Source organism: Salmo trutta, chromosome 8, assembly GCF_901001165.1.
Source record: "Salmo trutta chromosome 8, fSalTru1.1, whole genome shotgun sequence".
Lineage (NCBI taxonomy): Eukaryota > Metazoa > Chordata > Actinopteri > Salmoniformes > Salmonidae > Salmo > Salmo trutta.
In genome coordinates this window covers 40,324,704-40,446,599 of record NC_042964.1, presented here as the reverse complement: position 1 = coordinate 40,446,599, position 121,896 = coordinate 40,324,704, and the positions used below count along the sequence as shown (strand labels likewise).

At 42.9% G+C, this 121,896-nt stretch overlaps 10 protein-coding genes and 1 long non-coding RNA gene across 26 annotated transcripts in view; 5 read left to right on the top strand and 6 right to left on the bottom strand.

Annotated features, from left to right (window-relative positions):
• The first annotated feature begins 3,110 nt into the window (after positions 1 to 3,110).
• Positions 3,111 to 7,226, top strand: washc3 (WASH complex subunit 3). The gene is made up of 6 exons (XM_029761370.1): positions 3,111 to 3,304; positions 3,520 to 3,684; positions 3,829 to 3,969; positions 5,308 to 5,415; positions 5,501 to 5,565; positions 5,700 to 7,226. Exons 1-6 carry the CDS (start codon positions 3,254 to 3,256, stop codon positions 5,794 to 5,796), a joined length of 627 nt encoding a protein of 208 aa, XP_029617230.1. The 5' UTR covers positions 3,111 to 3,253; the 3' UTR covers positions 5,797 to 7,226.
• Positions 7,227 to 10,789: 3,563 nt separating this feature from the next.
• dram1 (DNA-damage regulated autophagy modulator 1) lies at positions 10,790 to 14,550 on the bottom strand. 2 transcript variants are annotated; one of them, XM_029761369.1, is made up of 7 exons: positions 14,141 to 14,550; positions 13,323 to 13,390; positions 12,386 to 12,528; positions 11,953 to 11,983; positions 11,647 to 11,705; positions 11,417 to 11,509; positions 10,790 to 11,307 (listed from the first exon to the last, which is right to left on the bottom strand). In XM_029761369.1, exons 1-7 carry the CDS (start codon positions 14,269 to 14,271, stop codon positions 11,260 to 11,262), a joined length of 573 nt encoding a protein of 190 aa, XP_029617229.1. In that variant the 5' UTR covers positions 14,272 to 14,550; the 3' UTR covers positions 10,790 to 11,259. The 2 variants fall into 2 exon arrangements, with proteins under 2 accessions (XP_029617229.1, XP_029617228.1); XM_029761368.1 differs by having other exon boundaries at positions 11,806 to 11,983; positions 14,141 to 14,548.
• Positions 14,551 to 16,605: 2,055 nt separating this feature from the next.
• LOC115198933 (N-acetylglucosamine-1-phosphotransferase subunits alpha/beta) lies at positions 16,606 to 38,155 on the top strand. The gene is made up of 21 exons (XM_029761364.1): positions 16,606 to 16,895; positions 17,178 to 17,263; positions 17,407 to 17,526; positions 17,900 to 17,950; positions 18,439 to 18,641; positions 18,846 to 18,910; positions 19,117 to 19,251; positions 23,965 to 24,126; positions 24,428 to 24,607; positions 24,758 to 24,928; positions 25,140 to 25,263; positions 25,389 to 25,586; positions 26,148 to 27,325; positions 27,550 to 27,749; positions 28,098 to 28,317; positions 28,511 to 28,624; positions 28,724 to 28,809; positions 29,064 to 29,162; positions 29,463 to 29,630; positions 35,587 to 35,677; positions 36,417 to 38,155. The coding sequence occupies exons 1-21, from the start codon at positions 16,764 to 16,766 to the stop codon at positions 36,486 to 36,488; spliced, it is 3,855 nt and encodes a 1,284-aa protein (XP_029617224.1). The 5' UTR covers positions 16,606 to 16,763; the 3' UTR covers positions 36,489 to 38,155.
• A 12-nt stretch (positions 38,156 to 38,167) lies between these two features.
• On the bottom strand, positions 38,168 to 52,856 carry LOC115198934 (cholinephosphotransferase 1-like). Its single transcript, XM_029761366.1, has 8 exons — positions 52,382 to 52,856; positions 44,322 to 44,469; positions 43,935 to 44,076; positions 43,691 to 43,775; positions 43,045 to 43,176; positions 40,609 to 40,767; positions 40,200 to 40,325; positions 38,168 to 39,975 (listed from the first exon to the last, which is right to left on the bottom strand). The coding sequence occupies exons 1-8, from the start codon at positions 52,619 to 52,621 to the stop codon at positions 39,859 to 39,861; spliced, it is 1,149 nt and encodes a 382-aa protein (XP_029617226.1). The 5' UTR covers positions 52,622 to 52,856; the 3' UTR covers positions 38,168 to 39,858.
• A 244-nt stretch (positions 52,857 to 53,100) lies between these two features.
• Positions 53,101 to 86,128, bottom strand: LOC115198931 (myosin-binding protein C, slow-type). Of its 15 annotated transcripts, none has more exons than XM_029761356.1 (35): positions 85,838 to 86,123; positions 79,988 to 80,011; positions 78,549 to 78,626; positions 77,407 to 77,592; positions 76,130 to 76,657; positions 74,995 to 75,045; positions 72,934 to 72,975; positions 72,265 to 72,306; positions 71,200 to 71,310; positions 70,759 to 70,907; positions 70,536 to 70,653; positions 70,382 to 70,430; positions 69,533 to 69,589; positions 68,995 to 69,003; positions 67,219 to 67,382; positions 66,902 to 67,034; positions 64,517 to 64,525; positions 63,975 to 64,099; positions 63,704 to 63,809; positions 63,322 to 63,488; positions 63,027 to 63,192; positions 62,655 to 62,761; positions 62,426 to 62,562; positions 62,049 to 62,313; positions 61,778 to 61,966; positions 60,982 to 61,116; positions 60,663 to 60,830; positions 58,883 to 58,971; positions 58,586 to 58,781; positions 58,145 to 58,284; positions 57,813 to 57,972; positions 57,224 to 57,360; positions 55,968 to 56,154; positions 55,190 to 55,228; positions 53,101 to 53,999 (listed from the first exon to the last, which is right to left on the bottom strand). In XM_029761356.1, exons 1-34 carry the CDS (start codon positions 85,857 to 85,859, stop codon positions 55,212 to 55,214), a joined length of 4,263 nt encoding a protein of 1,420 aa, XP_029617216.1. In that variant the 5' UTR covers positions 85,860 to 86,123; the 3' UTR covers positions 53,101 to 53,999; positions 55,190 to 55,211. The 15 variants fall into 15 exon arrangements, with proteins under 15 accessions (XP_029617216.1, XP_029617217.1, XP_029617208.1 ...); XM_029761357.1 differs by lacking the exon at positions 55,190 to 55,228 and having other exon boundaries at positions 76,130 to 76,363; positions 76,475 to 76,657; XM_029761348.1 differs by lacking the exon at positions 55,190 to 55,228.
• On the top strand, positions 54,088 to 68,117 carry LOC115198936 (uncharacterized). The gene is made up of 3 exons (XR_003879320.1): positions 54,088 to 54,170; positions 56,574 to 56,677; positions 67,717 to 68,117. It is a non-coding gene; the product is annotated as an uncharacterized LOC115198936 (long non-coding RNA).
• Positions 86,129 to 93,511: 7,383 nt separating the features above from the next.
• On the bottom strand, positions 93,512 to 96,077 carry LOC115198935 (transcription factor Spi-C). Its single transcript, XM_029761367.1, has 5 exons — positions 95,528 to 96,077; positions 95,286 to 95,373; positions 94,962 to 95,065; positions 94,702 to 94,801; positions 93,512 to 94,489 (listed from the first exon to the last, which is right to left on the bottom strand). The coding sequence occupies exons 1-5, from the start codon at positions 95,528 to 95,530 to the stop codon at positions 93,990 to 93,992; spliced, it is 795 nt and encodes a 264-aa protein (XP_029617227.1). The 5' UTR covers positions 95,531 to 96,077; the 3' UTR covers positions 93,512 to 93,989.
• Positions 96,078 to 100,506: 4,429 nt separating this feature from the next.
• LOC115198930 (bcl-2-like protein 13) lies at positions 100,507 to 107,880 on the bottom strand. Its single transcript, XM_029761347.1, has 2 exons — positions 107,701 to 107,880; positions 100,507 to 101,732 (listed from the first exon to the last, which is right to left on the bottom strand). The coding sequence occupies exon 2, from the start codon at positions 101,529 to 101,531 to the stop codon at positions 100,770 to 100,772; it is 762 nt and encodes a 253-aa protein (XP_029617207.1). The 5' UTR covers positions 101,532 to 101,732; positions 107,701 to 107,880; the 3' UTR covers positions 100,507 to 100,769.
• Positions 107,881 to 110,731: 2,851 nt separating this feature from the next.
• LOC115198928 (V-type proton ATPase subunit E 1-like) lies at positions 110,732 to 114,889 on the top strand. The gene is made up of 10 exons (XM_029761345.1): positions 110,732 to 110,841; positions 110,938 to 110,996; positions 111,484 to 111,549; positions 111,848 to 111,957; positions 112,233 to 112,299; positions 112,424 to 112,513; positions 112,931 to 112,999; positions 113,100 to 113,194; positions 113,369 to 113,456; positions 113,730 to 114,889. The coding sequence occupies exons 2-10, from the start codon at positions 110,964 to 110,966 to the stop codon at positions 113,790 to 113,792; spliced, it is 681 nt and encodes a 226-aa protein (XP_029617205.1). The 5' UTR covers positions 110,732 to 110,841; positions 110,938 to 110,963; the 3' UTR covers positions 113,793 to 114,889.
• Positions 114,890 to 115,091: 202 nt separating this feature from the next.
• On the top strand, positions 115,092 to 119,373 carry ada2b (adenosine deaminase 2b). Its single transcript, XM_029761344.1, has 10 exons — positions 115,092 to 115,234; positions 115,860 to 116,246; positions 116,367 to 116,586; positions 116,715 to 116,925; positions 117,086 to 117,213; positions 117,331 to 117,421; positions 117,582 to 117,690; positions 117,837 to 117,994; positions 118,197 to 118,399; positions 118,634 to 119,373. The coding sequence occupies exons 2-10, from the start codon at positions 115,871 to 115,873 to the stop codon at positions 118,731 to 118,733; spliced, it is 1,596 nt and encodes a 531-aa protein (XP_029617204.1). The 5' UTR covers positions 115,092 to 115,234; positions 115,860 to 115,870; the 3' UTR covers positions 118,734 to 119,373.
• LOC115197964 (probable polypeptide N-acetylgalactosaminyltransferase 8) overlaps positions 119,178 to 121,896 on the bottom strand; it is a 2,949-nt gene continuing 230 nt past the window's right edge. The window contains exons 2-10 of the mRNA XM_029759630.1: positions 121,847 to 121,896; positions 121,532 to 121,715; positions 121,239 to 121,436; positions 120,920 to 121,034; positions 120,549 to 120,734; positions 120,145 to 120,282; positions 119,804 to 119,899; positions 119,483 to 119,647; positions 119,178 to 119,312 (exon numbers count right to left, since the gene is read on the bottom strand). The exon at positions 121,847 to 121,896 is cut by the window's right edge and continues 117 nt beyond it. Of these exons, the coding sequence (XP_029615490.1) occupies positions 119,178 to 119,312; positions 119,483 to 119,647; positions 119,804 to 119,899; positions 120,145 to 120,282; positions 120,549 to 120,734; positions 120,920 to 121,034; positions 121,239 to 121,436; positions 121,532 to 121,715; positions 121,847 to 121,896 (1,267 nt within the window). The remainder of the gene's footprint in view (positions 119,313 to 119,482; positions 119,648 to 119,803; positions 119,900 to 120,144; positions 120,283 to 120,548; positions 120,735 to 120,919; positions 121,035 to 121,238; positions 121,437 to 121,531; positions 121,716 to 121,846) is intronic.

Here is a 121,896-nt window from a genome sequence, read left to right as displayed (position 1 = left end):
GAAAGGAGGGGTCGGGAGACACTGTGGCCCCGCCCGACAATACCCCCGGACAGGGCCAACCAGGCAGGATATAACCCCACCCACTTTGCCAAAGTACAGCCCCCACACCACAAGAGGGATATCTTCAAACCACCAACTTACTACCCTGAGACAAGGCTGACTGTAGCCCACGAAGATCTCCCCCCATGGCACGAACCCGAGGGGGGCGCCAAACCCGGACAGGAAGATCACGTCAGTGACTCAACCCACTCCAGTGACGCACCCTTCCTAGGGACGGGATGGAACAGCACCAGTAAGCCAGTGACTCAGTCCCCATAATAGGGTTACAGGCAGAGAATCCTGGTGGAGAGAGGGGAACCGGCCAGGCAGAGACAGCAAGGGCGGTTCGTTGCTCCAATGTCTTTCCGTTCACCTTCACACCCCTGGGCCAGACTACACTCAGACTACACTCAGGTCATAGGACCTACTGAGAGATGAGTCTTCAATAAAGACTTAAAGGTTGAGACCGAGTCCGCATCTCTCACATGGATAGGCACACCATTCCATAAAAATTGAGCTCTATAGGAGAAAGCCCTGCCTCCAGCTGTTTGCTTAGAAATTCTAGGGACAATAAGGAGGCCTGCGTCTTGTGACCGTAGCATACGTGTAGGTATGTACGGCAGGACCAAATCTGAGAGATAGGTAGGAGCAAGCCCATGTAATGCTTTGTAGGTTAGCAGTAAAACCTTGAAATCAGCCCTAGCCTATACAGGAAGTCAGTGTAAAGACACTAGCATTGGAGTAATATCACATTTTTTGGTTCTAGTAAAGATTCTAGCAGCCATGTTTAGCACTAACAGAAGTTTATTTAGTGCTTTATCCGGGTAGACGGAAAGTAGAGCATTGCAGTAGTCTAATCTAGAAGTGACAAAAGCATGGATTAACCTTTCTGCATAATTTTTGGACAGAACATTTCTGATTTTTGCGATCTTACGAAGATGGAATAAAGCTGTCCATGAAATAGTCTTGATATGTTCATCAAAAGAAAGATCAGGGTCCAGAGTAACACCGAGTTCCTTCACAGTTTTATTTGAGACGACTGTACAACCATCAAGATTAATTGTCAGATCCAACAGAATATCTCTTTGTTTCTTGGGACCTAGAACTAGCATCTCTGTTTTGTCCGTGTTTAAAAGTAAAACATTTGCCGCCATCCACTTCCTTATGTCTGAAACACAGGCTTCCAGGGAGGGCAATTTTGGGGCTTCACCATGTTTCATCGAAATGTACAGCTGTGTATTGTCCACATAGCAGTAAACGTTAACATTATGTCTCCGAATTATATCACCAAGAGGTAAAATATATAGTGAAAACTATAGTAGTCCTAAAACGGAACCTTGAGGAACACCGAAACATACAGTTGATTTGTCAGAGGACAAACCATCCACAGAGACAAACTGATATCTTTCCAACGGATAAGATCTAAACCAGGCCAGAGCTTGTCCGTGTAGACCAATTTTGGTTTCCAATCTCTCCAAAAGAATGTAATGATCGATGGTGTCAAAAACAGCACTAAGGTCTAGGAGTACGAGGACAGATGCAGAGCCTTGGTCTGACGCCATTAAAACGTAATTTACCCCCTTCACAAGTGCAGTCTCAGTGCTGTGATGGGGTCTAAAACCAGACTGAAGCGTTTTGTATACATTGTTTGTCTTCAGGAAGGCAGTGAGTGGCTGCGCAACAGCTTTTTCTAACATTTTTGAGAGGAATGGGAGATTCAATATAGGCAGATAGTTTTTATATTTTCTGGGTCAAGGTTTGGCTTTTTCAAGAGAGGCTTTATTACTGCCACTTTTAGTGAGTTTGGTAAACATCTGGTGGATAGGGAGCTGTTTATTATGTTCAACATAGGAGGGCCAAGCACAGGAAGCTCTGACAGAGCAGTTCACTCCTCACGATATGATAGAGTGGCTTGGGGGTAAGGGGGTAACCATCCACTGCTCACTCCCTGGCGGAGGGTAGGGGAGGGTAGGGTAGGGGAGGGGAGGGGAGTGGGTGCGGTACTCCTCTGCCCGCTGCCTGGCTCAGAGTATGTCCAGGGAAGAGGCTCTGCCAGGCCTCAATTATGGGGGAGTCATCCAGGACACACTGAAGCAATTACAGTCCCATATAAATCAATATGCTGCTGGTTTAAAAAGTGATCTGCTCCCAACACTCTCTGGATAGGGTCTGACTCAGGAGGTCAGCTTAGATTATTTTGTTGAGTTCTTCATAAATCAAATCAAATCAAATGTATTTATAAAGCATTTCTTACATCAGCTGATATCTCAAAGTGCTGTACAGAAACCCAGCCTAAAACCACAAACAGCAAGCAATGCAGGTGTAGAAGCATCATAACAATTTTGTTTGAAACTGGGCAGAGAGTCTTCCTGCCTGTTGAACAAGATTGAATTGGCATGGACTGGGCTTTCAGACTTGTTTACAATCAGGTGGGCAGTACTAGGCACAGACTATGGCTTCAGTTTGCTCTTAGGTCAGGTTAAAGGGTTTCATTTCTGTCTGACATCAAGTTTAACAGGCTCTTATTTCAGACAAGTCCATTCAAATCAAACGGTTGGAATCGTTTTAGAGTTCAGATTGAGGTCAAGTTGGACAGCATTTTTGAATTCCTGTGTTTTGTTTTTCATTGGTTCTGCTGCTCTCCTATGTAGTAATAGTTCACAACTAATCAGATATGATCCAATGCTACACACATACACGGACATTGTGGGTTGTCTCCAAAAGACTATAGCATCTGAAGCATCATCAAAATGAAGTTGTCAAATAATTTGTGTTGATGGCTTTATCCATTAACTCATCATCTCTGCAAACCATATTACAGTAACTAAGTCCTCCTTGCCTGGATCAACATAATTGGGGCTTGTTTTGAGACGCTGCACATTTATTAACCATTATACTGTACTCCCTCCTTGTGGTGCATTGAACACACTACATTTGTGGCAATGAACTGTTAACCCTCCAGTTCAGGTGATGGAGGTATGCACCTTTAGCCTTGGGTTCATTTTGATTTCCAATAAAGAAGAAGAAAAACTAAGCACCTTATTGGCTGATATACCCGGAAGAGCATAATAATAATGACGTCCGTTTTAGATCACAGTGAAGTCACATGAAGCGTATTACAATTCCCATCTCTCTTTTGCATATTGTCATTCAAATATTACTATTAAACAAAGTAATAGCGAGTTAACCGATAGTTTGCCAAAACGATTAAAACATGGACGAGGACGGTTTACCGATTGTGGGATCAGGAATAGATCTGACCAAGGTGAGTGTTTTCCGTAGCCGAAGATATCTTGGTGGCTACTGTAGCTAAATTAGCCATGATAGCTTTAGCTTGTTTTGTAAACAAGCTGAATGTCTCTCAGACAAATAATGTAATCAAGTAAATCGTGTTTGTGTAGTAAATGTGTTTGAACTTTCCATCTCTGTAAGTAAATAAACATTGCAGTTTTTCCATGATACTGAATGATATGGTCATAGGTTCCAGCCATACAACAGAGGAGAGTCGTTGCCTATCTCAACCAGTTCATAGTGCACACTGTCCGCTTCCTCAATCGTTTTTCGACAGTTTGTGAAGAGAAACTTGCATCCATATCTCTTCGGATACAGCAGATTGAAACTACCCTCAGCATTTTGGAAGCAAAGGTAGGTAACCCAGCTCCTGTATGTGTTTTGTATACAATGCGATAGGACTTTACTATCTTTGATGTTGTTGTACTGTTATGTGCTTTGCTGCTCTGGGCATACCAGTATGATAATGTCAGTGCGTCCTGATTTTGTTCTATGTAGCTATCCTCTATTCCTGGTTTGGAGGATGTCAGGGTAGAGGGTGTTGGTCAGTTGCCAGCTACGGAAGTCAACGGTCCAGTCGCAGTCGTGGTCCCAAGTCAACCAGAGACCCCTGTGGCTGTGCCATTGCCACCTCCTGAGGTAACCCCCCCCCCCCTCCACACACACACACACACACACAGTGCCTTCAGAAAGTATTCATACACCTTTACTTATTCCACATTTTGTGTTACAGCTTGAATTCCAAATGGATGAAATCATTTTTTTTCTCATGGATCTATACACAATTCCCCATAATGACAAAGTGAAAACATGTTTTTAGAAATGTTTGCTAATTAATTGGACATTTAATACAGAAATATCTAATTTACGTAAGTATTCTCGCCCTTTTACTATGACACTACAAATTGAGCTCAGGTGCATCCAATCCTTGAGATGTCGCTATAACTTGATTGGAGTCCACCTGTGGCCAATTCAATTGTTTGGACATGATTTAGAAAGATATAGACCTGTCTATGTAAGGTCCAACATTTGACAGTGCATGTCAGAGCGGGAACTATACCATTCAGTCCATAGAGCTCCAATATATAATTGTGATGAGGCATGTATCTGGGGAAGGGTATAAAACTATTTCTAGAGTGTCGAAAGTTTTCAACAGTACAGTGGTCTCCATAATTGGGAAATTTAAAAAATATGGAACTACCAAGACTCTGCCTAGAGCTGGTTGTCCGACCAAACGGGCAAGAAGGACCTTGGCAGGGGAGGTCTCAAGAATCAAATGACCACTCTGACAGAACTACATAATTCCTTGGTTGAGATGGGAGAACTTGTCAGAAGGACAACAGTCTCTACAGCACTTCACCAATCTGGCCAGACGGAAGCCACTCCTGAGAAAAAGGCACATGAAAGACTGAGATCATAAGATAAAAGATTCTGTGATCTGAGACAAAAATGTAACTCTTTGGCCTAAATGCAAAGCGCTATGTCTGGAGAGAACCAGGCACAGCTCATCACCCGTCTAACACCATCCCTACTGTGAAGCGGGGTGGACAACCTGCAAACGGCCTTAGACTGGGGCAACGATTTACGTTCCAACAGGTCAATGACCCTAAGCATACAGTCAAAGTACTTGAGTGGCCCAGCCAAAGACGAGACTTGAATACCATTTACGTCTGTGGAAAGACGTGAAGATTGCTGTTCACCGCCTCTCCCCATCTAACTTAACAGAGCTTGAGAAAATCTGCAAGGGAGAATCAGAGAAAATGGAACGGCATCAAACACATGGAAACCATGTTTGATATATTTGATACCATTCCACTGATTTCGCTCCAGCCGTTACCACGAGCCTGTCCTCCCCAGTTAAGGTGCCACCAACCTCCTGGGATTTCAACATATCCATGTTGATGGAACAATAACTTAAAGACTTGGTATATTTGTGCATGGTGGAAATACTGAATTGCAGTATTGACTCTCTTGTAGGCCTCTCCAAAAATACCAGACCCAAGAGCAGCAGAGGCAGCAGGAGACAGTAGGATGACTGTGGCCAAGGACCCACGCTATGCCAGATATCTCAAGATGGTGCAAGTGGTGGGTCTCTATACATTGTCATATTCTGTAGAAATGTGCAATCTGTTCAATGAAATCAGTAATGTAGAAAACTTTTCAAAAACAGGGTGTTCCAGTTATGGCGATAAAGAATAAAATGGTCCAGGAAGGTTTGGATCCCAACCTGCTTGAGTGAGTGTGCTTACGTTACATCTTTGTAATATCTGTATTCTCATACCTCGTAATCCAATACTTTTTGTTTTATACCCCACATCTGAATCTTTCTGATGTCATAAAATGGTGGTCCTACATGTTTCTTTTTGCAGCACACCAGATGCACCTGTGCCTGATGCCGTCAAAAAGAACACACTAGATCAAGATGATGACAGCGACGATGGCAGTGAGTCATCTTTCAGCGATTGATCTGCTGTCTTAGCCATGAAGCTGCCAAAGGGAACTTCCTTCCCTGTCATCTGTGCTCCAGGCCTTTTCCACTGTGCTGCTGCAGGGGCCCTTAAGGACTAGATGCCAGTGTGTGCTTGACAGGCAGAACTACAGTGCTACCAGACAGAAAGTCCAACTTCTGTGGATGATCTCCAGGGATGCACGGGGCTTACAAAAACAGGCAGATTGTTAAGTATCTGAAATGCATTGTAGATTGAGTGAATGTAAACGAGAGAGTTAATGTCTGTATCCAGGTCAGCCACTGATCTTGTGGATGTTATATTTTTGTTTCAATTTCTTCTCCTGAAACATTTGATTGGACATGGTGTTTCTTTATGTAGTTCAGCAGTAAAACAGATGGAATGACAACCATGGAAAGTATCAACCAGATAATCGATTAGTAATTGATCATTCTTTTCTTTAGACTGCACTGGGCAAACATGCCTCTGCCCCTTTGTCAATATCATGTGAACATTCCAATGCCGTTGAAAGAGATTGTGGGGCGGCAGGTAGCCTAGCAATTGAGAGAGTTGGGCCAGTAACTGGAATGTTGCTGGTTGGAATCCGAGTCGACTAGGTGTAAATCTGTCTGCCCTTGAGCAAGGCACTTATTGCTCCTGTAAGTCGCTCTGGATAAGTGTCTGCTAAAAGACAAATGTAATTGTGCTTTAGTCACATTTGTTTTATTTTGACAGTGATGTCTGCATGTTACACTTGTGAGAGGGTGATATGTTGTGTGTATCTCATGTCCACAATGTTTGTGACAACATTTGATGGGTACTATTTTTACACTACAACTGCTGTGTGAAGAATGTCATGCAGAAATGTTGAGGACTGTTCTCTGGCCGACTCATCATTTTTAAATGAGACATTACGCTTAAATGTAACTGTTCGTGGAGTGAACAATGTGAAGAACAAATTAAGGAAATTGCACTTTGGGTAAATATATAATGGAAAAAACCCCACTAGTTGTGAGCAATGTGTGAATTGCAATGGTACCGTGTAGACTAAATTAACAGTAGTACCTAATGTGAATTCACCTCAATCTTCTAAAATGATGCATCTTAATCCCAGATTTAACCATGTGTGACTAACCATGTTAGAAAGCCTTTCAGGCCCTTCGATCCCACTGTTGTGAAGGCGTTAAGCCTTGGCCTTTAAGTCAAGAGTTTTATTCAACATCCCTTTATCCAAGCAAATGCTCAGAGATCCAAATCATCTTCACATTGTTAAGTCGTCTCTGGACAGAACACTGCAGCGATGTGAGTTTTTCAATTGATTATGAAAGAGGGTAGATGGAGAGGTGTTAGACTGGAAAGCACTTTGTTCACAAGCACAAGGCAAGCAGCATTGAGATCTGAGTGTTTATGCAGTTTAGCCTGAAAAATAAAGAACACATTTTGCCTAAAGATATGTGGACATAATTTTATTCAAACACTTTGGGTTTTGTGTTTGGAACATAGAAATACTTCACACATACAGTAGCCCTGTATGTATTTTGAGTTACTTTATTACAAAGGTATACCGTAAATATGCCTCCTCAATACCATGAGAAACAAGAGTTTTTCTTGAGCAAAGTACCTAACTAGAAAAATATTTACATTCTAATATAAAACAATTAAAATTGGAGTAGGTAAGTGTACATACAGACTCTTTCCATAAACTGGTGATGGGTGAAATTAAGTTTCTGTATGAACTTGATCTTGTGATTTTCTTGCGCAATACTGACCTTTGTACCACCTGGATGATGAACAATGGGTTACATCTTTCCTTAACCCAACAAATTCCCTAATTGCCGGTCACAGGATATGTTTTGTTTTGTGGTTAACCGTTAAGACTGAGGTTATGTTGCAATGACGTCCTCCGGAAGTTGTCATAATTACTGTGTAAGTCTATGGAAAGGGGTGAGAACATGAACCTCCTAGGTTTTGTATTGAAGTCAATGTACCCAGAGGAGGACGGAAGCTAGCTGTCCTCCGGCTACACCATGATGCTACCCTACAGAGTGCTGTTGAGGCTACTGCAGACCTTCTTAGCAAAATAGTGGGTTTTAATCAATTATTTGGTGATGTGATCTTATGTAGTAGTTTTATCTGAAAATTATAACTTTTTAAATGGTCCTCCTCTGAGGAGCCTCCACTGCTACACATGTATGTAATATAGCCTATACCAGGGGTGCAACATTGATTTTAGAAGTGGAGGGGGACATACAGTAAGGGGAAAAAAGTATTTGATCCCCTGCTGATTTTGTACATTTGCTCACTGACAAAGAAATGATCACTCTATAATTTTAATGGTATGTTTATTTGAACAGTGAGAGACAGAATAACAACGAAGAAATCCAGAAAAACGCATGTCAAAAATGTTATAAAATTATTTGCATTTTAATGAGGGAAATAAGTATTTGACCCCTCTGCAAAACATGACTTAGTACTTGGTGGCAAAACCCTTGTTGGCAATCACAGAGGTCAGATGTTTCTTGTAGTTGGCCACCAGGTTTGCACACATCTCAGGAGGGATTTTGTCCCACTCCTCTTTGCAGATCTTCTCCAAGTCATTAAGGTTTCGAGGCTGACGTTTGGCAACTCGAACCTTCAGCTCCCTCCACAGATTTTCTATGGGATTAAGGTCTGGAGACTGGCTAGGCCACTCCAGGACCTTAATGTGCTTCTTCTTGAGCCACTCATTTGTTGCCTTGGCTGTGTGTTTTGGGTCATTGTCGTGCTGGAATACCCATCCACGACCCATTTTCAATGCCCTGGCTGAGGGAAGGAGGTTCTCACCCAAGATTTGACGGTACATGGCCCCTCCCATTGTCCCTTTGATGCGGTGAAGTTGTCCTGTCCCCTTAGCAGAAAAACACCCCCAAAGCATAATGTTTCCACCTCCATGTTTGACGGTGGGGATGGTGTTCTTGGGGTCATAGGCAGCATTCCTCCTCCTCTAAACTCGGCGAGTTGAGTTGATGCCAAAGAGCTCCATTTTGGTCTCATCTGACCACAACACTTTCACCCAGTTGTCCTCTGAATCATTCAGATGTTCATTGGCAAACTTCAAACGGGCATGTATATGTATTCTTGAGCAGGGGGACCTTGCGGGCGCTGCAGGATTTCAGTCCTTCACGGCGTAGTGTGTTACCAATTGTTTTCTTGGTGACTATGGTCCCAGCTGCCTTGAGATCATTGACAAGATCCACACATTGTAGTTCTGGGCTGATTCCTCACCTTTCATGTTCATTGCAACTCCACGAGGTGAGATCTTGCATGGAGCCCCAGGCCGAGGGAGATTGACAGTTCTTTTGTGCTTCTTCCATTTGCGAATAATCGCACCAACTGTTGTCACCTTCTCATCAAGCTGCTTGGCGATGGTCTTGTAGCCCATTCCAGCCTTGTGTAGGTCTACAATTGTGTCCCTGACATCCTTGGAGAGCTCTTTGGTCTTGGCCATGGTGGAGAGTTTGGAATCTGATTGATTGATTGCTTCTGTGGACAGGTGTCTTTTATACAGGTAACAAACTGAGATTAAGAGCACTCTCTTTACAGAGGTAACAGGAGTGAGTGCAGTTTTGATCCCAACAGGATTCATCAAGACCCGGAGCCCAGAAGAAGGTATCCCGGAGAGGGTCTCATGGGGGAGACCTATCCTTTTCTTTTTGAATTATTATATAAATAACACCCTTGAAACCAAGCTAATCCTACTCTGTCCGTGTCTGATCTGTGTAAACGTCTTAACCAAACCCCCGGTCTGCCACAATATATATATAATTTTATTATCCAGTCGGATAAAGACTCCAAACAGTTTAGCCGACCGCTCGGAGGCGTCCGCATGGTCTTAAAGCACACTGTTGCCTGGTTTTGTCTCACATTCCAACGATAGAACTGGGGGGGGAAACATGAAATTTCAGAATGTGGGGGATACATGTCCCCCCCAGTGAAGGTTGCGCCGCTGGCCTATACTATAGTAGTGATGATTATGTATGTAGCAGTGCCAGTAGCCTATGTGTTGGTCTGCATTTTTACATTGAATTCATCGATTTCACAAATAGCCTATCGCTAACATTGTCGAATTGAAGTATACCATACAAAGTTGCATGTGCATTAATAGGTTATATAGCATAAGGCGGACACTATCTGATGTGAATGAATGTAGGCTATAGCTATATTATTGAGTTCCTGTAGTACATAAAATGCTAACCAGAGAGTTAGATGACTTTTTCAAATATAAATAATTCACAATCTGATGCTGATACAGTCTAGTGTCTTCCTCCATTAATTAAAGACGTGGGCTCGAGTCCGGACTCATGACAAACTTCTTTAAAATAACTGCAATACAGCCATCTGTAGGATGATAACGAGAGTGCAAACTACAATTATTAATTATTATTAATCTTCCTTTTCAAGCTGTTGGCTATAGGCTATGTCCATTCTCAACACACTAACACAGTAAATGTAATGCCACATTTCAAAGGCGGACAAAAACTTGAGTGACATTTGAACCCTTGCCACAAATCTACACAGAGAGCAATTTGACCAGTCAGTCAAACACTTGTGATGTAGTTTCTTTGATTATCAGTAAGAGCTGTTGTACTACAGTTAAGTGCGCTTCCGTGAACAAGTGTTGGAACACGTCCAACTACATCAACGATTTCAATTGGCTGATAGGGAATTTCCTACAGGAAATGATCACAGCCTGCTGGTGAGGTTAGCATAGTGCAAAATGTGCAAACTTACTGTATGTAATGGGAACAGCTAATATGTAGACTTTGATCACTTGCCACTATGTCAACGATTTTAATTGGCTGATGCTTAAACTTAACCTTGAACTTAAACTTTTTCTAATGTTCACAAGTATGGCCTGTAGTGTTTATGCAGTTTAGCCTGAAAAATAACACATTTTGGCTAAAGATATGTCGCCGGCTTATCATTCAAACACTGTGTTTGGAACATAGAAATACGTCACACATAGCCCTGTATGTATTTTGAGTTACTTTATTACAAAGGTATACCATAGATATGCCTCCTCAATACCCTGAGAAACAATAGTTTTCTTGAGCAAAATATCTAACTAGAAAAATATTTACATAGTAATATCAAACGATTAACATTGGAGTAGGTAAGTGTATATACAGCCTCTTTCCATAAACTGGTGATCAGTGAAATTAAGTTTCTATATTATTAACTTGATCTTGTGATTTTCTTGCGCAATACTGACCTTTGCCCCACCAGATGATGAACAATGGGTTAACTCTTTCATTAACCCAGGATGTCATAGGATGTGTTTGTTTTGTGGTTAACCGTTAAGACTGAGGTTATGTTGCAATGGATACAGTATAAAGAAATACATCATACCATTCAGATAATCTCATATACATTTGCTTTATAAAAGTAGAAAAAATACATTTCATTTTGTAAATATTCAGATTAAAAGGTTCAAATCAATGCTTCATCGGGAATAGTCCACAAACTCTGTTCTCAGCTTCAGAGTAAACTTCTGTAAGAAACAGGACAAAGAGAAATAAAAACACTCAAATAAAGGAGAAGAAAATGAGAATCATTGTGAGAATCCCACCACAATGACAGAGCGGTGACTGAAAACTCACTTTAAAGTCGTGGATGTAGGTGAAGAAGAAGAAGATGAAGCTGAAGGCCACGACCCACTCACTCACAGCACTCACCAGATGGAACACATAGTCCTGTAATGACAGGGAGAGTCGGATATATTGGCACGTTTAGCTTCTCTGGCCTATAAAGCCTATATGGATCCAGAATGTCGTCCATCTTTGTTGTTTATGTGAGTGGTGTTCTTGGTAAAGATGTGCTCATACTGTACCTCGTCTTTTGTTTTTCTATGCAGTGTGGTTTGTGTCACAAAGACAGCACAGACAACAGCTGGATGGAAAATGAAGGAGATATTTTCTTTGATAAAACAATGATCATTCATGATTAAAATCATTTAGACACCAGGTGTTACTATTGTTTTCAAGGATACTGGGGAAAACTGCCAGGAAGGCGATGGTTGCAATTCCTGTGCGCATATGACACAAGGCCAAGGAACATCCATAGGGGAAGGCCTTATAGGATATGATGGACTGGAGGATGGTGTACAGAACACCAGAAACAAAGAAGAGTAATGCACCTGCATCATGAACTGCCGTAATCGTTGTCTCCTGGAGAAAAAGAACACGCCAGAGAGATCATGTATGGAATATCACACTGTCACTTCATGATACAAAACCCCTCCATCTTCACACTAAAGGGGTGACAACCCACTGGGCAAAAACTGGTTTAGTCAATGTTGTTTCCATATCATTTTCAAGAAAGAAATTCAATGTGATGATATTGAATAAACATGGAAAACTGATTGGATTTCACCCAACTTTTATCTTAAATCCAATTACATCCTACTGGGCACACACTGGTTGAATCAAAGTTGAATAGGCTAATTGAATTGATGTCTGTGCCCAATGGGATGGTGACATTTTTTGTTGAATTCAAGTTAGTTGACAACTCAGCCAAATGTGAATCAAAACTAGTTGTTGAACTGACGTTTGTGCCCCGTGGCAACCTACCTGGAAAGTAGCCACAAAACACATCCCCAAACAAGAAAGCATTCCAATCCAGAAAGCAGCCTGATTCAGTACTGGGGGCACACCACCTGCTGTCTCATTGAGCTTCTCCACAAACTTGTATCTGGCATACATGGTGGCCGTACCTGTAGAGGAATTGTCATGGCACATGGAGTGAACGTTTTTATGACCACTTTTCACATTAAGACAGTATACGGTCACAGTAGGCTATTGTAGGCATATGTGAAACCTGCTGCAATATTTATTTATTTATTTGCACCTTAAAACAAAGGTAATGAAGAAAGACAAACATAGTGAAGTGAAACGTAATAATACAATATCATACCAATTCTCGCAGCCGCGTCTAACCATGCATTTCTGCTTTCATTTTCCAAAAAATGGGAAGTGTGAATAAAGCTCTTGACATTGTCTCTGACCTGGAAAAACCCATGGAGTTTCTCACAGGGATTGTTCACCCAAATTACAAAATAACACATTGGTTTCTTTACCCTGTCAGCAATCTATGGACAAGGTATGACAGCAAATCATGCTTTGGTTTAGTTTCTCTAGCACCGTTTCCACATGCTAATGTTTTAGCATTTGTGGCACATATTGGTCCCATTTAAATCATGGGACCAATATTAGTATTTTTCGGGTGTCATGTCCAAATCATCCAGAAGTATCTAAAATTAAGTGTGAAGCTCAACAAATTCACTTATAGATGATTTGAACATGAAGCATGAAAAAATGCTAACATCGTCCCATGACATTTGCATGTGGAAACAGTGCCAAGGAAACTAAACCAAAGCATGGATTGCTGTCATATATGGTCCATAGACTGCTTACAGGGTAAGGAAACCAAATATGTCATTTGGGTGAACTATCCCGTTCCACTAAGACAAAAAGCCCTTTCATGGTTTTAGTGTCTTTCTGTGCTCACCTGCAAGTGCAGTGATGACCGTCATCAAGCCAAAGACACAGCTCTCTGGGGGTTTAGCCCCAGTGTCACTAAAGAAAGAATAGTTCAGGGTTAATGTGTGTATTAATGCCATGTCTGGAAGTCATTTTAAATCATCTGGATTTAATTTAAACAATACATTATATAAAAAATCATTATACACATTAAATTATAACAGAACAGAAAGTGATATCATTTTTTATTCAATGAAATCAAAAAATGTAATCAAAGCAAAATCATACCATTGGCATAATCTATTAACCAAATAGACAATTGCATTTCAATTGTCAAACCATACCATTTGATGACAAACAAATAATTCCGTTATATCTACAGAAAATATTACTGAATAGAGGGCTTTAATCGTTTGAATAGAGCGCTAATTAGTAAAACCATTGTTCATTATCAATGCTTAGTAATGTTTAGTTTGCATATGTGTTAAATGTCTATCTGCTCAATAAACAAAGCTGTTTAAATGTCAAGTGAGGACACACACCGGACATCAAGGGGTTAACAGGCCCCTACGCTGTAGACCATACAGCTGTCACCTGGGAACCAGCCAAGTACAGCTTTCAACTGTGGTGGGGAAAACGAAACTGATTTATTTTTGTTGCAAGAATGCGATATGATTTCCGTCAATATCGCCGGTTTTGATGAGTGGAAATAAAGAAACATTATTTCCAATACCCCCACTGATTTAAATAACAATAAGTAAACGCTATTATTACAGTTTAATGAAGAACGGCAAGTTCGTGGAAAATAAAAATACTCAGGCTGCTGATAAATAATCATAATCTTACCTTATATAGGGGAAGATAACATCCACATCATGCTCGAACAATGCAATTAGGTAGGAAACAATAAACGTGCTAGATGACCAGATGACCAAAAAAGTTGGCAAACAGCATATTCCCTCCATGAACCAAAACATTTTGTCGGCAATAAGGAAAAGTTACCACGCAGACAGACCGACCTTGGTGCAAGTTATAAAGAATAAATACGATGCAGAATACTGACAGGTAAAATCCCTCTGTCAATATTTCTCAGAGTTTAGATTTAAAGTAATTTTAGAATTGGTCTAATCGGCCACCTAAAAAGTGACATCTCTTACTGTAAGCTATACTGTAAACTGTTATTTTGCAATCACGTGGTCTAGACAGTATTGAACTTCAGTCATGTTGAGTGTGGGCTGACTTCGGTACCTCTTCCGATCATTTCCGCATGTAACAGAAAATAAGACGCACAGCTTTACATAAAATGGCTACACACGAACACCATTTTTTTTCATCCTCTTCTGAACCAAAATGTTTTTCTTTCTTTCTTTCTTTCTTTCTTTCTTTCTTTCTTTCTTTCTTTCTTTCTAACTTCATTGTTCATTATTCATTCTACACTGAGTATACAAAACATTAAGGACACCTGCTCTTTCCATGACACAGACTGACCAGGTGAATCCAGGTGAAAGCTATGATCCCTTATTGATGTCAATTGTTAAATCCACTCCAATCAGTGTATATGAAGAGGAGGAGACCGGTTAAAGGAGGATGTTTTAGCATTCAGACAATTGGGGCATCAATTGTGTTTGGGTGCCATTCAGAGGGTGAATGGGCAAGACAAAATATTGTGCTTTTGAGCTGGGTATGGTAGTAGGTGCCAGGCACACCGGTTTGAGTCAAGAATTGCAACGCTGCTGGGCGTTTCACGCTCAACAGTTTTCTGTGTGTATCAAGAATGGTCCACCACCCAAAGGACATCCAGCCAACTTGACACAACTGTGGGAAGCAATGGAGTCAAAATGGGCCAGCATTCCTGCGGAATGCTTTCATCACCTTGTCAAATCAAATCAAATTGTATTGGTTGCATACACATATTTAGCAGATGTTATTATGGGTGTAGCAAAATGCTTGTGTTCCTTGCTCCAACAGTGCAGTAATATCTAACTATACACAACAATGCACACACATCTACAAGTAAAAGATTGGAATTAAGAAATATAGAAATATTAGGATGAGCAATGTCGGAGTCCGGAGTATAGACATTATGGACAGTATGTGGAGAGAATATGTAGTATATCTGAAGAATATGTGGATGGAATAGTATATATACAGCACTAGTTGAATAGGATGGCCTTGACTAGAATACAGTATATACAGTACATATGAAATGTGTAAAACAGTATGTAAACATTATTAAAGTGAGCAGTATTCCATTATTAAAGTGACCAGTGATTCCATGTCTATGTACATAGGGCAGCAGCCTCTAATGTGTAGGGTTGAGTAACTGGGTGGTAGCCTGCTAGTGACAGTGACTAAGTTCAGGTCAGGGCTAGTGATGGCTATTTAACGGTCTGATGGCCTTGAGATAGAAGCTGTTTTTCATTCTCTCGGTCCCAGCTTTGATGCACCTGTACTGAACTCGCTGGATGATAGCGGGGTGAACAGGCCGTGGCTCGGGTGGCTGAGGTCCTTGATGATCTTCTTGGCCTTCCTGTTACACCGGGTGCTGTAGATGTCCTGAAGGTCAGGCAGTGTACTCCCGGTGATGCGTTGGGCTGACTGCACAACCCTCTGGAGAGCCCTGCGGTTGCGGGCGGTGCAGATTGTCAGTGATGTGTACGCCGAGGAACTTGAAGCTTTTCACCTTCTCCAATGCGGTCCCATCGATGTGGATGGGGGCGTGCTCCTTCTGCTGTCTGCTGAAGTCCCTGATCAGCTCCTTTGTGTTGTTGATGTTGTAGAAGCTAAGCAGGTTTGGTCCTGGATGGGAGACCAGATGCTGCTTGAAGTGGTGTTGGAGGACCAGTAGGATACACTCTTTCCTTTGTCTAAAAAAATATCCCAATGCCCCAGGGCAGTGATTGGGGACATTGCCCTGTGTATGATGCCTTCTTTCGGGTTGGGACGTTAAACGGGTGTCCTGACTCTCTGTGGTTGCTAAATTCCCCTCTCTAGCCCTCATACCATCATGGCCACCTAATCATCGCAGCTTTCAATTGGCTCATTCATCCCCACTCCTCTCCCCTGTTACTATAAATAACAATAAATAAAAGAGTCCATGCCCTGATTAATTAAGGTTGTTCTGAGGGCAAATGGGGGAAGAAACTCAATATTAGGAAGGTGTTCCTAATGTTAGGTATATTCAGTGTATTTCTATGTATAGGACACACCACGCTAAATGTATAGCACAACTCCTCCTAGTCGATAGAGGGCGATATAGAGGTTTTTTTTTAAAGCAGCACCCGGAACATTTGAGTCAAGGCGCCATAAAGGAAGTGCAATGTTTGGTTATGTGCTTTGACCGTTTTTGCTAGGTGTCATGTGACAAAGAAGACATCTTTCGTTTTGTAGTGTTTACTTTATATTAACTCCGATATGCACCTGCGTCTTCGGTGAATGACTGAAGAGATATGGATTGCAAAGGAGAACCATGGTGATAATCAATTCAGTATTGAAACTCTTGCAGAGACAGACCTACACCTGTCTGTCCCACCGCTATGGACTGTACCTCTGCTTTGGAGGGATAGTCCTCATGATCGTCTCTGCCTTCCAGTTTGGAGAAGTAAGTAGCTTAGCTAGCTAACAAACTAACCCTTGTCAAACGCAATGATGCAGCATTTAACGTGGTGTGTGTGTGTGTGTGTGTGTGTGTGTGTGTGTGTGTGTGTGTGTGTGTGTGTGTGTTCTGTCTGTCTGTTCTGTCTGTCTGTCTGTCTGTCTGTCTGTCTGTCTGCGAGCGACACGTTACACTTAGTTAAGTAAGGCAAGGCCTGTTCTGGCTGGTTATGTTGAAGTATACAATACATTCAGTGGTCAATAATCTCATCCCCCTCTCTGTGTGTAGGTGGTGGTAGAGTGGAGTAGGGATCAGTACCACGTACTGTTTGACTCGTATAGAGACAATGTAGCTGGGAAATCATTCCAGACTCGGTAAGTAACCCTCCCTGCCCAAGTGTTATCCACTACAGGGATAACCAGTGTTTCACTGTCTCACGTCACTACTCCATATCCTTCTGTCTGTCTACTGATTTGAAATGGATGTGTATCTTCTCTATGGTGCTGTGCCGCGGTAGGCTATGCCTGCCCATGCCCATAGATGTGGTGTACACCTGGGTGAATGGCACGGACACCGACCTGATGAAGCAGCTACGTGGTGTGAGAGAGCAGCTGGAGGAAGAGCAGAGGACACTGAGGTACTGCACATGGTCACTGGGACTTCAGTTGCACGTCACACACGTTAGGCTACAGGAAATGGTATTACGTGAATGCAAGCTGAACATATTTGTTTTGGTAAATGGCTGACGGAGAGAGGCTTACTGTGGCCCGCTGAATGTCACTAGCACGTAAAGGAAGTGGGTACCTATTCACATTACATGATTGAATCGTTCCCATTCATCCTGTTGTGTAGACTAGGGGACCAAATATGTAGCTAACTCATATTGCCAGAGAGAGATTCTGTTAGCTCAAAGGTCGATTTTCAATCACGATACTAGAACATTCCCCAACAAAACATTCCATGCGTTAACGGATCAGTGCATTGACTTTCTGGACTGTTTCTCACCATAGGGAACGGCTGGGGAAGAATGCAAGTGATCCGACTGAATTGCCGAAGGACAGGTGAGCGATAAGATAGAAACACCTGTACATTACTGTAGATTTACTGTGGTTTTCACACGGATTCTTTACATATCTAGCTCAATATGGATGCTTCCAAACTCTAAGGGAAGGGAGTTGATGATAATGAACCATCTTGAGACACAAACTACGGTCGTCTTAGATCAAGGGTTTTGACATCATTGCTGGTATTTCCTGTTTCTCTCTCAACTGAGCGTTTGTGAGAACGGGTCTCAGTGTTGTCGACCAATCTGCAACAACAGGTGGCTTATGACCACAGACGTTAAGGTGTGAGATGCAACCACAGCACAAAGGAAGCCTTGTGCAAGTGGTACAAACTGCAGCAAGACAGAGCAGGGTTTTGCACTAGGCATAGTGGTTTGGTAGAAGTAGTGATGTTGGATTGGAGTTGTGGACACCATCTTGATGTTTTGTGACCTTTTTGTGACCTTTTTTTCTTTCTCTTTATATGTCTGTGTTTCTGTTTGCAGTGTGAAGCCAGAATGTCTGCTGTCCCATTGTATCATAGCGCCCATGCTAGCCCTGGACCCGGCTCTGCCAGCCAACGTCACTCTGAAGGAGCTGCCATCGCTCTGGCCCTCCTTCTCCACCGCCAAGATGCTGCTGCAAGTGGCCAAGCCCCTCCACCCCTCCACCACAGTGTCTGTGGTCATCTTTCACTCTCAGGCTGATGGTAAAGAGTCACTGAAACAAACACTCCCAACTGGCACTCTACACACACGTGCTATTTCACTTCACAATTCAGCTACCCACTCAGTACGAGAACACCAATCATGTCATCACAGCAAAATCTCTCGCTCTCTCTGTATGGCTCTCTCTGTATGGCTCTCTCTGTATGGCTCTCTCTTCTCCCTCCCTCCCTCCCTCCCTCCCATAGCGGACAAGGCCTACACAGACGCACCCCGTGAGGCTCTGAAGCGCTCTGTCTCTAGATGTTACCTGGTGAGTTACCTGACTCTGTAGTCTGCTATTAGAACTTCCATTGCACCAGACGCAACCAACACTTCCAAGACCTGTCTGATTCCAGCACCATTATATGATTGAGAATTTACCCCGATTGGATACACTGGTCCTTACTTAAAGATGAATAGGCAAATGGACACACAGTCATGTGGTTACAATAAGCTATTGTGCTGTTCCTCCTGTAGACCACAGATAAGGAAGCACCAGGTCTGGTCCGCATGCAGAGCCTGGCCTACCTCAGTGGCTTCCCAGCATCCTTCAAGGAGACAGAGCAGCTCAGAGTCAAACTGCCATCTGTTGTCACTGGCAAGATCAAACAGGTAAGACTAACCTGGATGGAAAAAGGAAAACAAATGGGATAATCGATCAGGAAAACACAATACTAAGTCAAATACTGTATTTATTTTAGACAGGGCGCTGTATCTATTATTTCACTAGAGGGCAGTGTTTCACAAAATACAGTATGCCATTTTATCATATGAACACATTGGTTGTTTTCTTAACCAGGCACAGATATGCCACAACATATTTTATTTACATTTAATGAGTAATGCAGATTTTAGTAAAAAAGAATATACAATTCCAGGATATATTAATATAAGATATAATATGTAACTATATTCATATAGCCACAAGATGTCACCCTTGCTGTACCTCAGAATCATGACTTGAAAGATAGGCTAGTCATTGCCGTGCTCCAAACGTTTGTATGTCAGACAGAATCTATTGTGTTCAAACTGAACATAGACACTGTCTGTCTGCCAAAACCACAGACCTTAAACAATATCATTATACCCAATTGAATAAGTAATAACACTTAAGCAGAAGAGGTCTCCATCTGTTTTAAACAGATATTATGGTAGTAAAGAATCCCTGGTTTAGTTTGGCCACGGATTGTCTATCTAATCATTTTCTATAATCAGAACTCTGAGATATTTCGGGAGGAGGAATGCCAGTAACAAGCCAGATTACTCTGAGATAATAAAACAAAAGAATCCAGTGATGGTTAACTACTGTAAACAATTTTTTTTAAATACTGTATTGTAGTTCTGTCTCACCACAGGCATTGTTAGACTATATCCATACAAAGCTACACTGAGTGTACAAAACATTAGGAACACCTTCCAAATGTTGAGTTGCATCTCCCTTTGCCCTCAGAACAGCCTATCAGTTGGGGCATGGACTCGACATGGACTCAACAGTGCTTCCCACAGTTGTCAAGTTGGCTGGATGTTCTTTGGGCGGTGACCTATTGTTGATACACATGGGAAACTGTTGAGCGCGAAACACCCAGCAGCATTGCAGTTCTTGACACTCTCAAACTGGTGCGCTTGGCGCCTACTACCATACCCTGTTCAAAGGCTCTTAAATCTTTTGTTGAGACAATTCAATGTCTCAGTTGTCTCGAGGCTTAAAAATCCTTCTTTAACCTGTCTTCTCCCCTTCATCTACACTGATTGAAGTGGATTTAACAAGTGACATCAATAAGGGATCATAGCTTTCACCTGGATTCACTTGGTCAGTCTCTCATGGAAAGAGCAGATGTTCCTAATGTTTTGTACCCTCAGTGTATATCAGCCTTTTCTCATAACGCTGGGCCTACACGTCACATTCCATCCATAAAAGTACTTTTGTCTGTATGGAATTAAACAGCCTAATGCACATCAGAAATGGTCACTCTGGTGCTGCTGGGACAATAATAAACACTATGAATAAAAAAGGTCTTAGTCAACCTACACTACAATAGAGTCTGTGATCTGCAGACTCCTCATGACTACAGTGAGCTCTCCTTATCCACCTCCTACTGCCTCTCTCCTTCTCTTTTCTCTCTCTCTGTCTGTCTCGCCCGGGGTCATGTGATAACAGAAGGGTATTAGGGTGAAACCCTATCTTGGGGAGCGGCCAAGGGGGTTAACATTAGAACAACTGTTGTGGGTGGCGTGGTGGCAGGCAGCACACTGAAAGGTCACCAGGATTTTACTGACCTTCCCTTCTCTAACCCCCTCTGTTTTCTCTTTCTATTCCACCCACTCATTCCCTCTGTCTCACAGACCTTTCTACAGCCCCCACAGGTGAGGTAGCCTTTATAAGCAGAGTGTATGGGGACAGGAGGTTCAGGAAGGTGGGGGGGGGTTTATCCGTCTGTCAGTAGCACAATGCAGGGATCCAGTTTCAGTGGTCTTCCTGGTGCTGTCGGGCCGATTCTGTGAAGAGGGATGAGCAGAATGCAGAGAGGGGGAGGGTTAGGGATGGGCAGAATGCAGAGAGACGGAGGGAGAGGGATGGGCAGAATTCAGAGAGACGGAGGGAGAGGGATGGGCAGAATGCAGAGAGACGGAGGGTTAGGGATGGGCAGAATGCAGAGAGACGGAGGGAGAGGGATGGGCAGAATGCAGAGAGACGGAGGGTTAGGGATGGGCAGAATGCAGAGAGACGGAGGGAGAGGGATGGGCAGAATGCAGAGAGACGGAGGGAGAGGGATGGGCAGAATGCAGAGAGACGGAGGGAGAGGGATGGGCAGAATGCAGAGAGATGGAGGGAGAGGGATGGGCAGAATGCAGAGAGACGGAGGGAGAGGGATGGGCAGAATGCAGAGAGACGGAGGGGGAGAGAGGGATGGGCAGGGTGGTGGTGCTGAGAGACGGACAGTATTTATAGACAGTGTTAAACTGAGTGTAATGGTGATGAAAGCTGCCCCACGACCCCCATCTGCTCACACTGTCACCTAGAAAATACTGCCCTCTGTTTGTGTGTTCCTCTAACTGGCATGTTGTCATTCACACGTGTTGTGTGTTATTAATTTATAGCTAACTTGTATAGGATAGCCTATTGTTTATGTACTCCGAGGTTAGAATGTGCAGCTAGTGTGTATGTAGAGAATAGACTAAAATAGTGAATAAATAGAAGCAGTAAAGTATAGCTACATTCAAAGCCATGACAGTCACACAGTAGTACTATTTTGGTGGGAATTCCTTACATCTTTTGTTCATGTATATCCTTTTTAGGTATTTCAGGTTTCTGTTGAACAGATAGTGCAAGATAATGACCGTGGGGAACGATGGAGCGAGATTGTATCAAAGGGCAGTAGACTGGATTCAAACCCATGCTGATATTGAAGACGTGTGCCAGGAACTGCGGCATTATCGATCGACGAGCCAGGCCACGGGGAATCCATAGACGCATCGTTTCCCCGTTCACCTCACTGGCCTTCATCATATGACTGGAATGGCCCCCTGGTTATATTGTAGACAAGGGTACCCCAACTGGCGGCCTCCAAAATATTATATCTTTTTTAATAATTTATTGTTGGACAGAAAATACTGTTAAAACACCAGGAAATTAACTCCGAGTGTTTTTAATCTGGGGAAACGTGTTCCCAAGTATTCACACTCTTAATAGAGTCACGTGATCGTTTACAAACTTAAGCAAGGTTTATAATGATGTTTTAGTCAAATATTAGATCTGTTTGGGCTTCTTACGGTCAATTTGCAGTCTACAAATTATTTGTAGTTATGTTTTGGCCCGCCAGCCATCCTCAAGAACAAAATCAGCTCAATCTAGTTGATGATCCCTGCTGTAGAGTCTGAGACGTGGGGGGGGGCTGGCTCGATGATCGTAGGACATTATGAAGCCTCCCCCCTCACTCAACACTACTGTGCCGTCTTGCTCGGACTCATTTTAGTTGTGTGTAAATATTTACTGGGCTCTGGTGTGTGTTAGACTCTCGTGATACACGCAAGATTTGGTTTGGGCTACCCAGGTTAGGTATATTTAGGCTTCAGCTTTTTGCTTCCAGAGCATGTGGTTCAAGGTTTTTGTGGATTGTACGTATACAACTTTGTCTCAACTGACTAATGACGTTTTTAAACAGTAATGAAATAGTTTCAAATGTCAGGAGTAGAAAAAACAGCTGATGTTTGGAACCTCTTGTCACTATTGACATTGGCTCATGATAACGGGTATGACATGACCTTAAATACTTCAACTAAACGCCTGCATCTTTTGACGGGCTGCTGACAGGCAGATGTGGACGAGAATGTTGATGTTACTGCCAATAGCCAAAGCCTTTCCTAGTAAAGCTATATAAAGCCATGTTTACTATTGTCTTTGTGTTACCGTGACATGGAGGTGTGTGCGTGCACTTGTACAGACACATGGAGCTGTGTGTTAACAGCTCCTATAAAAGGGGCTAATAAAAATGGAAATGTGATCTCCAGTTGGCTGTCCCTGCCTCATCTTAGGGATTTATATAACAACAGGAGCAGAGAAAAAAAACATGTCAATGGCTGAGAGGGAGACATGCAGTAGTAAGGTGTTTGGGTTCTGGCTCAGTGGTTTGTGGGTTGTCTGGAAGGCTAGGGACTAAGGAGATGAGGGATTCGGGACAGAGGGTTATGAGAGGCAACGACTGAGATGACACACGTACACGCAAGGATACTGAGCCATGCCTTCCATTCCACACAGAAATGACATCACAGAACTTTCCAAGACCCCCCCCCCCACTCTTTCCTTCCTCCCTCCCTGCCACACACACACACAGGCATGACTGTGGGGTATTCTCACTTGAAAGGTCCAGTAGTCATGGTTGGTGGTGAGGAGTCCTCTGCTTTGATGTGGTCCATCCTTTAAATTGGCCACGGGTCAGAGGTTATAGGTCAACATCAAAATCAAATTGCTTTAAACCCAGCTCATGTTCAGCCTGGTAGTCTGTGTATGCACCCGTCATGTGGTGGCTTTGTTTGTCAACTCTGTCATGCAGAAATCTTCCCAGGGACAGGAGCGGTAACCAAAGTCACTATAATGGATTTTAGGCCCCGCGTCATATAACCTTTGACATGACCACTACGTCTAAAGTGGTTCATAAAAATATATCTGGCTTGATGTCTGTTTGTCTTGTTGTGGAGGTTGTGTCCTTGGCTCCAAATAAAGGCTGTCGTACTTGAATTGTTTCCTCATGGCGCTGCTATGCTGAGTAGCATCTGCTGTCTCTGGTGCCACACTGCCATGTTTCTGTCTCTCTCTCCCTCCCGTAGTTCCAGCTGTATACGGAGGCCAGTATCGCCCTGCTCCATCTGAACAGCCCTCAGGACTTTACTGACCTGACCCAGCAGGCCAAAAAGAACCTGACGCTGGATGGGAAAGAGCTGACCATCAGCGCTGCGTATCTTTTCTGGGACCTGACTGCCATCACCCAGGTAAACCCTCACTCTTCTGTCCCCGTCACTCACTATCTATCAGGGAAGCTTAACAGTGTATGTCAAGCTAAAGAGGAGCGCTAACTCTTGTCTAATGCAGTTCCACTGTCCATTCATGGTGTAGTAGGTATCACTGAGTGAAACTAAACTGCTGGACTGAGAACTTCCATTGTATTTTATCCTCCCGGTCAAATAGGTAGAAAACAATGACATGTAGTGCTAACATTTTGGATTGGTCTCTTTTCAGAGCATGGTAAAAGCATGTCTCAGACCCCTCTGCTCTGCTCTCTGCCCCCCCTAGTCCAAGCAGGACGAGGACGTCTCGGCCAGTCGCTTCGAGGACAACGAGGAGCTGCGCTATTCGCTGCGCTCGGTGGAGAGACACGCCCCCTGGGTGCGGCATATCTTCATCGTGACCAATGGGCAGATCCCCTCCTGGCTGAACCTGGACAACCCCCGTGTCACCGTGGTAACACACCAGGTACACCTGAGTCCTACAGTACTACTCTCACAGATATGATTGTTGACAATAACAGAACATATGGGATGTTGTGACCAGAGCAGGAAGAATTCTGGGCCTGCAGTTAGGAAATAAAATCCAAGTTGCCATATGATTGTCTCTCCTGTGTAGGATGTCTTCCAGAACCACACCCACCTGCCCACCTTCAGTTCCCCTGCCATTGAGACCCACATCCACCGAATCCCAGGCCTGTCTCAGAAGTTCATCTACCTCAACGACGACGTCATGTTCGGGAAGGACGTGTGGCCTGATGACTTCTTCAGTCACTCCAAAGGACAGAAGGTTCGGGTCTAGACTTCAAGTGTTACTAGATGCACAGTCTTGAATTTAGCTCACTAGCTCAAGTTTGTGCTAATGTAGACTTGATCGTTTCATATAAATATCTCCCTGGCATGAGATTGGGTTATGTTTTGTGGAATAGTTCTGCTATTTTGTATATTGTAATATTGTCTTAACATCCCTACTGTACCTCACCTGTCCTCTCTCCCTACAGGTGTACCTCACCTGGCCCGTCCCTAACTGTGCTGAAGGTTGTCCAGGCTCCTGGATCAAAGATGGCTACTGTGACAAGGCCTGCAACAACTCCGCCTGTGACTGGGATGGTGGCGACTGCCTGGGTGACAATCACTCCTTATCCCTCCCTGTACCAGTCTGCCTCTTCACTTTCTTCCCTTCTCTCCTCCATCACAACTTGTCGTTCACTGAGCTTGATATTCTTCCTCTTCTCCATCTCACCACACAGGAGCTGGGGGCAGCCGGTTTGGGACCGGTGTGGGCGGAGTGGGTAATCAACCCTGGCAGTTTGCAGGAGGTCTAGGTGGCATCGGGGGCGTGTCCAGCTGTAGCCAAGGCTGTGCCAACTCCTGGCTGGCAGACAAGTTCTGCGACCAGGCCTGCAACGTGCTCTCCTGTGGCTTCGACGCGGGCGACTGTGGACAAGGTGAGTGTGAGCTGAAGTAGGGCCAGGAGTTTTTCTTAATAATCACCTGACCTCAAACTCTATCCTTTATTTATAGCAAAGATATTGATAACTAACCCAAGATACGTTATGTGCCGTTTACAATGGGAGAAAATGAGCACAGTGAGCAGAACAAGCAAAGAGGTGGGCAGTGCCAAACACGAGCTAGCCAGATCCTATTTGCGCGTTTTAACATGAATTTACATATTTTCCGTGAGGGAACGCCTACTCTGTGAAGTGCGCATGTACAATAACTCAATTCACCCGTGCACTCCTTTTAAACAACGTAATTTAAAAAACTAAAAAACTTTGGCACAGTGTCAAGTCTACAAAACTTAGTGCAATTTGTTCGTAACAGATTCTACTTTTGTGAAGAGAAGACTCTGAGATCTAATGTTTCATTGATGAGAAAATGTGCAGAATGTCGGCCAAGTGTTTTTCCTGGTCTGGTCACGTTAGCTCATCCAGTGAGGTGGAAGAGCAGTGATAATCGTGTGTGTGTGTGTGTGTGTGTGTGTGTGTGTGTGTGTGTGTGTGTGTTAGATCACTTTAACCAGCTCTACAGCGTCACTCTGCTGAAGAACAGGACCCTGTACACCCTGCCGGTGGGTGAGACCAGGCCATACTTCAGTTTTGCAGGCGTGGCTCGCCGGGTGACCGAGGCCCAGGTCAGCGACAACCCGGCCGTGCGCCATACCTCGGTGGCCAATAAGTGGAAGACGGTCCACCTGCTTCTCCACTCGGGCCACAATGCCTCGCTGGTCCACTACAACCTCACTGTCCGAGGGGATGACGACAAGGAGTTCTCCCTGACCTTCAGCGTGGCTGTGGACACCCGCCAGCTCCCCCAGCCCAACGTGTCCGTGTCCCACCCACTCCACAAAGATGAATCCAAAGAGGCCAAGCCCACCACCGCCACCGCAGAGCCGGAGGTCCCTTTCGAGGATGTCCCTCTGGAGAAACAAGGTCCCCGAGTCCTCAAGAGGCCACCTGGGGAAAATGAGGTGATTGTGGATGTGCCTGTGCTAAACGTGTCCCTGCTACCGGTGGCCTTGCAGAGTGAGCTTCAGAGGCTGCAAGGAAAGCTCCTGGTGGGTGACATCACTATGAAGGGTTATAACCTCACCAAGGCTATACTGCTGGGGCCGTACAAGGCTCTGGCCAATCAGGGCCCCAGGTTAACACCAGCTGACCAGATCAAACCCCAGGACAACCCTTTTAAAGACCTAGTAGGACATGTGGTGAGGAGAGAGGAAGACACACCACAGCTAGTGGAGGCTAACCCAGTAGCACAACACAATCCAGAAAGAAACGGAGCAGAGAAGACCAAAGAGCCAGAGGGAACCGAGGCACCAGAGGAGGCGCCCAAGTCGAGCATCGTTGGTGAGAAAGAGAAAGAGAAATCACAAAAGACTCCAGCAACCCCCATCCCAGTTCTAGTGGATGGGGAGTTTCCCAAAGCCGCTAAAGCCCAGGACACCACCCCCACAGAGAGACCTCCACCGTCCTCCAAGCTGCTGACCACCCTGGTGGGCAACATGTCCAAAGCCAAGGGCTCAGAGCGCCAATCGCAGCAGCGGGCAGGGGCCGAGAAGGGACCGAAGGAAGGAGCAGAGGGCGTCCGTGGGGTTCCTGTGGGCAGGAAGCTGCAGCACTACACCTCCTCAGACAGAGGCTTCCTGCCCTGGGAGAGACGGAAGTACTTCCAGGACCTGCTGGAGGTGAGCTGGGGTTGGGTTGTAATAATGTCACAAGGTGAAGAACATAGAATCGAGAGCAACTGTGCATTGGATTGAATCGCAAACACTTTACTCAAACTGTTAAACCTTTAATATTCCAAATGTAAATGGGAATCTGAATGTTATCTGAATGTTATCTGAATTTGATCAGAATGTTAATTGTGTATTCTCTTATTGCTTTCTGGCTCTTTCTATGGCTCCTATAGGAGGAGGAGCGTCTGGAGGGAGAGCTGGCGTACCAGGCAGACAGCGCCGCCGCTGGCCGGAAGCTGCAGGACACCTTCGCCGACTCCCTCCGCTACGTCAACAAGCTACTCAACGGCCAGTTTGGCTTCACCTCCCGCAAGGTCCCCGCCCACATGCCCCACATGATCGACAGGCTCATCATGCAGGAGCTCCAGGACATGTGAGTAGCAGGAAATTATGTCATATGGGAAATACTGGGTAGTAATATAGAAGACCGAAGTAGCTGTTGTGAGTGCTTGTCTAACAGGAGCACTCATTTGTTTACCTCGTTAAAGTGAATTCGTTTTTTTATTTAACTAGGCAAGTCAGTTAAGAACAAATTCTTATTTTCAATGACGGCCTAGGAACAGTGGGTTAACTGCCTTGTTTAGGGGCAGAACGATAGACTTTTACCTTGTCAGCTCTGGGATTCGATCTTGCAACCTTTCGGTTACTAGTCCAACCCTCGAACCACTAGGCTACCTGCCGTTGCTGAACGAACTGATATGTGAATGTCTCCATCTTTCAGATTCCCACAGGCGTTTGACCTGACGTCGTCCCACCGCGTGCGTCACCCGGAGGACATGCAGTTTTCATTCTCCTACTTCTACTTCCTGATGTCGGCCCTGCAGCCGCTCAACGTCTCGCAGGTGTTTGACGAGATCGACACGGACCACTCCGGCGTTCTCTCTGACCGCGAGATCCGAACGCTGGCCACTCGAATCCATGAGCTCCCCCTCAACCTGCAGGTCGGTAGAGAATTCTGGGTGTAGAAGATCAGGTCCCCGTTGTGTCCATGTTATCTATCATCTCAGGCCAAAGTGATCATAGATCTGCACATCTACTTTATGAATACCGACCCTGGTTTTACTCCTGTTTTAAAAGCTGATCTCAAACCAGTGGTACAGTGAGGTTAATGTGTTAGCGTGTGACGTGTTGCAGGATCTGACAGGTCTGGAGCAGCTGCTGATCAACTGTTCTAAGACGCTGCCCACCAACCTGACCCAGCAACATATTGTTAGCCCTACACAGGAGGCATACTACGAAGCCAGCATGGTGACTACTCTACGCGGCCTCTGTGCTGTCGCCCAACAACATTTCTAAGCTGTAGTAGACTTGAGGTGCAGAGACTGATTAGTGTATTTGAATCCACAGCCTCCCGTCACTAAAGGTCTGGTGGTCCACTGTAAAGCCGTCACAGAGCGCATCCAAAAAGCCTTCAAAGACCAGAACAAGTACAAGTAAGTCCTGTTCTAAAAAAATAAGAAAACATCTATATATCAAATGTGTGTAACAACAAATGAAAATGCTGTAAAAACATGTATTTTTTGTCCTCTGAAGAGGGGGTGGTTGGGTCTATAAAAATAAAATCCAGTCCTGTTCTCGACCGTCATCCACTGTCCTTAATCTATATATATCACCCATCCTACATTTTCTCCGGATATCCTGATCATATTTAAGATCACAGTAAACATGGAAACCTCTCCTTTGACAGGTTTGAGATAATGGGCGAGGAGGAGATAGCCTTTAAGATGGTGCGGACCAACGTGTCCCATGTGGTGGGCCAGCTGGATGACATCAGGAAGAACCCCAGGTGAGGTTAGAGCTTTGGGCCAGTAACCGAAAGGTCACTGGTTTGAATACCGGAGCGGCTGAGGTGAAAGATCTGTCCAGGGGCGCTGAACACCATTACACACTAGTGTGTAACAGAACAAAGATGAGCCCCCCCCCCCCCCCAAAAGTATCATTATCTCTGTACTTTCTGTAGGTGTCCAGCCAAGTGCCTGCCTAATTAATATGTACTAATTCTTCCTGTTTTATTGTTACACTACCTTTTCATTTGACCATGATGTTGTTGATTATGATCAGACCACATCACTGTGTTTCCTCACAGGAAGTTCATATGTCTAAACGACAACATTGACCACAGCCATAAAGACGCAGGGACTGTTAAGGCGGTACTGAGGGACTTCTATGAGTCCATGTTCCCCCTGACCTCCCAGTTCGAGCTGCCCAGAGAATACCGCAACCGCTTCCTCCACATGGGAGAGCTCCAGGAATGGTAGGACTGGGGTGGTTTATTCTAGAGAGAAAGGAATGGTAGGACTGGGGTGGTTTAGTCTAGAGAGAGGGAATGGTAGGACTGGGGTGGGTTATACTAGAGAGAGGGGAATGGTAGGACTGGGGTGGTTTATACTAGAGAGGGGAATGGTAGGACTGGGGTGGTTTATTCTAGAGAGAGGGGAATGGTAGGACTGGGGTGGTTTATTCTAGAGAGAGGGGAATGGTAGGACTGGGGTGGTTTATACTAGAGAGGGGAATGGTAGGACTGGGGTGGTTTATTCTAGAGAGAGAGGAATGGTAGGACTGGGGTGGGTTATACTAGAGAGAGGGGAATTGTAGGACTGGGGTGGTTTATTCTAGAGAGAAGAATGGTAGGACTGGGGTGGTTTATATTAGAGAGAGAGGGGAATGGTAGGACTGGGTTGGTTTATTCTAGAGAGAGAGGAATGGTAGGACTGGGGTGGTTTATACTAGAGAGAGAGAGGCATGGTAGGACTGGGGTGGTTTATACTAGAGAGAGAGGGGAATGGTAGGACTGGGGTGGTTTATACTAGAGAGAGAGGGGAATGGTAGGACTGGGTTGGTTTATACTAGAGAGAGTGGGATGGTAGGACTGGGGTGGTTTATACTAGAGAGAGAGGGGAATGGTAGGACTGGGGTGGTTTATACTAGAGAGAGAGGGGAATGGTAGGACTGGGGTGGTTTATACTAGAGAGAGGGGGATGGTAGGACTGGGGTGGTTTATACTAGAGAGAGGGGGATGGTAGGACTGGGGTGGTTTATTCAAGAGAGAGGAATGGTAGGACTGGGGTGGTTTATTCTAGAGAGAGGAATGGTAGGACTGGGGTGGTTTATTCTAGAGAGAGGAATAGTAGGACTGGGGTGGTTTATTCTAGAGAGAGAGGGGAATGGTAGGACTGGGGTGGTTTATACTAGAGAGAGAGGAATGGTAGGACTGGGGCGGTTTATACTAGAGAGAGGGGAATGGTAGGACTGGGGTGGTTTATTCTAGAGAGAAGGGAATGGTAGAACTGGGGTGGTTTATTCTAGAGAGGGGAATGGTAGGACTGGGTTGGTTTATTCTAGAGAGAGAGGGGAATGGTAGGACTGGGGTGGTTTATACTAGAGAGAAGGGAATGGTAGGACTGGGGTGGTTTAAACTAGAGAGGGGAATGGTAGGACTGGGTTGGTTTATTCTAGAGAGAGAGGGGAATGGTAGGACTGGGGTGGTTTATACTAGAGAGAGGGGAATGGTAGGACTGGGTTGGTTTATCCTAGAGAGAGGGGAATGGTAGGACTGGGTTGGTTTATTCTAGAGAGAGGGGGATGGTAGGACTGGGTTGGTTTATACTAGAGAGAGGGGAATGGTAGGACTGGGTTGGTTTATACTAGAGAGAGGGGAATGGTAGGACTGTGGTGGTTTATACTAGGGAGAGGGGAATGGTAGGACTGGGTTGGTTTATTCTAGAGAGAGAGGGGAATGGTTGGACTGGGTTGGTTTATCCTAGAGAGAGGGGAATGGTTGGACTGGGTTGGTTTATCCTAGAGAGAGGGGAATGGTAGGACTGGGTTGGTTTATTCTAGATAGAGGGGGATGGTAGGACTGGGTTGGTTTATACTAGAGAGAGGGGAATGGTAGGACTGGGTTGGTTTATACTAGAGAGGGGAATGGTAGGACTGGGGTGGTTTATACTAGAGAGAAGAATGGTAGGACTGGGGTGGTTTATCCTAGAGAGAGGGGAATGGTAGGACTGGGTTGGTTTATTCTAGAGAGAGAGGGGAATGGTAGGACTGGGTTGGTTTATTCTAGAGAGAGAGGGGAATGGTAGGACTGGGTTGGTTTATTCTAGAGAGAGAGGGGAATGGTAGGACTGGGGTGGTTTATACTAGAGAGAGGGGAATGGCAGGACTGGGGTGGTTTATACTAGAGAGAGGGGAATGGCAGGACTGGGGTGGTTTATACTAGAGAGAGGGGAATGGTAGGACTGGGGTGGTTTATTCTAGAGAGAGGGGAATGGTAGGACTGGGGTGGTTTATACTAGAGAGAGGGGAATGGTAGGACTGGGGTGGTTTATACTAGAGAGAGAGGGGAATGGTAGGACTGGGTTGGTTTATACTAGAGGGGGGAATGGTAGGACTGGGTTGGTTTATACTAGAGGGGGGAATGGTAGGACTGGGGTGGTTTATACTAGAGAGAGGAGAATGGTAGGACTGGGGTGGTTTATACTAGAGGGGGGAATGGTAGGACTGGGGTGGTTTATACTAGAGAGAGAGGCATGGTAGGACTGGGGTGGTTTATTCTAGAGAGAGGGGAATGGTAGGACTGGGGTGGTTTATACTAGAGAGAGAGGCATGGTAGGACTGGGGTGGTTTATTCTAGAGGGGGGAATGGTAGGACTGGGTTGGTTTATACTAGAGAGAGAGGGGAATGGTAGGAATGGGTTGGTTTGTACTAGAGGGGGGAATGGTAGGACTGGGGTGGTTTATACTAGAGAGAGAGGAATGTTAGGACTGGGGTGGTTTATACTAGAGAGAGAGGAATGGTAGGACTGGGGTGGTTTAAACTAGAGAGGGGAATGTTAGGACTGGGGTGGTTTATACTAGAGAGATGGGAATGGTAGGACTGGGTTGGTTTATTCTAGAGAGAGACTGGAATGGTAGGACTGGGGTGGTTTATACTAGAGAGAGAGAGGAATGGTAGGACTGGGGTGGGTTATACTAGAGAGAGAGAGGAATGGTAGGACTGGGGTGGGTTATACCAGAGAGAGGGGGATGGTAGGACTGGGTTGGTTTATACTAGAGAGAGGGGAATGGTAGGACTGGGTTGGTTTATACTAGAGAGAGGGGAATGGTAGGACTGGGGTGGTTTATTCTAGAGAGAGAGGGGAATGGTAGGACTGGGGTGGTTTATACTAGAGAGAGGGGAATGGTAGGACTGGGGTGGTTTATACTAGAGAGAGGGGAATGGTAGGACTGGGGTGGTTTATACTAGAGAGAGGAATGGTAGGACTGGGGTGGTTTATCCTAGAGAGAGGGGAATGGTAGGACTGGGTTGGTTTATTCTAGAGAGAGAGGGGAATGGTAGGACTGGGGTGGTTTATTCTAGAGAGAGAGGGGAATGGTAGGACTGGGGTGGTTTATACTAGAGAGAGGGGAATGGTAGGACTGGGGTGGTTTATACTAGAGAGAGGGGAATGGTAGGACTGGGGTGGTTTATACTAGAGAGAGGAATGGTAGGACTGGGGTGGTTTATCCTAGAGAGAGGGGAATGGTAGGACTGGGTTGGTTTATTCTAGAGAGAGAGGGGAATGGTAGGACTGGGTTGGTTTATTCTAGAGAGAGGGGAATGGTAGGACTGGGGTGGTTTATACTAGAGAGAGGGGAATGGTAGGACTGGGGTGGTTTATCCTAGAGAGAGGGGAATGGTAGGACTGGGGTGGTTTATACTAGAGACAGAGGCATGGTAGGACTGGGGTGGTTTATTCTAGAGAGAGGGGAATGGTAGGACTGGGGTGGTTTATACTAGAGAGAGAGGCATGGTAGGACTGGGGTGGTTTATTCTAGAGGGGGGAATGGTAGGACTGGGTTGGTTTATACTAGAGAGAGAGGGGAATGGTAGGACTGGGTTGGTTTATACTAGAGGGGGGAATGGTAGGACTGGGGTGGTTTATACTAGAGAGAGGGGAATGGTAGGACTGGGGTGGTTTATACTAGAGGGGGGAATGGTAGGACTGGGGTGGTTTATACTAGAGAGAGGGGAATGGTAGGACTGGGGTGGTTTATACTAGAGAGAGGGGAATGGTAGGACTGGGGTGGTTTATACTAGAGAGAGGGGGATGGTAGGACTGGGGTGGTTTATTCTAGAGAGGGAAATGGTAGGACTGGGGTGGTTTATACTAGAGAGAGGGGGATGGTAGGACTGGGTGGTTTATTCTAGAGAGAGGGGAATGGTAGGACTGGGGTGGTTTATACTAGAGAGAGAGGCATGGTAGGACTGGGGTGGTTTATTCTAGAGGGGGGAATGGTAGGACTGGGTTGGTTTATACTAGAGAGAGAGGGGAATGGTAGGACTGGGTTGGTTTATACTAGAGGGGGGAATGGTAGGACTGGGGTGGTTTATACTAGAGAGAGAGGGGAATGGTAGGACTGGGGTGGTTTATACTAGAGAGAGGGGAATGGTAGGACTGGGGTGGTTTATACTAGAGAGAGGGGAATGGTAGGACTGGGGTGGTTTATACTAGAGACAGAGGCATGGTAGGACTGGGGTGGTTTATTCTAGAGAGAGGGGAATGGTAGGACTGGGGTGGTTTATACTAGAGAGAGGGGAATGGTAGGACTGGGGTGGTTTATACTAGAGGGGGGAATGGTAGGACTGGGGTGGTTTATACTAGAGAGAGGGGAATGGTAGGACTGGGGTGGTTTATACTAGAGAGAGGGGAATGGTAGGACTGGGGTGGTTTATACTAGAGAGAGGGGGATGGTAGGACTGGGGTGGTTTATTCTAGAGAGGGAAATGGTAGGACTGGGGTGGTTTATACTAGAGAGAGGGGGATGGTAGGACTGGGGTGGTTTATACTAGAGAGAGGGGAATAGTAGGACTGGGGTGGTTTATACTAGAGAGAGAGAGAGGAATGGTAGGACTGGGGTGGTTTATACTAGAGAGAGAGAGAGGAATGGTAGGACTGGGGTGGTTTATACTAGAGAGAGAGAGGGGAATGGTAGGACTGTGGTGGTTTATACTAGAGAGAGAGGAATGGTAGGACTGGGGTGGTTTATACTAGAGAGAGAGGGGAATGGTAGGACTGGGGTGGTTTATACTAGAGAGAGGGGAATGGTAGGACTCGGGTGGTTTATACTAGAGAGAGAGGAATGGTAGGACTGGGGCGGTTTATACTAGGGAGAGGGGAATGGTAGGACTGGGGTGGTTTATTCTAGAGAGAGAGGGGAATGGTAGGACTGGGGTGGTTTATTCTAGAGAGAGAGGGGAATGGTAGGACTGGGGTGGTTTATTCTAGAGAGAGAGGGGAATCGTAGGACTGGGGTGGTTTATTCTAGAGAGAGAGGGGAATGGTAGGACTGGGGTGGTTTATTCTAGAGAGAGAGGGGAATGGTAGGACTGGGGTGGTTTATACTAGAGTTGAAAGGAGTGTATCAATTGAATATGTGATCTGCATTTAGTTACATTCTTTTTTCATTGTACAATTTATTGGTGGTAGTGCAGAAGCACAATGTGCACACAATACAAGATGCCTGTACAGATACTTTGTCAATCGTAGTATCTGTCCTAAATGATAGATGGACAGATACGTTATATTACTGTATCAGGGCCAAGTGAGACAGAGGTCTCTCCCCATTTCTCCTAGAGAAAAATGAAGGATCCTAGCTGTCAGCACCTCCGAGTGCTCAGCACTGCCATAAATGATCGCTGGGAATCCAAGGGGGTTATAGTGGGATCCTGCTCTTGTAGCGCCAGGCCTGAGCTGGAGGAATCTATCCAGATACCGAGACTTTAAAATTAGACTCGTATGAGCCACACACACATGACACTCCAAGAGTCACAAGGGTGTTAGTGAAGTGACAGGCGGGTGGTAGCAGAGGTCCCCTGATGCCTGTTGATGTCACATTGTCACCCCTTTACCCTGTCGCCCTCTCGTCCTCTCCCCTGGAACCACAGGCATTTCATCATGACCTTTAACCCTGTCACCCAAGCCTAAAATATTTCATAATTGAGACTGGACTCTGAATATGGTAGTCGTGACTTTCGTCGAGTTTCTGTTTTGTATTCATTGATACTTCCCAAAAACATTTCACCCTGTCTGTCACCCAATCAAATGTCATTTTGGAGACTAGGATCAGAATATGAGAGTGATGACTTTCAGTGAGTTATCTGCTTTGTCATGCGTTCATTGTTGGCCCAAAATAGTTAGTTTATTTTTGCTGTCTCTGTCTTACAGGCGAGTATATCGGGACAAGCTGAAGTTCTGGACCCACTGTGTATTGGTGACTCTGGTTATCTTTACTGTCATCTCCTTCTTTGCCGAGCAGGTCAGTAGGACTTTACACTGTCATGTATATTTCCGCCTCGCTAATATAAACAGCACACTTGTAGCTTGATGATCTGCAATTTAGCACTTAGCCCCAGGGCTCCATAGAGGGAGCTCTACAGGGGCACATATCCCTCACTGTCGGTTGAGCTTTGGAATGACTGAAATGGCGTCACTGAAATGAGACTGAAACCTGTCCATGTTGGACCGTGAGCAGTGGATGGTGGCTGAATGTTTTTTTTGTTGATCATGGCACCTGTCAGATCTGAGGGGGTCGGGGGTAAAGGTTAATTGCCAGAGCGACCGTGGAGGGATGGGTAATCCACACTGTGCACTGGGCCATTGGGACATGGAGGAATCTGAGGGAGTCGTCTTGTTTTTGTCCTAAGAATCATCCCTCTCCTCAGGCCTAAGGCTCTACTCCTCCTTCCTTTTCATAGGCATCTGGTGCATTGCTTGTAAACTGCCTCTTGAAGTTGGAGAGCTGTTTACATCTCTGTGGTTTATTGGCTCAGGCTTGGACCAATAAACCACCTTTTGGTGACTTTACAGGACTTAAGTTGACTCTCCCGAAATGCTGTTGCCATGATCTGTTCAAAGTCAAGAAAAATAGAGCAAAAAGCTCCCGCTCAGCTAGCCACATGCTGACAGAGTAATGTCGCTTCCCTCTTTTTCACTCATCTTTCAGTGTTTGTGTGTTTTGTGACGCAGTTCTTTGTGGCATTTTCTTCTTCCCTCAGTTGATTCTACTGAAGCGCAAGCTGTTTCCCAGACGCAGGGTCAGCAACGATGTCAACCCAGAGCGCGTGTGAAGAACGAGGGAAAAACGTCCTTATCCTCCTCTCTGCATCCACCCTCCTACCTGTCCCCTCCCTCAACCTCTCTCCTTGAGTTCAAATTGAGGGCCATGCAGGGGTAGGTGGTGAGCGAGGAGGGTTATCCCTATATCTCGAAACGTCCTCATCTGGGATTGCATCAGCATGGCTCAAGGAGAGAGGGACTCTTGTAAACAATGTCAATCGTGTGGTGGGTAAGATGATTGACAGGCATCACCTGGCTGGGAGATGCTGGAGTGATGTCATGTGATGCGGTGCCAGTGGAAGAAGCCTGTGAAGCCAGAAACCAGACACTTCTCTTCCACCAGGGGCGCCAGAGGGACTTATTGCCCACATGCCAACAACACACCAGGCTGTGGAGAAGGACACTGACTGAGCCAACTATGTGCTAAACTGCTCCAGTCCAGTCAGTGTGGGCAGTGTGATTGATGGACTGCGATTGACGGGAGACACCATCTGTGGTGTGGGGTTACAGCCCCTTAACCATGAGAGCTGTAACCTTGCGACACATTCCAGAGGTTAGGTTGGACACCTTTTTATTTTTTTTATTTAACCTTTATTCCACAGAAGGAAAAAAGGGATCGGGAAGGGAAGGGGTTAATCAGAATAACAGGAATTATGCCATTTGACCTGTTTCACCATGTCACTTCTGGTCAATGTCTACATTCAACAAGTGCCTTATTTTAAAAAGAGTGCTGCCTGAAGTACTTCAGTTAGACTGTATGACCTTGTTTACCCATTGTCCCTGCTTCCCTTTTAAATGTCTTGGTTGGATTTGGTATTTACATGTCATAAGTGATTTCTTTCAAAGGCATGAGGTTGTGGGTGAAAAATGCCACAATGGTTGTTTTTTAAAATCATGAATGTTTCACACAGTAGACCACACAGCGATCAGCCATCCACACAGAATGTGTCCCTGCGGGATACTGTACGTATAACTCTGCTAGTGTCTGAAATTCAGATCTCTGCAGCATGCTCTGTAACATCTGATTGTATTGTTCAGTGAATGCGTTCCTAATGAATGCCACGGAATGTTAATTTAGCTCCACAAGTGTTCTACTACTGACCCTCAATTCTTTTCTGATTCTATGGTCTCTCTGTTGAGCCCTCCTCTCCGTTTACAAGCGGTGCATTGTGATGTTAATGATAAAACGTGAATGATTGCCAGCAGCAGTAGAACCATGATAATGTTTTGCTGCTTTACTATTGCTGAATATTTGTAGTGTTGGTGTACTGTGGTATGCAGTGTGCCAGATTACACAGCCTGGTCTCAGACTCAATGTAACAGAAAATGAAAATCTGGGACACTCATTAGTATATGTAACCAAATATTAGGAGGGTGAGCGTATAATGCGAACATCTAGCAACCCAAAGGTTGTGTGTTTGGATCTCAGACAACTTCAGCATTTTAACTAATTTGTAGCTACTTTGCTAACCCCAGCTAATGTTAGTGTTAGCTACAAATGAATACATATCATACTAAAGAGTGCCATGGATTTATGTACAGCATGCTCTGAGACAGGTTGAATTACAACAATGGTTGGTATGCATATTTGAAGTGTGTCAAATTCACATTTTTAGTTTGGCTCATCCCAAAATCAAAAATAAACTTGACTCGCTTAGTCATGCTTTAAATCATGAAACTGAATTTCCTGAATGGAAAATATTTCTTTATTACAATCATTTTAAACTTGTTAGTGTAAAGATATTTTACTTGTATTGAACAGTACAATACCATGTTAAAATTGAGCATGTGGCCTTTTCAATGCATAGTTTCAAAGTTCACCTTGAGTTCAAACCCTGATTGAACAAAAACAGGTGGCTAACATTTCCAGACAAAGTCATTGACATGTCACAATCTGAAGGCTCTCATTGGAATTCTACCCACCAATCTATCAAAGTCAAAATGTCCTTTTTAGGGACACTTTATGGTATGGTCATATTCCTAGAGTAGGGGTTCTTGATTTATCTCTTTGTTCCACTAACATGACCACAGGGGCGAAACACCCACACCGTTGCATCCCTTTGTCTGTCTATCCTAAAGTTGTTGAGCAATGACCATTCAGCTATGCCCCAAAACAGTTCAGAATCATACCATTCAATCACAAATCATTAAGTTTAATGTACCAAATGCATTCATTCACCTATACATATTCAAAATGTGTGAAAAAGATGGCTTCCAGTAAAACATTTTCTCAGTTAGTGTTACATTGTCCGATACCTCAACCATAAATACTGGTTTCATAATGATTCAGAAAAGACAAACATTTTAGTACTTGTTCTTAAAATGCTTTGAATATTCAGACATTTTTAAAATTAAAAGGATTTAAAGAATTAGCCCTTTAGGGAGAAGAACGTTGAAAGCAGACAGGACTCGTGTGAACGCATCACCAACATGACTACAAGGACTTCAACTGGAGTTGAGGTTACGGAGGGTGTTGGATACACTGGAGGGGGATTCACAGTCAGATGGAAGCCCTTGTAGAAGAAATGTCACTGTTTTCAGCGTTAACCCAGACCCTTGCCCCTTAACCTGCAGTCCTTGACAATTAGCTTACCATACCTCATTAGGAATGTCTCATTCTACTTTACAAACTTCATTTTAGAAGTTATGAGGTTGAAAGGTTGATTTATTTTGTATTTCCTAGCCCTGATTGGGTTAATTTCATGTCAGATTGGGTATAAATAAACATGACTAATGAATGACTTCAAGAGCAACAATATCAATTTGGGCAATGATCAAACATGTTCATTGGGTTGAGTTATCATATTGTTTTTAAGAAGAGGCTGTGAAGACAGATGAGTCTGATACTGTAGCCTCTAAATTTACAGCATGGAATATGTATCAATTGTCAAAACAATTGAACCAAATTCAAGGGGGAAATAATACAAAGCAACTTTATCTGATCACTGAGAAACATTATTTGATCTTTGCCAAAAAATGTATTGTAGCTTTTACCCATAGTGTATGATTTGAATGAGCTGGAAATAATGGCAAATGGTGCGCTTTGGATGTTAAAACCTGTCTGATGACATTAATCAAATCTGAGTGTCATTACCTCAGGTAGTGATTACTTCCTATATGGAGACAAAGAAAAACCAACCAACTTATTTCCATGCCAGCTACACTGCACTCGTCCAGTGAGATACAGACCAGCGTGTTACCCTTCACGATGGCTCTAAATCGGGTGGTTATGTCATTCCTGTCATTCCTCTAGCGTTATTACAGACAACCTTTAGTCAGAGGTGGTCACTGTGTCAAGGCTGCTGAGGTTTGGGTGGAGGGGACCTCATCTGCTTTCAAGAGTGGGGCGGCGTCCTCCGCCTCCTTCCTCCGGGCAAAACGTCAGTCGTGTTTGGGGGCAGCGTGCGCCGTGATGCTGAACACGTGAATGCGCAGGTGAGAGGCGATCTGGATGCACACGCCTGTGCAGTAGCGCGTCAAGTCAATCAACGACAGGACCTGGGGACGAAATATAAGGACTGGCATGAGAAATGTACTTGATGCACATAGGGCCTAGAGTTGTTTCCAGTCAGTTTATGTGGTTAGGGGAAACTCCTGGTCCTATCTATGTGGAAGACAACAAATGGGTTAGTGGGTTGAAAATGACACCAGACCTGTACTAAAACATTGTTTTGATGACAGAACTACAGAATCATAAAGACAAATCTGGGGTGAGAACTCACCATTGCGATCCAGAGGACTATGTGCTCGTCGATGAAGCCGTTGAAGTACTGGTTGAGGAAGAGGAGGCCAGGCCCGATGAAAGCCGTGTCTGGGAGATAAAGCTCACTCTTAGTCATGTGGGCCACCTGACACAAGGACAGAGGAACACATAAGGAACATACAGATATTGGTGGAGGAGCAGCAAAGCTAATGAATGAGCTAAGGTAAATACTGGTATGGCTTTCACTGTTACATATGGAGGTCCCATTTATGAGAGAGGAAAAGTATTCATTGCTTGCTTGATAAGACACTCCAGACAGACAAATATATCTTTATGAATCTCTTCAGGCAGTAGACTAGAGATATTAATAGATTGAGAGATGACAGCAATGTAAGAAAGTGAAGACTTATATTAAATGGAGCGCTCACAACTAGCTTGTTGGCGATCTTGGCGACGACCATGCCGAAAGTTAGGATGTAGAGACAGGGGTGCAGTTGAAAAAGCTTGTTGGATGACTTCTTGAAGATGATGAAGGCCAGTGTGAGGATAAGGCCTATGTGCATACCTGGTGCCAGCACACTGGTGTCCTAAGGGACACACAGCAAAATAGTAAATAACTTTGAATTGTTAACCTAGAATAGAAGCCACATTTTTTTTGATTGTCCTAAAATGTACAGTGCCTTCAAATGAAATCAAACTTTATTTATACAGCACATTTCAGACATGGAATGCAACGCAATGTAAATTACAGTAAAAAAAAATGAAAATAAAGCTGAAATATTTACTACACAACAAACAAACAAACTGAACAACTAAAAAGCACCCTAAGAAAAAGCAAAGCTAAAAATGTTTTTTCAGACCTCTTAAATATATCCACAGTTTCAGCCCCCCTCAGGCAGGCTATTCCAGAGGCTGGGGGCATAATAACTAAAGGCTGCCTCTCCATGCCTCTTGGTCCTAGGCTTTGGGATAGTTAAAATTAGGGCCGATTTCAAGTTTTCATAACAATCGGTAATATATGGACGCCGATTACATTGCATTCCACGAGGAAACTGCGTGGCAGGCTGATCACCTGTTACGCGAGTGCAGCAAGGAGCCAAGGTAAGTTGCTAGCTAGCATTAAACAATCAATCTTCACATAATCACTAGTTAACTACACATGGTTGATGATATTACTAGCTTAACTAGCTTGTCCTGCGTTGCATATAATCAATGCGGTGCCTGTTAATTTATCATCGAATCACAGCCTACTTCGCCAAACGGGTAATGATTTAACAAAAGCACAATCGTTGCACAAATGTACCTAACCATAAACATCAATGCCTTTCTTAAAATCAATACACAGAAGTATATATTTTTTTTAAACCTGCATATTTAGTTAAAAGAAATTCATGTTAGCAGGCAATATTAACTAGGGAAATTGTCACTTCTCTTGCGTTCATTGCACGCAGAGTCAGGGTATATGCAACAGTTTGGGCCGCATGGCTCGTTGCGAACTAATTTGCCAGAATTGTACATAATTATGTCATAACATTGAAGGTTGTGCAATGTAACAGGAATATTTACACTTAGGGTTGCCACCCGTTCGATGAAATATGGAACGGTTCCGTATTTCACTGAAAGAATAAACCATATTTTGATTTGACCATATTAATGACCAAAGGCTTGTATTTCTGTGTTTATTATATTATAATTAAGTCTATGATTTGATATTTGATAGCGCGGTCTGACTGAGCGGTGGTAGGCAGCAGCAGGCTCGTAAGCATTCATTCAAACTTTACTGCGTTTGCCAGCAGCTCTTAGCAATGCTTGATCACAGTGCTGTTTATGACTTCAAGCCTACCAACTCCTGAGATTAAGCTGGCAATACTAAAGTGCCTATTAGAACATCCAATAGTCAAAGGTATATGAAATACAAATGGTATAGAGAAAAATAGTCGATGCGTCATAATTCCTTTAATAACTGCAATCTAGTATTTCCTTACTGGGAATATTGAAGAACTAGGAATATTGAACCACCAGCTTTCATATGTTCTAAGCAAGGAATTTAAACGTTAGCTTTTTTTACATGGCACATATTGCACTTTTACTTTCTTCTCCAACACTGTGTTTTTGCATTATTTAAACCAAATTGAGCATGTTTCATTATTTGAGACTAAAAAGATTTTATTAAGTTAAAATAAAAAGTGTTCATTCAGTATTGTTGTAATTGCCATTATTACAAACAAATAATAAATACACACACAAAAAATTATGTAAATATTTATTTTATTAAATAAAAATTGTCCGAGTTAATCGGTTTTTACTTCTTTGGTGCTCCAATAATCGGTATCGGCGTTGAAAAATCATAATCGGTTGATCTCTACACTGGAGGTGCTTACCGAGAAGACCGTGAATGTTCCTGAGTGGCCGAGTTACAGTTTTGACTTATATCTACATGAAAATCTATAACAAGACCTGAAAATGGTTGTCTAGCAGTGATAAACAACCAATTTGGTAGAGCTTGAAGAATTAAAGAAATAATAAAATGGGCAAATGTTGCCAATCCAGGTGTGGAAAGCTCTTAAGAGACTCACAGCTGTAACCACTGCCAAAAGTGCTTCTACAAAGTATTGACTCAGGGGCGTGAATACTTATGTAAATGAGATATTTCTGCATGTTCAATACATTAGAAAAAATGTGAAAACATTCTTGGAATTCATTGTAACAAAATGTGGTATAAGTCAAGGGGGTATGAATAGTTTCTGAAGACACTGTATATGCAACTTCTTACAACCACGTCAGCTTTTTAGGCTTAAGTGTAATAAAAAACACTAATCAACCCAGAAATTTCACTAAACACGTAATTACATAATAATACTTACAGCCACAGTGGAGCCGTTCTTGCCGACGCCCCCGTTGAGGATAACGTGGAAGTAGTTATAGCAGGAGAACACGGCTCCCCCAATGATGCCCAAGATGGGGAAGGCATACAGCTTCACCCCAAGGACGGGCAACTACAAGAGGGTAAAACAACCAAGAGTTTCAGTTAACAGAACTAATAACCTTCTGCCACAACAGCTAGCGTTGTTTACACCAATAAGCTGTGGGTGGGCGGGGCATGCTGCTGAGGCCACGATGGGAGGAGAAGCCAATAATATTGCGTGGTGACATCAGCTGTTTTCTAGCCAGATCATGTCTACGCCACGGTGGATTAGCTACCCATAATTACCTTCTCACTTCTGTGGCGTTTAGTCGTTAAGCCTCCACAGGCTGCACAGAGTGAAAGTGAAACAAAAGGACTATTTAATAACTAGTAGATTGTTGTTGTGGGGTTGGTTGGTTGGTTATACAGTACATGTTAAGGATTGGTTGTGTTGTCTTATGGTGCCAAATGTTGGTGTAAAACGTCCAAGTCTCCAAATCCTACAGCTTAGTTGACAGAAAAGGAAAGCGAGAGAGTGTATGAGTGGGTATGGGAGTGTGTGTTAGGTTTATGTGCATGGATGGATAAATGTATTGAAGCCATACCCTGTAGTCCCAAAGGGCCACTCCACCAAAAGCCGACATCACATACATGACAACGATGGCAATCTGGACCTCTGTCACATCAACCCTGGGTGGAGAGAATTTATACAACTCATAGATCAGAACCAGACTGTATATTTTATGAAGCATGATGGACTAGACTTAAGTACTACGTCAAAAACAAACAGTCGTTATCTGCCCAGCAACAACTAAACAAATAATATAATTGGGCATCGTTCCTACTTACAGGCCAAAGCGCAGCGTTCCGGAAACATAGGTTTGCCAGTGTGCACAGAAGAACATGAACATCCCCACAAAGCCACAGAAGAACATCCAATCAGGGTAGCTTCCTACCCCACAGGATATACATGTTCCCACAGAAACAAACACTGCAGACAGAGAGACAGAGATGAGAACTAATGAGTAACAATGTGTCATACTTCTGAGGCATAGAACAATGTATGTTGTCAGTCAATATGACACAATGGTTGCTTTGACTCTAAAACACTAAATGCAGTCTAGGCCAGACTCTAGACAAAAGTACAGGGAAGCCCCACTGCTTGAAATACACACTTGGTCAGGTACTGTAAAGCACCACAAATTAACAGGCAAAAAACATTTTTTGGGCCCGCACCTGTGGAGACAGCATCACAGCCGTGGTCAAAGAGCTCCCCCAGCGCAGAGCTGCTGTTTGTCCTCCGGGCCTGCTTCCCATCGATGGCATCCAGCGACTGATAGATGAACAGGCCCAACGCACTCAGGATGAAGGCCCATGCTGGAGCCTGGAAAGAGGAAGGGAGAGCGAAAAAGTGAGGGAGAGAAATTTGATTAAACAAGGGAATGGAATGACCTGGTTTCTATTTCAACTAGGACAAACTTTTCCTCCACCATCCACCGTTGAAGGGAAAGGTCTCGGGTTTTTGTCTTCTGTGTAAACAAACATACTTGTTTACATGAGATGCAGGGTGTATTACCAAATCAGTGAAGATTGAAGAAAGCCATGACACACATTGGGGAAAGTTGTTTATCTTATTTTGAGTCACTTCTTGCAAAACAGAGAGTTGCTTGTGTTTGACAAGTTGAGATGTTTTACTATTTACCTCAACACAGGTTTGTTTTCTCTAACGGACATCTTATAATACATTGTCTAACATTTTCTAAAATGTATGCTTACTACAGCTGTTTTGTAGAAAATGATTTGAAAGGCAAAACAGTATAATGCAGGCCTGGGCAATTATTTTCCACTGAGGGCCTCATTAGAATATATTTTTTGCCATCGCCGGCCAGAAGCATATTACAGGATGGTACATCATGTGAATGACTATGTTGACAGTAGATGTATCTACTGTAAATCACGTCCAGATATGCTACTTATTTTACTTTAACATGCACAGAAATAAACCACATCCATGTTCTCCTTTTGGTAGGTATTTTCATTATTAAACAGGCAATGAACTACACAGAGGGAAAAGTACACTGTGCATTCAGCACCACGGACAGAACTCTTGTTAACGGGTATGCACAAAAAACACCAGAGCTCAAAATGACATGTAAACTACTCAATCAGTGTGAGGAGTGAAGTCTGATGGGCATTGACTAGAGTAGTGAAGTCAGGTATAGTTTGACGTCGCTATGAGCAGGATTGCTAAGAGTCAGTAAGAGATGATCTGTGCCTTGACTTGTTATATTTCATCACTGAAAATGTCTGTTCACATACATTGGGTCAACCTAACAGTACAAACATCTTCTGAGCATGACTCCTAATGTTTGAAAGTGTTGTTCATCGAAAGATGCATAGAACCTCGTCAGTGACATTGGAGAACTATTCAAAACAATCACTGCATCAGACTGAAGATCGATAAGCTCAAGTTGCAGGTCAGTGGGAGCGTTATCCACATTGAAGGTGAAAGGAGAGAAAAACAACAGCATGTCATTTTCCAACACTTTGAAATCCTCAAAACGACGAGAAAAACTCACCGTTCAAAGCACGCAGCAGCGACGTATACTTTTCCCACTGGTCATCTGATAGGGAACAGACCAGTAGTGTCAGAAGGTGGGTGAGATTGTTGGCTTCTACTTGGCGGGTCAGGAGGAGTAATTTTCCCTTGAAGGCTTTGACAAGACTGTACATCTGATGTGCAAAAAGGCCCTTCCCTTGTAGTTCGGAATTCAGATCATTCATGAGGGCCATGATGTCCACGGTGAAGGCAAAATCAGCCAACCATTCTTTATCTTGCAGTTGAGGGAAATCCACATTTTCCTTTCATTTGCAAAAACTCAGCAATCGCCGACTTCAGGTCCCACACCCTTTTAAGCACCTTCCCCAAACTCAGCCATCTTACATTTGTGTGGTAGGGGAGATCTGCATGACCTGACTGTATTCCAACAGTGAGACAAAATGCCTGTGGTTTAAAGATTTTGCGCTTATGAAGTTTACCACTTTAGTGACTGTATCCACAACATGGCTCATTTTCAGAACACATTTACAGAGCACCTCCTGATGAATAATGCAATGCAGGAAAATAATTTTCTGATCTGGGTTCAGCTCAGCTACTTGATCTTGTATCCTTTTCAAAAGGCCAATGTGTTTTCCTGTCAAGTTTGGGCACACTGGATAACTTTTCAAACTCAGTCCCAGCTTTGCCACACACTTATTAACCTCCAATAAATATTTCCCTGTGGTTGTGCTCTTCATTGACTGTAATTTCAAAGTCTGGAGTTATGCCTGATAACGATATTAACAACTGCGCAGTGTCACGTGCATTACTGCTCTCATCCAGGGCCAAGGAGAAATAGGTGAAATCCTTTACCTTGTTTTTCAACTGCTGTTCCATATTCTCTGCAATGTCCTCAACACGCTATGTCTAGGGTTGCAAAGGGTCGGAAACTTTCTGGTAAATTTCCGGACTTTTCCATGGAAGTTAAGCCCTGTAATTTAGGGGATTTTGCTTAAATTAATCAACAAAAAAAAGTTAGCTTAAAAACAGTGAACCTTTTTTGTGGGATACAAAAGGCAATTCAAGGTATTGTGGCATATTTTGGTTAAACTATCCCCAATTCAATGGAATTGCAAATCTCCGCATGCACAGTGCACTCTTCCATCACATGTACAGCTGATTCAAGATCTTGCACACTAATGAGATGCTATTGAGCCCACACCACTACACTGTCTGAGCCAAGGACTACATGCTTTCTGGTAAGTTTTGATTACAATACTGGGTGGGGTAAATATATTTTACATGACATACATGATTTTTTGTTAACTAGTAAATAGTAACCAAAGCAATGTGTGTTTAAATCATTTCTAACTGGTTAACAATTTCTGCTAGTTAGTTTTTGCTACCATGTGGGTTTTAGCTTGCTTGAGCCTGCTAACTAAGGTGTTCATTCACCTGTTTCCATACATGTTTCATTTTAAAACATCTTACAAAGGAGTTGTTTAATCTAATAGCTTAACTATTTATCTGTACATGGAATTGTATTTGGTTTTTTTTCTCATTTTTTTCCCCTATTTACAGGAAAATACCACGGGCACTATCTAATGTGTGGAGACATTTCACTGCAGCTAATGTAGAAGGAAAAGCTGTGTACATTTGCAAATACTGTGCCAAATCATATGTGAAGAATGCAACAAAGATGCAGAATCATCTGGCCAAGTGCATAAAGTTCCCTCAGCGCTCACAACAAGCAACCTCTGACAAAAGTCCCTCTACTGCTATTCGAGGTGAAAATGATGAATCAGACACCTTATCGATATCAACAGCTCATGGTCCTCCTGGAATCAGAAGTATTTATGACTCAATGGAGGAACGTAGTCAGAGAAATGCTGATGAATGTCTTGCTCGAGCTGTGTATGCAACTGGTTCACCTCTGATGCTCACAGGCAATGTGTGTTGGAAGAGATTTCTGAATGTTCTTTGTCCAGCATACACCCCTCCAACCAGACATGCTTTATCTACTCATTTGCTGGATGCAGAGTTCAACAGAGTTCAAGTGAAGGTCAAGCAAATCAGAGAAAGCAGACTATTGCAATCAGTGGTTGAATGTTAACTTTCTGAAATTCTACAAAATGTTACCATGGGGCAAAGAGAAAAAAACTGCTGTTTTAAAGCACATTTCCTGCAATTCTACACACTGGTGTATTTGGGGAGTTTCTCCCATTCTTCTCTGAAGATCCTCTCAAGTTGGACGGGGAGCGTTGCTGCACAGCTATTTTCAGGTCGCTCCAGAGATGTTAGATCGGGTAAAAGTTCGGGCTCTGGCTGGGCCACTCAAGGACATTGAGACTTGTCCCGAAGCCACTCCTGCGTTGCCTTGGCTGTGTGCTTAGGGTCGTTGTCCTGTTGGAAGGTGAACCTTCACCCTAGTCTGCGGTCCGGAGCGCTCTGGAGCAGGTTTTCATCAAGGATTTCTCTCTATTTTGCTTCGCTCATCTTTGCCTCGATCCTGACTAGTCTCCCAGTCCATGCCGCTTATTGGTGCCTTTTGACAAACTCCAAGCGGGCTGTCATGTGTCTTTTACTGAGGAAGTGGCTTTCGTCTGGCCACTCTACCATAAAGGCCTGATTGGTGGAGTGCTGCAGAGATGGTTGTCCTTCTGGAAGGTTCTCCCATCTCCACAGAGGAACTCTGGAGCTCTAGGAAGAGTCTTGGTGGTTCCAAACTTCTTCCATTTAAGAATGATGGAGGCCACTGCTTTCTAGGGGACCTTCAATGCTGCAGAAATGTTTTGGTACCCTTCCCCAGATCTGTGTCTCGACACAATCCTGTCGTGGAGCTCTACGGACAATTCCTTCGACCTCATGGCTCGGTTTTTGCTCTGACATGCACTTACATAGACAGGTGTGTGCCTTTCCAAATCATGTCCAATCAATTGAATTCACCACCGGTGTCCAATCAAGTTGGATCAAGTTGAAGAATCAAGTCCAATCAAGTTGTAGACATCTCAAGGATGATCAATGGAAACAGGGCACACTGGAGCTCAATTTCGAGTCTAACAGCAAAGGGTCTGAATACTTATGTAAATAAGACAATTTCTGTTTTAAGTTTTTTAGAAATGTGCAAGCATTTCTAAAAACCTGTTTTTGCTTTGTCATTATGGGGTATTGTGTGTAGATTGATGAGGAAAAATGTATTTAATACATTTTAGAAAATGTGGAAAAGTCAAGGGGTCTGAATACTTTCCGAATGCACTGTATAGCCATAGAAGCACAGTGACATAGGCTTCAATGCAGTCATATTCATGGCTTATTGGGGGTGTGGCTTTCAGTTAGTTATTTTTGACCACCCATCCCATGAGAGAATGTCATTCCATTTAATCTAAATGCCATTCCAGTGCACTGCTTGCTATGAATTATATCTGATGGTGTTTGCATGTTTAGGTAAAAAGTCAAATAATGTCCCATTTGGAACACTGACATGTAGAGAGCATAATTAATTTTTTTGTTCCCCAATCTGATTTGATGGGCCTGGCTTTCCAGTAGGTGGGCTCGGACCCACCGGTGACAATGTACTGTACTAACTCTTCTCTCGTCACAACTGTGTTCTCTCTGCACTGTACTTGCCCAACACAACACTACTGTATTGGCCTAACTGTGTTTGTCCACCACAACTGTTTTGACAGTAGTTTTTTTCTCTCTTTCTAGATATCCTGCTGTTTTCCACTCCCATCCTCTACCAACAACAACAACAAACTGCTCTTCAGTAACACCTGCCCTAAAATGCCCTTTCTGTTTACAGGTAGTCATCTTAGTTACATGGCTCCCAGGCAAGTTCAGTATTGAGTATAGGCATACAGGGTCACCCTTGACATATTTTCAGTTGGTCAGTGACAGTAGTGTATGCTGCAGCTTATGTCAAGGCCAGGTAGCCCTTTTATCGAGTTATTCAAAGCTGTACTGTATATACAGATTGCAGATGGAGAAAGGTTACATGTGAGTCCATGGCTGCATTGACAACAGCTTGTGCTGCATATAAAAATGCCCTTGTTGAATTGTCTGCTGCACAAACCTGCCTGGAGCTTGATGGAATCTGGACTTTGTGTCAGTGGTGAGATTCCAATCTGTACTGTGGGATGGGTGGACAAAGGTGTAGAACTAATAAACATACTGTAACACATCTCTGAATACCTGATAGGCACGTGCCTGAATGCAAACTATACAAAGGAAGGAAAAGAAGCCAAACGGGTAGGTGGTGTGTGTTCTCTCCTCTCCCTCTCCCTCTCCCTCTCCCTCTCCCTCTCCCTCTCCCTCTCCCTCTCCCTCTCTCTCTCTCTCTCTCTCTCTCTCTCTCTCTCTCTCTCTCTCTCTCTCTCTCTCTCTCTCTCTCTCTCTCTCTCTCTCTCTCTCTCTCTCTCTCTCTCTCTCTCTCTCTCTCTCTCTCTCTCTCTCTCTCTCTCTCCCTCTCTCCCTCTCTCCCTCTCTCCCTCTCTCCCTCCCTCCCTCTCTCCCTCTCTCCCTCCCTCCCTCCCTCCTAAGCGGATGACATGTCATAGTATGAACACGTGGCATGGTTAAAACCTAGGTATTCGACCTGTTAATGATTTCCTGACTATGGTTGAAGTTGTATACCTATTGTTATCTACAGTTGAAGTCAGAAGCTAACATACATTTAAACTTCGTTTTTCACAATTCCCAACATATAATCCTAGTAAAAATGACCTGTCTTAGGTCAGTTAGGATCACCACTTTATTTTAAGAATGTGAAATGTCAGAATAATAGTAGAGAGAAGGATTTATTTCAGCTTTTATTTCATCACATTCCCAGTGGGTCAGACGTTTACATACTCAATTTGTATTTGGTAGCATTGCCTTTAAATTGTTTAACTTGGGTCAAATGTTTCAGGTAGCCTTCCACAATAAGTTGGGTGAATTTTGGCCCATTCCTCCTGACAGAGCTGGTGTAACTCAGTCAGGTTTGTAGACCTCCTTGCTCGCTCAAGCTTTTTCAGTTCTGCCCACAAATTTTCTATAGGATTTAGGTCAGGGCTTTGTGATGACCACTCCAATATCTTGACTTTGTTGTCCTTAAGCCATTTTGCCACAACTTTGGAAGTATGCTTGGGGTCATTGTCCATTTGGAAGACCCATTTGCGACCAAGCTTTAACTTCCTGACTGATGTCTTGAGATGTTGCTTCCATATATCCACATAATTTTCCTCCCTCATGATGCCATCTATTTTGTGAAGTGCACCAGTCCCTCCTGCAGCAAAGCACCCCCACAACATGATGCTGCCACCCCCGTGCTTCACGGTTGGGATGGTGTTCTTCGGCTTGCAAGCCTCACCCTTTTTCCTCCAAACATAAATGGTCATTATGGCCAAACAGTTCCATTTTTGTTTAATCAGACCAGAGGAAATTTCTCCAATAAGTACAATCTTTGTCCCCATGTGCAGTTGCAAACCGTAGTCTGGCTTTTTTTAATGGCAATTTTGGAGCAGTGGCTTCGTCCTTGCTGAGCGGCCTTTCAGGTTATGTTGATATAGGACTCGTTTTACTGTGGATGTAGATACTTTTGTATTGTGCTGCTAGAGGTGAAATTCTTGGACCGGCGCAAGACGGACGAAAGCGAAAGCATTTGCCAAGAATGTTTTCATTAATCCAGCATCTTCACAAGGTCCTTTGCTGTTGTTCTGGGATAGATTTGCACTTTTCGCACCAAAGTACGTTCATCTCTAGGATAAAGAACGCGTCTCCTTCCTGAGCGGTCCCATGGTGTTTATACTTGCGCACTATTGTTTGTACAGATAAACATGCTACCTTCAGGCGTTTGGAAATTGCTCCCATGGATGAACCAGACTTGTGGAGGTCCACCTTTTTTTCTGAGGTCTTGGCTGATTTCTTTTGATTTTCCCATGAAGTCAAGCAAAGAGACAATGAGTTTGACTGTAGGCCTTGAAATCCATCCACAGGTACACCTCCAATTAACTCAAATGATGTCAATTAGCCTATCAGAAGCCATGACATCATTTTCGGGTATTTTCCAAGCCACATTCAACTTATTGTATGTAAACGTCTGACCAACTGGAATTGTGATACAGTTAATTATAAGTGAAATAATCTGTCTAAACAATTATTGGAAAAATTACACAAAGTAGATGTCCTAACCGACTTGCCAAAACTATAGTTGTTAACAAGAGATTTGTGGAGTGGTTGAAAAACGAGTTTTAATGACTCCAACCTAAGTGTATGTAAACTTCCGACTTCAACTGTATTTGCTTAATTTACATGATCCAATCAAACTTGAGATAACTAAAGTAATATTAACTTTACCTTTCCTTGAATAAACATTCAGCCACACTTAAATTACTATTCACTTGATTTACGAGTGGCTGAGCAAACATGGTGGCAACTTTGACACTAACTCTTAAATTTGGCATTTTAATCAAGCAAAGGCATTAAGACAACAATAGGCTATTAGACACACTTTTGAGGGACAAAACATTAGTGGACTGTGCACATTTTCCACCCAATATGCTGATGCTTTGAGCAGTTTTAATTATTATTTTACCTTTATTTAACCAGGTAGGCCAGTTGACAACAAGTTCTCGGTTGTAAAGTAACAATAGCGCTGTAAATGTATTCGAGTTGCAACAATGTTACACATGATCTCAGAGAGTTACAATGCTGTCATGGGGTGTTGCTACATGGCTACTCTAAAGTTTCTCCCCCCCACCCCAAGGTCGCAAGCACTTACCTCCTCTGTTGCCGTTGGACAGTAAAACACCAACACTACAGTTGTGACTATATTTATTACCAGTCCAATTATAGTCAGAGTATTAGGCGCTACCCAAGTTGGAATTTGTTGGACCAGCCAATTCCAATATATCTGACAAGGAGGTTCGAAAAGGGATCGACCCGAAGCGCTATATTTGTGCTCCTCTAGCCGCTTGAGTTGTGAGGCTGACAGCGGCTCCGGCCACAAGAAATGTGGCATTGTTTACAGCTTCGGCGCTACGAAAAGTAGCCAATCACCCAGCGATACTCTTGAGGTTCTTGTGGGTTTCAGGCACTGATATCTTCTCGCGACCAACCAGAAAATACTTGCTCATTTGGCAGTTACGTGTGAACAGTCATTTTTCTAGAGCGGAACCATGAAAGTCGATATTTTTTCCGTTAGTGATTGAGAATTGCGTTTCAGCAGGAAGCAAGTCTCGAATTGAGGCCGGGAATTTCAAATGAAATGTAGTCCATTGACCGCTAGGAGCAGTGAACTACAACTGCAGTAGGTTAATGCAGCTTCATAGCTCCATTGAACGTAACATTGTAACATTTTATTCTGTAGTTGCAACATTTCTGAGTGCGCTCTGAAGTGAATATAGCGTGTTCTTTAATAAGCATCTTAATACAGTATTTATTTTCCTATTATGTACTGTATAAACCTTTTTTTGAAAGTATTTACACATAAACAAAGGATGACATGGTACATGTTTTTATTTTATTCCAGGAGTCATACATTACAAATTGAAGATTAAAACATGCGCAGATGGCCTGACGGCTAAGAATATACTCAAGCCTGAAGTACAGTATGAGCACAGAAAGCACAATGTGTCATGCAGTGTAAGGCTTAAACAACAAGATGGATAACTGTCTGTTTGAAAGCCCAAATCTCAACATTAGTCAGACAACTATACTTTTCATACTCCAAGAACAGAAAATGAAATCAGAAAATCCTAATGTGAAGCATTTTAAAGGGACTGATGAAATACTGTAAATTCTCATTGCAAATCACCTGATCAGAAATGTTTTAATATTTGTATCTTCTGAAGTTAAATCTTTAATCACAAGACATTGCATTACAGACATCAAGCCATATTGTTTATACATTTCAACATTCGCCCCCTCCCCCAAACACAGTTCCCAATATCAACAGAGACAAAACATGTCCACATAGCTGGAAATTACAGTTCGTCCTACTATACATTTCCCGCACTACTCATCTAAAATAAAAAGCTACAGCCAAAACACTGCCAACATGCAACTGAGCTTAAACAGAGCCTTTTGAATACTAGGAGATGACACAAAGCTGGTGATGAATTGGCTTCTTCTATGGTAACTAGCTCCATACCCGCACACAGCATGCCATGCCAAAGTCCAGTGCATCCCTCCCTCCCCCTCCAGCCCCTCCCTCGACTGCTGGTTCGAGGCAGATCACTAGTGGTGTGACGACAGGTTTCCGGGCAGCCTAGGCGTATCAGCGGTTGCTCAGTTCGACTACTTCTCTGGCTGCTCCACGGCCTTGGTCTCGCTCATGTACTTATCGATCAGGTGTAAAGGCACTCCACGCTGCATGAGCTCAGAGAAGGTAAAGCCCCCTGGGGGAGAAAGGAGAGACACTCAATTTGTTGTTAGGAGGTATAGAGAGAAAGTGAAAGAGAGAGAGAAGACTATCAATCTTTAACAGAGAGAAGATCGTAAGAGTCCAAAGGCAACAGCGGAGGGTCAGTGTGCAACATTGAAACAGACACTGAAACAGCGAAAAGAGGGTGAGTCTGCAACAAAGAAACAGAAGAGACACCATACAGTACAACAAATAAGAGATACCAAAGTAGACAGCAGTGAGATGAGAGAAAATAGAGTGTCAGTAAAGGGAAGATGCAAGACGTCACTTTTGCGTCTGTGAGTAAATCTATATCTGCCTAGGCTTACAGAGGCAGAGCTATAGGAGCCATGACATAGCCGTTCACTAGGTAGGCCCAAAATGTGCCCAAAATGCGCCCATGAAGCTCAGGAACATTTACTAGTTTTTGCCTTCTCTAGTACATAATAGATGGTGCATTGACACAAACGATAATATCCCTATTGTGTCAAATATAGGCCTACTATAGATATATCATCTATGTATTAATCAGCAGAAAGTGATCTATGTATGAATTGTATCTTATCACCCCAGTAAATATCATAACACTTATGTACAGGACACCATCCTGGAGTAACGACTTCTGGAAAAATTATGTAAGCATAATGTCAACCTTTAATCTTCAACAAAGAGCCATGCTCTGCAGATGTTGGTATTTACTCTGATGTCACGATCAGGCCATTTGCACTACTTTGAAGATTACTCACCTTTTGTGTGTGGCAAATGTTAGATGAGGAACAGACACGGTTACCAGGGAAACACAGGTCATACAAGCAGTCAAGTCACACCAACCGTTAAAATAGACTTCTGAAATGTTAGGGGTATGCTTGACTTTAGACAGCCACCCTAGACAGCAACCCTAGAGTGTTATTGGAAAGTAACTGGCTCCAATGAACACTGCCCATACAGTGTCTAGAGCCACATACACAATAATCTATTATGTTACTGTACATAACACACATCCATTTTGACTAAAGCAGGCAAGCCCTGTACTCTTGCATTCCTTCCCTTGGTACTCTTTCAGACGGGTCAGTGTGAACGTAAATAGACTACCTAGTACTGCTGAGAAAAGCTGTATTATTGGCATTTGACAGATGCAGAATGAATGACATAAGCTTCATATGCCAAAACCATATGAAAGCTTACCTTGGATGAGAACATACATTCACTATTCCTGAGTGGGGACTGGGGGGAGAGAAGAGAAGAGGGGTTATCCAAATGTTTACATGGGGGAGTTATGTGTTCTCCAGGGAATACTGGTCAGTTATTGAACTCATTTTATATGAGGAGTTAAACACGCAATTGAAGGAACATCACCATCTGTTGAGGGGAAACATTAAAACATGGAGCCACAAGATAGTATTCATCTAACAAGGGAACTACATCTAGAACAATACTTATTGACGTGTGTTTGGGTTATGAGGTGTTGGTGTATGATGTCGCCTTAGGAAGAATTGGACCATGCTGTATTGGTGAAGCATGCTACATTTGCCATTGTGGTTGGAAATTCAACAGTGGTCGTCGGATGTACAGGATTCGGCTGAACACAAGTGACATTACTGAAGTCTTGTATGAACACCTGTGACTGGATGAACATGTTCAAAATTGTCTAAAATGAGAAGGAAATGCATAGATTGAGTTCAGCCACATGATGTAATACATTGTTCCTCATTGGAGTAGCAGGGGTGATGTAATGACAACCCCCTGGATATTGTATATGACAATATAAGCATATATCATCTACGATATATGTACGACGAATACTTACAGGACCACAGCTGATATGGACGGGCCCTTGGTTGTGTAGTCACTGAAACAAACTATGTACTGGTCTACGTCACCATAGAGTCTAGACACCCAATACTGTACACAGGTGGATAACATATACCGCAGGTTACCAGGTACCCCTCCAGCCAAAACTGACCTTTAACCTCCAGCTTACACTCCACTAGTGCATCACCCAGGTCATTAATGGCCTTGCAGGAGTACATGCCCCCGTCGTAGGGGCTGGGTTTCCGGATCTCCAGGGTGCAGACCCCTTGGTTGCTAAACATGCGGTAGCGCGGGTCGTCAATGATGGCTATCTTATTCTTCATCCAAATCACTTTGGGCTGAAGTCAAAAGCAGAGAAGGTTAGCGCGTTTCCTAGAGAAGCCTCTAAAATATCAATACTCAATTAAGTCAGGGATGTTTCGCAAGATACTCCCCATAATGTTTATCAAGTAGTATAAAAGGCATCGCTACTGTATCATTAAAACATTTGTCAACTCAATATGTTGTAGTACATTATTTCAAAAGCATTCAATACATTGCATTGTTTTACTGGTCTGTGGATTTTTACTACTTTATAAGTGAGAGGGCCAAAACATTGTTCAAATGAGAGATAACCTAATCAGAACAGTGTATGAACAGTCATATCTTATAACCAAGACTGCATTAATCAGATAAACCCTTATATTTACATAGTGCCCATGGTAATAAGGCACACGTGTTAAACAAATGTTGTCCTCTGTCTGTTTATTTAATCCAGGCTGCCGTGATTGAGAGGAGGTCAGAAACAGCAGGCTGCAGGTGTAAAGCTTTCAGCATACAGCTGGGGTCCTGGACCATTTGGACCTGGTCCATCCTGGAGGGGTATGGGGAACAGGCTGGAGGAGTATGGGGAACAGGCTGGAGGGTTATGGGGAACAGGCCGGAGGGTTATGGGGAACAGGCCGGAGGGGTATGGGGAACAGGCCGGAGGGGTATGGGGAACAGGCCGGAGGGGTATGGGGAACAGGCTGACTAAAGGCCTAAGATGACCCACTAGGCCAGGGCATTGGAAGCCCCAGCCTCAGGGCTTCAAGGCTGCACAGTCTTTGGGTTTGGCTCCTAATTCATCAATTCATGTCATTGATTGGCCAGAGTCAATAGAGAAGACATACTTGGTTTCCCATGTCTAAATCAATCACAAATTAATAGGCAGGACTGAACATCAGCAGCAATGATACCACAACCATGTCCAGGAGTTTAGTTGGACAGAAAATTCCCAGAGGGTTGGTGTAGGCACTGTCTAAGTACAGTCCTACACACCTACCCTAGCCTGAGTCCCAAATCTGTTGTGCCGTCTTGCGAACTCCAATTGCTGAAATGGAGTTGGCAAGACAGCACAAACAGATCTGGGACCCGGGCTACACCTACCCGTGGGTTTGCGCGGACGCTGCAGTTGAGGGTGGCATTGTAGCCAGCGATGGCGAAGGTGTTGATGAGGGGCTGGGTAAACTTGGGAGGCTCTTTGAAGTCGTGGTCGATGTACTCTGGGTTTTTCAGTTGCATGCCTGCAGAGGGAGGAAGGGAGGAAGAATGGGGTTGTACATGATACAGGCGCTGAGCTGTATCATGGGGGAATATCCCTTGTGATCATGATTGAAGGAGAGACAGTATTTTAATTCATCATCTGTGGTCAGAAACAGCAACATCCGCATTAACAGTACAGTACAATGAAACATGATGTAGTGTATACGCCATCTCTGAATGAAAGCAACTGGTCCAATTCTGTAAAAATGTATATTTTATCACTATGTATCGTTACCTTTTGTGACAAAAGACAAAGAAGAAAAACGAAAAAAGAAGTGACTGAGGTTCATGTCCACCTGCTTTTTGAATGAGTTGGTCCATAATATAAGAAAGTAGAGGGGGATGACATACTGGTCAATATTTTTCATTGCTCTCCATACGGTATCTCCCCCCCTCCCCACACACACACACACACAGAGGAGCTCACACATACCTTCTTTAACAATGAGTGCGCTGTCCTTGGTCTGGGTGGCACCCTCGCTCAGACCCACCATGTTCTCAGAGTAGATTCTGAAGTAGTACTCGTTCCCCACCACCAGCTCGGTGATAGTGATGCAGGTGCGATGGTAGTGCTCAATACACGTGTACCACTCCTGTCACACAGAAAGCAGATTAGCTTAAACATGCAGGGGATCACATTGACTAGCACAAACACTTGGATTCCATTTGCATAGTACATACAGAGGTACTTTTCCTGTAAAAATCTCTCCCTCATACTGATTCCATACAGTACAGTACTAAGTGATGCATTCAGCAGCCTCATACCATGGTCTTCTTGTCTGCTTTCTGGATGGTGTAGCCTGTAATGGCGGCGTTGCCATTGTCCTTTGGAGGGGTCCAGTCCAGAGCCACGTTTCCCCCCCAGACCTCATCTATCTTCACACACTGTGGAGGCCCTGGGAGGTCTGAGTGGAGAGATGAATCCGTTAACATCCTTAACATCAGTATGGGTCTTATTGGCATGTTCTAGACATTAGCAGCTGTGAAAAATGTGGTAGGGAATAAAGAGCAGAACAACACTAAAAACATTCAACTCGATCAACTCTTTACTATGAGATCTTTCCTTCTTATAGTATTTTTTTTCTACTTCCTGTTTGATTAAATCTGTAAAAATGACCGATACAAGTGCTTAATTGATCTATGCCTAAACAACTTTAACTGTAAGTGAGATCAGGATATCCTTTCTGTCAGTGTCCTTTGACCCACCTACTATCTGGATGTCTATGATGGCCGTGTCCACGTGGTTCTCCACCTCCACCTTCATATCGTACTTCCCAGAGTGCTTCCTCTCTGCTTTGCGGATGAAGATGATGCTGTCACAGTCTGTGTTGCGGATAGTGACCTGCGTGGGGTCCACCGTCTGACCCTCCTTCAGCCAGCTCACCTTTGGCCTGGGCTTGCCCTACATGTCACATATTGCATAGGAGCATGAATCTAACTAAATATGATTTACTAAAGGGCTTTCACTGAAGGTAGTTGAGACATTTTCTGTTATTGCCTTACCATGAATGGAATAACGAGATTGACGGCTTCTCCGACTTTACGAGTGTACGTCTGCTTTAAGTGACGGGGGATGCGGATCTTAGGTGGTTCTGGGAAGAGGACAGGTCAGATAAGTGGATGGAATGTGATTTCCGTAAAAAAAGATTATACTTTTTATTTTTATCTACAGTGCCTTCAGAAATTATTCAGACCCATTGACTTTCCACATTTTGTTACGTTACAGCCTTATTCGAAAATTGATTTAAAAAAATGATCCTCATCAATCTACACACAATACTCCATAATGACAAAGCAAAAACAGGTTTTCAGAATTTATTGCTAATTTATAAAAAATTAATATCTGAAATATTACATTTACATAAGTATTCAGACCCTCTACTCAGTACTTTGTTTGCAGCAATTACAGCACTGAGTCTTCTTGGGTATGACACTACAAGCTTGGAAGATCTGTATTTGGGGAGTTTCGCCCATTCTTCTCTGCAAATCCTCTCAAGCTCTGTCAGGTTGGATGGGAAACGTTGCTGTACAGCTATTTTCAGGTCGTTGTCCTGTTGGAAGGTGAAATTTCGCCACAGTCTGAGGTCCTCAGCGCTCTGGAGCAGGTTTACATCAAGGATCTCTCTGTACTTTGCTCCGTTCATCTTTCCCTCGATCCTGACTAGTCTCCCAGTCCCTGCTTCTGAAAAACATCCCCACAGCATGATGCTGCCAGCACCATGCTTCATCGTAGGGATGGTGCCAGGTTTCCTCCAGACGTGACACTTGGCATTCAGGCCAAAGAGTTCAATCTTGGTTTCATCAGACCAGAGAATCTTGTTTCTCGTGGTCTGAGAGTCTTTAGGTGCCTTTTGGCAAACTCAGAGCGGGCTGTTATGTGCCTTTTACTGAGAAGTGGCTTCCGTCTGGCCACTTTACCATAAAGGCCTGATTGGTGGAGTGCTGCAGAGATGGTTATCCTTCTGGAAAGTTCTCCCATCTCCACAGAGGAACTCTAGAGCTCTGTCAGAGTGACCGTTAGGTTCTTGGTAACCTCCCTAACCAAGGCCCTTCTCCCCCAATTGCTCAGTTTGGCCGGGCGGACAGCTTTAGGAAAACTCTTGGTGGTTCCAAACTTCTTCCATTTAAGAATGATGGAGGCTACTGCGTTCTTGGGACCTTCAATGCTGCAGACATTTGTTGGTACCCTTCCCCAGATCTGTACCTCAACACAATCCTGTCTCAGAGCTCTACGGACAATTCCTCGAACTCGTGGCTTGGTTTTTGACATGACATGCATTGTCAACTGTGGGACCTTATATAGACAGGTGTGTGCCTTTCCAAATCATGTACAATCAATTGAACTTACCACAGGTGGACTCCAATCTATTGTAGAAACATCTCAAGGTTGATCAATGAAACAGGATGCACCTGAGCTCAATTCGAGTCTCATAGCAAAGGGTCTGAATACTTATGCAAATAAGGTATTTCTGTTTTTTTATATTAATACATTTGCAATTTTTCTAAAAACCTGTTTTCGCTTTGTCATTATGGGATATTCTGTATAAATTGTTGATTTTTTAATATATTTTTTATCCATTTTAGAATAAAGCTGCAACGTAAGAAAATATGGAAAACGTCAAGGTGTCTGAATACTTTCCGAAGGCACTGTAAATCTTTCATGAACACTTGTCCTTTCGACTTGTGTTTCAAATGTCATGTTCCTAGCCCTGTTGCTTAAGCCTTGCTAATGAATAATAAATACAGACATCAAAAAGAGAAGTGGAGAGTGGCTAGGACTCACCGATGACCTCTTTGACCAGGATAGAGTGCTGAAGTGTTCTGGGAGTGCTGGCGCCTGCAGCATTGATGGCCCTTACCCTTACCAGGATCTTAGCCTCTGGAGGGAGGCCAGTGATGGTGTACTTTGTCTTCTCTGTCAGCTCCTTATTGGTTACTCTCCAGTCATCAGCTGTGGAGAACATGTCCATAGACTTAACATAGCAGGTAATACTTATTAACAGGCCGGGAGTTTCTCCTGATCATGAAAAGTCAAGTGGGTTCTAGTTATAAAAGACAAAGTCTATTCGTCGACAGAGGCATGTCAATCGAATGCTTCTTACTTCCTTCGATGCAATACTCCACCAGGTAGCCGTCTAAGCCTGCAGCTCCGATGGTGTCTGGGGGACGCCACTTCATGGTCACCGTGGTGTCTGTGACATCATCCACCACCAGCATGGTGGGCTCGCTGGTCACAGCTGAGAGCAATCAGTGTGAGAGTGTCACAACGGTTGAACTTCACACAAACATTTCCTTGCATGTATAGTATGTTTCATGCCCTGTCAAAAGTGGATCTCCAATTGCCATAAGAACAGTATAACGCATACAATGTAGTATACCTAAGAAACACCTCCATGCCCATGTGAGTGGGACACCCCTCTAGCTGGCGCTGGTATGCCATCAATCTGTTCATCAGATCTCATTAGGGGCGGCTCCTAACGTCTATTCTTACATTCTGCATCAAGTTTAACTCCTATTGAACCCTGTGGGAGGCTGATCTCCTAAACCTATAAGCCCTAGATGATTTGGCAGCCATTATAAAGACATATTTAATATCTCCTAAAGCCCCGGCCACGTCCAGTGGAGGTCACAGTCAGAATGCGGAATGCTTGGAATAGTGGGGTATAAGAGGAACAGCTGCAAAGGGGAAGGGCAGCCCACGCAATGGCCTGCACTATCACACAGTATCACAGCACCGGCTCTTTCATTTTTCTCCCACTATCGTGATATGATATAACCACAGGATAAACTGTATTGGCTTACATAAGCGGATAACTCCTTTGTTTTGTAAGTGTCACCTCACTGGCTTTGTCACAAAGATTTACATTGCCAAGCGAACATCGCATACTCAGAACTCACCCAGGGGCACAAAGGCTTTGGACGGCTCGCTGGGTTTGGACACGCCGATGGCATTCACAGCAAAGACGCGGACCTCGTATGGGACACCCTCAATCATCTTTTTAGGCTCAAATGTGGTCTCTTTGTTCAGGTCAAAGTTCAGCCTCATCCATCTGGAACTCTGCTTCTTCTTCCTTTCGATGAAGTAGCCTTTGGGGAAAAGCATAGTTCTATATCACACACACACCAGAATATCCAACTTGTTAGCATAAAACCACCCACACACACCTACCTAAGATGGGTGAGCCTCCGTCATAGATCGGGGGTTCCCATGTCATAGAGCACCAGTCTCCTCCCACCTCCGTGACTAGGGGAACTTCAGGAGGGTCTGGGATATCCACCACCTTGACTTTGATGCTAGCCCCTGCTTCCCCAGCCTCATTCTGCAGGACTATCTTGTAGTTTCCTGTGTCGTCCTTCTCTGCGATGTCGATGGTGAGGCTGGTGTGGTCCGGAAAGGTTTCAGCTCGCACACGGTGGCCCGAGTCAAGGATTACCTACGATTGCAAATAGTAGATTGTACTGTACCCATACATTCAGTATGTATACTGTACTTCCGACAACAATTAAGCACAATGAAGCATATTTTGACGCAGGTCAAGCTCTCACCCTCTCTCCCTTCATCCACACCACTCTGGGTGCTGGTTCTCCACTGATGGGGATCTCCACACGAAGTTTATTTCCTGCCACAATGGTCACCGTGTTGTCAGGGAAGTTCAAGCTCTCCAGGTGCACCCTGGGAGGATCTGTAGGAACGGGACAAGGAAGAAAACAAGTAAGTGCCCTATAATATTCCTATCAACTCACGGATGGTTTTGTATCATTAAAATGACTGTACCAACGATATGAACTTTGGCACAGAGGCTCTGAGTGTATCCCTCTGGCACAAAGGTATAATCCCCGGCATCGTGAATGGTGCTGTTCACAATTTCTAATCGGTGGTTCCTGTCAAAACAAGAAAACAAGTGAACACTGTAGGCTTGCTCCTGAGAAGACAGCTTAACCAATATGAAAAGTACACTAGAGACAAGCAGGAGGACAGAGGAAAGGGCTAAGGCCCTGAGTTTTTCTTGCTCAGGTTACATGTGCCTAATGATGAATCATGATTTGGGCCCAGAATTTTTGCCTCTGTGACTTGACCAGGTATGAAACCCCCATGAACACAGGTATGGGGCTGAGGAGATGGGCGAGTGGGAGGGAGGTGACGTACTTGGCTCTTTGCAGGATGTTGATGCGGTCGTTGGACTGAATCAACTGTCCGTTCCTGTACCAGCGACCTGGAACATTCCCAGGGAAGATCTCACAGTGCATCTTCAGTGGCTGGCCCAAAAGCACTGTCATGTCCTGCAAATCCTGAATAATCTTCAGTGGCTTCACTGATGAAGGGAAGAACGGAAAGAAATAAGAGGATAGAAAAAAGTTAAAATAGTCATCAATATAGTTGATCAACAGTTTCTCAGTAAGAGAGAAAGTGTGAGGAAAAGAGAGGAAAGTGAAATACACACATTCAACCTGGACTTTGGCTTCAGAGGTGCCCCCAGAGGCCATAAGGGAGAAGGTTCCAGTGTCCTCCTTTGAGGCATCGTCAATGATTAGCCAGTGTTTCAGCCCGTCAGACTTGACACGGTAGCGTGACCGGGGCCCCGTCGGTACCTCCACGCCATTCTTACACCTGAGGGGGAAGACAAAAGGTTAGAGGCTCAGAGGCACTCAAACACACTAGGACACAAGGGAAAAAACACACACACACACACACACACATATGTACGGGAAAAATACACATGCACATACACACACACACACAAAGGGAAAAAACACACACACACAGTGACACAAGGGGGGGGGCGGGAAACAACACACACACACACTAAGTGGACACGGCCCTACCATTTTACTTGAGCTCCTTCTTCCGACACTTCACACTCCAACTCAATCCTCTCGTTCACTGTCGTTTTCACCGCCTCAATCTCTTTAGTAATCTTCACTGGTAACTCTGCAGAAAGGTAAGATACAAATCATAAAATCATAGAGGGGCAGGCATCAATATAATTAGAAACAGTGAAGTGTGAAATTGTGGAGAGACCACATTCTGGTCCCACTAATTCCTCAATGAGACATTAAAATTAAGAGAGAAGGATGATGGAATGGAGAGGGGTACCTTTGACAAACAGCTCTGTGGTACACTTCTCTTCTCCCGCGGCTACAGAATAAGCAGCATCATCATTCAGGCCGCAGTTGTTGATGACCAGGATCCGCTGTGTGCCCTTTTGCTCAAAGATAAACCTATGCAGCAAGTGCATCACTCAATCAAATCACTGGATATCCACATACTGTGACTATATGCGCTTGGAGAGAAAGTTATAGTATACCATATATGCTTGTGAATGGCAATTATTTCAAGACTTCATATCATCCACTGAGCTACAGACAGTTGCCTTTGCTTACTTATAGATGTATTATTTTATTATTTTTTTTAAGAATAAAAAGTTGTGCTAGTTGATTAATCAAAAACCTTTGTCATTGAAGTCATAGTAATGTGAAGAGATACAGCCAAATTCATATACAGAGACCCGCCCCATTCACAAACAAACACATCCCAACATGCATCAGCGTGGGTTGTCAGTGCACACCCAGAGGAATAGAGTAGACAGAGGGTTGGGGTCACACCAGAGGTCAGGGATGTAGGGCGGGTGGACTTACTTCCTTTGACTTAAGGTCAGCAGTGGAGCCGGAATGGAGCCAGAGGAGGAAGTGGTTATAGCAGAGAAAAAGGATGAGCACCATGGCATGACAGACAGATAGGACAGAAGGATAGAGGAGGGGGCTGTAACAGCCAATAATGTTACAACAAAATGAGAGGGAGAGAGAGAGAGATCTTCATGATAGGGAATCCTGGGAAATACACCACCGGAGACCAGGGAACAGAAAACTGCAATAACCTCCCAGATGGCTTTAACTCGGCTTGGCTTTGAACAACCTCTACTGAGAGTAGCCTGAGATTGACCCATCACTTTTTAGAATCTAAGTACACACTTTTTGAGGGTACATAGAGGTCTTGTAACATCGAGTAATACAGATGTTAGATTGAGTGATGAGATTCACTTTCAAAAGTATTGTATAACTACTGTTAATACACATGGATGGGTCTAATTCCAGCTGGTGTCTATTCCACAAGTTACCAACGGCTAAATCTATGACTTTAAAATACATATTTACTCTGTTCCATCTGACTGCGCAATCCACTGTCTCATCAGCCCAGCTAGGCACTTTATAAACTTGATCTCCACTATAAAAAAACATCTAGACATTATCTCACATTTCTTTTAGACTAACATTTAGTTTTCAACAGCAGAGATTTGTATAAACCTTATTGTCTGTCTCTCCGACATTTGCAACATTGAATTTGAATATTGAAACAATCTCCAGCAGTCGCGTAGTAATGAACGTGTCGGGAGTCGGGACGAGACAGACAGGCAGCGTTTCTTAGCCAGTCCAAATCATGAATTAGCTGGCATCATTTTTATGGATATATATATAAAGAAATGTCAACGAAGTGCAGCTAGTTTGCAGTCTGTTGTTGGCTAGCTCCTCTGAACAAGTGTCCTGACGAGAGAGCACATTTTCAATGCCAGGCGAAATCGCACCTCAGTGTTATGGATGTATCCAAATAAACGTCTCTAGAAAACAGCTTAAATAAATGCAAATGCAGCTACTTTGTTGTTATTCTGGCGGTACTGTTTGACGTGACTGTAAGTTAGCTGTAGTTGGCTAGCTAGCAAGCAAGGGATAAGAACGTTGCCAGCCAGTATGGCAATGGAGCATTTAGAACGAACAACTGGGTCACGTCCATAGATACAGAACAAAAAGACTGAACGACTGGGTCTCGTCTCTGGCAACCGAACCAATAGAACGAACGACCAGCCGGTTTGGGTAGCAACCCTAGATTTGTGTTGGGATTATATATTGTGGAAGGATGAAATAGTATGAATAAATTCATCAAAATAACGTTGAAAATGAAATTATGTCAATCATTATTTGAATAGGTTGGTAATCCATTATATAAAAGTGATAATGCCCTCGAAGCCGGTGTTTGGAGGATATATTGGCATGGTTTGCACAACACCCGTGCTAATATATCCTCGAAACACTGGCTTCTCGGGCATTATCACTTAATTATACAAATTATTTCCAGAGAGAGCTAAGAAAATAGTCACTTTTCGTTATACATTCCCATTATTGACATGTTGATAAAACGATGTGGTAAGATCAATACACTTAAACTACGCCATATTATATTTATGGTACACTAACATTGGTGGGGTACACAGCTATCAAAATAATAGATCATCCATTGATTGTTACAAAGCCAGAGTCAGTTAAAGACCTGTGAAGAAGGTACCGCCATTTCCCTGTACAGAGAAGGACCTGCAGTTAATAGCAAAGGACCATTATTTAAATTATCAAACAGTGCATTTCCACTCAAATGTAGCTCAGTGCCACGCACTGCCCAGCAAACAAATAACGTTCTTGATGCGTTGGTGAGATGCATGTGGCATCTTATCAACACCACATTAGTGTTGAGAGAATGTTATTTGTTCACTGGTCATCAGCTGGCAATGGTTTACAGTGCAGAGATCTGGGCTGGTCATGTAGCTGTGTGTGTCTGGGCACAATGGGAGCTCTGTATGGGTGTGAAGGGCATGTAGGGTCAGACTTGTCCCTGGTTTACAAGGGCTGAGGCAGTAGAGGGCTGTATGTGTGTGTCATTATGTGAAAGCAATTATTGGTGTAAAACAATGTGTGTTTTGATGCGCATGTGTGGGTGTATGCGTCCTTGCTTGCTTGTGTACACCGCGAGACCATCAGAAACACTAGCATTTGAACCATTGCTTTTCAATGCTGAGAGACGTGACAAGGAACAGCTTAAAACTACAAGTGCCAGGGGACTGGCAATGAGGACCAAACCACGAATGAAACATATTTTATGAGGAACTCCCAAAAATGCCTTTCATTCGTGAGAAGACAAAACAGAGAAAAACATATAGTAGACTAACACATGGAGAAAGAAGAAAAAGCTTGACGTACTTTGGAGTTGGACGGATCTCCTGGCCGTTCTTGTACCATTTCAGCTCTACTGTGGGGTCTGCAAGATCCACCACTAAACGGATCTTCCCTCCTTTGTCCACCTGGTATGCTGGATCCAACTTCTTGGCAAAAGCTTTGTCAAAAAAGACAATATCACATGACAATGGTTATGCATCCTATAGAAAACCAGTGAAATGTGTGCCTTTCCCCTGAATAATCACATATTAGCTGATTATGAGCTAAACAATCTAAATCCATAGTGCATCATAATCCCAACAGTGATACACAGTTGCATGGACAAACACTCAATTCAGCACCTTCACTCTTCTTCTCCTCTTTCTTGGTCTTCTTCAGCCTCTTGAGCAGACCCCGCAGGTCTGTTATGCCGTACTCAAAGGCGATCTTCTCGTACTGGTCTGGCCTGGCCGACTTCAGGATCTCCCACACGTCCACTTCGGGGGTCTCATCCTGCTTGGGCTCCCTGGGGCAGGACACGAGGGGAGGGTGTGAGGGCTGGGGCCACGCTCTGGGCTATCGCGACGTGTCCTGAGGAACTGATCCTTATGGGGGGTATTGGGTGGGGAAGGAGGTTCTGGAAAGGGGAGAGGGTACTAGAATAGGTGCAGTGACTGCGCTGAAGGAAGACTACTCTGTTGTATCTACTGTAGATAGGGACTGCCTACTAAATTAGGTTTCAAGAGTGTTTTCCCTCCACTGTTCTATTGATCTGCTGTGTTTCTGTAGTCATTTCTCTTCTTCTCTCTCTCCTTATATCAGGCACACGTTCTCTCATTCACTTCTCTCTCTCCCTACAGAGTTCCTCAGGACATGTCACACAAAGGGATGGGCGTGGTCTGAAGCCCTGTACCTGTCCTCTGACATCATCTCTGGATGAGGCGTTACAGGGGGAGAGGATGAGGCGTTACAGGAGGAGAGGGGGTGTGGCTAGTCTATTATATGTATTATATCCTATAGGAAGGGTTTTACTGCTGAGGCAAGTAGAGGGATCAGATTATTACAAGGGAGTTGAATATGTTTCAGGTAGGGGTTTTGACCAGGGTCAAGTTCTTTTAGTCTGGACATTGTTACTTGCCTTTAGGGTGAGACTTAGCAGGAGAAACTACATTTTAACCAGTGCTGTATTAATGAATAACAAAAAAAGGTAATAAACTGATAAATGCTATTAGGCTACTTTTGTTCCTTGGGGGGGGGGGGGGGGATAAACATGACACCTCAACAGAATTAAACAATTTGGGGAAAAACTACTGATCTAGGTGCTGCATGCAGGAATATAGGGAGATCTTACTCCAAGATGTGCTGCTGATAAAGTCTACATTACTTCTCTTTCTATTCACATTGCCCATCCCTTTGCCTTGTGTCTCAGTATGTTCACTCATCACCACTTCAGAGACGCTCTGACGTGTTAGAGATGGAAGGCTAGGCGTCCATAGGGGATGTTAGATCTGTGAGATCCAGGTTAATAAGCATGTTGCCCTGGGCGTGAGTAGATCCATTAGGCAGATAAATAAAGATCATTCAATCAGTCCGTTCTTTCATGGACATTTTCCCAAATGTCGGAAAGCTTTGGAGGTAAAAAAGCATGAAATTATTATTTCATTCTTATGCATCTCTCTTCTTGTTTATTTTCAGGCAATTACTGTGTATACTGAAATAAACATTGTGATATGTGCCTTGTATTTCTAAGTTGAAATAAAATGACATTGTAGCGATAACACTATTTCACAGCATCATTCATAAATGATCCACTAGCAGATCACTAATGATCCGAAATGGGAGTCCTTTGGCCTCATAAACACAGTATTATTGAACTCTACTGTTGATCAAAGAAGTGGTCCTCCCCAACAGCAGAGAGACTTTATGATGCAAAGTCAATTTCCATCCTTACTGATTGTTAATGGAGCATTTGAGAATGCCGGCTGTAAATGAAGTGTTACCGTACTACAGTAGGCCAACACTCTTGCTTGTTCCAGATCCTAGAGCTACATTCCATGCTGGGGACGCTACAGGATTATAGTACTTACCCCGCAGTAAGGTCTAATCGTTTAATTACCTAGGTTATTCTCTCTACTAACCTTTGGTTTCTGAATGTGTAGGGAAGAAGAAGAGACAAGCCCAAATAAATGTGTAATTTTACGTCAGTGAAGTGTCACGGTCTGTCTAGGTCTATTGTACTCATTGCAGTACATTGAAAAAACATGCTGTTTTCTGAACCAAAGAAAAAAATGTAGATTGGTATTTACAAATGAAAAAAGAAACTCAAAAATACAGTTATCAATATGTGAGAGTAGATAGTGTACTAGATAGTAACTTTGTATGTGATTCACTGTAACTCCTGATATTAATGAAATGATGTACTCTTACAGTACATGGTACTTCACCTATGCTCTAACTAATATACTGCACTCTTTAATATATTATACTCTATTGTAATGCACATATATACCATGTGATAAAATAAGAGTACAAAGAGAGTAAAAGATTCAATCGTGGTTGCTGGGGCAAAAGAAAATAAAAAATAAAGAGAAAAGAGGTAAACACCCCAAACAAGGGCATAGTAAAAAAAAATACAAAAATAAGACTGTCCCCTTGAGGACGGACAGTGACTCTCACCTATGTTTAAGAAGACCACTAAAGTCAAGATCCCCTGCATCCTCGTGTCCTTCACTGCTGTTGTTAACAAGAAGAGATTAATGGAGATTTAATCAAAGTAGAAACAGTGACAGGCAACTAGATAAACAATGCTAAAAGAACAACGCAAAGCAGCGGCTACTGACTTCAATCAAATGCATTAGGTCCAGACTAACACATGATTGGTGGCTTACACAAAAACCCTTTCGGTTCATTTCCAATTAAATGCTTCTAACGAACTGGTTTGTGTAAGGAGTATCGAGAGCGATCCCAGCCAGCATATGACAACATTTCCACAATGTTTCTGCTGTGTTGCAGGAGCATCACTGAGCAGCTACGTTGGGATAATGCTATGGGGCTGGGATGTTTTGCGTTGCTTTCTGACACATTGTTGGGAGGGAGTTTCAAATGCAAGCATTGGCCTTTGTGCTGTTCAACACGTTGATTGGTAATTACCCTTAATAAAAGGTTAATCACATCCGATTTCATGATCATTATGTTTCAGACACTATGTTCTCATGTTGGTTTGTGATAAGAGCCATGGTTTTCCTACTGAGCCACAATGTCCCACGTATCTGATGTTCAGATGTACATTTTCAGGTTTATTTGCCATGTGTATTGAATCTTGCTCGAAACGAGTGAAGTTTGTGTTTAATGTTACTATTGTCATATTTATCATTATGAGAAAAAAAGGATACTCATTAGTCAAATGCTCAATCTAACCACTAACTGTAAAAATATCACTCTGTTGTTGACTCTGAAAACTAGTCTACAAACTGTCTGTTTAAAAAAAATCTAAATAACGTGGTCAGATTGTGTTGCTCTCAATACCTTCTTTTGAAGGCTGATCGAATATCAACACTCTGTGACTGTTCCAGTTCTGAAAGACAATAATGCAAAACAATAACACAGTATATTATATTATTGCTCATGTTTCCGTGTGTGTTCTTTGCCGTATGACTGAGACTCGAATAGAGCAACAAACCTTTCACTTCCAGGTCAAAAGAACAGCTGTCAAATTTGTCCTTGTAGGTGACCTCACACCTGTAGTTTCCAGCATAGTTGTCTTTGGCCTTGATGATATGCATCTCAAATGTGTGAATCTGCAGGGCGATACATAGGTATTGGAGGGACAGCTAGGGGACCAATGTGTGTGCGTGTGTGTGTTAACATACAGTACATAGAGCTATACATGGGAGGGTGTCTACCTTGGTGCGTCGGTCAAAGGTTTCTTTCAGTTGTAAGTGCTTTCCGGTCTTGCTGGCCAGGTCCATCCATTTCCCTTTGAACCACTTGATGGTGGGTTTACGGAGCAGGTCTTGGGCCTCCACTTTGGCAACAAAGGAGATGTCTCCACCTTGTGAACATGTAAAACACAGCATGTCCATGGTGGGAATAGCCTTTGAGGTGGATAGATGTCCTACACATGGTTGGCAGAGGTCCCTTCTCTTGGAGAGAATAAATACAATAGTGAGAGAGAGACAGAGAAAGAGAGAGAGAAAGAGAGGCTATCTTTCATCATAACAAGGGAGAGAGCCAAATCTAAAAGACCTTGACCAGTACAAATATTATACATGTAAGGGTTTTAAAGTATATCATCTCTGGTCTAGAGCAGCTGTGAGAGGAGAGCTCACTCAGCAGGCACTCACCCACAGTGATGGATCCACCCTGGGGTCTTTCTATGAGCAGGCTGGACAGCGGTGGAGTGTCTACGGGCTTGTCAAGGTCCTCTGGAGCCTGTCCATCTCCGAGAGACCACACTGGTCGATCAGGAGAGACGGACACACACAATCACACAAAGACTCAACACCAACAGACCAACACACTCCTCGTATACTGTACTCAAGGGATTCAACAATCCGTCAGCACACTTCTCTGTATTCATCTGAAAGTGATATACTTCCCAAGGTAGATAGACAGACAGAAATACATTCACACGGTTCCTCAGCTGTTCATGGCAGCTGCAACATGGAAAGCATAACATTTTGCAACATGGAAAGCATAAGAACATGGAACATAGAACAAATACCTGTACTGGGAAAAGCGTTACGGGTTTTGAATGAATACCATATCGGAGGGGACACCTTTGCTGTGTGCAAAAGTGTATCGATTGATACGCTCTTCCGTTTCTAGATGCTCCGGTCTTCTTTGAGATCTCAGTGGACTAGGACTGATGTCAGCAGTCGCCATGCCCAACATGTGATGAAACTGCTATAGACAGACCTACACAGGGAGTCCCTTCAGCCCCACCCCTCGCTACCTACTGCAAAGACCCAGCTACCCTCCCCCACTTTACTTCATCTCTGACTCAAAGACTAACACCCAACTAGGTCACTTAATCATTTAATTTACTTCTTACTTATGTGAAATGTCATTCATTATCCCATGATGTTTGAAAAATATAAAGATGTCCAAAAGCCCAATAGCTTCCTACAAGCATTGGAGAGGAACGTGGGAGTTAAACTATGACATTTTAGCAAACCAGTATTTTGCATGGAGCAGAACATAGTCCAAATGAACCTGAGCTTTTAAAGAATGCCAAGCCAGGTCCCATTGGACCAGCTAAGCGGGGAAAATGAAAAGAGCCAGCTAAGAGACTAACACTGTTCGTGAGTGGGCTTGCTCCAGAGAGAATACTGCAATTCTGGAGCTCTGCTATTGAAAACGTCCCTTCAAATAGGATGGTTATTACGGCTTTTGTTACATAGTATTACCTGAGTCTTTTCTCCCCATGGCTGACACATGGATGCTATCATCTGAACAAAGACAGAGAGAAATTTACAGCATATTATAAGAAATAGTACTGTAAAGTCCACAGAAGCAAGCACACACAAACATTCAGGACCAGCAAGCAATACAAGACATCTAACAGTAAGCAAGTTGAGCCCTGACGGATTCTAACATAATGATGCAAGCTGCCAATCAAAAGCTGTAACTATGTACATTGTTGTATATTGTTAGGTTTCACCAGTGAGGAGAATCAGTTTTGAATCTGCTTTCATGCCTTTGTATTTCTTAAAATAAAGTTTTATACAAACTGCATCGTTGCATTACGATCAGAATTCCAAATGTGTTGACATAAATATGTATAACATTCATGTGCCAGACAGAAAATTGCAGAAAAGGAGACCCTTAAAATCCTTAAATTCTTATAATTTCTTTTTCATAAAAATCTATTATGGTGTTTATGCAATATGTTTCACTGTTGACAATCTTATCTCTTAAGGTTGGAAAAATAACTAACTTCAAAAATCACACAAAACACCTTCTAGAAATAAACATGTCTCCGAACATGTTTCCTACATCCAGGCAGTTGTAACATTCTGATCAAAACGACCAGTTTGGTCAGAGCTATAGTTGTATGATTAACAGAAAGATCTTACTAGGCAGCTCAATAGACAGTTTCTTGGCTGTATTGGCATCCTCTGTGAAAGAAAGCACAGTATTACTGGTATTAATTTGTGTTTTTAACTAGTCAATTTATTGGACTCTGGTGAGGAATATTTCGATTGACCCTTTGTGATGATTGACAAAAAAAGTATGACAAATTGTGGCCTTGTAATCAGAAAAAATATGAAATGAAACCTCCAATTACTTTTACCAACAATTTCCAATGAATTAAATATGAATACATATAACACAATTCAAGACAAGAGAACCGGTATGGTATCAACATAATTGAGGTCTAGGACAAACCAAAACATGTATAATATCATCATATATATATATATATACACACATAACATATAATACACATACAGTATACATGATGAGCATACGTGGCATGAATGGTACTTATGTGTGTATATTCCAAGCCTTCAGAAAGTATTCACACCCTTTGACTTATTCCACATTTTGTTGTGTTACAGCCTGAATTCAAAATGGATTAAATCGTTTTTTTCCCCTCTCACCCATCTACACACAATACCTCATAATGACAAACTGAAAACATTCAATGTCATCTTGGTAAGCAACTCCAGTGTATGTTTGTCCTTGTGTTTTAGGTTATTGTCCTGCTGAAATGTGCATTTGTCTCCCAGTATCTGTTGGAAAGCAGACTGAACCAGGTTTTCCTCTAGGATTTTGCCTCTGTTTAGCTCTATTCTGTTTCTTTTTATCCTAAAAAAACTCCCTAGTCTTTGCCACATTTTTAGCAGTTTTACTTTATTCCCTTATTGCAAACAGGATGCATGTTTTGGATTTTTTTTTTTATGTACAGGCTTCCTTCTTTTCACTCTGTCATTTATGTTAGTATTGTGGAGTAACTACAATGTTGTTGATCCATCCTCCGTTTTTTCCTATCACAGCCATTCAACTCTGTAACTGTTTTAAAGTTACCATTGGCCTCATGGTGAAATCCCTGAGCGGTTTCCTTCCTCACCGGGCAACTGAGTTAGGAAGGACGCCTGTATCTTTGTAGCGACAGTGCAATATTGATACACCATCCAAAGTGTAATTAGTAACTTCACCATGCTCAAAAGGATATTCAGTCTTTTTTTTTACCCATCTAACAATAGGTGCCCTTCTTTGTAAGGTATTGGAAAACATCCCTGGTCTTTGTAGTTGAATCTGTGTTTGAAATTCACTGCTTGACTGAGGGACCTTAAAGATGCGTGGGGTACAAAGATGAGGTAGTCATTCAAAAATCATGTTAAACACTATCATTACACACAGAGTGACTCCCTGCAACTTATTATGTGACTTATTAGGCACATTTTTACTCCTGAACTTATTTGGGCTTGCCATAACAAAGAGGTTGAATACTTATTGACTCAAGATATTATTGACTAAAGCTTTTCATTTTTAAGTAATTTGTAAACATTTCCAAAAACTTAATTCAACTTTGACATCATTGTGTGTAGGCCAGTGACACAAAATCTCAATTTAATCCATTTTAAATTCAGGCGGTAAGACAACAAAATGTAGAAAAAGTCAAGGTGTGTGAATACTTTCTGAAGGCATTGTATGTGTATATATACACAGTATACATGTCAGATGTGATCTTCACATCCATACCTTTATTTGAGAATTATAATAAATAAAGGTTTGTGTGCTTGTAGGAATTATGCTTTGGCATTTTTTAATTGGCATGCATGTAAACAACATATGTATGTGATATGCACAAACATATATTGCAATAGTTTAGGAGCTGATCCTGAATATTCTAACCAGCAAAATGCCATGTGCCAGTATTAAATGCATATCAGGAATATTTTCCAAAGGTCTGAGAAAAACCTGCTGTCTAAAAGACAGGTAAGAGACCCATTCACCATCTATCCATAGTGTTCTCTATAGTTAAACTCTTCCCCACAGTAACTGTCTCCTGCAAAATTGACTTTTGGGGTGTTGATAGGAGCCCTGTCCTATAGTGGAGTCTCCATGGTAACCGACTTGACAAGATGGGAAAGGGGGGGAAATGAGGATGGTTTGTCATGGTTACCAACCTGGTGGGGGCGGTGGTGATGGGGTGTTGGTTGTAGCGTCATCATCTTTATCTGCAATAAAGGTGTGATTGACACAGACCCACCTATCAAAACGCTCCAAGTCCATCACCGGCAAGGCAGGCCAACAAGACAAGCCACAAGACAAAGCATGCAAGACAAGACAGGACATGGGACCGGCACGACACAACACCACCACATATGCATGTCTTTGAAATGGATAGATGAAGTGTACGAGACCACAAACGTGTTGATCGTGAGATCGAAGCGTGTCCTGTGAGAGATCACACCAGTGTCTATGAGATGGAAGTGGACAGTGATGTGAGAGATCACACGTGTACTTAAGATAAAGGAATTATGCGTAACACCACAAGCTTGGTTTAGGAAAGCTGGAAGCACAAGTGAGAAGCACTGTGAGAGGAAGAGAGAGATTGAAGTTGACAAGCAGCGGCCAGAAGAACACACGAATGTCCACAAGGGATATGAAAGATTAAAGACCTAACTATCCAAGATAAGCCCTGTTACTTGAGAAACTTGTCGTCAATCAAAAGAGTAACTGAGCTCAGCTCCACCTCCAGAGACGTTATAGAGAGTAATGTTGGGCGGTATCCAGATTTTCATCCCGTTTCTGTACCACCCCGGGGTATACGGTATTACCGGAAGTCCACACAAGGGGTGCTATTTCTTAAAATAGAGAGAGCGTTCAAGGGGGTTGGGGGTTGAGTAAAACAGAAGCGACATATGAAACTGACCTTTGTTGTGGTAAAAAGGCACTGGAGCAATGCTGAGTGATGAGTGACAACTGCGGAGAGATATAACCTTCCATACATCTAGATCAGCTGCTGCTGCAGCGGCTGTCAACAGCACTGTGCTTGTTGCTACAGTATAGCCTCACTATGAAACCTAGACCCTCAGCTATAAACAGTCTGTAAACTGTACTGAGAGGAATAGACACAGAAAACACACACGCCACGCACACAATAATACACACACAAACATACACACACCAACACATGTTTGTGCATACGCAAATAAACGTAGCCTACCTATATACACACACACACACACACACACACGTTCTTGCATATGCACATACACTTGTTCGTGCATTTGCACAGACACACACACTCTTCCAGACCTGCTGGAGGTGGGGGTGGGGTAACCTGCACCGTAACAACTGGTTCTGGAGGTGGAGGTGGTGGTGGGGTAACCATTGTAACAACAGGCTCTGGCGGTTGGGTAACCCCCATAACAACTGGTTCTGGAGGTGGTGGTGGTGGTGGGGTAACCCCCATAACAACTGGTTCTGGAGGTGGTGGTGGGGTAACCACTGTAACAACAGGCTCGGGCGGTTGGGTAACCTCCGTAACAACTGGTTCTGGAGGTGGTGGTGGGGTAACCTCCGTAACAACTGGTTCTGGAGGTGGAGGTGGTGTAACCACTGTAACAACAGGCTCGGGCGGTTGGGTAACCTCCGTAACAACTGGTTCTGGAGGTGGTGGTGGTGGTGGGGTAACCACTGTAAGAACAGGCTCTGGCGGTTGGGTAACCTCCATAACAACTGGTTCTGGAGGTGGAGGTGGTGGTGGGGTAACCACTGTAACAACAGGCTCTGGCGGTTGGGTAACCTCCGTAACAACTGGCTCTGCTTCCTCCTTCACGGTTGCTGAATTGGGACAAGGCTCTCACAGATTAAAGTTACCGTCCATCTCCTCCACTCACACAGCACCAAGTTTCTTTCAGTCATCAATTTCTAATACAAACAAACTGCTAACTCCAACTGTATGTGCCGTAAAGTTGTCGTACTGAACTGTGCACACAGCAGACACGCTGCATTTACATGTAGCCTATATGTGCTGTTTGACCATGACAAAGCTATCAGACACGACTTTGAGGACACTTCCGCCTTAGAAGAATTAGAACTTACTGTATATAAAAATGCACTAGTCGACAATCTGCAGAAAGCAAAGCATGAACCAATGTATGGCTGTTGTAGTGTAAATGCCAATGAAGTTTATCACATTGGGTCATAGCAGCCATTGAGGCAAAAGGTGTCTCTGTCTGTCATTACAAACAGTGCTTCAATCCAAATAAAACCCTTGTTCATACAGATTCTATCAGTCCATTGCCTGATTTGAATGGAACTTTGGCCCATATGATCTATTGGGAGAAGATAAAGGGCCTTAGCAAAGACCAGCACTATGGATCTGACTATTACAGACTAGAGTCAAACTGCTTCAATCAATGGTTTGAGAGTGGGACAATTGAACGGACGCGCTTGTTACTATTTATGAGTAGGGCCTGGAGTTTTTCCTAACCATATGACCTGATCAGGAAAAACTCTGGGCCTTCCGTTATAGTAAACAGCATGCGCTTTGACTGTGAATGGCTTGAGACTGAGTGAATTTGACTTACCAGGCGGTGGGGGTGAGCAAGGGGACGGGGCCTCCTCCTTTACTTCAGAGTTCACAGACTCGACTTGCTCTTTAGCCCCGACCGCAACCGCCTCTGGTTCTGGTTCTTTAGACCCATTCTCTACTGGTTCTGGCTTAATCACCTCTATGGGCTGTGGATCCTTCCCCTCAGTCTCTACCGGTTGTTCTGTACAGCAGATAACAGTGCCAGGCTGGAGCAGCATGCCTTGAGCAAAAGCACTGGCAGCCTCTCAAAACACTGCAGTATATATATATATATGAGGTGCTGGCTGGGCATGAATAAGCATAGATAGCCAGCAACCAGAATGGGTCTTTCCATTGACAGTTATGTCTGAATGCATGACAGGCGATCAAAATTGATACAAATTGTAAAAAGTTATCTTTGCCAACCACCAAGTAAAAATTAAGGGATGTTACCAATCTGGTCATTGCACATCTATAGCTAGTCCTGGAGGCTTCAAGGAAGTATAGTTTTACTTATTCAGCAAGCTTGTACAAGACTTAATTGCAATGTACCACAAGCTCTAAAAAAACTATTTTCATTATTTCACATAGCAAATCATAACAGTTCCCAGAAATTTGAACGTGACATTGTCAACGGAATCTATTATTAGTCTAATGACGGCTACCTGCTGAATGTAACAATTAAACCTATACTTCCTCATTCACACTGAATGTACTTCCTGTGGACAATTCCATATTCCAATACAATACTTCAGCACCTCATACAGACACACACACACACACAACGTTGACATACTTGGTAGAACAAGCACAAGCCAGTATTGGGGACAAAGCATCACAGCAATGCGAGCACGGGAGTGTGTTACAGTAGCAGCAGTGCAATTACGGAATTATGTGCATCATATGTGCTGTTTATCAGGAAGTTGATTTATTCGGATCGCACGTAGACTATTTCGACTTATATGCGTTATGTTTGCATGTGAACGTGTGTGTCGTCGAGGAACAGTTGAGAAATCCCATTACAAAACAAGAAAAACAAGAACGGTGGACACACAACAACAAACACGCGTGTTGTCAGTGTGGTGTGCAAATTAATCACCTGGGAAGAGTGGGGAAGGGGAGAAAAGAGGGGCATGACACCAGTGCATTGTTACCCACCTGGGGGTGGAGGTGAGACCTCGAGGGATATCTCAGGTGTGGGCATTGGCGCCTCACTACTGTCTGTGGCAACACTCTCTGAGTATGTGACAAATATAGCAGGGATGGAAGAGCTGCATTTAATAGCGCAAAGCCTCCACATCTAGCCTTTAACATACTCACTCTCACACCAATGGGCATACTAACTCACTGTATGCCCGACCTCACTCGCCATTTTCCACTCAGTCACACACAGATTGGGACACATACAGTAAATCTACTGTATTCGTTCGTACATATGCATGCACAATATCAAGTGGGATATTTTCTGAGTGTAGATGAACAAATTTTCCCTTCAAGATTTTTTTTGTAGAGCCATTTGGCTGAACCAGATTCATTGTTTTGGAGCTTGACCATGAGGGAATGTATTTTTATTTCATTTTAAATGTAACCTTTATTTAAACTAGGCAAGTCAGTTAAGAACAAATTCTTATTTACAATGACGGCCGAGGAACAGTGGGTTAACTGCCTTGTTCAGGGGCAGAACGACAGATTTACACCTTGTCAGCTCTGGGATTCGATTCAGCAACCTTTCGGTTACTGGCTCAACGCTCTAGGCTACCTGCCGCCCCAAAGTTGATGGATGAAATACATTACAGGTTTCAAATGTGTCCTTCACTTACTGTATGACAGGTTTATTCCGAATTAATTTTGTCCAAATCTTTCTGGAGTATTCTTACTTTTGACTTTAAACTACACTATCAAATCTGAGACAATTCTCATTCTGAAGCACAATTGCGATATTTATGACACAATTACGATTTAATACTTTCAAAGAAGAACGTAAAATCAAATAAGTGCCCGGCCAGGGATACATTTAGCCTAAACCTGTCTGTGAGGAGAGCTATTCCCCCCACTGTACAAAGCCACAGGCCCAAGACGCTGCCGCTACTCCCAAGGTCAAAGCCTGGTGTCGGCAGGCAGCCAATAACATGCCAGCGCCCTGGTCACATGGGGGGGGCAGGAGTGTCAGCTGAATCAACAGGCCTGGATCAGCCGGTCCGCCGGGGGAATGTGTAGATTCTGACCACTCGGTCGTCACCACTGACCACTGAGCCACAGTAGTACAACAGTTATATTGCCAAGGACATGTAGACCCTCCACATTTACACTTTTGCAGTGTTTAAACCAGTGACCGTGTTTCCACATTCACACTGAAGTTGGAAGTGGAGTAGTCACATCCCATACATCCTCAGTAGTACCTTAATATGATTTCACATTTGCACAAACATGGTTTCCACCATCCAATAGACCAAAACTGCCAACCTAATATGGGATACATTCTCTCCTGCTTAACATAACCAATGTTTCCCATAATAATTATCTCATACCAACTGGTCTGCTCAAAGCCAGTGCTGTGTGAGGTGAAAGAACATTGTTCGGCATCACCCTTTACTGACCTTTTTCACCATTGGGCGTCTCATCTGCAAAACAGAGACAAAAGAGAACAATTCAAAACGGGGCATTTTTGATCTAGTCAATTTGTTGCGTGCCACAGCAACTATCAAAATATTGATACTGTAAGTGGACACATCAAAGCAGCATGTGACCATTTTGAAGGTCAGATGTATACATGTTACACAGTTTAATGTATAGTATCATGACTAGGATGCTACTGCTATAAGCCTATGTCTTATGTCCCCAGTGAGCCACATCATCCCTGTGGTGCACAGCACCTTGTGTCTGGACACTATATATTTTATTTATTTATTTAATTTCACCTTTATTTAACCAGGTAGGCTAGTTGAGAACAAGTTCTCATTTGCAACTGGGACCTGGCCAAGATAAAGCACAGCAATTCAACACATACAACAACACAGAGTTACACATGGAATAAACAAAACATACAGTCAACAATACAGTAGAACACATAAGAATACAGTAGAAACTGATTATAAAGGTACCAATTGACACACGTTGTTTGAACTCTGCACTGTCTGGACTGATCAAACCCGCATAGCGGGTCATGGCACCTATTTGGACACTACAATCTAAACCTATTAAAGGGACCTAAAGCTAGGCCTCAGTGGATCAACGTCTCTATACATCCCTTGGTACACCCTAGCCTATTGGGTTTGAATGTTTACCTTGTGTGTTATTAATGGGCTAATACAACAGAGTCACGTGTGTGTTCAGCGGGGAAGGTTAGATTGAAAATCTCCACTTTTGCACAACACAGTGGTTCTTCCTCTTTCCTCTTCCTATTGAAAGTCAATGCAAGTTTCACAAAGTTCCATTCTGATGTCATGTGTCAATATGCAGACTGGAGGAAAGGGGATTCCACCCAATCGTCACATTAGCCTGGTAGACTGAGGATGGATTACACAGTAACAGGCAAACACAGACATGGAGACCCCAGCAGACAGTGACAGATAGAGGCTACAAGAAGAGCACTTACCCCAAGACTGATATCAACCCACAGGGACTTTGGCATCAATAATAACAGATGTATATCTTGAGCCTGATAACCACGCTTATACCACTCACATTTGCATACAGTACAAGAAAACACAGGCTTTTTTGGGGGGGGGGGGGGGGCATCACACATACTGGCATCACACATAAAGTAAATAGAATGATTCGAAAGAAGGAGTCTTAGTGATTGACAAAAGGAAAAATGAGAGTGGCCGTGTCTAAATACCCGAATGCCGTGTCTGCAACAAGATGTCTATTTCCTATGCTTCACCAGCACATTGGTGCGTGACAATATACATTTTAGAAAAGTGCAAGTATTCCAGAGAAATATACTGCAATTGGCATAATACATTTTACAGGCTTTTACATGTAATATGTTTGATGCTGAAAGCTATCCTTTTCCATATTTTTCAGGAGTTAAAAGTTCCAGGTGCATGGTAACAATTCGATAAGTTGAAAGAAAAGGGAAACCCGCACACTGCTCTCGCTAGTATCACTGTTGTTTATGACGAAAAAAGAAACCCACATACTGCTCTCGCTAGTATCACCGATGTTTATGATGAAAAAAGAAACCTGCACACTGCTCTCGCTAGTAGCACTTTTTTATTGAAGCTTACATGTCGGCCTCTCTGCCTTCGTCAGAGCTTTTTGCTCTACTAAACTAAATAAACCATCTTTTGTATAATAATTGATTACATTTCAATAGCGCTTTCATAATCTCAAAGTGCATCAAAAGTAAAAAACAAAGAAGCAATACATCATGAGTAGTCTAGCTTTAGTTAGCTAGGTCAACCAATACATCATCATGAGTAGCCTAGCTTTAGTTAGCTAGGTCAACCAAGTCTGAGTGCATGCATCCTCCAAAGATGGAGGGGACAGTTCATGGCTTGATCAGAGGAAGATGTTCAGGGACATGGTTGATAAAGATGGAGTCTGATGACGATCTTGTTGTGGGCTGCTCTGGGAGTCGGGTAATTCTGGACTTCCTTCACAATGTATAGCACCCACTTGGGTGATGCCTCAGCAGCTCTGGGTGCCAGAAATCTCACCACCCGAGTAGTAGCCAGTCGTCCTCATTACGAGCCATCTGCCTCAGCACTGCATTCCTCTACTGCATCTGTCATTACTTTCAAGCTTCAGGTGACTCTTCCATTAATACATCCAAATGCTAACTTTTTAGCTAACGTAAGCCCAAAACAACAACACGGAAAGGTCACTGGGTGGGTCTACAGATGATCATTTCCGGTTCATATGAAGACGTAACTGACGGTGCATTCAAGACAGCGGGGAACTTAGGGGGGAAAAAACTGCTACGATTGGGAAAATTATTTTTGAACGGTCATCCAACTCGGAATTACAAGTCAGAAACTCTGGCATCAACTTTGAGCTTTGACTTCTCTGATCTGAAGATCACCGACGTTCTGATTTTTCCCAGTCTGAGCTTGTTTTGTTTCCGTATTCCCAGTTGTCTTGAACGGACCAAAAGTAGTACATTTCGGCTGTGGCATACTGCATACTTTTTACTAAACAGTGTGTGCTAAATAGTATGTAGTACGATTAGTACACAGTATGCAGTTTAAGGAAGTAGTAGGCAAGCCAGATTTCGGACACGGACACTGACTGACTGAGCAAGGGAAGGAGAGGAAAAAGAGAGGGGGTGTAGGGGGAATTTTTGGAAGGTGATGACAGTGTACTCCCACAACTCTGTTGCTAGCCTGTCCATTTCCACAGAGAGTGGCACTCAGCGATGAGCACTAGGCCTGGCACAACAGCCTGTGAATTCTGCAGGGATGCCAGCCTTGCCACGCTACACTGTGCCAGGCAAGACAGGTCCTTTGTTAATGATCTGGAGAAATACTGTGCATTACTGTGCCATTCCTGTCTCTCTCTCTCTGTAAGACAGTCTGCCATGCCCCATTGTGACTTCTCTGTCCTCTCCCTTCACATCTATTGCCTTTGCCAATTTCCTCTGTCTTTTTAATATACAGTAACTCCCATCCATCTCTCATTCCTAAATCCCTGTGTGCCTAATTACAGTAATACTGTACATACTGTAATCCAAAGTCCAAACACTATTAGATCCATAATGACTTCCCAACCACTCGACTCTCCAGTCTGCAACACAGCCAAAACCCTGTTGTCCAGCTACTCCTTTGTGATTCCCACCGGACACTCCAGTTCAGATTTAGACATTGTCACACCTCACCAAAAACTTGACGTTGGCTCATCACATCAGAATCCTATAGGGTCTCACAAACACACACATCAATGTGCATTACAGGGAGGCATTCTTTGTCTCCTCGTGGAGATCATGAGCGCAGAGAAAGGTTTTGTTTCACCTCAGTGAACTCCCCAGTGCAGCTGACCACGCTGCAGGTATGTTCAGCTGTCGCCCCTGCTGCTGTGCAGACAGATGGGCTCATGGTGATCCCAATGAGAGCCAAGCTGCCGTCTCTTCTTAATATAGACCCCAGAACTTTTGAATGCACACCTTTTATCATCACCCCTTCTTTGTGACTATTGTGTGTCAGTCGGACCAGCGGTCCACATAAGGGATAGTGTCCGTTCGTTGCAGAATGACAGACTCTTGATTCCTAGGAGCGCTGAGAATGAGTGCTGCTAGAAGTGAAAAGGCCACAGAAAGAAACTGCTGACGACCTCAGTGTGGATGTGGGGCTGTGGTTTGGTGATTAGCAGCCAACAGGGTCTCCCTGTGTTGTTTACCTAAGGGCTTGATTTATGTGGAGTGGAATTCGGAAAGCGACGACCATGCTGTCTGAGGTAACGGAGCAGGGAGAGTGATGAGGGCTGAGCGGTTGTAAATATACCGAGGTGAGGATGTGGGCTTTCTTCCCACTGAAACCCAAGACTTTTGCTGAGAACAGGCACAGTCTGTGTAGTGGATGATGCTGGTCTTTTGACTCTGGGTGGGAGTTTTAATGACCGTACGTCTGACCCATTAGTGCCCTGAGTGAATCATCACCTAAAATGATGGTGTGACAATGGCGGGTGGTGAGGGAGAAAGTGAGGGAGTGAGAGCGCAAGAGAGAGAGAGCGAGAGACAGCGAGCGAGAGAGGATTAAAAGTCTGCTCATTATGAACTATTTCAGGGACCAAGGAATCCAGGTCCCAAGAGCTCCAAGGGCCACTCAGCCAGCCAGTCAGTCTGTCATCTCTCATCCTGCTTTTTAAAGACTTGAGTCTGCAGTCTAAACCAACACCACATCCAGCAGCCTCCTCCTCTTCAGCTGTTCAGAGTCATTTATAACAACAATACTTTTTTCACAGTCATTTATCTAGTCTTCTGCAACAGAGCAGCTATTTATGGAAGGCGGTTGTTTGTGGACTGGCATGCAACTGCATCCCCTTCCCCTATGTGTTTGTCTCCAACGGGATGATGAATGTTTATTATGCTGGATGAACTTTCTGGAGGCATCTCTCCTGTACTAGTAAAACCCACTTTATAGTAGTGCTGTGTGTTATATGTGTACAAGAGGAAGCTAAGCTGTCCAACAGTGTCATGGTGCCTCACCCCAAAGCGACATTGTAGATGTTAAACTTCTAGCTCACCCAGCCTCTGCTACACTACATTGAGATGTTGACATTTATTGAGAGCCCTATCAAAGCAACACAGGCAAACAATAAACTGGTACTGAAACGCGAATGAGGCCAGTAAAGTGAATGGTATGATTTGTGCTCACAGCTGACTTTGTAAAGATGCCAAAAGGTGGATTGGAGCAGTTGCTGCATACCTGGTCTAGTCCCAAAATGTATTGCCACCATATTTATTGTATCATTCCCATGAAAGCAATCTTGCAAAGCCCTCCCATTCTAGCCTATAAGCCCCATGGTCCTGCAGAGGAGAGAATACACCGGCAGAGTGGCCTGGATGTATGTGTGGAGAGAAGAGAGTGTGTGCTATTCCTGATGTGTGGGTACTGCTGCAGATAAAGCTACGGTCCACCAGAAGATAAACGGTTTTAGAAGAAAACTTGTTATTCACTCCGTTGTGGTGGTGTTCAAGTGATGAATATACTGTTCTGTTCCTGTACATGGGAATGTCTTACTATTGAGCAAAGTCCCCAAAGACCGGAACTAATGGAGAGGGAGGAAGTACTAGAATAGCAGAATTACAAACAAGACGGACACAGAGTGATTAAGTCTATGCAGACTAGCAGCGATATGCTATTGAGGGCTCTGCCATAGAAAGGAGGAGGGAGATGAATATGGAGTTGAATATGGGGGATGGGTTTGAGAAATCTTGTTTGGCTTCTGCTGCACAATAACATGTCATCCACCCTGCCATCGATTCATCAGTCATCAGCAAGACCAAGGATAGAATGTATCCATCATCCGGATGGCATCTTCATTCCAACACTATCCCAAGAGTCCATCCAGATTACATCACCCTTCAGGGGTCTTCCTCGCTGGTGTCCAGCTCAGGCCAGCGCAAAGCACCAGGGATCATTAACATTCCTCCACCAGGGCTCATCACGTCTCCCTCCAGTGGACTCCTAATCACCATGAGACCACTGTCCATCATGCCAACAGCAGCAACAACAGTTTTTTTTATAAACCTCCTGAATCTCCATCTCCACAGATGAGGTAGAAACATCCAAGCAGAAATACAATACTGTTGTCGCCAAAGTCACTTTCTCAATTACCGTGAGCAAATTCCTGGGAACTCTCAAAGTATAGTTTGGAGAACTTATTTTGTCTAATGCTAAATGACTACTCAATAATGCCAACAAACGAAATTATAATATTCTGTTGTACAGTACAGTTTTCTGAAACCCTTTCTGTACACTCAGTGAGGAGAACAGGGGCGCTCCTACCTTTTTTTGTGGGCTCTGGCATCTTGAGCCGGGTCCCAAGAAAAGCGTCAAGGAATGAAAAGCTGCAGGTCGGTAGGTGCCTTCAGATCAGCGTGATTGTATGGGAGGCCAGGTGGGGCGTGGGAGCCCTCAGTCCAGAGGGAGAGAGATAAAGATGGGCGACCACCAGGGAAATTCTCTGGGACCCACAGACCAGAGTGATGGGAAGAGATGAGCAGGGCACAGTGTGGAACAGTATGGGAATCTCAATGGGGGAGAGGCGGCACTGTGACACATCTAGGAGACAGGCTTCCTGTCTTTATATAGCAGAGCAGCAGGCCCCTCCTCTCTCTAGCTGACAGTACAGCTCCATCCTACCCCCAGCATCACTGTCCTCACTGGCCTCTATGCCAGCTCTATAGGCTGCTCTCCCAGGGATTCGGTGTGGTGCTAGGTGGGGAGACTCTGGCAGCGGAGTGGTTCTTATTCGAAAGGCTCTAATTCCTCGTCCAAACAGTGGTGGATCCAAATGATTGGTTTCTGATGACTTCCTGAAGGTTGTCAGATGAAAGGATGCTGAGGTTAGCACTATGACGTACATAACTGGCCAGTTTATTTTGAATTTCACACTGGCCCCTCAGGGCTGTGTGGCATCAAATGTCTTGCTGTACAGGTGTGATGTAATCTGATAGGGGTACATACGTTACTATCCTGGAACTCTAAAATATAATATCAAAACCGGTACAGATAACACACTGTTTGTGAAATAGATACACTTTTAGGAGTAATCTATGTATGCACATTCAAAAAACAGAATTGGGACAGAACATTTCAACTGTGGCTTAATTCATTATTGTAATATATAGAAGGCAGACAGAGGCTCTTGGACCATCCGTTGCCTATACAGTATCAAAATAAACAGCACTTTGGGAGTACAACACTTTGTGGATTTATTTAGTGTTCTGTGAAGTGGATGCCACCATTGCCCAGGCTATCAACCCTGAATGAGGTGGACAGTTTGTGGGTGGGGCAAAACATCGTAGGGTTGCAAAATTCCTGGAACTTTCAATAAATTCTCTGGTTTTCCCGGAATCCCGGTTGGAGGATTCCCAGAGTCAGGCGGTAATAAGCAGGACATCTGGAACCCTCCAACCAGGATTTCTGGAAAACCGGGGAATTTATTTAACGTTCCAGGAATTTTGCAACCCTACGCATCAGTCAGGGTTCCGGGAATGCAAACAGTAGAAAACAAAATAAGGCAATGAGGGAGGAGACTGGTCAGTTATGAAGAGTGGCAAATAGGGCATAAAAGCCAATGAGACATTTCGGGCGTGAGATTAATCTGATAGTTCCTGATGATTCAGTCACATTCGTTAGGCCTATACCAAGAGCTATTTGAGTGACTTTGTGGGTTCGCTGCACATAAAAAGATTGAGAAGACAAGCTTATATAGACTTTATGCCAAGTGTCAGAGATCTGTGTAATCCTCGGGGGATGCTGTCCAAGTAAGTAGGCCTGCCTGCGGGGCCAATAAATGCTGGAGAGCTGCCTGGGCGGTGGTTATATGGCCTATACTTAGAAAGCTGTCATGAACCTTGACATTTGACATATCCGACATGGAAAGGGGGTTTGATAGAGAATTTTGAGATTGGTGCGGTTGCTAGGAGGCTAATTAACCTTTTAGCAAGTCGGGTGAGTGATAAATCAGGCAGTGGTCTCTAGTGAGGCTGTGACGATTCGGTCAACAAGGCTTAAAGCTGTTGGGACTTAAAAGGAGAGGTCATCTTGGTGCTTTTATAAAACACACAATGAGGGCTTCTTATTGTGGGTGATCCCACGCTCCTGCTGAGACTTAACATAACATAACCACTCAACACCAGGATCCCATTTCCCCAACACTTCAGTTGTTCCTGAAAACTGTTCCACTGCATCTTGTGCTATCATTCACTGTATCAACAACAAACCAAGATGTGGCCAATATCAACGCAGTGCTGCCCCTGTCCATTGAACACAAAAGACCACAGAAGACTGTTTACTGTATCTGAAACAACATCTCTGCCTGCAGCCTTTCAGGCAATCCTATTGAAATGGGACATTAAAGCCCTTCATAAAGAAACCCTGCAACTAATTTGTTGAATCTCTACATATGATACTGCACACCGACTATGCACATTGTCTCCTAATGACGTGGAAGACTTTAATGATTCACACCAGACAGATTTCATGAAGAAAAAAACGTATCCTTACTTAGGCCTAGTGTTAGGTGACTGCCTTCACAGATAGTTTTGAAGTATGTGGCCTTTCTTGGTAATAGACACACACAGGCTCCGTACCCCATTTATAACTCAGAGTGGGCTCCAGTTGTAAATGCAAGGCTTAGGGCAGTATCATGTGGGTCTGCTACAAAGAGCACACAAAACCATTTGGAATTGCCTGGTCTGGGCAGGAGTTGGCATCCCAGGGGAGATTTACCCATGAGGTCACCCTTGAGAGCTGATAGGGACAACGAGGGGGTTACAGCACCCCTCAGAGGAACAACACTGACCCCTGCTGGTCACACAAGGACACAACAGCTCTTACCTTTCTACCCATTAACACATGATGAAACTAACACCAACACATACACATGACATGCTCCCAGGCATGTACACATGCAGTATGTAGACACACTCTAGTCAATGATTACATGAAATTGTTGACCTCACACAAAAGAAGAGATCACACAGACCAGGCAAAGTATCACACTCAGCCAAGAGACAGACTGCTATTACAGTGATGCTCATTACTGCATAATTCTGTTCCCAGAGGAGAATGGCCCATTTTAAACGTTGAGGGTAGCATGGAAAGTAGACTGTAAATAGACTCACTCCTACCTCCTCATGGTAATGGAACTCCCCATGCTCTGATCAAATGTCTCTCTAACTTCAGGGTCCAGTTTTTTAAAGGTTATCTCTCTGGATTTTGGCTATCGGATAGGATTAAATGCAAAGAAATAGAATGAATAGAACATTCAAGTCAATGATTCATCCGTTCTATGTTTATGCATTTAATCCAATCCGATAGGTGAAATACAGATGGATAACTTTGGAAAAACTGGGCCCAGGAGGCATTCCTGAGAGCAGAGGCATATGAAACTCTCTGGACTGGTTGACGAAAATTTCCAGAACCCTCCAGCTCTCCAGTCCATGTGCCAAGAAATATGGAGCTTGAATGACCAAAAAATGCTTTACTAGGCCTACTGTAGTAACATAATAGGTCTATTGCCTAAATTCTATCCTAATATTTATGTATAGTCTTGAAATATTTTCCTGCAATATGGGCCCCTCTAACCAACAGTATTTGGCACAAATGTGGGCTATTGTATGGGTAGTATAGTAAAATGACACCTAGGAACAGCCAGCCGTTGTAGGCCTAATCGAACACATCTGTAGCAATTAGGCTGACAGCCAACCAAAATATTTTTATTCAGTCAGTTGGCTCGAAAACTTTATACGCTTCATGTAGGGGCATATTAATTCCACCGATTCTCTTTCAAAACGTTTCTTAAACGGAAGCAAACGGAACGAAACAGGGAGGGACATACCTGAATTTGTCCAATAGAAACTCGTTTCGTTTTGCAACTGGCGGAATGAATACACTGACACCTTGCCTACTCTTCACGAACAACTAAAACGGAAAATGCCCTTGACCAAAATATAGGCCTATGAAAGAAAATGCAGTATCTCGAACTCACCTCGGCACTCTGCAGCGTTGTCTCAACTGGTTTTTATGTATAAGCAATAGGCCTACATACTTTTTCAAAGAAACGTTTACATGGTGTTTATAAGGTGGAAACATGGCATCTCTCGATCGTGTTAACCGTTCTTATTACACCTCAGTGGTGTCAACAGCTGGGCAGGTGAGATTAATAATTATGCACGCGCTCCACAGCGGCCTCAGATTTTTCCTGCGGTGTATTTAGTTCCCATCATGCAAATGTCGAGACATAATTACATTTAGTTGAAAAACTGAATGGATTATGTAATTACATGAATTGAAAATGCATCAATACCAGACTAGTCCCCCGACATGGTCACGTGGTCTGGGTATTTGTTTCAATTCTTATTTTTATTATGCTTTATTAACATTTAACAAGAAAGAAACATAAGTAAACATAAATATTATAAAATATATATTATAAACTGGGGTGGTTCGAGCCCTTAATGCTGATTGGCTCAAAGCCGTGGTATATTTATGCAGTAAGGCCTAGGAGGTGTGGTACTGTATATGGCCAATAAGGGCTGTCCTTATGCGATGCAACGTGGAGTGCTAGGACACTGCCCTTAGCCGTGGTATATTGGCCATATATCACAACCCCCCGGGGTGCCTTATTACTATTATAAACTGGTTACCAACGTAATTAGAGCAGTAAAAATACATGTTTTGTCATACCCATTGTATACGGTCTGAAATACCAAGCCTTTCAGCCAGTCAGCATTCAGGGCTCGAACCACCCAGTTTATAACAGACCTTATATCAAGGGTATGACAAAATGTTTATTTTTAGTCTTCTAATTACATTAGTAACCAGTTTATAACCACAATAAGGCACCTCGGGGGATTTGTGTTATATGGCCAATATGCCATGGCTAAGGGCTGTATCCAGGGTTGCGTCTTGCTTAAGAACAGCCCTTAGCTGTGGTATATTAGCCATATACCACACCCCCTCGGGCATTATTGCCAAAATGTACACTGAGTATATAAACCATTCATTGAGTTAGGCTATAGATTTTTAACAGTAGCTAGGCCTGCTGTGTGAGATTTTACAGGTACAGTTGAAGTCGGAAGTTTACATACACTTAGGTTGGAGTCATTAAAACTCGTTTTTCAACCTCTTCACAAATTTCTTGTTAACAAACTATAATTTTGGCATCTTTAGGACATCTACTTTGTGCATGACACAAGTCATTTTTCCAACAATTGTTTACAGACAGATTATTTAACTTATAATTCACTGTATCACAATTCCAGTGGGTCAGAAGTTTACATACACTAAGTTGACTGTGCCTTTAAACAGCTTGGAAAATTCCAGAAAATAATGTCATGGCTTTAGAAGCTTCTGATAGGCTATTTGACAATATTGGAGGTGTACCTCTGGATGTATTTCAAGGCCTACCTTCAAACTCAGTGTCTCTTTGCTTGACATCATGGGAAAATCAAAAGAAATCAACCAAGACCTCAGAAAAAAAGGTGTAGACACACAATCCATGTCTCAATTGTCTCAAGGCTTAAAAATCCTTCTTTAACCTGTCTCCTCCCCTTCATCTACACTGCTTGAAGTGGATTTAACAAGTGACACCAATAAGGGATCATAGCTTTCACCTGGATTCAACTGGTCAGTCTGTCATGGATAGAACAGGTGTCCTTAATGCTTTGTACAGTCAGTTTAGTATCTTATAGCAAAATCCTACACTACATCCCAGTCATATACCTCTGTCTGTGTAAAATCTCACACAGCAGGCCTAGCTACTGATACAAATCGACAGACTAAATCAAGTCAGTCTTAAAATGATTGATGATTGAATTGATGATGATCAAATTGATGATTGATATTTACAATAGATTACAGTTTTTCATATGAAAATGTGTCCTTTACAGTTTTCCCTGATGTCACTTCCTCAAGGCACTCAAGGTCGCTCTGCTGAACTGATAGGTCAGTTTCTTCTTCACCTTGAAGATCTCTCCAGACCGGGCGTAGTTCCTCAGCGCCCTGGACATCTTCTGGTAGGTCATGGGCCTCCTGTTGCCTTTCCTCTGCCCCCAGAGTGCTGCTACCTGTTCCTTGTTCCGGGAAGAGAAGCGGAACACTCCGTCTGCTGCCGCTGGCACCCAGGAAACACAGTGGGCCATGCCAACGTTCTCCAGCATCTCAAATAAGAAGTGAAACAGACGCACCTTTCTACCTGTAACCACAGTAACAATGATAAGATAGAGTGGAGCGGTTAATAATATCCCGTCATAATTGATAATAAAAATCCCTTTGTGAGATGACCAGCTGTGATGGTGTTCAGTGGTAAAGTTGTAAACATTTAGCTCATTTGATATGTATGTAAAACATACAGAGATAAGCGGTGTATGGGACCATTGTCCTTTACAGTTAAAGGCAGGTCTCTTTAGGCATTGGTCCCTCAGGGCAGCATGAGCTCCAGTGGCAGTATCTACTAACCACAAAAAGGGAACTTGCCTCTCTCACCAGGTCCAGTGTGGTGTGTGGGTGCTGGTCTTGCTGGCATAGTATGTGGCAATGTGTGGTCTGTCCCTTTCTCAGGCGGTGTAGTGTTGTTTTGGTCCAGTAGTGTTGTTGTGTAGCCACCGTGTGATTGCATAGCCTGAAAAACAAGCAGAACATCACGCAATAAACTATAGCCCTATACTGTGTATCTTTCACAGATCAAAGTGCTGTCTATGACAGGCTGACCTAAGCACCATGGGAAGGCTTATATCTGTCGTTCTGCCCCTGAACAAGGCAGTTAAACCACTGTACCTAGGCCGTCATTGAAAATAAGAATTTGTCCTTAACTGACTTGCCTAGTTAAATAAAGGTAAAATAAATAAAAAATATAATTGAATGCGTACCTTTTCCTCATGGCACCAGTGATCACAACAAGTTTCACCAACGTTTCCTTCCATTGTCTCTGGTGTAGGAAAAGCACAGACACCTCCCACTGCAATAGTGTAGAAAAAGAGGTGGCATTAAAAATATACAATAATCCATTTAATTGTGTGATTCATAACGCTAATAGAGAATAACCTTTTTCTCCGCCATCTCCAGTGCCCTGTCTGTAGTGTTCCTCCAGAAAGTCCAAAATCACCTCCAGATCTGTCTGGTTATCTTCGAAAGGATTCTGACAAAGATAACCGATTCAAATTGTACAGCAGACTCACACATACAGTTCAGTTTGAAAGTGTGACGTCAATGTACATCACTGTGCAGTTCTCCTTAAACTTATAACGGTCTCATATTTACCATCGTTGTCGGATGCACGTAGATTGCTGCAGTCACAGGTCCTGATCCCAGGTTTTTCACAGAGTTGTGTGTTAGATGAAATGCATGAAGGAACTGTGTGACACCCATGCTTTTATTATGCCTCCGCAACATGACAGCCAGTTGGGGCTGCCTTGCTTATCGCCTGGCCTGCACTACTCACCACAACTAGGCTACCGTAATAAACTTTCACCACAGGAACAATGACCACCACCCCACAAAGCCCACCACCAGAGAAGCACTGTCTCCCAGGACTGACCACATCCTCACCGCTGGGCAAGATAAGAGCAGCCATGGGCTCTCTTGACAGGAAAACAGCACTTATCACAATGGTTTTGCCTTTTGGGATAGCGATACACCTTGTGTTCATGTCTTACAGAGTGTGGATTGATGGGGAATTGTGAGTGAGGGGTAGACAGTGTTGTTATTGCCGTTGCACAAGCAGACATATTTGGCTCATTCAACAAAGTTCATGGTTTTCTCTTTCTTTTGCCTCTTTTTTTGCCTAGGACACAACAAGGATGGGACACTTGTTGGAACTCATGACATTTTAACCATTGTTAGGTAAGCAAGAATGGCACGGTTATAAAGTCAGTTATGAAGTCAGTGTTGATGCAGTGTTGATGCAGTGTTGAATAATTCATTGCCTAAAATAAAACACAGTACAAATACAAATTATACAAAAGTGATTTATTAAAATACATCAATGTGTGTGAGATACAAAGGATTTCAATTCATTATTTACAAAATGGCATGCAGTAATACATGTTCCTATTTGAAACCGTCATTGTAATTCTTTCCCTTTACATGTACAGTACCCACACCGAATGCTTATAGCTGGTTCACAGTTCTCATAGGTAAAAAAAGTGAATATATTTTCATTATTTACATATTCAATGGTCCACAATACCTGATCAATGGTCATTACATTTTCTTGTTAACGGCATAAGGTGCTGACTAACGGAGAGTAAACATTTTTAAATTTTCTTTACCATGACTGTTACGTTTCCTGACACCCATAACACAATGGCTGCATAACAAGCCCCAGTTGTAGGCCCCCGCAAAGGTATGCAGGGGTAGCAGTATGAATTGACAGCTAGCTAAAGCTGCTTTTAACCTCTGTTATTTTCCACAGTGACATTACCTGAGTTCATACCTTGGTGACTGTGGATGAAGTGAAGCTTGTGGCAAGATCACAGTCTCCCTGGAGGGAGTAATGTCCATACCAGCTGTGCCAGTCAGGTGCAGCAGCAGAGCCATAGTAAGCCTGTTCAGCTGGGGCATGCTGCTGGTGGAGGAGCACCTCCCGCCCAGGGTGGCCAGCCTCGGGGTGCCCGGCGGGGGGAATGACGTGACTGATGCCCCCAAGCCTCTGGATGATCGACGGGTTGAACTGGTAGGTGAGTTTGCGGCGCACCTTTACGATCTCGCCCGTTCGGCTGTAGTTGCGCAGGGCCCGTGCCATCTTCTGATAGGTCATGGTCTTGCGGTTGCCCTTGCGCTTGCCCCAGCACTCGGCCAACTTCTCTTTGTTCTTGGAGATGAAGTGGAAGGTGCTGCTGCCACGGTCCGTCCACTGGATGGAGTCAGCCATGTTGGGATCGCCCAGAGCCTCATGCAGGTACTCATAAAGACGCAGCTTCTTGCGACCTGATGAAATTAAAAGGTTGACTTTAGTTATAATAAAATCATAAACAGGCAGAGATTGAGTTGTAATGATGTCAATTTGATACTTGGCAATCAAAAATCTGAAGTAATAGAATACCAAAGTATTAGAAACATGTTCAATTCTAGCGTGTGTAATTGTACTCTCTCACATCTCTTACAGACATTGTCATCACTGGTGGCCAAACACTGCTCACCTTTGCCGTTCCTCGGTGGCGGTGCGATGGAGTAGAACTGGGGGTACTCCACAGTTACAGATGGACCCAGTGAGTCGTAAGGAACAACGTGAGGCCATGACTGGCAGGACGAGGAGAGATAAACTGGTCAGGTCAGTCACATCCACATGGGACATGACACATACATGTACTGTAACCATACATCACAGTTGTGCAAACTTAGAGAAGTCAGTCAATAGTACTAAATTGGTAAAATACAACCACTTGTTCTGTACACTCACTGTCTGCTCATTCCAGTCATATGGACCTGGCACATCAGAAGGGTGGGTGATGGGGTAGCAGCACATTATGCTCGATCGCGTTGGAGGCTCAAAGTACTTATAGTCTAAGTAGAGGGAGAAAAATATAGTCATTCAATACAGTCTTCACTGCCAGAACCAACCAACTAAAATGTATTGAATAATTTTTCAGACATGCTCAATACAAAGAAAGTATAAACAATAATGTCTGTGCGTAATATATAATGTATAAATATAATGATGGTGATTGTTAGCGTTCAGATTTAAATCTGGTTTTCTGGCATGAGTGTTGAAGTGTAAGTTTACCTGTATCACAATACGGATCGTCAGAGTGCCGTTGAATCACGTCAATTGCATCCTGGAAGTGCTGGTTGATGTCATTATCCAGGGAGATCTAGGAAAACATCAATTACGTGCAATCAACTACAATGTCGTAATTAGGAGAAAAGTTAAGCTACAGAATGAATAGGAATAAATGCCTTATTCTAAAACAACATGAAATGTATTTAAAATAAAACTAAATTGATCTTCAATCCGTCATGACTCACCATTTTGTATGTTTGAGTGTGAACTTCAGACAAGGCAAGCAGTGTCTGACCACTGTCTGTGTGAGATGGATGTACTTGTGCAGGTGTATATATAGTGGTGTAAGCCCCCAATATTCACCTTTCGGCTAAAACGAAGTGTCAGATAAAGAGATTGGTCAATTTAAATGTGTCAACGTCAATTCGTGGTTGGCAATACTTCTCTTTTTGGAAGAGCAGATCAGATACACCTCCCACAATCACTCTTTCACACTGTGACTAGATCAGAACACATGAATAACAATAACCTCTCTTATGACTTCATTTATCCAGGAATATCCTTCAATAGCATTCTAATTAGCATTTTTGGGTAGATATTTATAAACATGCATATTGTCTTACCATAAATGCTCTTCAGTAAATATAGACTTTACTGTAAATTGAAATCTGAGACCCTTGAACTGCTGAGGGAAAGGTCTATGTAATTTCCATTATATCGTCAGTGTTTTAAGTGTATGACATGGCTAACACGTACAGAGCCTATAGAATGTCTACACCCCCTTAAGCTTTTTTTTCACATTTTGATGCGTTACAAAGTGAGGTTGAAATAGATTTAATTGTCATTTTTTTGTCATTGATCTAGGCAAAATACTCCACAATGTCAAAGTGAAAAGAAAATTCGACACATTTTTACAAATGAATAAAACTGTAATAACTAAAATATAGTCGTCACATAAGTTTTCACCGCCTTTGTTTAGGCAAGCCTAAGTTAATTCAGATGTCAAATTTGGCTTAACAAATCACATAATAAGTTACATGGGCTCACTCGATGGGAAATAATAGGGGTTGATTTTTGGGTAACAATAACAAATCAGACATTGAATATATCTTTAAGCACGGTCAAGTTAATAATTATGTTGTGGATGATGTATTAAATCACCCAGACACATCAAAGATGCAGTCGTCCTTCTGAACTGAGCTGCAGGACAGGAAGGAAACTGCTTAGGAATGTCACCACGAGGCCATTGATGATTTTTAAAACAGCTACAGAGTTCAATGGCTGTGATGGGAGAAAACAGGATGAACAACATTGTAGTGACTCCACAATAATTACCTAAACAACAGAGTGAAAAGAAGAATACAAATATACAGAATATGCATCCTGTATTCAACAAGGCACTAAAGTAATACTGCAAAAAAAGCACAGCAAAGGAATACACTTTTGGCCTAAATGCAAAGCCTTATGTTTGGTGGAAATACAACACATCACTGAGTAACTGCCTCCTTATTTTCAAGCATGGTGGTGGCTGCATCATGGTATGGGTATGCTTGACATCGGCAAAGATTGGGATGTTTTTCAGGATGAAAATAAACAGGATGGAGCTAAGCACAGGCAAAATCCTAGAGGAAAACCTGCTTCATCTGCTTTCCACCAGACACTGGGAGAGGAATTCACCTTTCAGCTGAACAATAACCTACAACACAAAGTCAAATCTACACTGGAGTTGCTTACCAAGAAGACAGTGAATGTTTTGACTTAAATCTGCTTGAAAACCAATGACAAGACTTTAAAATTGCTGTCTAGACATGATCCCCAATACCTTGACAGAGCTTGAAGAATTTTGAAAAGAATAATGGGTGAATATTGCACAATCCAGATGTGCAAAGCTCTTATGGGACTTACCCAGAAAGAGTCACAGCTGTAATCACTGCCAGAGGTGTTTCTAACATGTATTGACTCAGGGGGGTGAATACTTATCTAATCAAGGTATATTAATGTTTTTATTTTTCATTCATCTTTAAAAAAAAATGTTGTGTTGTGTAGATCGTTGACAAAAAAAGTACAATTCAATTATTTTTTGTCCCACTTTGTAATATATTAAAATGTGAAGAAAATCCAAGGGGGTGTAGATTTTCTATAGGCACTGTATCTGTAACCAAACTGCAGTCGTTGACATCAAGGGATAAAAACCCTATTCGTTTTCCATTCTAAAGCCTGAGTATAAGCTCCATGTAGCCTTTAGCCCATTTGGCCTTTTTTTCATAGTAATTTATTATGGACACACTGGGGATGGCTCCTGATCTATCAAAAGTAGTGAAAAGTGTTGCATCATGTCTGGTAAATAGTTGACCTGTATTTCAGTAGATTAGCAATCTGTTGGTTTTAGAATTGATACAATATTGCTGATTTATCCTGACTTGTAATGGATATTACTGTATGCCTAAGACAAACACAATAAGGCGTTCATGATGAGTGTTGATTTCAGCAGGAGACTGAAAAGTATATGATTAAAAACCATACTTCCCTAATTCTAATGATTGAATCATCTGCACCTGTTAAAACCTTGTGTAACGTGATTGCACCCTCTGAACCACTAGGGATTGCTAATGTACACATCACAGTTTCTATATTTTTAACAGCATTTGTTGATTTCATTTTCACACTCAATACTTCAAAGCATTAAACAAACTAGGTGATGATAAAAAAAAGACAATACATAAGTACCGTAACTATAACTTGCTGTGAGTCGATTACATAAATTGAACCTTTTTGAGATGATTAACGTAATTATTAAATATTTCAGTAAATCAATGTGGGCCACACCGTCTAGTCACTGTTGCTTGCTTCCATATGTTGGACAGATATCACTAATTGTAATAAATAGATATGTGTTGCTTGACTGGAACTGTGGAACTGATCTATGCATTATGGGTCAGACTTCTGACCTGAGTCATGAAAGCTATCGTTAATGATTAATAGTTCAAGTATAAGTATTTGTCTTGTCCGCAAATCCCAACTCCTCCCTCTCCAAATAAACAAGGGATTTTTGAGAAGTTCATTTATTAGATGCTGCCGACATACGTTTTAAATATCAACGGACTGACTCCTGAAGTTCCCCTTTCAGGTTCGCTGAGTGTGAATAGAGCGGATATCTTTCCTGGATGGGTAGATTAAAAGATTATGGACACAGTGCAATAAAGATGCACAGATGATATCTACCCGTATCCCTAGGATACATAATGGCATATGCTGTAAAACCACTGTCTACACTCACTGAACTAGACCATACATTTATATAACTAGACAGTTTTGGAATTGAAAATACATTTGAACTTACTGCATACTGTGTGTGTGATGGGTGCATGTGTGTGCGTGTGTATAGATGTGCGTGTGCTTGTGTGGGGTTTCCTCTAGGTGACTCGTATTGCTTGAATGCTAGAAACCACAGTACCTAAACGTTCTCCCCCTCTAGCTTTCTTTCAATTGTACACATTAACATGGTCAAACTTCTGTCAAAAGTAAACTATAAATCAAAAACAACAACCATGCAACCAATAATACAGGCTCTCTTGACTCCCTCTATTTACTAAATGTATTTGTATAGATTGTTATCAAGTACATGTTTTGATTACAACATCACAGCTATAGTTATAACAATTAACCCATAGCAGGAAGATTGAGGTTGAAATAGTTACCTGAGAGTGGTCTGTGCGTGCGGGGGTGTGTATGAGTGCATGTCTGTGCCAAGGTGTTTACATTTAACCATAAAGCAGCCGTGCGGGCTGCTTTATCTCACCAAACAAAGAAGCATTTTCCTTCCCCTTCTCTGCAGGCTCTATTGAAAAGGTGTGTTTATATCAACACCAACGAGGGAAGGGCAGTGCAACCGCAACACGGTCGACACCTATTCAACTTCTTTATTTACTGCCACTCAATGAAAATCAAGAAGTACCAAAGGCACTGACACAGATTAGATCAGTGGAATAACGTTTGTGAGGCCACAGCATTGTAAAACTTTATCAGTGAGATCATGTTATGGTCAGAGTTATGGATGTGGATGTTGAGTTTCTTTTGTTTTTGTTATTTTGTTTAATTTTTGTTCTGCAAGAATGTATTTTTTTTCTCCCTATATCAAAGTAACTGCAGATGCCACTGGTTCCTATTAACGGAGTATGAATACATGTTAATTTGGGACAGTCATTGTTAACAGTGTAGATAACCTTTGGCTTGTGGTTCAATACGCATAGAGAAAATTTAACCACAGGTACTATTTAGAAAAAAATATGATGTATATCTCTGAGATTGTTTTAGATATAATTTTAGATATGTCAAATGAAATAATACAGAATTAATAACTTAATTTATACTTTTTCCATTTGAGGTTTTAGCCAATGAATCCATGGACATGGACCTGTGAATATGAGTCACTTATAATTATACCCTGACTTATCCTGCCTAGTTAAATAAAGGTTAAATAAATAAATCCACAACAGGAAAAACTGTTCCACACATGGCCACTAGGAAGTAGTAAAGACCGACATCACACCATGTCAGAAAATTATAATAATACATCTAATTTAGTCAATCCTTCAGTTCAAAGAAAAAAACGGTATATGTATGTACTTCATAGAAAGTGTTAACATTTATAATTTTTTATAACAGAGCGATAATTAAGGTTGGGAATGTTTGCTGAGTAACCATGGTGTATTTCACAAGGAATAAAAATGGCAAAGGGACAGTTGCTTATCAAATCTATTTCCCCCACACCGGCCAATGTAGGGAAATATTGGAGCACAGAGCACAATCTGAGTGCATTCAATTCTTTAGGGCTTGCAGAAGACCTCTATTTATTTGCCATGTAGAACAGGAAATCCACCTCTCGGGTTTGTAGACAAATAGTAGCTGTTGTTCTGTATTACAGAAAACTGAGCAACAGGGGGCAGTGCAGTGTGGTTACTGTAACTCCAGATATCCACACCTGCTACATAAGCTTTGGCCCTTTGCTGATTTGCAGCTGAGTCACTATACAGATTAATATGCACTAATACATTTGATCAAAAACTAACATAGTCACTGAGTTTGCCCACAGTGACACAGAACAAGCAATTATACAATACCCCTTGAAGTGGCTCAACTATAGTTATAATTAGTGTGTGTGTGTGCGTGTGTGTTATTTTATAGTGCATTGACAGGGACAAAAAATAAACAACAAACAAACATCTGATTGTTAAGATATTTTAAAAGTGTAATTTCCTGTGAATTTACAGAGAAACAAAAATTCTAGCTCTTCCAAATCTCCTGAGCTCTTATGTGAACTGAGGTAGCACAGGAAATAGATAAAAAATGTAACCAACCTTCATAATACTACTTAGATGCAAAGAAACGCATTGTGTAAAATCCAGTATGTTCTTGGTGGAATAGTTTAGAGTAGATTTTAAAAGACCTGGGTTATATGGCTGCTGGGGCTCACAGGATAGGGGTTTGCTACTTTCTGCAGTAAGCCACAGCCCCATAAGCTAAAACTCCCACAATAGCCACCATTGCAGCGCCCCCACACAGCAGCACAGGTAGCTCAGTGGCAGGGAGCGATGTAGCAAGCTCAGCCTCTGTCTTTTCTGGCGGAACCTCCTGCGTCACTGGTGGGATTTCCTGTGTCTCCTGGGCAGTGGGGAGCGAGACCGAGGACTCTGGTTGGCTGTTAGTTTGGCTCTGGTCTGGTGGCTGTGGTGCTCCAGGTCCTAGGACCGGGGGAGGGTGGAGCTGCTCCTGCATAGAGTATTGGAGCTCTGAATGTAACTCAGCTAGTGTAGGTATTGAGGGGACAGGAGTAGAGGATGCAGAGGGGGGCTCTAGCTTCCAAACTGGCATGGGCATAGAGGCGGTGGTGGCGTGGGATACTTCAACAGGCTCCTCCTGGACAAATAGCTCCTCAGCCACAGACATCATTAAATCCATAGTCTCCTGGTGGTCAGCTGACACCTCAGATGAAGGTGATAATTCCTGGGTGTCCAGCTCCTCTTCCCTGAACTCAGACATGTCTCCTCCCCCAAGCACACTCATCACACTGGTCTGCAGCTCCTCCTCTTCCCCCAGGCTCCCGTCCTCCTTCTCCTCTGCCAGTATCTCCTCCTCCCGCTCTAGGTGGACCATGTCGGAGATGGAGGAGTGGTTCTCGCTGCGCTCCTCAGCTAGGTGGACCACTCCGTCGCTGCTGTCTAGGCTCCTGGTGTTCTCGGGGTCCATCATGTCTCCCACGGTGGACCAGGACTCAGCCAGGCTGCTCTCTGTCTGCCAGGGGCCAGACCCGCCACTGTCTCCCTGGCTCAGTTGTAACTTGGCGGGGCCCAGCCAATCAGGCTTCCTCTCTCCAGACAGGGAACTGACCTCACCACTGTCCTCCCCTCTGGACACTGCTGGGACCTTGCCCTCCAGTCTGAAACCTGGCCACTAGAGAGACACAACAGACAACCAACCATTAACATGAAAACATATAGGATAATATTGTTCAAAAAATAAAGTAAATTCCTAAAATCAACAATAAATGAATCAACTATAGTGAGTTGAATATAAAACCTTTATAACTACTTAATAGTTGCTAGAATGATTGTGTGTTTTTATGACACAGAATCTCATAGGGTCTGTTTCTGCTCTCTTGCCAACTGCTTATGGAATTGTTTGGCTTTAAAATGGCAGCAATAGAGTTGGCAAGAGCACAAACCGATCTCTGACTAGGCTATCTCATAGCTGTGGTCCCTGGAAAAGGTTAACCAATATATTAGAAGATGTCCTTCAGTGACGTAGACTGATCAAGTTCTGTGTGGAAAAAGTAGCACCCTCTGCTCTGTGTTGCAGCATTCTTTTCTATGTATAGCCTGGCCCTCACATGTCTGACTATGTATAGGCCCTATATATGTATTTCCATTTCAGCCAGGAGCGGAAGCTGTTCCAGAGATTTCACATGACGTGACGTGTAGTCGGGAGTGGGGATATAGAGGAGAAGGGATGTTACAAACCCAGGACGTATGACATACTGCAGTTGTGAAGTTGAAAACGTCTCACACACAGTAAAACAGAGGACACAACGCATTGCACAACAAAACGTTACAGGTAGAAAAATACAGTGCATTCAAAAAGTATTCAGACCCCTTGACTTTTTCAACATTTTGTAACGTTACAATCTATTTCTAGAATTGATTGAAAAAAAAAGTTTTCTCCCTCATCAATCTACACACAATACCCCATAATAAGCAAAACCAGCTTTTTAGAAATTACAGCCTCAAGTCTTGGTTATGACGCTACAAGCATGGCACACGTATTTAGGGACTTTCTCCGATTCTTCTCTGCAGATCCTCTCAAGCTCTGTCAGGTTGGATAGGGAGTGTCGCTGCACAGTTATTTTCAGGTCTCTCCAGAGATGTTTGATCGGGTTTAAGTCCATGCTCTGGCTGAACCACTTACAGTGGATTGTGAAAGTATTCACCCCCCTTGGCATTTTTCCTATTTTGTTGCCTTACAACCTGGAATTAAAATAGATTTTTGGGGGGGTTTGTATCATTTGATTTACACAACATTATTGTGAATCAAACAAGAAATAAGACAAAAAAACTGAAAACTTGAGCATGCATAACTATTCACCCCCCCAAAGTCAATACTTTGTTGAGCCACCTTTTGCAGTGATGACAGCTGCAAGTCTCTTGGGGTATGTCTCTATAAGCTTGGCACATCAAGTCACTGGGATTTTTGCCCATTCTTCAAGGCAAAACTGCTCTAGCTCCTTCAAGTTGTATGAGTTCCACTGGTGTACAGCAATCTTTAAGTCATACCACAGATTCTCAATTGGATTGAGGTCTGGGCTTTGACTAGGCCATTCCAAGACATTTAAATGTTTCCCCGTAAACCACTTGAGTGTTGCTTTAGCAGTATGCTTAGGGTCATTGTCCTGCTGGAAGGTGAACCTCTGTCCCAGTCTCAAATCTCTGGAAGACTGACAGGTTTCCCTCAAGAATTTCCCTGTATTTAATGCCATCCATCATTCCTTCAATTCTGACCAGTTTCCCAGTCCCTGCCGATGAAAAACATGGTGTTCCCGGGGTGATGAGAGGTGTTGGGTTTGCGCCAGACATAGCATTTTCCTTGATGGTCAAAAAGTAACATTTTTGTCTCATCTGACCAGAGTACCTTCTTTCATATGTTTGGGGAGTCTCCCACATGCCTTTTGGCGAACACCAAACATGTTTGCTTTGTGCGTGCAATGGCTTTTTTCTGGCCACTCTTCCGTAAAGCCCAGCTCTGTGGAGTGTACGGCTTAAAGTGGTCCTATGAACAGATACTCCAGTCTCCGCTGTGGAGCTTTGCAGCTCCTTCAGGGTTATCTTAGGTCACCTTGTTGCCTCTCTGATTAATGCCCTCCTTGCCTGGTCCTTGAGTTTTGGTGGGCGGCCCTCTCTTGGAAGGTTTGTTGTGGTGTCATATTCTTAAAAATTTTTAATAATGGATTTAATGGTGCTCTGTGGGATGTTCAAAGTTTTGGATCTTTTTTTAAAACCCAACCCTGATCTGTACCTCTCCACAACTTTGTCCCTGACCTGTTTGGAGAGCTCCTTGGTCTTCATTGTGCCGCTTGCTTGGTGGTGCCCCTTGCTTAGTGGTGTTGCAGACTTTGGGGCCTTTCAGAACAGGTGTATATATACTGAGATCATGTGACAGATCATGTGACACTTAGCTTGCACACAGGTGGACTTCATTTAATTAATTATGTGAAGGTAACTGGTTGCACCAGATCTTATTTAGGGGCTTCATAGCAAAGGGGGTGAATACATATGCACACACCACTTTTCCTATTAATTATTATATATATTTTTTTTAAGTAATTTTTTTCATTTCACTTCACCAATTTAGACTATTTTGTGTATGTCCACTACATGAAATCCAAATAAAAATCAATTTAAATTACAGGTTGCAATGCAACAAAGTAGGAAAAACGCCAAGGAGGTGAATACTTTTGCAAGGCACTGTAAGGACATTCAGAGACTTGTCCCGAAGCCACTCCTGCGTTGTCTTGGCTGTGTGCTTAGGGTCATTGTTCTGTTGGAAGGTGAACCTTCGCCCCAGTCTGAGGTCCTGAGCGCTCTGGAGCAGGTTTTCATCAAGGATCTCTCTGTACTATGCTCCGTTCATCTTTCCCTCGATCATGACCAGTCTCCCAGTCCCTGCCACTGAAAAAAAAAACCACAGCATGATGCTGCCACCACCATGCTTCACCGTAGGGACGGTGCCAGGTTTCCCATAGATGTGATGCTTGGCATTCAGGCCAAAGAGTTCAATTTTGGTTTCATCAGACCAGAGAATCTTGTTTCTCGTGGTCTGGGAGTCTTTAGGTGCCTTTTGGCAAACTCCAAGCAGGCTATCATGTGCCTTTTCCTGAGGAGTGGCTTCCATCTGGCTACTCTACCATAAAGGCCTGATTGGTGGAGTGCTGCAGAGATGGTTATCCTTCTGGAAGGTTCTCCCATCTCCACAGAGGAACTCTAGAGCTCTGTCAGAGTGACCTTTGGGGTTCGTTGTCACCTCCCTGACCAAGGCCCTTCTCCCCCGATTGCTCAGTTTGGACGGGCGGCCAGCTCTCGGAAGAGTCTTGGTGATTCCAAACTTCTTCCATTTAAGAATGATGGAGGACACTGTGTTCTTGGTGACCTTCAATGCTGCAGAATGTTTTTGGTACCCTTCCCCAGATCTGTGACTCGACACAATCCTGTCTTGGAGCCCTACGGACAATTCCTTCGACCTCATGGCTTGGTTTTTGCTCTGATATGCACTGTCAACTGTGGGACATTATATAGACAGATTTATGCATTTCCAAATCATGTCCAATCAATTGAATTTACCACAGGTGGACTCCAAACAAGTTCTAGAAACATCTCAAGGATGATCAATGGAAACAGGATGCACCTACACTCAAAATTCAAGTCTCGTAGCGAAGGGTCTGAATACTTATGTAAATAAGGTATTTGTCATTATGGGGTATTGTGTGTAGAATGTTTTTTAAATCCATTTTAGAATAAGGCTGTAATGTAACAAAATGTGGAAAAAGTCAAGGGTTCTGAATACTGTCCGAAGGCACTGTATTCACCCAACACTCACATCTGGCAGAAATCCCACAGTAAAAGCTTCCTGCGGTGTGGAGCCCCTAACCCCTTGCACCATGTCTCAGGCCAGCATGCAGAAAATACTTATCAACCCCCCCTCCATTTCAGAGTGGACATTTGTACAATGTACAACCCTTCCCCTACAAAGTACTGTGTGGCAGCACTCTTCATCCTCTCATTGTACCCTTGTCTTTCAGTCCATCCTTTCTATTCAAATGCCACTGTATGTATTTGTTCATTCCTTGTATATTGAGATGGAATGCATCTGTCCATCATTGAGTGACCCTGATTAATCATTATGCATGCGTGTAATCTCATCCCAGGCACAGAGTCAAAACACTGAGATCAAGTCAGAGCCGTTTATTACATAATGAAAAAGCACAGAACCACAGTGACAGAGGACATTTATATCCCTCACCTTTGTCCATGTTTACGATAAATATTTCCTGATTTGATCAACATTGAATGATCAAACAGCTCATGCACTTGTGCCGTACTACTTGTGTTCCTCTGCACAGTCACAGAACGCATTGTGTGTTTGTCCTGAGATCGACTCTCTGAGAGGCACATCAGCAGAGACCATGGATTAAATATCTGTCGGCTAAAGCTGAGTGCAAGCTGTTTGGGTGGAGGAATCATTTTAAATTCCTAGAATATCTATACATTGGACCTAGTGTTTGCAGTGCACCCAACAAGAAGCACACTTATGTAATAGTTGAGTTATATAATGCAAATCATCACTGATGGCACCTGCCCCTACACATCTGGAACTCATGTCACTGTCATTACAGGCACAAACAAATTTTCATCAGTCCAAAGTCACGTTTTTAAGTAGACACTAATTTCTTACAACCCTACCCTGTTTCCCATCATTCCCACACTGTTTAGCTTGGAAGAGTGAGCCATGGAATAGAAGTCACATAGCCTTCAGCATGTGACAAATGCAGTGACTAACCAGCTGTCATGTGACCAGTGCAGCATGCCAAGAAAGCTGCCCTCTCTCTAACATCGAGGCCTGCCAGGTGTATGTTACTAGGCATTTTGGCACAAGGGGAAGCAGTGACATGGTGATCACGCTCTCCCTGCAAGGCACAGAGCAGCCTATAGGCAGATATCCACAAACTTGTTTATGTGGAAGGGTACTGTACAGTACCTGTTATCTAAAGCATATTAATTGCTTAATCTGTCCAGCAAGACTCATTCACTTATTACCCTCTTTTAGTTATAGGTTTTCCAATGAGCCACATCTGACAATGGCTTTTAACCCCCACAGAGTTTAATTAAAACAAATCCCTATAATGTGGAGTCCCACTCCTTTCCAGACCTGGGTTCAATTACTATTTGAAATCTTTCAGATACATTTAGTGTTTGGTCTAGTCTGTCTGGAGTGCCAGATAGATGGGGTTTGCACTTCTTTTGCGACTATTCTATTGGTTCCATTGCGCCAAGCAAGTTCAATCAAACCCAGATAAAGTATTTGGAATGATTTCAAATAGTATTTGAACCCAGGTTTGTTCTCTTCCTGATAGTATCAGATACCCATGGTAGTGATGTCAAAGACTCATGGTCATGATATCAGAGCCCCAGAGATGAAAGGTCAGTCTGAATGTCAGACAGAGGAAACCACACATTCTCAGCACCTCGTGAACCATCTGATGATCTTATCCGATTGGATTTCTAGAAACAGACACATCAACAGGCACACACAAACATACACACAGGGACGTACGGACACAGACACACACACTCGAGGATAGGCAAACAGACTTGTTTATGTTGACAGGTGGTACACAAGGTTAAAACCTCTTGGAGTTGTGCCCTTCATAACATCAAAGAGCTCCATGATGGCTGATATAGACGCCTTCTATATTGGTTTAACAAAGCAAGTTTTTACAAGGCCCTCTCCCCTCAACTACATGTATTACTACTACGTGTGTGTACTATTATGTACTACTAATACTACTACAGTACTATACACTCACACACCACAAGTCCCTTAAAACTGGGCTCTCCAACCCTGTTCCTAGAGAGGTTCCCTCCTGTAGATGTTTCGCTCCAACCCAAGTTGTAACTAACTTGATTCATCGTATCAACCAGCTAATTATTAGAGTCGAGGTGCGTTCCATTAGGGTTGGAATAAAAACCTACAGGATGGTAGCTTTCCAAGAACAGGGTTGGAGAGCCCTGCCCTAAAACAACAACAAGATATCCTGTGATGCGGCCTTGCATTCCATTAATTAAGAGCAGAGTAAAAGAAGTGTCTTTCTTACCTGGCTCCTCTCTGTAAAGTGTTGAAAGTCGTATGCGAGAGACAGATGTTGAAATAGAGTAAGAGACGTGCACTCGGACAGAAAGTCAGGGCTGAGGACACAGCGACAGAGAGGGTGACATACACGCTGTAGTTAGCAATGGACTACCAGCTGCTCCACAGGACACAGGAGCCCCCCTCCCTCTCTCTCTCTCTCTCTCTCTCTCTCTCCATCTCTATCTAACTCTTCCACTCTCTCTCTCTCTTCATCCCCTGTCCAGTGCCAGACTATGACGTAACAGTTGGCTACAATGTGGCCATGCATGTTTTATGGAGGGAAAAATAAATATATTCCATTTGTAAGAGGCTGCTCTAGAATTACAGCATGCAAAGTGATTGAATACTTCATCATTGTGCCAGCTTGGTAAAATAGCTCTGCCTTCTATTATGCCTATTGTCCTGCGCTGGGCAGACATAACTAGCTGTAAGTCAGTGAAAAACCTCGGAGTGACATAATAATTAACAGTACAGAGGAGGCAGAGGTTAGAGCTGTCACAGGCAGTTGGCCAAAGTTTTCTGACACACTTCCAGATGGCACACAGTCATTCACTGTGCTGTAGAAGGAAATAATGCAGACTGAGTCAGAACCAGAATGGAAACTTTGTGCTATTTTTATGGAATTCCTCTAACCCTCTAGCGCCATCTACTGGCAAGGCCCATACATGGTCTGCAGCACCATGGTCTGCACCATTGACTACATTGTCAGTCTGCACAGACAATTTATTCCTGAGGATTATTACAAAAATACTTTAAATAAATGTTGACCAGAGGAGGCTGATGGGAGGAGCTACAGGAGGATGGGCTCATTGTAATGGATGGAATGGAATAAATGGGACAGACTCAAACATGTGGTTTCCATATGTTTGATGTGTTTGATACCGTTCCATTAATTCCATTCCAGCCATTACAATGATCCCATCCTCCTATAGCTCCTCCCACCAGTCTCCTCTGATGTTGACATTATCCACAATTGATTTCCTTCTAATTAAAATATTAACATTTGAGAAAGATATTCAGTGAGAAGTCCGTGTTTGACAGATTTAATTAATTTAATACAAGCATTCAGAAAGTATTCATACCCCTTGACTCATTCCACATTTTCTTGTTACAACCTGAATTGAAAATGGATTCAATTTTTTTTATCTCACCCATTTACACACAATATCCCATAAAGACAACGTGAAAACAGGTTTTTTGAAATTTTTGCAAATGTATTGAAAATGAAATACAGAAATATCTAATGTACATAAGTATTCAAACCCCTAAGTCAATACGTGTTACAATCACCTTTGGTAGTGATTACAGCTGTGAGTCTTTCTGGGTAAGTCTCTAAGAGCTTTGCACACCTGAATTGTACACTATTTGAGAATTATTCATTTTTGAATTCTTTAAGCTCTGTCAAGTTGGTTGTTGATCATTGCTAGACAGCACATTTCAGGTCTTGCCATAGATTTTCAAGCCGATTTAAGTCAAAACTAGCAACTCCAGTGTATATTTGGCTTTGTGTTTTTTTTTTACCTGTACTTAACTCTATTTTGTTTCTTTTTATCCTAAAAAGCTCTCGAGTCCTTGCTGATGACAGGCATACCATAACATGATGCAGCCACCACCATGCTTGAAAATATGAATAGTATTTAGGGATGTGTTGTGTTGGATTTGCCCCAAACATAACGCTTTGTATTCAGGACATAATGTTTATTTCTTTGCCACATTCTTTGCAATTTTACTTTAGTGCCTTATTGCAAACAGGATGCAATGTTTTGGAATATGTTTATTCTGTATATGCTTCCTTCTTTTCACTCTGTCATTTAGGTTAGTACTGTGTTAGTAACTACAATGTTGATCCATCTTCAGTTTTCTCCTATCACAGCCATTAAACTCTAACAGTTTTAAAGTCACCACTGGCCTTGTGGTGAAATCCCTGAGCGGTTTCCTTCCTCTCCGGCAACTGAGTTAGGAAGGACGCCTGTATCTTTGTAGTGACTGGGTGTAATGATACTCCATCCAAAGTTTAAATAATAACTTCACTTTGCTCAAAGAGATATTAAATGTCTGTTTTTTATATACCCATCTACCAATAGGTGCCCTTCTGTGCGAGGCATTGGAAAACCTCCCTGGTCTTTGTGGAATCTGTGTTTGAAATTCACTGCTCGACTGAGGGACCTTACAGATAATTGTATGTGTGGGATATAGAGATTAGGTAGTCATTCAAAAATCATGTTAAACACTATTATTGCACACAGAGTGAGTCCATGAAATGTATTATGTAACTTGTTAAGCAAATGTTTACTCCTGAACTTATTTATGCTTACAATAACAAATGGGTTGAATACTTACTTTAAAGTACTACTTAAGTCATTTTTTGGGGTATCTGTACTTTACTTTACCATTTATATTTTTGACTACTTTTACTTCACTACATTCATGAAGAAAATAATGTACTTTTTACTCCATCAATTTTCCTTAAGACCCAAAAGTACTTATTACATTTTGAATGCTTATCAGGACAGGAAACTTGTCAAATTCAGGCACTTATCAAGAGAATCTCCCTGGTCATCCCTACTGCCTCTGATCTGGCAGACTCACTAAACATACACAAATGCTTCATTTGAAAATTGTGTCAGAGTGTAAAAGAAAATGATGGAGTCTGGTTTGCTTAATATAAGGAATTTGACATTCGTTTTTACTTTTACTTTTTATATTTGAGTATATTTTAGCAATTACATTTACTTTTGATACTTAAGTATATTCAAAACCAAATAATTTTACTCAAGTAGTATTTTATTGAGTGACTTTCACTTTATCTTGAGTAGTTTTCTATTAAGGTATCTTTACTTTTACTCAAGTATGACAATTGTGTACTTTTTCCAACACTGTTTATTATATATTTCACAAATGTATCAACTGCACTCACTCGTTTTTGTAAATATATAATATATCCCCCTAACCTAACGTAGCATACAGTACCAGTCGTCACACATTTTAATGGTGGGTGAGACCGGAAGTAAACATCATGTGACGTTGAAAATCAGCTGATCCAGTGTAGACATCTTTAGTCACGACTACAACGGCTAATTCATACATTCCTTGCTGTATTTCTCTGGTATTTAATTCATTGATACATCGCACTAAAGGATTTACAATATTTTAAAGCATGTTGCATTTATTGTATTGAAATCACGGTGTTTATATTTTCAAGGAAACAAGATCCGGACTGGTGCAACCATGGCGCTCAGCGATGCCGACGTTCAGAAGCAGGTACATTGCAATTACAGCCTTTTAACCTTCACCCGTCTATCCATCTTCTGCTCTATTTAGGCCGTTTCCTTTCTTATTATAAATGATTGCATCTGTATATTTGTACGGAGCAGAATTGTGATTGTATAATGCCAAGGTTGTCATTGAAAAAAATCTGAAATACTACAGCTAAAATACAATCACAATGTCTAGTATGATTAGGGCTTTTTTAATTGTTAATAAATTGAATTTAGACATCTAAGTTAGATGAACATTACATGGAAAATTATGGAACAGAAACATAAGCTATACACCAGGCAGACACATTCCACACCACATGGTGGGACCAATGGAGACAAGTTAATTAATGTCCAGGGTAATGAAGCTTTTTAAGTCTGCCTCTTAACTCTCTTCAGTATGAAATATGACTTGGAAAGCATGCCTAATGTGGTGAGTCTTTTACTGTCAACTCATCTCTTATTCACACTGTTTTTTCCCCCCTGTATAGATCAAACACATGATGGCCTTCATTGAGCAGGAGGCCAATGAGAAGGCAGAGGAAATTGATGCCAAGGTACAGTGCTTATTTACAAGTGACTGGCATAGTTCAGCACACACACATATTGTGTGTTTTCAGCAAACACAAACAAAAGATTTGCGTAGGCGCATTCAGCTGAAATAAGAAAGCATGATCCCTCCTCTAAGACATAATGAGAATTTACTAAATTAAATCAATCATTTTAGTTGTACCTTTAACAGTTCTACTGGTTCAATGCTTCTTAAAATGTATCCTCAATCGTGAGGAATGACCCTACCATCATAAAGACAGGGCCTCATTGCATGCTCTGAGTGACAAGTGTCTCCCCCTGCAGGCGGAGGAGGAGTTCAACATCGAGAAGGGCCGTCTGGTGCAGACCCAGAGGTTGAAGATCATGGAGTATTACGAGAAGAAAGAGAAGCAAATCGAGCAGCAGAAGAAAATGTTAGTCACTCTTTATTTACAGCTCAGACAGTGTTGCTGCTAGTCTCTCAGCTCCCTCAGAGACTTCCTCAATCTCTTCTTTCTCTAAAGAGGAATTTGTCTGACACACAACTTCCTTTAAGTCTTTTATCTTCTAAATGTGAAGTCACATCCAACAGCTCATTCATTGTAAGAAGCACAGTATATGTTACAGTAGCTATGGCTTACACCTGCTTGGACTTGTGATGTGGTCCTGTGCCACAGCCTCTTGTTTACTTACCTCTCTTCCTCTACAGTCAAATGTCTAACCTGATGAACCAGGCTCGTCTGAAGGTGTTAAAGGCTCGCGACGACATGATTTCAGTAAGTTTAATTTGTCTTGGCTGGCATATTATTTTGTTCAAACACAGGCAGAGGCATGATGTTCTGCTACAGCACCGCATTTTATGTAAATAATAGGCTAACCCCTCTCAATGTGTGTACTCAGGAAATGTTGAGCGAGGCGCGTCAACGGCTGGCCAACGTAGCCAAGGACCCAGCCAGGTACCCAGCACTGATGGACGGGCTGGTTCTGCAGGTGAGGCCTTTTTTGAAATAATGCAATACAGTTTTAGTGTTTTATTTATTGATTCCCATCAGCTAAAGCATCAGCTACTCTTCCTGGCGTCCACACAGAACATAAAACATGACATAATACTGAACATGAATCGACAAGAACCGCTCAAGGAGAACTACCTGCGTGGAAAATAAGACCAACAGAACTTAAAAAGGTCCTGTACTGGGACAACGCTGAGAGAAACAGAGATAACAATTACTCTAGGCCTACTCTATTCATATGTTCAGTATAGTTTATCAGTTACACAGTCCTGCATACATATCAGTATGCTGTACATAGGCCTGCGTGTTATTTAGGTCAAAGGCGTTGTGCAGTGAGTTTTATTTTATTTAAAGCAAATCTTTTTAATGTGTCCTTTGCTCTGCTGTTTAATATTAGGGTTTCTATCAGCTTCTTGAGACCAAAGTGACCATCCGCTGTCGTAAACAGGACCTGCAGGTGCTTCAGGTCAGAATGATCCTTTTCACTCTAACAGTTCAATGTTGTTCAAGTGTATTTCCTTGTATACCGGGTTGATGCATGATTCATATGTTGTATTCCTATTCAGGCGGCTATCCAGAAGACCATTCCCGTCTATAAAGCAGCAGTGAAGAACAATATTGAGGTTCGCATCGACCAGGACAACTTCCTGTCCCCAGACATGTAAGAAGACAGTCCCTTGTCTCAATGTGAACCCATTCATTTCAAATAGGTTTTACTTTGAATTAGTATTGATTGATTAACACATAATTGAAAAAAAATGTCTTCTGTGGTCTTTCTACGGTGTCAGTCAAGGGTTCATGAGTTAATTCAAAGATGTTTGTATGTCTCCTTCAGTTCTGGAGGTATTGAAATCTACAACGCTGATGGGAAGATCAAGGTGTCCAATACACTAGAGAGCAGACTGGACCTCATGGCTCAGCAGGTAAGGGCACAGGGACAGTCTCACAGGAACTATAATGGCATGATGAACAGCTAGCACATCTAGTTAATTGACAGTTTTCCTATATCAACAACCAACAGTGTGAATATCCTCGCATAAAGCTATCGGCTTACCATGATTCTTTAGTTGTATACGCTGTGTGACGTTTTGCACATGATTGTACTGCCAATTCTCAGATATAGTTTGGCCCCTTACTCTTGTGGTTTTTCATGAGGTTCAGCTTGGCACTAATCCAGTGTCTGTCTTTCTGCTCAGATGATGCCTGAGATTCGAGTGGCTCTCTTTGGTCAGAACCAGAACCGCAAGTTTTTGGACTGAGTGTCTCCATCCATTGTCTTGAAGAGGAGTTATTTATTTTTGTTGTGTGACAGTTACCATTCCTGTGTCTGTGAGAAGTATTCCAAAAACGCAGTTAAAATGGAAAAGACAACATTTGTTGTTTTGTCATGTATTGTTGTATTTCTGTGCATCTTGGGACAGTATAAAAGTTGAACTTCATTGCAGATGTGAGTAAGAGGAGCAACTTTTGCACAGTGGCAATGGATCTGCTGCTCCCCCTGGGGATCTTGGTTTACACACCGCAGTCATCTTTATTATGATTGGCTGGACAGTAATCATTTCAATCTGATTGGATCAGGCTGCATGAGAGAAATGGAGTAACACAGTATGAGTCATAATTCCCATAAAACCTAGCAGTCAAACAAGGAAATGGTTCCATTCGTTTTTTTCACCATACATTTTTCCCATAGGTGATTTTAGAAACACTTAAAATAAGGGCTGTGTTTCGTGTAGGCTTACCAAAAAATGTACCGCTAATGTGGCTATAATAAAGAACTACAAATGTGGGATGAGACTGCCGAATCGAGGCAAAGGTAAGAATATCTATCATTTTCGGATATGAGAGTAAATAGAGCTGAATAAGTCACCTTGTCCTAGAGATTTACATGGTTATCAAAACGTCACCCCATGGTAAACCTACACAAAACACAGCCCTTATTGTAAGTGTTTCTAAAAATTACCTAAGGGGAAAAATTATGGTGGGAAAATTATTGGAACCACTTCATTGTTTGACTGCTAGGTTTTATGGGTATTATGACACCTCCACTGTGGGGCTCTATTGTAGCCGATGCATCTTGTATCGGTTCCTTATTTCATCTAATAACATCTTCCTCTCATGAAAAAATATAATAAAAAATTGCATGGAGCATTGACTCACCCATAGGTATTTGCTCCCATCATCACAATTAAAATGTAGTGATTCCGGAAAAACATTGAAGACCAACAATTTCCTTATTGAATCCAATTCATTTATTGATGTTATGTCTTTGCTGTTGTATCATGAAACAGAAGGAAGGGTCAATATTTCCAACTGAAGAGGTTATTGTGAAAATGTGTTATAAAGTATAAATCGATAGTATCAGTTGCCTGCTCTTTTCTGACCTACACATTTTTCTCTTATCGTAATACAATGCATTTTTTTTGTGACAAAGGAGTTGCACTATAGTCTCTTGTTATTTATTAAATTGAATCATCCGTGGCCCCTCCAGAGAATCTCATGACATGTTGCATTTTTGGTCCGCATTCTGCTGACTAGCAACAACCATTAAGGAAGTGGGTATAACACAATGGTATTGTGAGCCCGTCAACTCAGACTAAATAGCATAGTACTGGGGTAGTTTATTGAGAAAGGTTTGCACACTTGAGAAGGAAAAAGTGAATAAGGGAAGGGTAGAATACTTTGCTTCTGTTGCTTTTCATTTGTAAGTATGCTTTATTTTATTAATGTAAACTTTGTTTGAATTCAATTGTTTGATTCAAATTGTATGATTATCTCAACATTCCTGTTCAGGGCTGTGTTCCATTGTTCTTAGAAATCAAATTTTATTTGTCACATACTTGTGTTTAGCAGATGTTATTACGGTGTAGTGAAATACTTGTGTTTCCAGCTCCAACAGTGCAGTAACATCTAACAATACACACAATCTAAATTAAAGGAATGTATAAATATTTGGACGAGCAATGTCGGAGCGGCATAGATTAAGATACAGTAGAAAAGGATAGAATAGAGTATATACATATGAGATGAGTAATGCAAAATATGTAAACATTATTAAAGTGACTGTCGTATTCCTGGTTGTAATGCTGGTGAGTTACCGCCGCTCTGATATCCAAAAGTTCTTCCCGGCTGTATGTAATAACACAAAAAAATTCCTGGGCTAATAATGTAAGAAATACTGCTAAGTTTCCTAAGAGCTTGAAGCATGGCAGCCCTACCCGTCAGCACCATTTTCTCTAGTAGCATCAGCTTATAGGTTTGCAGTAGTACCTTGTGTTCTAAATTACAATCTCTGAAAAACTCTTTGTTCATTGTTGAATTAAATCTAGTATTCAGTTGAATGAGTGGCCTCAAGAAGGATTTCCACAGCTGGTTCTTCCAACCTCCAATGACACTGCAGAACAAGGTGGTTTTGCCCTCTAGAGGGAGGTATACCATCACCCTCCAGTTGGCAGCTGTGATGTGCTGTGTGACAGTATGCGGCGGGACCCCTGACCCCCGTCAGAGGGAGACGATGATTCACCAGGAGGCCTCCAGGCAGACAGGGGGTCGTGTGCAGCTGACAGGTGCAGAGCAGCGGCTCGACGCACACCTTCGCAAGCTAAAAGAACAAGAGATGGCTGCGGCCCAGTTCCCTCCTGCCTTTCACTTCTTCAAGGCACGGCCCCTCATCCATAAGAGTCCCATCTTTAGCCTGCTGCAAAAGATGCCCAAAGGTAAGACAAGTAATACAGTCCCACCGCCCTAGTGCAGATGAGGAGCAACTTGGCTCACCTTATAAATATGTTTACCATCAATTTAACTGCATTTAGTACATTCTCAATACTGGGTCACAGGGGCAGCCCTCCACATCCACAGCTCATCCCTGGTGAGTGTTGATTGGCTGGTGAAGAACATCACATACAGACCCCAGTGTTACATCTGCTTCACACGGGGCAGGTCTGTACGGTTCGTCTTCTCTAGTCGCCGGCCCTTCCCTACCTGGGACTGCCTCTACTGGCAACTGTTGAAGACCTTGAGAGCCAACATGGCGGATCCTACAGACTTTGACTACAGGTAGTCCAATATATCATTAGAGCCAAGCAATTCAAATAGGTGTCTATGAATGAACACATGTAGTAGCAAAAAGACAACTTTCTTATTCATGGACGGGTAGTTTATTGTCTTTTTGGATGTTTTTCCAGCTTGATGCAGAACCTCACACTGTTCACTGAGGATCCAGACACTACCTATCCGAGCCAGGATGCAGTGTGGGAGAGGTTTGAGATGGCATTCGTGGCCATAGCTGGGCTGGTCACCTACGCTCCTGTGTTTAAAGACTTTCTCTACAAGGGCTTAGAACAGCTGTTTCATGACAACATTATGTACCTGGAACTAAGAACTGGACTATCAAGGGTTAGTACACTGTGGGCCTTAATCAAAAGTATATTGGGCAATATAGTGAGCTGGAATTACATGTTACCTAGGCTATATTAGATACCTAGATTTATTTTGGTATCTAATATAGGGTTTTTGATGATGTGTTTTGCCTGTTTTTATTCTGCACATCCTGCAGACATATGAGCTGGATGGAAGCATCCATGATAAAGCCTGGTCCCTGAGGACTTATCAGGAAGTCACTCAGCAGTTTGTGGCTGAACACCCTAGCTTTCTGGGAGTTCGACTCATCATTTCCGTCCATAGGTACAGTACAGACAAATACTATTTATAATCATTTCGGACACTATCTGTGCTTGATTGAGCTTGCCTGTTGCAATGGAAACAATAGAATGATTGGCACTGCCCTTGTGTGCACCTTAGGGTTCTAAGTGTGTCTGATGTTAAAGCAGCTGTAAAAGAGGCCATTCAGATGCAGAAGGATTTCCCAGAGTTTGTTGCAGGATTCGACCTGGTGAGAATTCTCTTGAGGGGTAGAACCAATCATTATGCCCACTCATTACTGAAAATAAATACACAAACAATTTCATGATTTAATACATTTACATAATTATTTATTGCATTGCATCTATTCGACACACATTGCATAATGAAGTGTTCTTTTGTGGTTTTAGGTTGGCAGGGAGGACAGGGGAAGACCTCTCTGGTTCTTCAGGGAGGCCTTATCTCTACCTGCAGAGCTTGGAGTCACGCTGCCATACTTCTTTCATGCAGGAGAGACTGGCAAGCATAGGATGATTGATTTAAAACAATTGTGTAATTAACAAAAACAAATCCACAGTATATACACATTATTGTGATGCACTTATTGTATAACGTGTGTGTGTGTGTGTGTGTGTGTGTGTGTGCTTGCATTCATACTGGCGCAGACCACGAGGGCACTGAAGTGGATGAAAACATTCTGGATGCCCTACTGTTCAACACCACACGTATTGGGCATGGGTATGCCTTGGCACACCACCCACTGGCAAAGGAGCTCTCCAGGAATGGAAACGTGGCCGTGGAAGTATGCCCCATCTCAAACCAGGTAAATGCCATATTGTCAGTACTCATCATAGTACAACTAATTCCCATTGGTTAAATAAAAAAGCAGCACTGTAGGGTATTTCAGTTGGATGACAATAAAGTTCATCTTAACTGTAACTCTAGATATCTCTGTGTCAGTTGTCATTAGTCCATTGAGTTAAATCAGTGTTGACGTCCCTGAATCCCTGTGTGTCTATGACCAGGTGCTGAAGCTGGTGTCCGACCTAAGGAACCACCCTGCAGCTATGCTGATGTCTGAGGGCCACCCCATGGTGGTCAGCTCTGATGACCCGTCCCTGTTTGGGACCACTGGGCTTTCCTATGACTTCTATGAGGTGTATGTGGGCATAGGTGGCTTGAGGGCTAACCTGGGCACTCTCAAGGAGCTGGCCATCAACTCCATAAGGTGAGGTCAAGAGTTGTTTAGAGAATTTCAATGTAATAGTATTTCATGTATCTTTATGGTATTACCTCTGTTTGCGCTGGATAATAAGTGTTTCATCTCTCATGACTGTTAACATAGCTAGCTAGTGTATGGGTGATTGGGTTCGGAGATTACCAACTGCTTAATTTGTAGTCGTGAAAAGTATGTTTGACAAAGTTGTAGTTATATGTCCTAGTAACCACGACTCTACCATAGATATAGCTCACTGCCATCACAGTTGAAGGAGAGAGGGCTGGCCATGTGGCAGAGGACGTGGGATAAATTCATCTCTGAGAACTCACACAGTAATCCCTGAGCAGTCGAGGATGGGACTTCTTCAAAACCACAATGATGTCAACTCAGCTCTATATGATGTCAATGCAGACATATATTCTATGACCCTCTGGTGAAAATCTACAGTGAATCAATAACAAACCACAAATGAGCGGAAATACAGGAATCATATATATTCTTTCTTTGCATTTACATTCAGGACCAAGGAGAACACAGCTCAATAGCATTTCGCATTCTGTGAGGAATGTACATCTGTCCCCATGAAGCTATGTACAACCAACAGCTCACTAAGATCACACAGTCATCTCACTGCTGACCATCTCACTGCTGACCACTGCTGACCATCGGCTTTTCAAAGCATGATGATAATGATGTATTCATAACAAAGTGGTACGGTGATAATTACCAGTTGATAATAACTCCCATAGTCCCGCTGTATTGTCTCTGGTAGGCCTATCTCAGTGTATCAGAAGTCTTTAATCAGATTCTGTATGTTCCAGTGCTGCCCACTGCACTCCTGAATGATGAGCTGGTAGTAAGTGTCATCCCCTGGGGCAATCTCCAGACATCTCTTTGTCTGTCTGTTCTGGATGGCTTTTCCCTGTCAAACACAGCAAACATTGTACTGTACAGCATCACAATAAAAACCACTAAAATGTAAATTACAGTTCTTTTAGCCATGGTTTTGGGCATGTTGCCTTTGAAATTCACTGTGTTTCAATATGCTTATTAGTATACATTTTCCTATTTACAGAGTGTTGTAATACTCACCTGTTGGAAGTCCCAGAGCATGTGGAATCCCTTCTGCTTGGCCACTTTGCACTCATAAAGTCCTGGGGTTCGACTGCCGGTGTCCACCAGACAGCGATTACTGTCGTACTTATGAGACCTAATGCCTCCAATGTAGATCTCCCCACTGGTTCGATAATAACAGTTCTGGACAGAGAGTATAGATATTTAGGCTTTTCTGAGTCTGTGGTATTGACAGTACTTTGCATTGTGGTATGGGTTGAATCCCAAGTCTGCCATGGGATAAACCATATTATACATGTAGTTATATAAAAAAAAATACTAAGCAATGATTCTACAAACCTGAGGACCATAATAATGGCATCCATATAAAATAGGTGTGTTCCCTGGAAATGGGCCTTGATCTATACATAGATCCATCTTCAGATCATTGACCAGCTGTTGATTTTATAGAAAGAGATTAAACGGTTATAAAAGTGCAGATTATCATCCTGGTACAGTGTATATACATACAGTATAGATAACGAATGTGTTATGTCAAGTATGAATGTATTTACAAATAAAAGTGGGTAGTGTCTTGGTCGTGTAGTTGAATTAATAGTATATAATAGAACAGCAGAGTGGACTGTGTGTGTGTGTGTGTCTGTGTGCAGAACAATGATAAAGGTTTCAGCATCACTCACAGCTCCATAACCAAGCAAGTCACCCAGGGGGTCTAACATGGGATACACGTTATCCAGATACCACTGGAAGGGTTTGCAGTTCAGTCTCTCTCTCAATGTCTTCCTCTCTGAAACATCCCCAATGTCTATGCCATGATCCTGTGGTGAGAAAGAGGAAGATTTCTAAATCAGAAACACAGGCCATGTGAGCAATCCACCTATTATCCACTTTTGCTTACCGCCATCATTTTATATAGATCCTATGATATTTATTATGGCATTGAGAAATAGACCATTTTTTTTATAATATTGACTGTCTAGTCTACTTATTTTCAAACACAAGGCATGCAAAACAGCAATCATTGCTATTCTATATGAGCAGCTGAACTAAACCTACTTTTTAAATGGTTTGTTGTGTACAGTACCTTCAGTGGGATGTTCCAGGCAATGTTGACATTATGTTTGTAGTCATCCATCCAGACCTCAGCCACTCTCAGAGCATTCCTCTTCATTGTAATGCTCAGGTCGGGGAGATAGGGTTTATGGGCCCTCTCGATGTGGGCTATTTTAGAACAAGGTATGACCTCGACACTTCCACCACAAAGCCACACCTAGACACACCAAACACCAAGAGAGAAGAGAAGGAAGAGTTTATAGATATGGACTGAAGTGTCTGGATGTTGGATGTAGATTGGTTTGTTCAAACTGAATAACTCAAGAACAAAAAGTAATTCTGCAAACACAAGTCTGCTTTGATTTCAAACTTTCATTTAGAAACTGTAGCAGAGGGGCTTACCCGGATACCCAGTTCAACATTTTCACCTCCATAGATCTTCATACCACCATCCAGAGCACCAATTTCCCCAAAGAACAGGCGATCAACCACTAGTATGCCCATAATGGAGGGGCTCCTGACAAACATACAGTACAAATCATGGTCAATTCCACATTGGGACAACTGGCATTAATTTTAATGAATAGATAATGCAAAATAATAATCCAGGTGTAAATATTAGGTAAGATTTTCCTCCCAATGCTGTGCCTTCCTTATCGCCTATTCAAATAGACTTGTGAAACTGGACTACCATCCTATCATGAAATCACGACCAACTCACTTTCCTGGCTGTGACTCGTCTTTCAAGGCATACCACTCAGGTCTGAAGGGCTCGTACATACACCACAGGGCCCAGTCAAAGGTGTCTGCAGCAGGCCCATAACGTGTGACTGTCAAGTCATCGAAATGGACTTTGTCAAACACCGGTGTCAACACCAACGTGCGGTCCTCCTTTATCCGAGCTAACAGAGGCTCCGCCCTGTTCACACAAACACAGAGTCAAAACACCATGTTGGGGGGGGGGGATTCAAAAAGTCTCACTGAGATATTTTATAACAAAAACATTTATACTACCATTCCACATGGACCTCTATGTGGGCATCCAAGATGGCCACCACATCTCCTGTAGCTTCCCTCCACCCTGAGAGGCGGGCCTGTGTGAGACCGAGCTGCTCTTTGTGTCTCACTCTCTTCACCAGGCCCGGACGCTCTTCATGGATGAAGCTGATGTAAGCATCCAACTTCTCCTTTAGATCCTCTGTGAAAGCAGACATTTGCAAATCATTTGTACACAACAAAAGTTAAAAGCCACACCTACATTCAATCTAAATGTTAACAAATATACTATGAAATGTTTCTATGCGGAGAGCATTGACCAATTAGGCAAACCATTGGAGCTGTGGTCATCAACCAGTATAATGTCTTTGAGCAGGCGTTGG

Bases quoted from the DNA above. Each gene is read 5' to 3' on its own strand.
- washc3 (XM_029761370.1), top strand. From the start codon at position 3,254: ATGGACGAGGACGGTTTACCGATTGTGGGATCAGGAATAGATCTGACC. The intron at 5,416-5,500 runs GTGGGTCTCTAT...TTTCAAAAACAG, and splicing joins ATCTCAAGATGGTGCAAGTG to GGTGTTCCAGTTATGGCGAT. The intron at 5,566-5,699 runs GTGAGTGTGCTT...TTCTTTTTGCAG, and splicing joins TTGGATCCCAACCTGCTTGA to CACACCAGATGCACCTGTGC.
- dram1 (XM_029761368.1), bottom strand. From the start codon at position 14,271: ATGTTTTGGTTCATGGAGGGAATATGCTGTTTGCCAACTTTTTTGGTC. The intron at 13,391-14,140 runs GTAAGATTATGA...TTCTTTCTTTAG, and splicing joins GTTATCTTCCCCTATATAAG to TGACACTGGGGCTAAACCCC. The intron at 11,984-12,385 runs GTAGGTTGCCAC...CTTTTTCTCCAG, and splicing joins GTTTTGTGGCTACTTTCCAG to GAGACAACGATTACGGCAGT.
- LOC115198933 (XM_029761364.1), top strand. From the start codon at position 16,764: ATGGTGATAATCAATTCAGTATTGAAACTCTTGCAGAGACAGACCTAC. The intron at 17,527-17,899 runs GTACTGCACATG...TTCTCACCATAG, and splicing joins GAAGAGCAGAGGACACTGAG to GGAACGGCTGGGGAAGAATG. The intron at 28,810-29,063 runs GTAAGTCCTGTT...CTCCTTTGACAG, and splicing joins AAAGACCAGAACAAGTACAA to GTTTGAGATAATGGGCGAGG.
- LOC115198934 (XM_029761366.1), bottom strand. From the start codon at position 52,621: ATGCCACATTTCTTGTGGCCGGAGCCGCTGTCAGCCTCACAACTCAAG. The intron at 44,470-52,381 runs GTAAGTGCTTGC...TCCTCTTTCCAG, and splicing joins GTCCAACGGCAACAGAGGAG to GCTCCAGCATGGGCCTTCAT. The intron at 40,768-43,044 runs GTAAGTATTATT...TGTGTCCCTTAG, and splicing joins AGAACGGCTCCACTGTGGCT to GACACCAGTGTGCTGGCACC.
- LOC115198931 (XM_029761348.1), bottom strand. From the start codon at position 85,859: ATGCCAGAGCCCACAAAAAAAG. The intron at 72,976-74,994 runs GTTGGTAACCAT...TTTCTTTCACAG, and splicing joins ATCACCACCGCCCCCACCAG to AGGATGCCAATACAGCCAAG. The intron at 70,654-70,758 runs GTAGACACCCTC...ATCGCCCTGCAG, and splicing joins CCTTTGACCGACGCACCAAG to ATTCACACATTTGAGATGCA.
- LOC115198935 (XM_029761367.1), bottom strand. The intron at 94,802-94,961 runs GTGAGTGTACAG...TCGTCCTGCCAG, and splicing joins ATGACTGGAATGAGCAGACA to TCATGGCCTCACGTTGTTCC. The intron at 94,490-94,701 runs GTGAGCAGTGTT...TAATTTCATCAG, and splicing joins GCCACCGAGGAACGGCAAAG to GTCGCAAGAAGCTGCGTCTT.
- LOC115198930 (XM_029761347.1), bottom strand. From the start codon at position 101,531: ATGATGGACCCCGAGAACACCAGGAGCCTAGACAGCAGCGACGGAGTG.
- LOC115198928 (XM_029761345.1), top strand. From the start codon at position 110,964: ATGGCGCTCAGCGATGCCGACGTTCAGAAGCAG. The intron at 110,997-111,483 runs GTACATTGCAAT...CCCCCTGTATAG, and splicing joins ATGCCGACGTTCAGAAGCAG to ATCAAACACATGATGGCCTT. The intron at 113,195-113,368 runs GTAAGAAGACAG...TGTCTCCTTCAG, and splicing joins AACTTCCTGTCCCCAGACAT to TTCTGGAGGTATTGAAATCT.
- ada2b (XM_029761344.1), top strand. From the start codon at position 115,871: ATGAGTGGCCTCAAGAAGGATTTCCACAGCTGGTTCTTCCAACCTCCA. The intron at 116,587-116,714 runs GTAGTCCAATAT...ATGTTTTTCCAG, and splicing joins CCTACAGACTTTGACTACAG to CTTGATGCAGAACCTCACAC. The intron at 117,214-117,330 runs GTACAGTACAGA...TGTGCACCTTAG, and splicing joins CTCATCATTTCCGTCCATAG to GGTTCTAAGTGTGTCTGATG.